A 123,444-nucleotide genomic window follows, 5' to 3' on the forward strand; every position below is an offset into this window, starting at 1 on the left:
GTAACCCCATCACCCACATCGCCGAGGGTGCATTTACTCAACTTAAAGATCTGGTTTATTTATCCATCAGTGGCCTACACGAGCTTCAGGAGATCGAGCCGCACAGCTTTAACGGCCTCCAGAGCCTTCAAATTCTGGATCTCTCAAACAACCCCAAGCTCAAGACTTTGAACACTGCCGTCTTTAGTGGACTAGACTCCCTACAAGAGCTGAATCTGTCTGGTTCCGGTGTGGAATCTTTACCAAATAACATGCTGACCCATCTGCCCAGCATTAAGAGCATCACATTGGGACGAGACATCCATTGCTGGAGGACCCAGAAACAGGGACAGTTCCACCGGCAGCTGGGTCAGGTCCAACACAACGAGGTCCTGAACTGTAATGTGGAGGGTGTGGTGTTGTGAGACTGTGCCTTTGCAAATGGACTAGTCCTTTTAAAGGGCCGGTACACTCTGTCACAAGTGCTTTTGGGTGATGGAGTAGCCTCACACACCCTCTGGGCGACTTCTATTATGATTCCTGCTTTTCTTTTCTTTTTTTTTGACACAACTACACCTGTTAACATATAAAAGAACCAAAGTGTGACGCCAAGGGAAAGAAAGCTCTTACACAATGTTGCCTTCCTCGTTGCTATGACAACCAGCTTTACAGTGTTTTAAAGAGCTGTAAATATGTTTATAGTGGAAAGACGACACATACAACCTACTTCCTGTTAGTGCCTTATCTGCTTTGATCTGACTGCACGTCCTGAGTCTCAAACTTTTATATACATTGGAATGTTAAATCGTCTTGAACGTTAAATGTTGCCTTCTTGAAGTCGAGACACCAGCATCATAAATCTTAAAGCTTTTACAGTATGTTTCATATCACAAAAGATTTCCTTTTCCAAACATTTCAACCAGTAAAGAATCTCCATTCAATCCAAAACTTTAAATAATGTTGACAGGTTGTGGTACCATATTATGTTTTATTTGCACTTTTGTCAGTCGAGGTAAATGATGCACTTAAACATGGCCTTCATTTGAGTGTTAAATGCATTGTTCATTATACCCACACTGAAGAATTATTCTTATGTTGACCACTAATATGTTTCATTTTACTTTGAATGTGATGCTTCAGAAAAAAAACATTCTTGTAGTGTGAGTAGTTAGAAAGATACCCGGTTGAGCAGCTACAGCTGGTTCATTTAGCTTAGCACAAAAGCTGGATATGGAACTCTCAAAATGACGGTATTTCACACAAGCCATGATCTTTACCTGAATGTCATCGTGTTGTTTTGGTACCTGGACCGAAGCAGTCTGTTTCTGTATGTGTTCTCAGTCTAAAAAAATATATTATATACTTTATTTTTTGATCTTGACCCATCTTTGTAGTCTTTCAAGAATATCCAAACTAATAATATCAAGACAAAAATCTAAATTCATACAATATAGGTATTTAACCCCCCCCCCCCCGCTCAAACAATAATAATAATGATTAATAAATAAGAAAAAATCCCTGCTTCCCATAGTTGATCCCCTAGCGCTGCTACTCAGACCAACAGCATGACATACGTTCTCAAGGAGATAAGAAGTTAGGCTACATGTTACTGTAAATAAAGAGTCAAATTATATTTCACGAGTCAATCAAACATGATTCAGTGACAAAGCTATGTTAGAAATACATTTTAAAAAAATTTGAAAGGACTTGGTCAAATGTTGTCTCCATGTTGCTCTTTTGAAACACTAAAAACTAGAAATCAAGTATATCCTCTGAAAATAACTCTGTGAGTCATGACTGTCTACAATGGGTGTAACACCCGAGTCCCACTGTCTGTGATGATTTCAGAGTTTTCAGAGTCCTATCTTCACTTTGTTTACATCGTCGGGACGGCCGGCTGACTCCTCCCCTCACGTATAAAAGTTGTTTAATTGAGGGACTAGAGAAAAGAAGAATAACATACTGTACTCACTGCTTAACTGTGTTTCTAGATCACGCTCATTTCAGGTAAATTTACATGCAGTGTGAAGACACGAGCATAATAAAGATCACTAGCATTAGCATGCTAACACAACAATGCAGCGCAAGTTGTTTTGGTTTCATGCTGGTGCTCAAGGGCGACATCTACTGGATCAAAAAATCACATATAAAGCCTTTAACATATACAATACAGATATGAGAGTGGCATCAATCTTTTTATCTAAACACCTTGCAAAAAAAATGAAAAAAAGTCAAGTCTTGTACAATCTGTGACTAAAGTTAGTCGGCTGAATTGATCTTTGTTTCACCCACAAAATAAGCATAAAGCTTGCATTTCTGTGTCTGTTTAACACGGACCAAATCTGACAACTTGCCCATTGTTTTTGGACAGCTTTGACCGGCTTACTGAAGAGTGTTTGACATGCTTCTTACTAATCTGTGCTTTGTTTATTTATGCAACAGGAGTAAACAAGTGGTAACCACGTTGACCGGGGTTTACTGTGACCTGTTGTCAGATCACTCTCCAGTTGAGAAGGACTTGTATCTCCAAACAGATTTTGCCCAATGAAAGTATGACAACGTTCACATATTTGCTACTGAATTCAGTATGAATTTCTGTTGATGGGAAAACACCAAGCTGCACTGTGCTCTTGTGTGTGACCGTTACCTTTGCATTCCTGTGGTATTTCTGCAGAAGATCGGCCTCCATACTGCATGTGAAGGTTTCTGAATGTCAACAACCTGTAAAGGCTTGGTGGCTTCAGTGTGAGAGACTCTAAAGGAAAGACACTGTTGAAGTGTTTTAATAGAAAGTAAGATGAGCCCTGTCGAGCTGTAGAAGTTTATATTTGTATGTGTGTGACTATATTGTATATAATTTTATATATAAAGTATGAATAATATGTTTAATAAAATGACTATTTCCATGAAGTGTGTTCAGAACGCCTGCTGTCTCACATTCTGTCTGACAGATTCTAAATGGTAAGGTGTGTCAGCAAATTCACATAAACACATATTAAAGATCAAATCACATCCCAGGAAAGATCGTGTCAGCGTCCACACTATATTTATCATTTTGCTCCGAGATCCTGTTTTTTAAAGCAGTGTGTGATTTTGTTTCTATGAACAGGACTGACTCATAACAGGGTGTGTCTCCCTGCAGGACAAGAGGAAAGCTAACAGTTCAGTGGAACTAGTTGTGCGTGGAGCATTTTAGCTTTATTTCTCCCACAAAGTCAAAACATTTATTTTTAGGAACCAGTCTTGTCATTTTGGCAACGTCTTATAACTCAGACACACTTGTACATAATGCTTTAATGTCTGTATTGTTCTTCTCTCATAATGTGTGTCTGTGTGTGTGTGCGTGTTTGACTTGTATTTTACTGTTGCCATCATCTGCCCAGCGACAACAGATGGAAATTGGCTAGCTAGCTAAATCTGGTACAAAGCATCTCTTCTCTTTGGAGACTTTTTTTTTTCTTCAAATAAACTCAAAAGTGTCTGGGTACACAGACACAGACACACACACACACACACACACACACACACACACACACACACACACACACACACACACACACACACTTGTGGTCTTCAACAGTCCCTAAAAAACCCAGAAGTGGGCAGAAATGCCAGAGTCTGGCAGAAAACCATGCTGAGCTGGGTTTGGTAACCTGCCAAGGAGGTGACAAGGAAGGAGATGGAAAGAGAAAGGAGACAGAGGGAGAAAAAGCTGGGTGTCAGTCATGGCAGCTTAAAGATCTCCTATGTGTGGCGACGAGTGTTTGTCCCGGTAGAGAGAGAGAGAGAGAGAGAGAGCATTCACATTATGCATTGCTTTCTGTAAACTCACCCAGACACCCAATACAAAACAAAAAAAGAGTGACAAACCAAGGGGTTTTTAGAGATTACATCATGGTTGTACGTGGGAGGAAATAGAGGATCTTTGGTATGTCTTAAAAGCCCCTCCAGTTTTCTTATGTCATGCCTGGTGTTACATGAATGCAACCTTTTTCTGCTGAAGCTGCCCGAAAGCCCTCAGTGGATTGACCCCATTTCAGAAAACACTTCCAGATGTTCTTTTTTTCTTCTTCTTCTTGTCCCTACACTGAGCGCTGTTGTATGTTGAGACCTAAAGAACCATCCATCAGCTCCGTCCCAGTTGCATCCAGAAGCCCATAAACATAAAGATAAAAAGCTCTTTACAAAACTGTGAAATCACAATTATATTCAGGGGAATGCAAGACCACAACAAATCAGGTCACAGATCAATAGCAGGGGATCTGTGTTTAACCTTTGTGCCCAAATATTGTTGTTTCTCTATTTATCTAAAAGATAAAGTCCAGTTTGAGTTGAGACTGTTTGAAGGGCAATACTGTGTTTCAGGTTTTTCAGTGTGATCACATACACTGAAAAAGAGGATCAGCTGTAGCTAACAATGACCCTCTGTCTGCTGCAGGACATGCACAGATGTGTTGATATGCAACAAAAATGCATTGCTGTGCACACTGCTTGATACATTATAGTCCAGCTGGCTGAGCTGTACATGTGTGGAATCATCTGTTTAGGGAGAGCACACCATGTAACAGGATTCTGAAAGAAAACCTTAAAACATGTTTTATACCATGGAGGTCAGCAAGTTTCTTTTTACGGCTGAAATCAATACAGCAGTGGACAGAAATGTTAAAGAGTACTATTTGACAAACAAACCAAGCTGAACTCACTAGCGATAACAGTGACATGGAATATGGTTGCCATAATGACTGAATGTGGCAGAAAGTGAATGTCCTATAATAGTACTGACACAAACACGTTTAAGTGCCGTACATCCCCAAAACACTGACAGTGTTGAAACTTCATGTTTTTATCTTCTCTTTACATCTTGTTTTTTTCAAGGTTGGAAGTCATTGCATCACCCAAATGTTTTCTAAATGGCTGACTCTCTCCATTTCTCTCCATTTCCTCCTCTGAGGATCGGCAGAAATGTGAGAACAGGAGACTTTCTCTTGTTGCTTAATGTGGATTACAGTTTATGCTGGGTCAAAGGATAACTTAAACGTGGTAAGCTTTATTTTCAGGCACCTGATGTCTCAAAAAACAATATTTACATATGTTATGTGCACAGGGTTGTGGATTAATCACAGCCAAACAAACAGCAGCTCACTTCAAGCAGGTCTGAACAAGGTTCAGCAAGATAAAGTCCTTACCACATCTACAAAAAAACAAATGACAACATACCTGCTTTTCTTGTTTTAGTTTATTTCGGCTATAAAGAAGATTGTAAGAATGATAATTAGGCTAATTTCTAAAAACAACTCAATCAAGGCGTGCTGTTTGCATTGTGTTGGGGGGGGGGGGTGGCATGTGAGTAAAGAAATCGCAGGTAATCATTCGCTTCCCTGCAGGTCTGGCACGGAGATGCAATTACTTCAAAGCAAAAGGAAGCTTTGAACTGTGTATAATTAATTCAGGCAAGCAGAACCCGTGTGTTTTTATTAAGTAGCCTGTTCTTGCTTGAACAAATATCAAACTAATGTAATTTGACCTTCCCAGATAGAATCTCTGGAGGCTGGAGCTTTTCCAAGTGAATTCACTTTACTTCAAACACTGCGGGCCCATACTGCTTCAAACACTGCAAGCTTGTGCTTTTCATTGTCGCAGGAGGCTGTGAAACCCGAGAATGCATTTAGAGGCAAGTTCCAACAAATTCTATTAAGAAAGAAGAACCTCATTATTTTTTTCTTAACTTGGATATCATCTACTTTTGCATCCCCGTAGAGATTGAGGCAGATATAGAGTTTTTATTTGGCATTAGTGATATTGACATAGTGATGCCGTCTGACTCGTCATGCTGCTGTGACAATAGACACCAAGGCACGGTGTCAGAGTACTGCAGCTCAGCACAGAGGTTTTATTTTTCAGACAAACAAAAGAACAGCTCTGCTTTCAATAGGCCACAAAGATTTGCTTGTTATTCTATGAGCCACTTAAGCTGCTGGAGCTTGTACAATGGCACAGCATTGTGGTTTATTTGGTAAATCCTAATGACAATTTTCTGTGGCTTGAATACTTAAATGCAACATATGAATTGAGGTCTTGCTGCGTTTGATGCGTTATACCTGATGGTTTCATGCATATGATCCAATTTTACACCCTTGTAATAAACGTTGTAGTTTAAGTTCCAGTTTTGAATGAGTTGTTTTATATTTAAAAGCCTAAGAACAACTTCTTGACTTCTTCTAAACACTGAACTATGTCATAATCAGACGCCTGACACAAGGTCACAATCAACCGATGCATTGTTTAGGGGGGTCATGATAAAAAAAAAAAAAGATTGCTCAGCCTTAAAAAAAAACTCACAACAGCAAAAAAAAAGGTTCACTTTTCCATTACAATAAACAACTTTTACATTTCCAGGGCTGCACCTTGACTCAGCAGTTGCAGTTGTAAAAAGCTGATTCTTGTATTTTGCTTGAATAGGTGCTGACATGGAAGTTGGGATGGTTCCATCGGCTGTTTACAAATCAGCATTTGACATCTCAGAAAGCTGAGGTCATGGTTTGTTAGAACAATTGTTTGTTGGTGTATCGACATTACAAAAATATCCTGACCTTTTAAAATGACACTTAGTGTAAGCTTCAATACTTTTCTTTTGTTATTGTAACGTAATTGTATTTTTCTTGAGTGTTAAAAAAATCTTTATTTTACACTTTATGTAAATTTTTATCTTGGCGACATGGAATACGTTTTTCCCATTTGGTTTGGTAGGGGGCTGGAGTCGATCCCAGCTGTCATTGGGAGAGCGATGGGGTACACCCTGAATTTTGCTATTCAATCACAGGGCTGACTTATAGAGACAGACAACCAGCCACACTCACATTCACACATACGGGCAATTTAGAGTCACCAATCAACTTAACGAGCATGTTTTTGGACTGTGGGAGGAAGCTGGATTACCTGCAGAGAACCCACACATGCACGGGGAGAACATGCAAGCACAACTTGCTATAAAAATGGAATACATTTTTTTAACATACAAAACATACGTTTGGTTCACTCCTTCGTCTTCCCCCGGCTCATATCTGATCAGATTTACTCACTCATGGGTCAACCAAGGGCACAGCCTGCCGGTCCACATTCCAGCATCTATTTAAGAAACACAGACTGTACCTTTCAGTGATGCCGCACTGCTCGCCTTACTTCATTTCTTTTCCCTTTTCTATTCATGGAAGAGGAAGAATAACAACAGACAGTTCAGTATAGAAAAGGCAACAGAAGATAAACACAGACACAGATACACACAGGTTTAATGTTTGCCAACATCAACACTAAACAGAAAAACACTCTAATCATCAGCACTATTCAAACTAAGTTTAACAACACCCTATTGTACCTACTCCACCTGTACTCTGACATGCATATGTGACATCAATTCCTTAAAGGTCACCTTAAACAAAATACACTTCACTATTTTTTCCTAAGAAAGAGTAAGGTCTGTTACCTGCTCGATGTAAATTGTCTCCAGATAACACTTGTTATGAGTTGACGCTATACAAATAAAAATTGATTGATTGAATTGAACACTAATATGTGTCCCTAGTCTGTCTACAACCACCCCCCCCCCCCCCAATTATGAGGAAAGTCCATTCCCTCTGTCTTTTGCCTGCTCCACTTTTCAGAAAATGTGTGCTCAAACAGGCTGTTTGGAGATGTTCCCTTTGTGACATCACAAAGGGCAGTAACCCCTCCCCCAGATTTGGTGACACTCCCCACAGCTAGGTGTTTGTTCTGCCCTCTGAGTCTGCCTTCTCACTGTAAACAATCAGGCATGGTGCAAGAAAGCCCAAGCACAGAGGCGGTTGAACACAACATTTAAAGGTACAGACACAGAAACAGCCTGTTCTGAGCAGGGCTGAAATAGAGGGGTTTATAGACATCATCAAATACAGGATCAGAGTGGATTTAGAACAAGAAACTTCACACACATGTTTTAGGGAGCTTAGAGTCTTATTTTAACTTGTTAAAATAAGAGTATAATATATATATAGTATTTGACCTTTAAATAATCATGTATGGGATTTAAAAGTCCCTTAAACCATATTATATTGCATATATATTGCTTTCTCACACTGAGAATAATCAGCTCACTGTTGGAGTAGCAGGCATCTTGCATCATCCTCCTCATATTGTTGGTCTTGGGAGGGAATTTCCCAGAGGAAAAGGGATATATCCTGAGACTGCTGCCCTCTCTGCCATTCTTCACCATCTGGTTTCCATCGGGAGCTGCTGTTCTGCACTGTGTCAAAGTTTTCTTAAAGGATACTGACTTTTTCCACTTTTTCTTTGACCTCATTACATTCTCTCAATTTGTTGGCAACATTTTTAACCAGTGCTACAATGCTTTGAAGGGCAACTTTATTGAGAATTATCATATAGTCACTAATAAAATGACTTAGATTGTCTTGAAAAAAGGATAATAACAGGCGGCCTATACCATTATGTTTAATGCATTGTCCTGGATTTTCTTGTATAAACTCAACAAAACTTCTTAGCTTTCAGTAACTTATAAATAGGCTAAAATAAGTCAGGGTTTATGGTATTTCCTTTTGGCTCCAGTTCAAACCCATGATGGTAATGGTAATGACTTTTGACTGGGGCAGGAACAGGGTGAGGTGCCCAACTGTGATGAAATAAACAGGGGGAGACTTGCATGACCTCTAAATCCTCATGCCCTACAGATAACTGAAATAGTTTTTTGTTCAGCAGAAGACAACTAAAGTCAACACTAAGTCGCTCAAATTTGAAAACAACCAAAGAGTGAACGTGTGTCAGAAGTAGATATTAAAAGAAGAGAGACGTACTTGCATTCCTGGAGGAGTGAAAGCACATCAAAGTGAGACAAAGTGATCCTCTAAAACAAACAAGAAAGCCTGAAATATGAGCCCAGCTGTGTTTTACTGCTTGTTCTATCTTTTAACATTTGGATTGGATTCACTTTGTGTCAGGCCACAAACAGGCATCTGTAAACCTCCTAAGCATCAAGATAAAGGGAAAGAGAAGGAAGAGGATTTGGACCATTTTTGGCACAGACCTCGGGTCAGCTGTAACTGAACCAGTTTATAAGCCTCCCTCAGACTGTGTTGTTTGCCAAACACAATTAGCTTGCATGTTTAAATGTTAGCTTTGTTGAATAAAACGTCCCGCTTTTTTAATTTAACACTGAAAAAAAAAAACTTTTATGAATTGCAATTACTTTTTAGTGGCACAATGAAGTAGTAGTGTATGAAAATTATATGATACTCCTATTAATTAAAATATATATATATATGTTATGTTAGTTTCAGTTAAACAATATATGTTTCCATCAACTAGAGCTGGGCTTTAAAAACCAACATCAGATTTAGTGATACAGGATTTGTGAGCTGCTGATGCAGTGAGCAAATGAGGTGACTGCTTCACTGCACTGTAATTACATCCACATGATTGGGCCTGTGAATTGTGCCTCTTGGCTCGAGCTGCACTGTTTCCTAAAGTTCACTTCGATATGTTTTACTGACCCTCAGAACTACTCACACAGTATTCTTAAACTTTCTGCTCCAGTTATCAGCTTTAGGTTCAATCAGTCAATCAACCAATCTTAATTTGTAAAGCGCCAATTCATTACAAATGTTATCTCGAGACGCTTTACAAAAAGCTGTTAAAAAGACCTTACTCACTGCTTTATTACAAAAACCCAACGTTAATCTATCATGAGCACAGCACTGAGCAACATTTTGCAGAGTTAAAGTGCCTTTTAAGAGGAAAGCTTGTTGGATTTTGTGTGGGGATAAAGAGACTGTGTGTAAAGTCACTTTAACAATATTAAAACTGAGTAGTCTGTTTAATGTGTGGATGGTTCAAATCTAATACAGTCAGAGCCAAATATTATCTCTTTATTTAATTGTTCTAAACACACATATCTGACCTTTTTATAATCTGGAACGAATTGAGACAATTGGCGTAGAGACATGAATCTGCATATATTGATTTTATCACTTATTATTCTAAAGGTCTGTGGTGAAAGCTGGTCAAATGGTTGTAAGGGGCGCTCTCTAGTGGAAAAGGTTGTGAATTACATGTGCATGATCCAGAGTGAGGATTTTGTTAGATTAAGATTTAATATTAAGATTAAGATTTACTTTATTGATCCCCGCAAGGGGAAATTTCAGTTTTTACACTCTGTTAATCATGCAACACACACATAGGCTGAAGTATATATACACACATGCACAAACAGGATCCTATGGACATGCACTAATGAAGAGCTGTCAGAGTGACGGAGCAGCCCACAGTGGGCGCTCCTGAGCTGATGGTGGGGAAGGGGTTTGGTGCCTTGCTCAAGGGCACCTCGACAGTGCTCAGGAGGTGATCTGGCACCTCTCCAGCTACCAGACCAAGTTCCATATTTGGTCCGCACCGGCACTTGAATCAGTGACCCTCCGGTTCCCAACCCAAGTCCCTACAGACTGAGCTACTGCCGCCCTAGGAGTTTGTTACAAATATTGATGAGCACAAGTCGGTCTTTAAAGTGACTGGTGGAATGATCTCATGTCAACACTGGCAGTGACAGTATAGGGATTGATTTATAATGGACAAGTTTTGTTTATTACTTTTCGTTTTCATTATTATGAAAGCGGCTGCTGCAGGTCCAAGCTTTACTTTGTTACCATATTCAGTTAAGAGCTTTGTTGTGTGTGTGTGTGTGTGTGTGTGTGTGTGTGTGTGTGTCTGTGTGTGTGTGTGTCTCTTACTCTGCCTATGTAGGTGTGACTGTTAACTGTAATATTGAAACTTTTAATCGTAAACTAAACACAATTCTATTCAGTCTGGCTTGCTGTAGGTTTAGTGTTTTTATTTGGTATAAAAAAAAATGTATTGATTTAAATGTTGTTTTTACGGTTTCATTTATCTTTATATATTCATCTTTTATTTATTTTTTTAACTGTATCTTTACTCTCTTATTTATTTTGAACTCTTTACCTTTTTATTACTTTAATTGCATAATATTTTATTCCTATTTGTGAGCATTAGCCTCTACTTCTAAATCCATTTGTGTTTGCACCATGTTCAGTCACTATTTTATGTAAAGCAATTTGAATTGCATTTGATTTGTATGAAAGGTGCTATATCAATAAAGCTTATTGACTGATTAATTTTTTAAAGTAAAATTATGATGTCAAGAGCACAGGCTACTTTATTTTCCTCTTCAGAGAACAAAAGAGCTGCCTGATAGAGTAAGTTTTTACTTTGGAATACCCAGTACCAACATTATTTGTGCAGCGTGTGGTTGGGGATGTTAAGGCTTATACTTTAAATTAAATCTTCTATGTTGTCTCAGGGACTACAGATGTAAATTAGCTCATAGCTAACTCTGCTACAGCTAAGCGGATGTACAATGTCCCTTTAAAATAAACAAATAAATAAATGCAGTAATGTGCTCATTCCCAACAAAACCAACTATCCAACACTTATTTTTATGCCTTTTAAAATGTTTTATTGTTATTCACAGAACAGAAATCTAAGCACAAAAAAATCAAATACAATCTTTGTTGAATCACTCAAGATGTGAAACAAGTAGTCAAACAACAGTCGAGTCAACTGTAACTGACAAGAAACGTAACCTGCAGAGCTTCTTGCAGTCCATAGAGAGACTTGTAGTAGAAAATTACAATAAATAGAAATAATCTAATGGAGTATACATATTTCTTTGAGGAATTTTCCAGCATTCTTTGTCTGACAAACAAGGTGACCTACAGGTGTCCAGCACTAGTGGAAATAAAAAAATTTCAATTCAACACTTTCCCCCTCATCAGTCCATTTTACAGCTTGTTCAATCATCTCCCGGCATCTCATGGAGTGATGTTGTGTTGTGATGTTGGATGTTGATGCAGACCACCTCATCAACAGTTGAGCATGGAGTTGGTCCTCATGATGCGAATGACCTTTCTCGAGGTGTAACTGTACTCGTACTGCATGTGTTCATGGAAGAAATACAAGTACCCTGAAAGTCGACAGAGCGGGAATCAGTTAAAGCAGCTTGGTGTTAGAGTCTGGAAAAAATACATCTTTTGTATGCTTTAAAGGCTTTATATGTGATTTTTTGATCCAGCAGATGTCGCCCTTGAGCACCAGCATGAAACCAAAACAACTCGCGCTGCATTGTTGTGTTAGCATGCTAATGCTAGCGATCTTTATCATGCTCGTATCTTCACACTGCATGTAAATTTACCTGAAATGAGCGTGATCTAGAAACACAGTTAATCAGTGAGTACAGTATGTTATTCTTCTTTTCTCTAGTCCCTCAATTAAACAACTTTTATACTCGAGGGGAGGAGTCAGCCGGCCGTCCTGGCAATGTCAACAAACTGAAGATAGGACTCTGAAAACTCTGAAAACATCACAGACAGTGGGACTCGGGTGTTACACCCATTGTAGACAGTCATGACTCACAGAGTTATTTTCAGAGGATATACTTGATTTATATTATATTTAAGTGTGAAAAATCACATAGAAAGACTTTAACTTTTATGAAAAAGTATTGAGAATTTCTTATACCATGGTGATAAGCAGCGGCATCAACCTCATCATCCATCCCAGGGAAATCTTCCTCAATGGGTCGTGGGTAGGCAGTGTCCATGGTGCCTGTGGCTTCATCATAACTGTGTTGAAACAATGAGAATGCATGTGGAAAATGTGGCTTAGTCAATTTCCTAAGAACATTCTTCTAAGCAGATTGGAGAAGTTTTCTTTGAATGAAATGCACAGTAAAACTAATCCCCGCCCTACATACCTCCAATAGTCCTCATCGGTGAACAGCAAAGTTTTCCCGGTATCTCCAATGTGTACGGCCGCATCTATCTTCCGTATTTTCTTGGGAAGTCCAAGTTTATGTATGTACTTTGGGTAACCATCCACGAGGTTATATCCATTCAAAGCCCACATTTTGATCCCTGAGGAAACACAAAGCTGAGTTTTCTACCATGCATACTGTTTCTAGCATCTGAAAATAATCATACAATTTAATCTCAAATATTGTTCTTCTGTAAAAACCCACCACTGAATATCATGACAATATCCTTCTCTGCATTCTCATATGCTGCGTCTATCTTGTTAGGAATCGACGGCCAAGTGGACTTGATCAGCGTCTGCTCAGGCTCTGGCATCTGAGGGTGGAGACGCCAGTAGAATCTAGAATAAAGTAAGCCAGATATTTATAGCAGCCAAAAGCTCTACAAATGAACACAATGCATGGTAAAATACAATCTTAGAGGCAGAATAATCAACTTCTTCTGCCACATTTTCTTGTGGCCTAAGTACATTAGTTTAACCCATGACAATGAATAAGAATAAAATAGGTTTTATGGATTACATCATGGACCAACCATACCTGTCTTTGAAGATGATGGTTTCCCCTCTGAGCTCTGTTACAGCATCAAAGGTTAGCATAGGGTCACACTTGTCTGGTGCATCAGGTTTAGGCTTCACTTTTCTTTGGTTTGGGTTTGGACCTGTAAAAGATCTGGAATCATTACATTGCACACATTATATTTCTCCTAAACCACAAGACAATTCTACAAAAGGCTTCCCCTCAAGTACAATCTAACTTTTGAATTTAAGTTGTTAAGTTAATGATCAATATAAGATCTTTTCCAACCATAGAGCGCCTGAATGCCTTCAATGTCATCCTCAGCCAGTGGGTAACCTGTAGCGTAAGAGTAGACAGGGTACATCAGAGCCCCCGCGTCCGAGGAGTGGGACATACCAAGCGCGTGACCCAACTCATGGGCCGCCACTATAAACAAGTTGTAAGCTGTGGGGTAGAAGAGCTCAGTCAAAATACTGTTCAAATAGGCCTCACTTGTTTCTCAATGATAGCTTTAGACAAAGTTTAGTGATGTATGTTAAATGTTAAAATGGCTAACTTGATGAGTCCTTGCTCCAGTGTTCATCCTCATCAAAGTGAGTGTCTCCTCCGATGCCTTGACCGGGTGGGTAGGCGTGAGCCAGCAGGCCATTAGGTCCGTCAAAAGGGTTGAAGTCTCCATGCTCTACAGAGTACAGACCAGATCATTATATACTGAGCAGGATGTAATGGTTCTTTAGAGGCCGGGCAGCTGCAGTGTAGAACACAACAATAACATGTCATTTTGTGTATTTATTCAAAAGATATACATTTGGATTTTTGTACCTTTTGACCCAAAACTGATCATGATGTCAGCGATGCCACTGTGCAGCTTCTTAAAGGTCAGCGGGGTGACATCAGACCAAACATTCAGCGCATTGCGGATGGCTCTGTCTACATCAGACTTTTTCAAATCTGGTGTATAATTTGTTATTCTGAAAGCGTAAAAGAGGATTATTATGAAATAAATAAAAGACATTTCTCTCTGTGAATACCACAACTACTTCCAAAAATATTTATGTCATCATTTCTATTTTGTTTAATTATATGCACAGTACGAGGTTAATGCATACCTGAAAGTGACATTGTTGTTTTGCCATTTAAGGTGTCGAGGGAAGTGGTTGTACTCCCCGATGTCTGGCACACCACATCTGGCCTGCTTCATCAACTCCACAGTGTTGTCATCCAGATTCCCCGTCACCTTCAGAGGCAGAAAAGATAAATTAGTCTCCACCCTCTCGGAACTCACAAAGAAGAAAAGTCCTTGACATTTTTCAAGTCCTTCTGGGTCATTTTCTTCATTTTGATTTCTTCAGTTGATCGCAATCTTGAAGTGAACTTCTTGCACTGTTTTTTTAGGTTATCTTTTGTACATCTTTATATTTATACAAAACATTTTGCAATGCAAGAAAAAACAAGCCTCGATTCAACTCAACTTATTTCAAATTATTTCCTTGAAAAGAAAAAGAAACGTAAAACTTTGCAGTTTTAATGTACACCTTATGAAATGAATGAATGAATCAACCCTATCTTTGCTTCCCCAATTACACAAGAGGAGCACATCACAACAACAAATCACCAAAATTTGTGGTTGGTTGGTAAATCACCAATAAAATATTACAGCTGAAGACGTTCTCCTTCTTCAAAAAGTCAAACTCAGCTGTTGCATTAACAATGCTCAAGGAAACAACAGTTCTTCTTTACTGTTCTAGCAGGAGTCTAGATGTGGTCACCTTGAGTTTGAAGAATCTCTGCATCTCCTCGATCTTTGTCTTAAAGGCTCCTGATGAGCTATGTCTTCCCTGGAGACCAGCAGGAAGGCCATAGAACCGACGGAGGTACTTCTGTTTTTTTTTTTTGAGAGAACAAGAGATAAAAGACACTCATAACAATATACAACTTTAGTCATGGATTACTATGACTATATGGAGTCTTTTTCTACTGAATATGAAAAAAAAAACACCTTGCTACTTAAAACACTTAATTCATGAATAACAGCCTTTTAAATCTCACCTCTGCTAAAAGCTGATTGTCGTTGTCCCGGGGCGACAGAGGCAGAGGGAAGGAGTGAGGGACAAGCGCCAGCAGCAGCAGAGCTATCATTGTTATTGTCTCTGTGTCGTCCAAAGCACTCATTGGGGTCCAAAACCTCTGCAGGGTATTTATGGAGTTTTAGGTTGACTTTTTTTTTTTTTCAAAGGAGCCTTGTGATTCATGTAAAAGCACCTAGCCACTTCCTCCTCTGTCTGCTGAGAATGTGCATGTATCAGTAAAACTACAGTTGCTGTGGTTTGAGTGAACTCCTTTGAACCCACTCACTCATTTCCCATATTACCACGATCTAAGGAATATGATAATGGAGTTATTGGAAATGCTGCTAAGGAAAAAAAAAAGTGCAGCTTGCATTTGGTATTTTTGTTATGTTATATCTTGTTGTCGGATTAAGAAATATGACCCTTTGTAGATAACTTACTCGACATATTTATTTAATGAAAAAGTCACATAACTATTTTTTATTTATAGAACTTCTTACAGATCAAGGTCAAGAGTTTTTTTTATTAGTATCTAAAAAGGTAATTAGTTTTTTTTTATTAGTATTTAAAAAGGTCATTTGTTTTTTATTAGTATTTAAAAAGGTCATTTGTTTTTTTTATTAGTATTTAAAAAGGTAATTTGTTATGCAGACAGGAGAGTCAAAGTTCCAAAGATACATACAACACACAAACAGTAGTTATTTTTAAAATATGTTTTATAGCAAAACTCTGAGAAAGAAAAATGGCTTTCTCCAAGAACATCATTTGGGTATTATTTCAAGCTGCTGGTCTCATGATAGTCATTCTGTCTTTTTTAGAATGAGTAGTGAACAAACAAAAAGGGATGACGAAAACAAGGAATTGAAGAGTAAAGTATATGATTTAAAAGTCACCTTGGGAGACATTTGTTTGACTACTGACAGGCCGTAAGCACTCTCATACTGACAAACAATGAGTTAGTTTGACGAAAGCGTTTGTTTTTGCAACCATTCTGTCTGCTATTAATTGAAATCAGCGCTTCCTGACTTAGGTTTTTCCCCAAGTTGCCCTTCAGCACAATATGATTCAGAGTCACCAGAGTTACACAAAGCATGAATGACAAAATGAATGCGTAATTCTCTACAAGTGTTCTCAATCAGGAAGAACTGTAATTTACAAGATGTTTGAACCCCTGCTGTCCAACAACATATCACAATGATATGTTACATTCAGGATAATGTCTAAGATCAGAACACAGTTTAAGAAACAAAACCCCAAAGTAAACAGAAGAATAAAGCTGGGAACTGTTATTGTAAAAATTAAACACTAAATGGGGGACTGTTGGTTTGTATGCTGGTCCAGCAATTCAATTAAAATATATCTCAACAAACATTTATTTTAATACAGACATTCTTTGTGCCCAGAGGCGCCAATTGACTAAAGTGAACCCCTAATTTCCTTTTGCATTCATTGGGTAACATTTAGTTTTTAAATGGAATAACACAACTTTTGGAGGATTACTCTGAAATTACAGATGTTGCCCCGATGACTGTGAAAACTTTTAGTTTAAGGATCATTGGATCTAAATTTTTACTTTACACAATATTTTGTTTTTTTTCCAAACAAATATTATACAAACTAATAACTATCTGTAAAACCTGAACCTTACTTTGTTCATTAACATGTGTAAGCATGGTAAACAGCTGGATTTAAAGATGAAGCACTTGCTGAACATTAAAGTATTAGCACTGCCACATTGGGAATGTTAGCATGCCATTGCCATCATAAGCACAAAGCACTGATGTGTCTCACAGAGCTCATAGTGTGGCTGCAGACAGGTTGAAAAGGTCACGATGGCAGGAAATGGAAAAAGCATTTACAGCAGAGATTTTTAACAATTAAAAACAAATATACCAAAACGAAGTAAAGCCCTGGAGTGCTGGAGTCAGGTCAGGACACGTTACATACCTCAGTGTCAGTGTAAAGCTGCAAAGGTTTATAATTACTTGCTCCAGACACAATACTAGAATCATTTTTTTACATTATAGAAAATAATAACAATAACTCTATATTTAGAAACAATAAATACATTAGCGAGTATATGTGTTTACAAAAGCTCTCCACTTTAAATACACATTTAAAGATTTCTGCCCGAGAACAATTACAGTAAAGTCTAAAGTAAAACGTCATGGACATCTGCATCCCATTACAGACATTTTGTGTGATGCATTACAAACATTTGCTCCAAACTCTTGAGCATCCTGTGTAGACAAATATTTTTGGAGCAACAACATGTTTAGATGATGGTCAACAGAGTGCTCCTGACTCACAGCGGGGGAAGTTAGCAACCAAGGGGATTTTTTTTCCCTGTTATTTTAAAATGTCACACGCATACAGTGTTGCTGTGAGGACAGAGTCGGGAGGCTGGTGTTTTCTCCCTGTGGATAAATGAGCACAGGGTTCACATGAATCTGTCTGCAGGGTGATTAATGCTCATTGCCATTGGATGTATAATGTAATCATAAAAACAAAAGAAAACAAAAAAACAGGAAAATTGTCATCGTCTCCATGTTTATTTTTGGTATTTCTAGGCTCATGTTAACAGATTTAGTTCAACATTTATAGACTTTTGATTTATTTTGGATATATCCCAGATATTGGTAGATAACTATGTGATCCACTGAAATCTGGGTCCAGGGGTTGGTCATAACCTGAACACTGATTTGCTATCTGTCCAGTGTGAAGCAATTCAAGAAGCAAAAGTTTGGTACTGTGTTCTAAAGGCCCTGACACACCAAGGAGATTGTCGGCCGTCGGTCCTAGTTGGACCGTCGGTGAGCGGTCGTCGCTCTAGTTTTTGATTGATTTGACATGTTGAATCGTCGGTGAGAGGAATCTCTCTGATTGGCTGTTCAGAGCTTTCATTTATCTCCCTCTCGACACAGGTTATGTAAAGCCCCTTGAGCATGCCACCTCTTCTTTTCTTTTTCCACTAAAGGACCAAGGAGCTGACATCACCAGTGCCATTTTCAGCTTTTTATCAGATATTATTCTCGACAGGCGGCCTTCGTCGCCCCTAGTTATTTGCCTTCTGCTTGCTGTGTCAGGGCCTTAAGGTAAATGGGTAAATAGATTTGAGCTTTTATAGCGCTTCTCTAATCTTCTGACTACTCAAAGCGCTTTTACACCGCATGACACACCTACACATTCACACACTGATGGTAGAGGCTGTTATGTGAAGTGACTATCAGAAGTAACTAATCTCATTGTACATATGCATACACCACTGAGGAAGCAGCGGGACATGTGGCTGCAGGAGCTGGGGATCGAACCCCCAACCTTTTGGTTTCCTTCCGACTCTACCAACTGAACCACAGCTGCCCCAAGGCAGCATAAATATGGTACCACACAGGCATACAAGAAACTGAAGGAACTGAAATTATAGTAGAGGTCCTGGCCTTTTCAGCTGTATGTGTGTGTTTGTGTGTGTGTGTGTGTGTGTGTGCGTGCGTGCGTGCGTGCGTGCGTGTGTGTGTGTGTGTGTGTGTGTGTGTGTTGTAAATGTTGGTGTGTTCATACTTCATTCCTCAGATATATCAGAGGATGGATTCTATTGAATATTGGCAACAGATGATTGAGAAATAATAAAGAGGTGATGCTTGCATACAAACCTCATATCATCCTCCCACTCTCATCTGGTTCCTCAGCACTCTGAATCATTCCCTGACACAATAGAGGAGTGGATTAAGTCAATTCATATCAGTCATTCTATAGTTCCTTGGTGGTTTGTTGGTTTGCTGTCGTTGCCTTCTGAGACTCTTTTAGATCTCTCACTGCATCAATCAACACATTGATTTCATTCAGCTCAAGGCATTTTAGTTTCTGTTTGTTTATGTTGTAGTGCTGCCAAATGGTGTGATGGACTAGCCCATTGCTTATGGAGAATGGCACTGATTAGTAAAATCCTTAAATGTCACTGTTATACTACTTGGTTTAATCATTTTGTCCCGGAACATAGAAGAAGGCTTAAAAAAAGCAGATGAAAGATTAGAAGGATAAAAGATTTGCTAAAGATTCTTTCATTTCTCATTAGATGCTTCTTTGGTTCACTTGAGGTAGTTCCATTGGTTCATAGCTATTTGACTTTAGTTGGTTTGAGGCCAAATCCAGTTTAAAGATTGTTAAATGTGTTGTCACCATTTACAGCGGTCTGTAAACCAGTTGTCTCTTCATTTACGAAAGACAAAAATAAAGTATCAATCATGATTTGTAAGTTTATTTTTTTTTTTTACAATTTATTGTTATCAATGTAAAGATTATAGTTTTGGGTACCCTTCGGAAATGTAAGGTTGAACTTTTGCCTTCAGAATGTGATTAAAGAACTGGAAACCTTTGTCAGCCATGAGCCCCATAGATGATTATTCAGGGGGCTTTGTCTCAGTAGCAGAGTCAGTTGTCTCTCAACCAGAAAGGTCGTGGGTTCGATCCCCAGCTCCTGCAGTCACATGTCTGATGTGTCTTTGGGCAAGAATATCCTGCTGCTTTTTTGGCTGTGTGTGAATGTGTATGAATGGAATTAGTTAATACTGATGGTCACTTTACATAGCCATCAGTGTGTGGGTGGGTGTGACCTGTGTTGTAAAATGCACAGCAATGCAAAGTATTCAGAAGACTAAAATAGCGCTACACAAGCTCAAGTTAATTTTCCATTTACCAAGTCCATAAAGTGTGTTGAGGTTGCAGAAAGAGAAAATGATAATTTTTTGCTAGTTACTAGATGGTGATGGCCAAAACGCAACACTTCAGACTGTAAAACAGTTTTCCACAATGAGGTGAGAGATGTTATGGTCTTATTTAATTGACTGCAATTTTGTCTAATGGGGTCCCACAGGGTTCAGTTCTGGGTCCAACTCTGTTTTACATTTAAACGCTTCCTCTTGTGACATCATCTGCAAATATAAAATCCATTTTCATTGTTATGCTGATGACTCACAATTGTATGTCCCAATTACACCTGGCGACAAGTCGAATATAGCTTCTCTTACTCATTGTCTCTAAGAAATAAAATCACGGATGACAGACAACTTCTTTCAGCTAAACCAAACAAAATCAGAAAAAATTGTTATCGTTCCCCCTGCAAAGAGAAAATAAATCATACCACAGCTTCATTTATGGTGCTTTCATGAACACATTCTGATTCTGTTCAACCTAAAATCAACATATATGTGCTTTTGTACCCACTAAAACTCTTAGGGATCTGAAAGGATTTTTTTGAGGTTGTTTTATACAAATGCTAAATAAAAGGACCATTTCTTATTACTTCAATGATCAATTATATACTGAAGTTACGCATCAATTGCTAATGCTTTTATACTTACAGTACATGTAAGCAATCAACTTAGAATGTAAACGAATGCAATGCAACTAATGCAAAATATTGAAAATAGTTTTGAACTAGACATCCAGCAGATTGCAAGCTATGTGAATATTGATTTGCTGTTGGTACATGTGAGGCATACAATGCATTAACCTTTAATACCATAATATTTTACCAATACACCTAACCATAGAATTAAAGTTATTTAGTTAGTTATTCACAAAAAAGACTGTGTCACTATTAAGTGATCACAATGACGCAGGAGCTGACTAAACAGCTTGGAAATAATTTAACACATATTTTACATTGAATATTTCTCTGGTCAAAAAAAATGGAAGCCTATTAAATGTGTTATAATATTGACATGGGTCATGGCTATGAAGCAGTTAGATTTAGACGGATCACTCAAACTGTAACTTAACCATGAGTATCCATAAAAAAATGACCCAAAATGTCTTGGATTAACATGCTGAGCAACTGCAGTTGGTGAGCAAACATTCAAGTTTCAAACCACAGTGACTGTGGAGGGCACTGCCACAGGAGGGCAGCAGAGAATCTAACAAGACTTTGGCCTCTGGTGCCCTGGGTCCTGTGCAGGACTTTTATTTCTCCTGCAGAGATGTTAAACCAGAATTACATTTTGGTGCAGCTAGATGTAATGAGGGTGTTGATGTGTTTTAAACTATCCAGTATTCTGTGCCCTTTATGGCATGTGTGGTTAATCTACTCCTGTGAATGACTACTCTACACGGTATTAATTTACCATTTACAAAGTATTATAAACATCAGCTGTAACTTTACAATAGATAGATAATGATTGTAGATGGTTTTCAAACCAATTATTAGCCACTGATTATGTATTAATTATCTGTCTATAACATGTTTATAGATGCTTTACAAAGTATCAATAAGGTATTATAATCTGCAGTTCCAACTTTATAATATCCATCCAAATAATTTTAATAGACAGTATACAAATCTATTATTGACATGAACAAATATCTGCTCCATGTGTCTCTGTAATGTTTATACATGTTTTATAAACCATCTCTTAAAGGTTTACACATCATTTGGTCATCATTATCAAACAGAGTGTATAAAATGTTATAATGTGACAACAATAAACTGTTGACATAACATCAATTATATTGATTATTATCGTTGTTTGTTAACAGTTAATTAACCTTTAGTCAATAGTTATTTTAATATCAATTTACCCTTTATTGATGATGGTCATTATAAAGTGTTACCAAATGTTGTTTTCATTGGCCCTAATCCTCTTCTTTAAATTTCTATGTGATCAATTATGTTTACTTGTTTTCTTGTAAAAAAAAAAAAACACACACAGTCTACATGTTGGTTAGTCCCATTTGTCTCAGATAAGGATTGAATTGGGAGAGTATCGCAGGTTGTGCATGGTACTTTTCAGAGTTCAAGCAGTTACTTCAGGGGCGTCTGTGGCTCAGTTGGTAAAGTCAGCATATGAATGTGTATGAATGAAGTTAGCTAATTCAAATTGACACTATCCATAGTAGCCTCTGCCATCAGTGTGTGAATGTGTAGGTGTGACATGCAGTGTCAAAGTGCTTTGAGTAGTCAGAAGACTAGAAAAGCGCAACACAAGCTCAAGTCTATTTAACATTTCTTTGATGCCTCCAATGATGTTGTGAATTGAACATCATACTGTTTGCCGTTCTGTTTAAAAGGTTGTTTATCAGAGCTTCTGTGTCATAATGTGTAGAATTGTAAAACTAAACTACATTTGCCAATTTGTAATATCAATTTAGCGATTTAGTGATGAAAAGACAGAAAATAGAAATCCAAAATGCACAAAAATGGAACCAATTCCACGCAAGTTGTGACTCTGTCTGTGAAACATGAAGCAATATTAAAGTGTTTTATTTGGTCATGAAAGTCCAGACATCTTTTCTCTGAGTGAAGAAAAATAAACAGTGAAGGGAAGTGCAGTGGACATACAATTCACGTCAGCAGTGAGATTATTACTGAAACAGTTCTTAAAGAGGACTCAGTCTTGTCGTTGTTTATGATCTTGTTCTTTCTGTTTTACTTTGTTTTATTGTATGATAGTTCGTATTCTGTACTGTTCTGCCTGTTTTTTTGTTGTTGTGCTTCTTTGGTACTGTTTAATGCTATAAATAAATTCTGTAGTGTGTGGCTACGGTTTATTTTCCCCATACTTGTCCCTCTACAAATAAATATGAAATAAAATTATACGTTATTTAAAAATCTACATTCATTGGTCTATACCTTATTTATGAACCCAGATGCCAGGCACTGAGAGCTATGTTTTGTTATGCTGACTCTCAGAAGCCTCATCAGTATTAGTCATACTTTGATGATGTAATGTTTCTTGAATAAGGACTACTGCACAATCATCATTATAAAAAAAAGATGCTTTCCAAGACGATCAGTGCTCTTCTCGACTTCTTGTTCTGATGTGAAACATCTGTGGCATATCGTGAGCGTGATAGTATAAGTTCGGGGTAAAGCAATGTTTCTATTGGTTTTAATTACCTGAGCGGTCTCCCCGAGCTTGTAACCTTGCAGCTCCAAACTCCACATTCACTCATCACTTCTGCTCAAAATGACTTCATTACCTCGTCTATAACCAGACCATAAAACCAGCGCAACGCAGCTCTTCAAGTCCGTCTATAAAAGAAGTGCAGCAAACTGTGGAAAACTTAACTCATACACTGCCCTGCACAGGAATGCTGATGGTCCCATAAAGCTCCACAATGACCAATCAACCATAATTGTAGCCTTAATTTACCACAGCACCACCCTTGCCAATGTACGTGGCCTGGCTGGCAGCCATTTTTTGTTTTGGAAGGCCTTAAATCCACCCCTGCAATTTCAGTTCCCCTTTCAATAAACTCTCTCATTGAAAGGTCTTACATGCATCTGCCACTAAAATGAGACAGGAATGGCCTCTGACAGTGTTATTTCAGGAGTCCCTGTAGAATGCGTGGGACTGAACTTGCCACCCAGCTCATTGTGTTTCATCAGCCTGTAGTTTTGTTAAGGTTTTGCTCCAGGATCTCTGCTGAGGAAAGCGTCTACTCAATAACAGACATTTTGATTGTAGAATATTTAACATGTTTTTGGCAAACATAGCCATGGTTAAGAACATGTTCTGCAGAAAGAACCTCGCTTCTGTGTTGCTCCATATTGCAGTGTCACCATTTTTTTGTGATTATCTTTGAGTCAGCTGATTTCACATTTAATCTATGAATTTGGTGCCTTTTCTCGTCATTATGTTACTTTTATTATAGCTGATACAATGGATTTCTGTCCTATGTTTGCATTTCATTTTGAAAACAATGTTCAAGCCATACCCTGCTTATGTTATCCTTAACATCACCATTGGAGCAAACATGTCATGTGACAAAAAAAAGAAAAGAAGTTCACATGTCATGTTCTTTCCTTTTTTGTTGTCACTGTTTCTTGGCTGTCTGTAAAACCCCTCCCTAATTCCATACTACTGTCTGAGGCTTCCCTTGGATTTGTAAGCACTATGAGTCATAATAACCATTTAAAAGGCTATCTCATTAAACAGAACTTCCATCTCCATGTGTTTGAACTAGGTCACTGCAGTTCACGTAGTGTTAAGTCTGTGAAATGCATGTCATGGTCCTCTCCTGCTGTGTCCTGGTCTTGCTTATGGCCAGTCTGACTTTATCAGCGCCCACATTTACACCGGAGGTAACAAGCTCTCCTTCAACAGAACCACAGGTTGACTTGAAGCTGGCCACTGTAAGTGCATGATTGCATGAGCTGCTTTACAAATGTTTATTAGAAAGGAATGTATGTGACTTGCTCTTTTGTTGAAAAGCACATTTTAAACGTGCTTTTGTTGAGGGATAACAAAATTGCATGGATCTGTTCTCACCTGTGTGGGATTTGGCTATAATGCTATTTTTTTTTATTTCCTTCGTGTTTGTGTGGGTGGGGAGCAGAGATAAATAACTGTATCATCCTGTAAGTCTCTATGGAAGTATTTGTGCATACTTTTGGAATATTTTCAGCATCTCAATCCCCCTCCCCCCTTGTTTTCTAATTTTCTAATTTTCTTTTCTTAAGAAGAACTCTTTTGGGAAGGCAGTCTGCATGGAAATTGATTATAAAGATCTTCATCCAGTTTTTTTGTTATGAGGGTTAAAGTTTTATAATTACACTGTCTGATAGACTGCAGTTGATGCTGTCAATCTGATCACCCAAGGGTGAAGAAAAAAATGTTCATGTAAAATGTATGAATAAATAAAGTTAGCTATTTGACGAATGCTGCAGAATAAGATAAAAAATAAGTAATGTACTGTAATGTATGCTGCACAAAAGCAGGCCATCCATGATGGGAATACAGCTTTCTACCTTGGCATTATGTAGCTGTGCTAGATTAGTTCATTTACCTGTTTTTTTCACCACAAAACAGTTTTTCATGTGGATCTGGAATATTCTCTTAGGAATACCTTCAGCAGTACTACAACTTGCTAAAAGATCCTCTGGGGCGCATGAAAAGAAGTGGGGCCTCTTTTGCATCTAAGGTGAAAGAAATGCAGGTATTCTTTGGCCTCAATACATCGGGTGCTCTGGACTTTGACACCTTGGAGCTGATGAGGAGCCCTCGATGTGGAGTTCCAGATGTGGAAGAGTACAGCCACATCCAGGGGACGCGATGGAACAAAAATGTAATCACCTACAGGTATTTATGTGACTTTTATTTACTCTTCATAATCAATCACTCTTTTTTATGTTTGTGTATTAGTGGAATTAAAATCTGTATATGAAACATGTATCCTGCCTGACCCAGACTGAACCAGCTAAAAAAAATAGAACATTCATTGCCCTTAAAATGTAAACCAGCAGGCAATAAAACCTTTGGCAGGAATAGGGAATAGCAGCTGTCAGACAGGATCATTGCAATAGATTTTTGGGTTTGGGACTCCTGCCAGGGTTATTATGGGCTTGTTAAAGTGCCAAGTTCACCATACATGCTTGAACTTATGTAACACTGTCTGAAACGTTGTTCTGCTTCTCTCTGAGTTCTGCCTGCAGGATAAGTTGAAGACTAAATGTATAATTAAGGGGGAATAAAATATGACATTTCTAAATGTGTTTTTTTTAAATGTTTGAACATATACAGAGTACATGTTTTGTCAACTTTGGGTACATTGGGCTTTAGGTGGATAATGTTAAAGCAGCAGCTGTCAATAAAATCAGATTTGTCTGTCTGTATTGTTGAACAACAACTTGACATTTACTCATTGCTGCTGCAGCATTGGCACATACACCAGAGATATGCCTCGCAGCGCTGTGGACTCCTTGATTGACTCAGCGTTCAGCGTCTGGGCCAGAGCCAGCAGTCTGACTTTTGTCAGGTCGCACACCGGCAACGCTGACATCATGGTGGAGTTTGTGACCTATGGTGGGTTTTCACTTTCTTAACACACAGTTCAGGGACAGACGCTCTTTGGAAGTGACATATGTCCATATTACATTGCTTAGTGATGAAATACAATGCAGGACATTTTAGTTAAGTGATGAATGATGTATTATATAAAAACACCACTGGTAAACACATAGGGAGCTACAGTAGTAATTTAACTTCTAACCAAAGCGCAGTCATCACGTACTGGCTCAAGGGCCCTGAGATTTATTTTGACATGAAAAGAGGATGGTTTACTCTGTGGTTCTCATGACATCCCTGCATTATGAAGAACATGGCGACTTGTATCCATTCGACGGACCCGGAGGCACACTGGCTCATGCTTTCGGTCCAGGGTTGGGAGTTGGAGGAGACACTCACTTTGATGATGCTGAGCACTGGACAGCTGGAGAAACAGGTGCAGAACTGAATTACACTGGCACTACATGATGACACTGCAGGATATTAACAGATAAGAGAGGAACTCATCGATTTGAATGCATCTTCCATGCAGGTTTTAATCTGTTTGTTGTGGCTGCACATGAATTTGGCCATGCTCTGGGCCTAAAGCACTCCAGTAATCCAGAGTCACTGATGTATCCAACCTACAAATCCTCTCGTCCAGCCAGCGTACTATCAAGTGAAGATGTAGCAAATATCAACGCACTTTATGGTAAACAACTTTGCCTATTTGATATTTATTGAACTATTAATGGAGAATAAACACAATTTTTGTTTTTATTAAAGAGAAACTTGATTCCTAAGTTTGTTCCGATGTGTCAGGTCCAGTCAGAGGTCGTGCAAATTACTTGTTGAGATACGGCTGGAGCCCTCAGCAGCAAAGCCCCTGGCAGTCAGGATCGCTGTTCCCCCAACTCATGCAGAATAAATGTGACCCAGACCTGACGTTTGACGCTGTCTCCACTCTCAGGGATGCCACCTTCTTTTTCAAAGGAAGGTATGCTGTACATATTTTTCTATCTTTAATCTGGAACTTTTATTTATAAAAAATACATCTTCTCTTAGGAAGAGAAAAAAAGACAAATGTAATGATTTTCATCTCTGAAACGTGTAATGGTTCACATACATTATATACCTTTCCTTTTGGGTGTAGTGTTAATTCATTTTCCAGGATTTTGTGTATTTTAGCATATCTGATCAGATCTTAAGATATCTTGATAATGACCCCTGTTGCATCCCACAATAATTGATTACTAAACCTTCAAGTTAATGTACAATGTTTCTCCACAAGATATCTCTGGATTAAACATAATGAGCAATACGACATCAAAGAAGGACCCATAACCAACTTCATGCCCAAGATTGAAACCAACATCGATGCTGCCTTCTGGGTGCCTCGCAGATCCACAGCTTACCTCATTCATGGTAACAGTGTTTTAATAATTCAATGTAGAAGCAAACATCCTCTAAAAGTGACTCTAATCCCATTTCTACACAGAATCAAACTAACTAAGTTATTAACTGAACAATTTCAACAAAAGATATCTGCTGTTTGGTTTTGATTGTTGTCGACAGAATCCATGTTCTGGACGGTGAAAGGCTCTCTTGTGAAGGGAAAGCCTCGAGCTCTCAGCCACTTTGGATTTCCAGCCTGGGTCCAGGATGTTGATGCAGCGGTCCACATAGTGAAAACAGGACGCACACTCTTCTTCATGCATGATATTTACTGGAGGTAAGGCAACAACAGAGCCACATAATCCAGTTACTTATAGTCACACAAGTCATGGCAATCTTTCAATCTTGCAGGTTAATATTAACCATATTAGACCAGTGTTACTTATTTTTATGCACTTAACCACAGAGTATTCTACTTATCTAACTTTAGTTGTTCATTTATAATAAAAACTGTTAAGTTGATGCACTGACAGAATATAAATGCTCATGTTTTGCATCCTAAGAGACTTTTTCCAGTGAGTTGTATAATTCATGAGCAAAAGTAGATACACCTTCATGCGTGTGTGCACTACAGCTTGACTTGAATAAAGGTTAATTGCACTATAAAAAAGTTGTGTAAGATCTTACAGAGAGATTTCGTGTCATTTGGACCTCACAGAGAGCAAAAAGGGTTGTCTTTACTTTGATAGAGGAACATGATTATGACTTCTGACAAATGTTTGCATCGTGCATTTTTCAGCTACAATGAAAACCGAAGGGTCATGGACTTTGGTTACCCAAAGTACATCAGTGAGGATTTTCCTGGAGTCAACACAACAATAAACGCAGCTGTTCATAAAGATGGTGAGAAATGATTATCACCCACTGTACTGCATGTTAACCTCATTATTCAGATCTACTTATGAAACATGACATACATCTAAACAGGGCAATATTTGGATCAAATTGAACTGATCTGCAGAGTCTAGTTAGCAGGTAGTTTACTTCTGTGTGTAGACAAAGGTTCGTGATTGTTACTTGTATTGTTATAGCTCAGAAAATGCTAATTTACATGAGCTTAGTGTAGGGACGATTTCACAGAGCATGTGGTTCCCCTCTATGATTAAAATGCTCTAATTTTTCCACTTTACCACATGAAGCCCTTCATGTGATAACATGTCATTTTCACTGTGAGTGAAAGTGGTAATCTAAGTTCAGAAAGATGCTCATCATCATCACCATCGTAATCATCATCATCATCATAATCATCGTCATCAACAACCACACACAAAATCAAAATCATTCCAGTTTCCAATTTTTCTTTCCTGTCTTAGGTTTCCTCTTCTTTTTTGTCGGTCCAGAAGTCTACAAATACGATTACACCCAGAGGCATGTTGTCGGAGTTGAGAAAGCAAATTCCTGGCTTGGATGCTTAAATACTGTAAATCCCTGAAGGTGCAACATGGGTTTACCTTCATTTATAAAATATCTGACACAAAAAAAAAACACTGTGCTCCTTCAGTTTTGAGTTTTATTTATCACTTGTTACTGTTTTTTGAAATAAAAGGTTCAAATTCAACCGTGATATGTGTTTGTTTTGTTATATGCTGTCCACATACAGATGTTGCTGTACTAGGTTTACTCCTTTCATAATATGACTAAACAAGATCAGTGCATCTTCTGCGCACAATGTAAAAATGGGTCTCATATTAGATGTACACCGGTATCTAAAAAGTCATCTGGCATATGGGCATCTTGGATTTGTAAAGAATGTGTAAGTCTATTTCCTTTCTCTATACTTGATGATGATGAATTTGCCTCCTACCTGATGGACAGCCATGACTCAAAACACATAGACATTGACAATATGCTGTTTAACCCATTTGAATTAAATCATGAAAAAGAAAATTTTCATGATTCAAATTTTGATCCTGATATTAATTTCATCTCAACAAACTCTAATCTAGGCCCTTGTCACTACTATAGAGAAAGCCAGTTTAATGCCTATATCAAATCACTTTCAACAAAATCAAATAGTTTTTCACTATTGCATTTCAATACCCACAGCCTTCCAAAAGACTATGACCAGCTTTTGCATTATCTATCACTCTTAGAACATGACTTCTCAGTAGTTGCTTTAACAGAAACGTGGCTTACTGAAGAAACTAAGGATTTATATGAACTGTCTATGTATAACTCTATTCATTTTGTTAGGGAACATAAAATCGGAGGTGGTGTTTCAGTTTATGTCCATAAAAACACAGTTTTAAGAATAGATCAGATCTTTCCCTCAAATTTGATCAAATTGATACAGAATCAGTGTTTATTTAAAGTTCTTGTTACGATTCTGGGAAAAATGTGATTGTAGGCTGTATTTACAGACCACCAGACACAGACATAAATAGTTTTAATAATAGCTTGAACACTACACTGGAACTAATACATAAGGAGGGGGAAACCTGCTACATCCTTGGGGACTTTAATATCAACCTTTTTAAGGGGGAAATTCACTGTCCGACTGAAGATTTCCTGAATAATTTATATGCAAATTATTTTTATCCAACCATTAGTAAACCAACCAGGGTAACAAATAAAACGGCAACTTTGATTGATAATATACAATATACATATTCTGCATAGAATTTGTCAGTTCCAGGAATATTATATTCAGATATTTCAGATCATTTTCCAGTCTTCCAACTTACAATGATGGATGGAGTTAAGACCAAAAATGAAGTTGTCACAGGAACTTATAGGAAATTCAATGCAAGTAACATACGCAAATTTCAAGCTATGTTGGAAAAGGTATCTTTTGAAAAACGTTTTTAAGGAGAGTGATGCTAATTTGGCTTACAGTATTCTACAAAAGTTTTCCTCTAGTAACTTGCTCAAAAAGGTTGGATAAAGATAATAATTATAATGCTTGGTTTACTGCTGGCTTGAAAAAATCATCAAGAAAAACCAAAACTCTATAAAAGATATATTTTATGTCCTATACCCCTAAATCAAGCAAATTCTAAATTGTACAAGAATAAATATAATCTTCTTCTTAGAGTAGCCAAGAAACGCTTTTTCAGTCAGCTGTTCAAGAATTCTGCAAGGAACATCAAAGCTACATGGAACATTTTTTGTGAATGTTGGAACTCTAATCTCTAAGCAGTTTGGAAACACAAATGAAAGTCCAACCGATTATATCAGAGGTAGCTTTCCATCATTTTGCTCGTTTGAACCTCTTAACTGTAATGAGATAAATAACATTATTATAGAGCTAAAACAATCTGCCATGGGTCATGACGGCATTAGTGCAACTCTTGTTAAAGAGGTAAAAAGATCAATATTGAAACCACTCTTGCATGTTTTTACGATGTCCATGGAAACTGGTACTGTTCCTTCTGATCTTAAACTGGCAAAGGTTATTCCACTTTTTAAATCGGGTGATCCAGGACATTTTACAAACTATCGTCCCATCTCAGTTCTTCCATGCTTTTCCAAAATCTTAGAAAAACTAGTATATAAACGCATCCTCAAACATTTGAACATGCATTACTGTACGAACACCAGTATGGACTCCGAAAAAATCACTCTGCCTATACGGCCCTCTTACAACTAGTGGACAAGATTCATTCTGCATTAGAAAAGAAAGAGTTTTCCTGTGGTATTTTTCTGGATCTCTCTAAAGCATTCGATGCTGTAAAACATGAAATTTTACTAGCTAAACTATATAGATATGGATTTAATGGAAATGAAGTGGCTCAGTAATTATGTATATAACAGACAGCAGTATGTCAACATAAATGGTGTAGAGTCTGAGAGAACTATGATGCAGTGTGGGGTCCCACAAGGGTCCATTTTAGGACTGTTACTGTTTCTCATATACATTAACGATCTTGCAACAGTATCAAACACAATATGCCCATTATTATTTGCAGATGATAACCCTAATTTACTTGTCTCCAATAAAACAAATAAATTGGCATTAAATGTGAAAAAATCTAACTTCATGATATTTGCTGGAAAAATGAAATATAACTCTGAAATGGTGAAATTGTATATAAATGATAAAGAAATGACTAAAGTAACATCAACAAGATTCTTAGGGATCTTAATTGATAAGAAACTTACATGGAAAGATCACATCAGCTTTGTCTGTAGTAAGGTTACAAAATATCTGGGGATTATTAGAAAAATTTGTGTTTTTTTACATTCTTCTTGTATCTCAACATTATATTACAGCCTAATATATCCGTATCTTACTTATTGTAATATTGTATGGGCCAGCACTTTCCAAACATATCTTCATAAAATTCTATTACTCCAGAAATGTTTTGTCAGAATGGCAACTTTCTCCAAGTCCTGTGATGCAACCTCCCCTCTTTTTCTGAAGTGTAACATATTGACAATTCTTCAAATAAGAAGCTTTATTTCTAAAGTTAAATACACGAGTGCAAACTTGCCAGAAAGCTTTAAAGTATTTTTAATTCTCAAGTGAACTATTACTCAACAAGACAAATCAATAACCTATACCTACCAATGTGTCGTACATCTCGAGGACAGTACTCAATAAGATACCATGGAGTCAAATTATGGAACACGCATATTTATTTACTTAATGATTTTTGTCTTTTTCTAGATACAAATTAAGACTCAGAAATGCATTGATGTCAGAAAGATTTGTAGTGAATAGTGAATTGTCCTGATTTTGTTATATTGTCTACATACTGTATGTCCTGTTTTGCTCTATTTTTATGTTTTCAATGTTGTATGTAATTTTCAATTGGGTACATTTTATTTGTGATTGTTATTTTTACTGTATTTTATTTGAACTTTGTTTAATCTCTTAAGGTGAGGTTTTGAGATAAGCCCTCATGGGTTTCTACCTCACCTGCACATGTGTTTTATTTTTTCTTTGTTTTGATTTTCTGTTTGACACTTCTTTCAAAAAATGTGCAAATAAACTAAATTAAACTAAACCAAAAACATTAAAAAGCTCCAAGCATTTTCTGAAGAAACATGAAGCTCTTCCTCAGATGTACATTCCCCCGTGTTGTGGAATGATATATGGATATGATTGCAGATGAGAGCAAACAGGGTTCTCCACACTGTCGTCTCAGGTTTCGACTTGTAAGTAGAATCTAAAGAATGAACAAACAACCCTTTTGGCTCCTGCGTTCTTTTATTGTACATAAAACACACTGTACACATATATATTTAAACATTATAGACAGAAAGCCTAGACAAAGTATGTAGATGTTTCCTTGGGAGGTTTGTAACCACAAACCCTGCAGAAAATTGGGGCAGGTATAGACCCGGCTATATGACTACATGCAGGATTGTATGCTTTTGGGCCATGTGACTGCTCAACAACCACAAGAATACTCCCATATAAAGTATGTGAAGTCTGGTGGAAATGTGCATTTAAAACATGGAGTTGTTCTGGATGTGGACCCCTGGTTTGTGGTCTCTGATGCTAGCAGGAATCTGGACTCTCCCCATCGATCAGGATCAGTGGCTGAGGCCCGAGGATGTGGAGCTGGCTGAGGTTTGTGGCTGAGAGTTTATAATAGACACAGACAGAACATGGAATCAGCAAGTTGTGAGATGGACTTTTTTGTGCATAAATATTAATATGAAAAAAAAAAAAACATATTTATATTTATATAAGACTAAAGATGATCAAACTTATCTCTAGGTATTTGGATTGCAATGATTTTTGTAACTCATTTTCTAACAATCCTTTAAGGAATGTGTCTGTTTTTAATTCAAATTTGATAGATGATATGTTGTGCATTCAATGTGAATATTATCAGTGAGGGTTAACCCTAACTTTTACCAGGATTCATCTCGTCAGGAAAACTAATGTCATTAAATGTTTCTTTAAAGCGTATTGAACTTCACATTTAACATATATAACTTGATATTAGCTAGATATATCAATGAAGCATTTACAGATGAATTTTAAAGACTTTGAGACATTTTCACGACAGAGCTACCTCAGCAGGTTTTACAACCTGAGTCCCAGTGGTGGAGTAAGAAGGCGGGTCAGGTCCACATCAGCCATGGAGGAGAAGATCAGAGAGATGCAGCATTTCTTTGGTCTTAAGGAGACAGGCCGTCTGGACCGTAACACCCTGGACGTGATGAGGGAACCTAGGTGTGGCGTTCCAGATATAGAAAACTTTAGCTTTTACCCTGGAAAGCCTAAATGGAAGAACCACACCATCACATACATGTGAGACAGTTTGTTTATATCACAGATAACTCTTAACATTTACAATAATGATTTTGTGTGGATTGCATCTATATTGCACTTTTATTTATTTATTTTGTCTCAATCTGTGGAACTGGCATACAGGATTGCAAAATACACTCCGGATATGAAGAGAGAGGACGTGGAAAATTCCTTCAGTTCAGCCATCAAAATGTGGAGCGATGAATCACCCCTGAGGTTGATCAAAGTCAACCATGGCAAAGCTGATATCGTCTTCTCCTTCGCCGTTGGAAGTAAATCTGAAAATATCCCCTCTGAAGAATAGTAGAGATATATACTGCATATGTATATCTATACTAAAAAATGAGTCCATTATGGAAAAAAGACAAACACAAACACAGCATGTACAGTGTTTATAGCTTCTCTAATTCATTGTCTGAAAAAGTGTTTTTTTTCCTGTTGCAGCTCATGGAGATTTCTTTCCCTTTGATGGACCCCGTGGTGTGCTGGCTCATGCTTTTCAGCCAGGAGAGGGGATGGGAGGAGACGTGCACTTTGATGAGGATGAAACATGGACAGCAGGGAAGCAAGGTGTGGCTGAAAGAAACAGAAAAACAAGCTAGTCAGAACTGTCTTTGTCCTTTGTACCTCTGATTGAGGTGTATCAATGTGTATTGATTATTATTTATTTTTTTAAATATATATTTTTGGGCTTTTAATGGAGAGATAGGACAGTGGATAGAGTTGGAAATCAGGGAGAGAGAGAGTAGGGTATGACATGCAGGAAAGGAGCCACAGGTGGGATTTGAACCTGGGCCGCCCGCTTGGAGGACCATAGCCTCCATACATACACTCACCACTGCGCCACCAGCGCCCCCGTATTGATGATTATTAAGTCATATCTAAATATGCATTGCATTTCTCCATCATTCAAATGGGAGGATTGTTCTGCATAATTTGTTTTTTACTTTTGATACTTAAAGTATATTTTGCCAACAATAATTTTACTTTCAAGTAATAATATTACGACTGCAGGACTTCTTTCTGCATGCTTATTTTATCTAAGTCACAAACGAAGGCAAACATCTGTCACTGCTCTAAAACCTAAAATGTTTAACACTTCATGTCATGCCTCACACTGCACCTGATCGACGCAACTCGTACGCTGCAACATTCTTGAATAGTCCAAACCACAGACACATTTCAGTGTGGTCAAATTAGTCAAATTACTACAGTCAGTTTTACTAACAGGTCTTGTGTGTGGCTATATTTCAGGGTACAGCCTGTTTGCTGTTGCAGCTCATGAGCTCGGACACTCACTGGGTTTGACTCACTCTCAAGACCGTTCTGCCATCATGTATCCCAACTACAGGTATCAAAGTAACACACAGTACTCCCTGTCAAAAGACGACGCGCTCGGGATCCAAGCACTGTATGGTGAGGAACTATGGGGAATAATTATCTGCTCAAAATATAAATAAAAGATGATCATTGGATAATGAACCATAATGTACATGCCATATCTACATGATTACATTTCCCATTCCATGTATCTCAGGAAAACCCACAAGACGTGAAGAAACACAAGCAGCCCCCCAAAAGTGTGACCCAAACTTTTCTTTCGATGCAGCAGTTATGATTTCAGATGAGATTGTATTTTTTAAAAACAGGTTTGTGTTTTGAATTATTCTTACAACAGTGCCTAAATATGTTGAGATGCTACTGAGTCTTCTCATTGCTTTAACCTATAGGTACATGTGGATGAGAACCACTAAGACGACTTATTGGAATCGCCTGAGAGAGAGCCCCAGCAGTGCATATTTACCCAGCATCAGTTCTCGCGTTGATGCTGCTTATGACCTCCCTGCCAAAGGCGTGGCGTACATATTCACTGGTAGAGTAATGAGCAGTCTGCAAAGCATCACTTAGACCTTGTCAGCATGACAGGGCTGGATTTCCAATCGGAGAACACAACATTGCACCCAAATTACAGCCCTGTGCAACTTAAGTGTTGTAGTTCATGCAAGAGGCTTACTGAGTTAGACCGTGCTTGTGGTATGTCCCAGAATGCAGTGACATGGCTGTGTGTTTTTTTTCCAGGTCATAAGTACTGGGTGGTTCAACGGCTTAAGATGAAAAGTCAAGCTGGCTCTATTTATGAATACGGTTTCTCGTCCAGAGTCCGGCAGGTTGACGCTGCAGTACACATCACTGAATATGGAAAAACAGTCTTCTTCATAGGAGAGGTTTATTACAGGTAACTTACTTTTAATAGTGAAACCACTTGTTTCATAGTTAGATTTCATTTTATTATTTGTTTGGATCATGTAATATACAAGAACATTAACATCACTAACAGCTAAACCTACACAATAATCATCAATCATTATTTGACATTTTTCTATATCAACCATTCCAAAATCAACAAACCAATGTTTCTGAGTAAACCCAAAAGTGACCTTTGACCAGAAGAAGGTTTAAAAAATACATCTGCACTTAAAAATACTATGTCACACTGAGGTTTCTGCAGTGAAATGATTACTATTATCAATGACTTAACTTCAGGTTTGATGAGCGCAAGAGGATAATGGACCCTGGCTTCCCCAGACTCATCCAAACTGACTGGCCTGGAATCCCCAGAAGGGTCGATGCTGCCTTCAAGTTACAGGGTAACAAATACAGGAAAACAGTTTATGGTCTTGAAACTTTGTATAATGTGGGACAGCAATGGAATACATCTGAACATTTGTCTTGAGCCATATTAAGGTGCTAAGCAGGCTGAGTTTACTGCACTGGACACACTATGAGGAAAATATAATTCAACAGTTTTAGAACAATGTGTTACAAAGTAGAAATCTTCCTTTCTCGTCTTTGTTCACATTACATTTCATTTGTCTTAAAAAACACTTATACACTGTTTTTATGCTGTTTTTTCAACAGGTAGCATCTTCATCTTAAGTGGCACAAAGTCCTACCAGTATGACTTCAGAAAAAAACAAGTGGTGAATGTAATTTCAGCAAACTCCTGGTTAGGATGCTGAAACAGTCGTACTGTGTGCTCCTGAGAACACCACATATCTTTGAGCAACAACGGGGAAAAAAGGCCTTGAGCCTAATAAAGTTATTTTTGATGAACTGACACCAAACAACTGTTACCTATTCTTCATGTTGTGTGTATTCCTCTTTCTAAATGACATTTTCTACGTCCCTCTCTGGTTCAGTGACACTGTACATGACTGGGATAAAAATAACTTGTGTTTATGTGTATGCGTTTTATCTCACACAATGTGTACCTGTAACTCAGGGGATACTTTCAAAAGCTGACTAAATACTACTTGAAAATATATGAATGTGCTTGAGGATGTTTGTGTTATCCTAACTCTATTATATCTTTGTAAATCTAAAAATGTTTGATCATATTCTTCCTGTAAACTCAATAAATTGTGTTTTTTTTTCCTTCATAATTCTCAAAAGTTTCTGGACAACAAACGTGTTCCTTCTTTTCTCTCATAACTTAGGTAAATTTGAGGGGAAATGACTCAGGTCTCAGTACTGAATTATTTTGCGATAATACTCAAAGAATCATTAAAATATTTTATTTTTTAGCATTTCAATGTTGTACCAGGTTGTAGAGGAGCTGACTTTTACTGCTTCAGATAGATATCCTCTTTATTGTCATTGTATAAAAGAACACAATGAAACTTTGTTGGCAGCAATCCTGTACAGCAGCGTTTACAAAAACAGTTCACATATAGGCTAGATACAAATATATTTGCGTTATAGCTATAGATTGTTGTTTGAATGCACATGATAGATCTCAATTCAAACTAACAAATACATTCAGCTATAATAAAAACCTAGAGGGGAAATAATGCTCAACATAATGTGTAAGTCTCTATTGAAGTTTTGGAAGATGGCTGTTAAACATGAGTTTTTTCTTGCCACTCTAACTTTGCTAAATGTTGCCTCTGTGTTCATGATGGAGTCATGTTGAGTCTTTGTAGATAATAAAACAAAGAGTAAGGTCTTTTACCTGCTATTTTGTAAAGTATTTTGAGATAACATTAGGTATTGATTGGTATTACAGTAAATCACATATTTTGTTATATTCATACCTACTTTCCACCACCACTCCAGAGTCGTTTTTTTTTAAAAATGATATAAAAGCAGGCAGGTAGGTGTAGGTAATCTGTTTTTTGTCGACACATGAAATTAAAAGTCTCTCTTTTGTTGTTCCATTTCAAAGCAACCCTTACAACATTGGACCCCTGCCCAAACGTTATAGACTAGTGTCTATAGAGATAAACCCATGTGACACAAGTCTACTGCAGTACATCATGCTCATGTTTGCCCACCGAAACTGGACTGTGGCCACAGTACAGAAGAAGTTGTGAAAGAACTAAAAACAAACCAGTGTTGACAAATCTTATGTTACTTCAGCATCTTTTGCACTATTCACCACTGCACTGTTTCATATTTAGTCATGTAAATATTAGTCTTTTCTTATTATGTTTATTGTTGATATTTAATGTTATACCTGTACATAAGAGAGCACAGTTCACCAAAGTTAAATTCCTTATGTGTGTAAGCATACCTGGACAATAAATCTGATTCTGATTCTGATTCCACAGAGGTTTCTTAAGTTTGTTAAACTGTCACAGAATGTATTTTTTTCAACACCAGGTGACAAATCATACTAATCTATGAAGGATTGTCTTTAATAATGCAGCTCAGAATTGGATTTGGGCTTACATAGACCCAAAGCATATAGATTTCACTCAATTATTTTAGTTATCTTAACTGTGCACATGTTGATATAAACTTGGTTATTTATACACTTTGGAAGAAATTAGTTTGAAAGGCTATCAAAGCATCCGATTAAATGAGACAGCAAAAAAATCAAATTTCAGTTTCATCAGAGCATTTAAACTGATCATATCATCTCCTCCCACTGTGTTATCAGAGGGGCCACTGTTTACTCTCCCCTTTACCCTCTTCCACAGAGACTTGTTTTTACATTTACTGGGATCCACAAGGAGACTGCACACATCTATGAGGCTTTGATTACAACAATACAACATCTCAGGCTTCCAGGACTTTATCTAAGGAGATGGAAAGAAATGGACATTTTAACAACCTGTCTCTTGCTGGCTTTTGGATAGCTCTGTTGTGTTGTTTAGCCCTGTGTCTTGCAGCACCTACAGTTGCTCCAACAGTTGCACCAGAGGACGAAGACCTGGCTGAGGTAATGCAGCACTTACTCAGCATACAGTTTCACGTTTTTATTTTATTATTGTGTCATACATAAATGTATATGCCCAGCCCACGTTGTTAAAACGTTCCAGGATCAGAGTGCATAGTAGGACAATTAATTGTCACAAAACAAAAAGAGAAAACAAAAAGCAAAACAAACCCTAATTAAACAAAATATCTTGCCTTCTTTTCCAAGCTTTTGAGACAAAATTAGAAAGCTTAAACACATCGAACTTTAATAGCCATTTCCAGTTTTGCACAATGTTTCAGGTTTTTGACGAGCTATTTCATGAAACAAAAATTCTCTTAAATTGTCATATTTTGTAAAATGCCATAGAAAATGAGTGTTTCCACTTCGTCCAACACACCCATCTCACAAAGTCTTTTTTCTTCTGGAATATATTTTTGAATCGACCACCTTCAATGGCCAGAGGGAGAACACCAGATCATACATTTGAGTGTGTTGGGACTGTCTGGACTAACCAGGTAAATAAAGGGATACAAGAATATGAATCACTTTTAATACGATCATGATGTCTCTCCTCGTACAGGGATACCTCTCTCAGTTCTACGATGATGTTGGGATGACAAACTCCTCAACCAGAAAGATCGTACTGAGAAACTTCACTGAGGATCTACAGTCCATGCAGTCTTTCTTTGGCCTTGAGGTATCACAGTGAATAATAACTTCCAACACTGACAAGATTAATAGAAATCTTATCTCAAAACCTACAACATTTTTTAAATCTGATTTTGAAATGATCTGACCATCAGGTGACTGGTGTCTTGAACAATGAAACCATTGAGATGATGAAGGCACCCAGGTGTGGTGTGTCAGACATCAGCCGATATGGACACTTCGACGGGAAACCCAAATGGGAGAAAAGGCTGATTACATACAGGTAACTATAGAAGCATATTCATATTCTCAATACTTTACAGCCATCGCTTCATTGTTGTTGGTTGAATACATCACAGATGGACAATGGTGGTAATCCTGTTGTGACAACACATTATGTGATATAGGATCACTCAGTACACTCCAGATCTGACCCAGAGACAAGTGGATGCAACCATTGCGCAAGCCTTCCAGATCTACAGTGATGTCATCCCTCTGGACTTTAAACAAATCAGCTCCGGTACTGCAGACATCATGATTCTCTTCAGGGGTGGATGTAAGTCTGGTTTTAACAAGATACACCCTTAACTTCTACTACAAAATAAATAAGATTAAATGTGTCGTCAGTCTATTCTTGTTGCTTTGTTTGGATGCAATTGATTTTTTTTCCCTCTTTGTGAAAATGTGTTGCACTGCAGATCACGGGGACTTTTACCCCTTTGATGGCAGAGGTGGAGTCTTGGCTCATGCTAACTCTCCAGGCAGGGGTCAGGGAGGGGACACGCACTTTGATGATGATGAAGCCTGGACTCTTACCCAAAGAGGTGAATACCATTAGCTGTTCATTTTAGCAGAATCTGGCCCTGTCAATCAATCAATCTTTATTTCTCTAGCACATTTAAAACAATCTTGATTGACCAAAGTGCTGTACAAGCGTAAAAAACACAATGTAAAAACATCATCTGGCAAGAATGATATGAAATGAAAACAGTGTATTTCCAAAAGCATTTTGGTTCTAAATTAGAGAAGCAAACTTTTTGGTTTGTGAGGAAAGAATGCTGATATATAAAATATTTTTGGAACATATTTTTTTATTGAGATTTTCAATTTTACACTTTCAATATAACAAAAGCTACACAGATATACAGACAAAACCAACATTTAAGATGCACTCAAGAACATTCACGACAAGGTCCAATACCAGGCTTCGACAGGGCAATACAGCAAACTATTTTATACAAGTTAGATTTCTCAAGGACAACAATATAATTAGGAAAGCAAGAAAAACATAAATGATAATAATCAAGGCAAACAGGCATCTACATACTTTTCCCCTTTTATAAATTCCATAACAGAACCCCATATTTACTTAAAATAAGAATGTTTCCCCTTAATTACCACAGTAAGTTTTTCTAAGGCAAGACTGTGTAATAATCCTTCGAGCCACTTCTGTAGGCTCTGTCTATTAACTGATTTATGCAGATATATTTAGTGCGATAAAAAAAAAAGATGGCTATTTCCTTGCTGAGGACATACGACATATGTCTGACTCTTCTTTTTAATTGCGGTGTTAAGGAGTGAATCTGCTGCTGGTGGCAGCTCATGAATTTGGCCATGCTCTGGGTCTGGATCACTCCAGGGACAAGCGTGCACTTATGTTCCCCACTTATCAATACGTCAACACAAATGGATACAGGCTGCCAGATGATGACAGGCGTGGGGTTCAGGCCCTCTATGGTAAGCCTTCCACATAATGATATATATTTAGTATTGGATTGAATTGAAACAAGACCATTTCCATGAGCTTAAGATGCATTTAAAATAATATATATTTGTAGATTGATGTTTGTTTTTGATGACAGAAGGCCAAATTTGGTAAATGAATTGGACTTTCAGCCTGTATAGCGCTTCTCAGGTCTTCTGACTACTAGTACAGAGGCTGCTACTTAAAATGTACATCAGTATTAACATGCATTCACAATCACACGGCTGACAAAGCAACAGGAGCTAATTGAGATGTCTTGCCCAAGTGGCTGCAGCGGGTGGGGATCAAACCCCCTACCTTATGGTTAAGAGATGACAGACTGTCCTACAGCTATATTTAAGTAACTTCTGAGACTTTTCAAATCCATCTCCCAGGCAGCCGAACACCAGCGCCCACAACATCACCTAAACCTAAACCACGTCCTCGCCCAGAGCCTGAACCAGAGCCAGAGGAACCCACTGAGGATCCAAACCCCGACCCTCTACCCAACCCCGGAAGTGAGCAGTGCAGCCGCAGCCTGGTGTTTGATGCTGCTACCTCCATCAGGGGAGACCTGTTCTTCTTCAAAAATGGGTACCCTTTGAATATGTGCTGTTCTGTGTTTAGGTAAGGAAAGTTGACATACATCTTTTTAAAATTTCTTCTTGTAACACATACCAGATACTACTGGAGAAAAAGTTCAAGCTTCCAGGGTATCCGTTTAACCAAAGTGAACACAAAATGGTCAAGAATCCACTCCGTTGATGCTGCATATGAAGTCTCTTACAAGGATGTGGTGTATCTTTTTGAAGGTAATTTTCATAGTCCCCTAAAGGGACAAAATAGCATGCGATAAATTAAAATTTAAAAAATGGAAGTATTCATTTTGGAGCTTATTTTTAATGTGATTAATGTTCTACTTTTGAACAATTCAGTCAGTACTTTGATGCTCTAAAGAAAATTGATTCATGATATAATAACCTCTGATTCTTTCTCTGAAGGTCGTCAATACTGGGGCATAAGAGCTTATGCAAAGACAATCATATCAGGCTATCCAAAACCTCTTACCAACCTTGGGCTCCCATCTTGGGTCAATAAGGTGGACGCAGCAGTTTATGAGTCAACTACTAGAAAAACACTAATATTTGTGAATAGCCAATATTGGAGGTGAGTGATGGCAATGACCTAGTGTTTGTTTGATTGTTAGCATACCATGTGCATGTTGGTCTTTGCTTGAATATTAATTGTATAAAGGAGGACTATAGTAGGCCTATTTATTTGGATAGATAGCATTGCTGACAGTGCCATTTCTCTGTTGCAGCTTCGACGAGGGACGAAACCAAATGGACCCTGGATACCCACGATACATCAGAACAGATTTCCCAGGCATAGGCTCCAAAGTAGACGTAGTCTTTGAGAATTATGGTGAGATATTTTCTTCTCTTGGCCCTTATAACCCATTTCACACAAGTCCAGTGCCACTCCTAGGTTATTATATGTTGCCTTTGCTTGCTTAGCACCAAACAGCAGTGACTGAAAGTTAGTGACAAGCTGTGAACAAAAGTGAAGCAGTTAGCAGCTGAAGAGTCTGCTTTTTTTCACAAAAACACAAATTCAGATTATAGCTTAGGTTTCTCCATGTCTGCTGAATGTGCAGAAGGCCAAATGTTTGGTAAAACATTTGCTAAAAGAACTTAGTGACTGTTGTTAGTTTATTTAAGGCTACTTTCAAGTGGTCAAAAAGGTCACTCCTGTCTCATGTTCAGTTGCATAAATACATAAACTTTATCTTCTCTCTTACAGGATATCTTTATTTCTCTAATGGCGCCAGACAGAGCGAGTACTACCTGCCTCAAAAGAGAGTGATGAGAGTACTGCTCAACTACGGCTGGCTCAACTGTTACTGAGAATTTGGAAACACATCGACACAAATATATCCAATATATAAATGCATTTAACATGACAAACTCATGTGAATTAAAGTAAATTGTATTTCTTAATTTTGGACACAATTCTCACAGTTATCTTGTGGTTTTTAAGAAGTTACTATTTCTTTTAAGAAGTTACTATTAGCCTATGTCAAACGTTTGACTCCGCCCACATTGCGCTCCGCTCTGAATTGACTTCACTAGGAGTTTTGTTAATGACTTTTTATCTGATTCCCCCTGTTAGATTTGCTCTAGGGTAACTCTGCTTCAGCATTTGACATGGAACAACTCTTGTCTCGGTCTGAGTGGGCTAATTAGGGCATCAAGTTTGGTCCAGCGATTGCTGTGAAGGAATTCTCCATTGGCTATAGTGTGTGGGGGGGAAGTAGGCTACAGTTAATGAAATAGCCTACAGTTTAGGTTTTTTTTCACATTGTTGGAAAACAATTATATATGTTAGACTAGGAGCATCAATTTTAGGGTTAAAAACTAAATAGCCGTTGTGGGGCTTTAATAATTGGAGAGCCCTGGTTGGTTGGATTCCTTTACTAATGGTAAACCCTGCCCCTGCTTTCCCATGGTGCCATAAACTTAGATTAAAAGTGCATAGTGAAATCTAATATTCAATCCAATCAGGCTATGGAAGCCAATTTCCGCCAGTTAAAAATATTAAAATTACAAGACAAATTCAATCAACTGTTGTTGAAATGGCTTTAATAAACTCACAGACTCTGTGAGCTCCGCTCTGTCTGACTCTCAGCAGACTGTTAATGTCTATCCCGCTCGTTAAGGGTTCGTTATATCGCTGCCCGAAGATCAAACCTTAATTTTGCAAACTCTTCAGATAACTGTTTATTGCATCCTGTCGGGTTGGAGTTCTCTTTACGGTCTAACTCTTAAGTTTCGTTTTCGGGCGATGCATCCCGCTCTGCTGCCGAGCAGAAGGGGAGGGGGAGACGTGTCTGTGTAGGAGCATAAACTGCAGCATGATAAAATGAACACATTAGCTCCGTTCTACGATCTCCCTGTTTTGGCAGATTGTTAACACGTTTAAATCCTTCACGATCTAAGATCGTTATTCCGTACACCACTAGTTTGCTGTGATGCAACTTTTTTTTTTATGACATTTGTCACGTACCCCCTGCAGTACTCCCACGTTCCCCTAGGGGTACGTGTACCCCCATTTGAGAAACACTGTTATAGGCTACATGCAGTGTGTTTTCATAGTCAGAAGACTAGACAAGAGCTATGTGAGTCCAGTCCATTTACCATTTTGAATATACTGTAATGTAGTTTACCAAACCAAAGACTATGAAGTGCTTGCTCTTTAAAAACACTTTGGTATGTTTTTGTTGTAAAGGAGATAACACTTTAGATGTGTTACTTGTGCATTTTACTTTAAGTGAGACTTTAGATTGTCTGTAAAAGAGCCTTTCAAAGTGGCAGCCACATCTTTATCAAAGCAAGAAAAGGTTCAAATAGGCCTACCACACAAAGATAAGTAGAGGGGAAAAAAACATGTGTGGTTTGGTCAGCCTTTAAGTATAAATATTATGAGGGTGGAGCACAGAGCGCACAGATACTTCAACCACCTGAAGAACAGCGCTACCTGGTGGCCTTTTTTTTTGGAAGAGGGGGTTAATCAGATAAAATCGAGAAAAACGGTGTTTTATATTTTTAGAAGTCCATATCTGCAGACTCAATTTAAAGACTAAAAGATTGGGGGGGAAATGATTTGACAAAAAAAAAAAAAATGGCTAAAAATAAGTTTCAGTTTTATAAATTTAAAAAAAATGTAGATTGTAGAATTAAATAGCCTACATTCAAATAGTCTAAATAATGTGTAGGCATACTTCAAATCTCCATAGTAAGTATAGACGATTCGAAAATTAAGTAATTCGAACAAAAACAAAGTCAAAGTAAATCTCAGTGAGAGACAGCAGCAAATATTCACAGTGGTTTCAAAGTTTGATATTTTGGAGGATTTCTTGGACAAAGATCTTCATCAAGGACTTTTTGTTCTCCAAACATCGACTGAACATCATCACGAAGCTCAAGAGTGTCAACATGGACGACGTAAGATTGATTCTTTGAATAAAACTTCCTGTTTTACTGTCGACACGATCGTAACTTTGAGATTAAACGAGGCATGATTAAAGTTTATTAAATGACATTTAAAACTCACATTAACACATGACAGACGTTTGACAGACACTGAAAATAGTAACACAATTTAATTTAAGAGTTCAGACCAGGTCGAGTTCAAATAGACAACAAAAAAAGAACTAATGAAAGTAGTCTAACTTTGCCCCAGATGTTGGACTGATGTGCGTTTGTCTCAGTTTTCATCCTTTATTATTTTCTCATCGTTAGGGTCTTAATTCATTAACTTTATTTATGTTCTTTTTGTCTAGGAGAGTAGGCCTAGCTCTTTTTTAATGTACATGTTGTAGCCTAGCTCATTTTTAATGTACATGTTGTAGCCTAGCTCATTTTTAATTTACATGTTGTAGTCTAGCTCATTTTTAATGTACATGTTGTAGCCTAGCTCTTTTTTAATGTACATGTTGTAGCCTAGCTCATTTTTAATTTACATGTTGTAGCCTAGCTCATTTTTAATTTACATGTTGTAGTCTAGCTCTTTTTTAATGTACATGTTGTAGCCTAGCTCATTTTTAATTTACATGTTGTAGTCTAGCTCATTTTTAATTTACATGTTGTAGTCTAGCTCATTTTTAATTTACATGTTGTAGCCTAGCTCTTTTTTAATGTACATGTTGTAGCCTAGCTCATTTTTAATTTACATGTTGTAGTCTAGCTCTTTTTTAATGTACATGTTGTAGTCTAGCTCATTTTTAATTTACATGTTGTAGTCTAGCTCATTTTTAATTTACATGTTGTAGTCTAGCTCTTTTTTAATGTACATGTTGTAGCCTAGCTCATTTTTAATTTACATGTTGTAGTCTAGCTCATTTTTAATTTACATGTTGTAGTCTAGCTCTTTTTTAATGTACATGTTGTAGCCTAGCTCATTTTTAATTTACATGTTGTAGTCTAGCTCATTTTTAATTTACATGTTGTAGTCTAGCTCTTTTTTAATGTACATGTTGTAGCCTAGCTCATTTTTAATTTACATGTTGTAGCCTAGCTCATTTTTAATTTACATGTTGTAGCCTAGCTCATTTTTAATTTACATGTTGTAGTCTAGCTCATTTTTAATTTACATGTTGTAGCCTAGCTCTTTTTTAATGTACATGTTGTAGCCTAGCTCATTTTTAATTTACATGTTGTAGTCTAGCTCTTTTTTAATGTACATGTTGTAGCCTAGCTCATTTTTAATTTACATGTTGTAGTCTAGCTCATTTTTAATTTACATGTTGTAGTCTAGCTCATTTTTAATTTACATGTTGTAGCCTAGCTCATTTTTAATTTACATGTTGTATTCTAGCTCATTTTTAATTTACATGTTGTAGCTTAAATACACTTTTAAAATAAAGTTAGCTATATTTAAAAAAGTAAACAGCATTTTAAATCTCCATAGTAACCTGCTGCATGGTTGCCATGGTGATAGACCAGATACGAAAATGAATTTATTCGAACAAAAACAAACTCAGAGACAACAGAAAATATCCAAAGTGGTTTAAAAGTTTCATATTTTCAAGGATTTCTTCACAAAAGATCTTCAACGAAAACGTTTCTCCTCCTCAACAAGTGTTTGAGCATGCAGGACGTAAGATTGATGATTTGAATAAAACTAGATCGATACGATCACACATTTAAAGTTCAATAAGATAACATGGACTCAGAGGTTTTAAGACCGTTTACCTTTTTATCACAAACAAATATGAATACATGTAATAAATTAAATATTAAAACATAATAATGTCTGCTTCTGTCGTGATCTTTATAAAAACTAAATGATTTTAACTGTTTTCAAACTCAAATAGTCTATTTCATTTATATTGTGTTAAGAAAGAAACAGTGAAAGAAGTTTGGTTCAGGAACTTTAAGTTTGATCCTGAATGAATCTATGTGAGTGTAAACTTTAATAACACATTAAACCAAGAATATATAGATATTAAAAAAATACTTTCTACTGTAAATACTCATAGAAATGTGACTTTGAATCATTTCATGAAGAATTATTGATTGTTGGTCATAACTTTGTAATGTGAGGATGTGAGGACTTAATTTTTTAGAAAACATATTCTTCAATTTATCAGAGGTTTACATTTTGCTCATGCTCATGATGGATAGGCCGGATCTTTGTAACATAGCAATAAGTAAGGTCTTTTACCTGCTTTTTGTAACATAACAATGAGTAAGGTCTTTTTACCTGCTCTTTTGTAATGTTAACAGACAATGAGTAAGGTATTTTACCTGCTTCTTGTAAAGTGTCTCGAGATAACACTTGTTATGAGTTGACGCTATACAAATAAAAGTTGATTGATTGATTGATTGATTTTGGGATTGTTTCTGTCTTTTAGACGAACCAGCGATTCAGGATGGCCTACACCCTCGTCCAGGACCCGGACTGGTCCAGCCCGAGGGTGAGCCTCAGGAGGATCCCGTCTTCAGCCGGCTCTTCAGGAGATTCATCACCGAGGTCCCTGCCTGTAACTCCTCCTTGCTCTCCTTCCTCTCCTGCAGAGGTAATTATTCACTTATTTCCTTTTAACTCAACAGTTGGTTTGTATTTAATCTCAAGCATGATTTAAATCTTTTTTTAAACCCTAAAGTAAATCACTGATCCTTAACAACTTGAAGTTTCAGTAAAAGTCTTGTTTGTAGTTATCTGATTGTTTAGTTTAACATTAAATACTGACCTTTATTTAGAGGCTATTTAAAGTTCTATATAGAAACTCAAATATACAACATATTCAAAAGTTACATATGAACCTTCTTTAAACCCTTGATCATTTTAACAGCTGATTCTGTCATGATCTTTTTACAAACTAAATATTTATGTTTACTTATCTTTTTACTGGTTAAAAACCTCAATGTTTTTTTATTAATATTGTGTTGTGGAAGAAACTGTGAAAGAAGTTTTGTTCAGATAATTCATTTTTTATCCAAAATCAATCTTTGTGAGTGTGCACTTTGGTCTTTTGAGAGGTGAAGCACATCACACCAACAATAAACATATAGGCTGACAGCCTGCCTACAAAACAATACAAATATGAATTACAGCAAATACTTGTAGAAATGTGTTTGTTTGAATGACTTAAAGGAACGCTTATTGAATGTTCTTTATAACTTCAGACTTTAAATGTTGAAATGTTGGTTTGTTTCTGTCTTTAGTGCTCCCACTGGACTGTCCACGACCCGGATCAGACCAGTCTGAGGGTCCCTGCAGCAGCCAGCTCTCCAGAACCGTCTCCACCCAGGTCCCCTTCAGTTTCTCCTCCTGCCTGTTCCTCTAACTGCTTGATCCTTGACCTTCAAGTGAGCTCCTCCTCTTCTTCCTCATCTTCCTCCTCTTCCTCCTCCACCCCCCTCCTTCTCTTGCTCCTCCTCTCCTTCCTTCTCTCCCTCATCCCCTCCCTCCCCTCCACCCCCTTCCTTCTCTCCCTCCTTCTCTCCCTCCTCCCCTCCCTCTCCTCCTCCTCTCCCTCCTTCTCTCCCTCCTCTGTTAGGCATCATCAGAAGAGACCAGCTGCACGGGTGGAAGGAGAGCCTCCACGGAAGCGTCCTCACTAGAGATAAGCTCCAGTGTTCTAGAATATGATAAGATAGAATAAGATAAGTTAAGTTTAGATAAGTTTAGATAAGTTAAGTTTAGATAAGTTAAGTTTAAATAAGTTTAGATAAGTTAAGCTTAGATAAGTTTAGATAAGTTAAGTTTAGATAAGTTAAGTTTAAATAAGTTTAGATAAGTTAAGCTTAGATAAGTTAAGTTTAAATAAGTTTAGATAAGTTAAGTTTAGATAAGTTAAGTTTAAATAAGTTTAGATAAGTTAAGCGTAGATAAGTTTAGATAAGTTAAGTTTAGATAAGTTAAGTTTAAATAAGTTTAGATAAGTTAAGTTTAGATAAGTTAAGTTTAAATAAGTTTAGATAAGTTAAGCGTAGATAAGTTTAGATAAGTTAAGTTTAGATAAGTTAAGTTTAAATAAGTTTAGATAAGTTAAGTTTAGATAAGTTAAGTTTAAATAAGTTTAGATAAGTTAAGCGTAGATAAGTTTAGATAAGTTAAGTTTAGATAAGTTAAGTTTAAATAAGTTTAGATAAGTTAAGTTTAGATAAGTTAAGTTTAAATAAGTTTAGATAAGTTAAGCGTAGATAAGTTTAGATAAGTTAAGTTTAGATAAGTTTAGATAAGTTAAGCTTAGATAAGTTTAGATAAGTTAAGCGTAGATAAGTTTAGATAAGTTAAGTTTAGATAAGTTTAGATAAGTTAAGTTTAGATAAGTTTAGATAAGTTAAGGCTTAAAAAGACAACAAACCAAAGTTTAGTGGCTACATCCATTTTAACGGTCTATGGTTGTGATGTGCTGTGATGTTATAACTCTTCTATAATGTGAAGAAAACTGCTAAAAGCAGCTTATGAATTAATAAGAGGTCCCGACTTTTGGTCTAAATTCTTGCTCCTCCCCAGCTCCTCCTCTCCTCCAAAAATCACAAAAATGTGAAAATGAAAGACCCAGGATTTCATTGAATAATTTAAACACTGTGCTCATGGTATCAGTGTCTTTACTCACTGTACCTGGTATATTGTGTTGTTCTGTGTTTTAACACTGTGCTCATGGTATCAGTGTCTTTACTCACTGTACCTGGTATATTATGTTGTTCTGTGTTTTAACACTGTGCTCATGGTATCAGTGTCTTTACTCACTGTACCTGGTATATTGTGTTGTTCTGTGTTTTAACACTGTGCTCATGGTATCAGTGTCTTTACTCACTGTACCTGGTATATTATGTTGTTCTGTGTTTTAACACTGTGCTCATGGTATCAGTGTCTTTACTCACTGTACCTGGTATATTATGTTGTTCTGTGTTTTAACACTGTGCTCATGGTATCAGTGTCTTTACTCACTGTACCTGGTATATTATGTTGTTCTGTGTTTTAACACTGTGCTCATGGTATCAGTGTCTTTACTCACTGTACCTGGTATATTGTGTTGTTCTGTGTTTTAACACTGTGCTCATGGTATCAGTGTCTTTACTCACTGTACCTGGTATATTATGTTGTTCTGTGTTTTAACACTGTGCTCATGGTATCAGTGTCTTTGCTCACTGTACCTGGTATATTGTGTCGTTCTGTGTTTTAACACTGTGCTCATGGTATCAGTGTCTTTGCTCACTGTACCTGGTATATTATGTTGTTCTGTGTTTTAACACTGTGCTCATGGTATCAGTGTCTTTACTCACTGTACCTGGTATATTGTGTTGTTCTGTGTTTTAACACTGTGCTCATGGTATCAGTGTCTTTACTCACTGTACCTGGTATATTGTGTCGTTCTGTGTTTTAACACTGTTACATTGTTTGGTCGTGCAACTTGTCTTTTGCCAGCGCTTCGCTCCTCTTCAGCTCCACCGTCGTATTCAAACATGGTCACCTCCGTCTCCAGGTAACAAAAGGCTTTGACATGGCAACAAAATAATGAGTTCTATTACAGTGGGATCATCTATTCATTTAACAAATCTATGGTTGTGATGTAATGTTCTGTTATCACTTTCTTTAGGCAGCTAATGAGTTAGCCACATGCTAAATAAGCATTTGCTAACCTCTGCTCCTCTCCAGCTCCTCCTCCAGCATTATATTGAACATCTCCTGCACAAAGTTGTTCTCATGTAGCGCTCCTCCTCAGCTCCACCCTCTCCTCAAGTCACCTGTGGCTCCAGGTAACAAACGCTTCCAAAAGGCAACAAAAGCGAGGGTTATATCACCGTGTTTACGTCAATGTTACAGTCTATGGTTGTGATGTGTTTGTGATGTTATCACCTACTATAACTTAATGTAGAAACTCATTCTGGAAACTAGCTGTTTGAGCAGCTAATGAATTGATAAGAAGTAAGGACTTTTGGTCTGATAACTTGATATTTGCTAACTTCCTGCTCCTCTCAAGCTCCTCCTCCTCATGTCCAAATATGGTCGCATCAGAAATAACTTGAAATTAAACAAAAACCTGAATATGAAGTGTGATAGAAACATAATCTAAATGTACCTGGCTTGTTACAATGTTTGAATTGTAATGGCTCTTGCATGGTTATCAGGATTGTGTGATGAGAAACCTGTTACTTTAGTTCCTGGTACCTGCCATTCTCCTGCTGCTCTAACCTTTGAAATGAATGTGGGTAAGGGGCAAGTCTGCTGTTTTATGAACTCTTGCATCTTAGATAACTTCAGTCTCATACTACATTAATGTCATGAACATTGTGTTTACTAGCTATTTGTCCAGACTGTTTGGTTATCTGGTCTCTTCTTGTATTAGTATTTGGTTCTAATGCACCTGTGTCTCCAGGTAACAACGGGCTTTAAAAAGACAACAAACCAATGAGTTATATCACAGTGACAGCATGTATTATTATGAACTTCTGGTTGCTCTCGCTGTAGGCACATAACAGTGTGTTTACTCACTGAACATGAATCTTGTTGAGTGTTTGTCATTTATTGTTGCAGCTCTTGTTTGAGATTCAGGTTTGTTGTCGACTTATTCTGTCAGAAAGCTCCCTCACCAGCTCATCAACTACAACGGGCTCAGACTGTCTGCTAACTTTTTGATATGTTTCTGTTGGTAACCTCTTGCTCCTCTTCGACTCCTCCTCTCATCCAAATACGGTAAACTCTGGCTCTTAAGACCTTAACAATAGAAAACTGGAAACTTGAAAACATAGTCAGGGGATATTAATGTGATGTTGGGATTTTTTCAGATTTTATGTTTTTTCACATGATGTTGTGTTAATGTGTAAATATGTCATGTTGTGTTATATTACATCATGTGTTGTCTTGTATTTTGTTGTGTTGTTTGATTTTCTATATTATATTGTGTTTATGTGTTATGTGGTGTTATTCATGTCATGTGTTGTTTTGTTGTGCAGTGTTGTGTCTTGTTGGGTCTTTGTGTGTTACGTTGTGTTGTGATATGTTGTCTTGTCATGTGATCTGATCTGTTGTGATGTGTTGTCTTGTTTGTGTTTTGTTTTGTTGTGCAGTGTTGTGTCTTGTTGTGTCTTTGTGTGTTGTGTTGTTATGTCTTGTCTTGTTTGTGTTTTGTTTTGTTGTGCAGTGTTGTGTCTTGTTGTGTCTTTGTGTGTTACGTTCTGTTGTAATGTGTTGTCTTGTTGTGTTTTGTTTTGTTGTGCAGTGTTGTGTCTTGTTGTGTCTTGTTGTGTCTTTGTGTGTTGTGTTGTGATGTGTTGTCTTGTCATGTGATCTGATCTGATGTGATGTGATGATTAATGATGTCACTTAATATCAGGTCATGTGATGTGAGCTACATTTTGTTTCATCAAAATGAACTTTTTGGTTCCTTGAATGTCCCAGCGTCTCTTTGATTCATTCCCTCAGCGGACAGGTGGGATCTAAAAAAGGTGAGTTTGATTCCTACACAATGTTTGTTTTCAGCATGGGATCCTTTTTGATTCCTTTTTCAGGAACAGGAGGTGAAATCTAAAGAAGAGCCCTGAACAACAGAACAGAGGAGACAGGAAGCAGCACAGAGGACACAGACAGGATGAGGTTGAATGAACAGACCGACAACGAGAGAGAAGAAGAAAAGACGAGAGACAAGTGTCAATGGTAACTTCATGAAAACAGCTCTGAATATATTCATAAGAAAACATGGCTCACTTTGAGGAACATTTCTCTGACATTAGATGAACTTCATTTTATTTGTGATGTATGTCCACTAAACCATTTTATTGTTTGTTTGTTTCAGCTGAGACCTCAAAGCAAACAGAGGAGTCCATTTAAAGAGGAGACGGACGAGTTTGGAGACAACAAGAGGTCGGCACAACATTTAGAATCAGCTGCATAAACAGTTTGCAAATCAAATCTGAATAAATATAGATCCATGAATAATCTTTTCTGTCAACTGTTGGTATTTTCTCTTTATTTTGATGTAGGGGTCATTTATATATCCTTAATAATATCACCTTGTTAAGGAAAAAAACAGGTTTTCTCAAAAATGTTTAATATCCTGACTCTGAATTATTTAATTTTAAGTTGATGTTTTGCTGCTGTTATCATACCCAATATGATGCAATCCTGAAATGGATCTTACTCAACAGAGGAGTTGATCAAATTTCCAATTTCAAGTACATATTTGACAAAATATCTGTTGAAAGACACTTATATTTTCTTTTGGAGAAAGATCCACAGTGGAGAGTAATTGTGTCTGTATTGTGTCAAACGATATCAAAACATGGAAGAAAGAAGAAACTCTTTCCATTGTTACAACAATGGAAAGGCTGCAACAAAAACAGGAGTCGAAGACGAGCTCTACCAAAATAACACCACATTTATTTACAATGATCAAATGTGAGAACAAGGTGAGAGAGAGAGCGTCTGTCCTGAGAAGAGGATTATATGAGGACTACACCGGGCCAAGGTGCAGCTCATCCCCTGATTACGACCCCGCCTTGACCTGAACCTGTAACAGAGAACAAACCAGCAGCACGGTGTGGAGGGCTCGTCACACCAGACATTTATTTTGTCTTTCAGCACTGCTCCTTCAATACAACATTTTTGATAATGACAATTCATTTGAGCTATTGTAAAAATGTTCTCCATGTAATGAGAAATCCCTGCACTTTAATTACCAGGGTGTTATACAAATGATCTTTGACTTGATGAAAGTTGACATTTCTCCAGGATAATGTTTCACAAACCGTTTCAAATCAAACTGAGACTTGAGAACTTTTCATAAAGCATATAACACACTCTTAAAGACACAGGTCATTTATAACATCCTTAAATCCATCTTGGGATCCGATGCAATGAAACAAAGTGTTTTTAATGACAGGTTGAGAATATTTGCTGCAAAAAAAAGGTCTATTCCATCTTCAGGAACTCTTTTTTAACAACACAGTCAAAGAAATGATTACTTGTGTATTAATCCTGGTTTCTTTCCAACACACACAAATATGTTCTTTGTGTTCAAAACAAATAAACTTCCGTAACAAATATCCCCTGTCATAGCTCTAATTTACAAGAAAAAGATTGTACAAGTCCAGGACATTACAGACCAATTGCATTAAAATGTGCAAAATAATGGAGAAAATTATCAATTACATGTTTACATGGCAAATAAAGGATACATGTCTAAATGTGATTTAAGGAGAGGATCCAGCTTAATGTTTGGAACATGATATTAGGAAAGTGCATGTAAGCAGTAGATTGAAACTAGGACACAATAGGAAATAGACAATGGGAAAACATAACATGGTCGACCTAAAGAAAGTTCAAATTACGAGATAATAAGTCATGTTGGCCAAATGAGAAAGGCCAAAGTCAAAATAGTGTGATAAAAAAAGTAATTGAGATAGAAAGTCAGATTTACATCAAAATGTCACAAGTCATAATGTAAGACAACAACAACCATTTTAAATTTAAAAAAAGTCCATCACATGTCAATAACAGTGTCACAATATTAACAGCAGGGTCCTATGTTTTGTGGATATATGCTGAATTTTCAAAAAGAAAGAGCTACAGTAGTTCAAATGGAATAAAAAGGTCCTTGCACATCTTAAAAGTTTGCCCATGAAGGCAGAACAGCAACAAGGCAGGACTAAGCCTTGCACACATGGGCAAGAAACTGTCATGAAGTGGAAAACAAGGAACTGGACCCAATTGCAGATATGGAAGTAAAATATTTAATTAAACAAAAAGACAAAAAAAAAAAAAAAACTTTCAAAATCCGAAAAGGGAAACAAGGAGCCACTAGGCAAACACTGGGAGTCACTCGGAAGCACAGGCAAGTATTTTTTATTATTAGATGCAATAGCGTGACAAACTGGGGACAAATACATGACAAAAAAACAAACAGACAAGGACTGACAAGACAGTCAGGACAGCTACGAAAAAATACAATAAAAAATAGACTAATAGAGTTCACTGATTGGCTCACTTACAAACTCATCAAATCACTCGAAGACAACAGAAAGTTAACCCTTAGTAGTGACTTGATGAGACAGCTAGATATGATTGTATTTGTTATGTTTCAATCATCTTCTTTAGGCTTAAAATTATTTCTAACTATCTTTCAACAACTTTATATCTTGAGTTACACCTCCACTACACATATGTTCATTTTAAAATAAAGGACTGTGTCATAGTTAAACATGGGCTACACTTAGCAATATCATCAAGCAGGCGTCCCAAAAAAACATTATATTGTTTTTTAACCAGCCATTCGTTCCACTCTATCACAATCAGGTGATCTCTTAGCAGGTCCTCGGTGCAATTCCCTGAGTCTTCTGATGGTTTCCTTCTAGTCAACATTAACTTAAAAGTTTGTAAAATATAGTGTTTTCAATACTGTTGTACTGTTGCATTGGTGTGCAAAAAATTAATCTTCTATAGGTCATCTATGAAACATTTAATGGGGCGCACAAAAAGGAGTGGATAATGCTTGTAGATGGTTTATAAACCAATTATTAATCATTGATAAAATATTAATTATCTATCTAAAAACATTTATAGATGCTTTACAAAGTATTAATAAGGGATTACAATCTTCAGTTCCAACTTTATAATAACCAATCCAAAAAATGTTAATAGACGCTTTATAAAATATTTACAAACCATGAACAAATATCTGGTCCATGTATCTCTGTAATGTTTATAGATGTTTTATAAACCATCTCTTAAAGGCTTATAAATCATTTGGTCATCATTAACAAACACTTTATAAAGTGTATAAAATGTTATAATGTGTGCATCAATAAACTGTTAACATAACATAAATTATAGCATTACAAATCATTAGCAAACATTATTAACTATCATTTCATTGTTTGTTAACAGTAAATAACTATTAACTAATGGTTAATTAACTATCTATTTACCCTTATTTACCCTTTATGGATGATGGTTATTATAAAGTGTTACCCAGACCGCAATGCTGAAGTGCACATCTGGAAACATTTTATCATTTTATAATGCCTGGCACTACCTGAAGATGACAGTGTTTCCATCACAGACACATATATTCATGAGCGCAGGTTTTGTCTGTGATGAACCTTAACGAGTGAAAACTGTGCTGTGGTCTGACACCTCTCTCTCTCTTTCTTGTTTGTTGTTTGCAAGGTGTTTTCATAGGATTTGGTGTGCGTAGATGTCAGGAGCAGCGAGAGGTCTTTAATGTTAATAAGTGTATGTCTTTGATGCCGAAGTTTGATCCTGAGAAGGTGGAATCTTTTTTTGAGATGTTCAAGAAGATTGCTTTGCAGCGTAACTGGCCAAAAAAGGAGTTGGGTCACACTCATACAGGGCTCCCTAACAGGGAAGGCCCAGGAAGTAAATGTTGCGCTAGATAAGAGTCAGATTGATGATTATGATGTTGTTCGACAGGCTGTCCTAAAATGTTATGAGTTGGTTCCAGAGGCCTATAGACAGCGGTTCAGGACCGACAGACTGCGTCCAGGACAGACTTATCTAGATTTCGCAAGACAACAGGAAGCAGCGTTTGATAAGTGGCTGAGAGCCAGCGAGGTGTGATTTTAAGAACTTACGCAAAGTAATGGTGCTGGAGCAGTTCAAGCAGAGCCTGCCAAAGGTCATGCAGACCTACTTGAATGATCTTGAGGTGAAAACAGTGTCAAAGGCTGCTGATGCTGCGGATAATTATGTCCTTATTTATAAAGAGTCATGGCGTGATAAACCTAGCAATCATTCTAACAGGACAGAAGGCTTCGAGACACGTCCCAGTAATAAGAGCAGTGGCAGTTGGCATCTGCCTGAGAATAGTGGGTGTCCACACAAGCTGCCTACTTACTCAGGGGACAGATCTTCTCCTTTCTCTGGGGAGATTATTTGTCATTATTGTCGAAAACCTGGTCACATAAAGTCTCGTTGTCCGGCCCTACAAAGAAAAGAGCCCTCCAGAGTTCTGTTCTGTTGCATGCAACTTAATGAGTTTAAACTCAGTTGGAGATCAGGCAGAAACTGTTGATAAAGCAGATATGAAAATGTTTGATGGTTTCCTCTCTGATGGGACGGTCGCTGTAGAAGAGGGCGTAGCTGAGGCTTCTGTTGTGGTCCTCAGGGACACCGGCTCAGGGCAGTCTCTAGTGGTAGAGGGTGCTGTAGATCTTCCTGAAACAGCTGCTTTAGGGGTTTATGTGCCTGTGAAAGGTTTTGGAGGTGGTTACAGTGCTGTTCCCCTGTACAGGATGTTTGTTCGGACGAATGCTATGCTAAGGTGGGAGTGACACCTGAGCTGCCAGTGGAAGGTGTTACTTTTCTTTTGGGAAATGACTTGGCAGGTGATAAGGTGGTATCAACCCCCATCCTGTCTCCAACTCCTTGTGAAGTTGCTGAGACAAAGGTTTTAGAGGAGCAGTATCCCAGTTTGTGTTGTCACCCGATCACACATGAAAGTCCTTACAGATATGACTGCTAAGGTTGAGGAGGACACAGTAGCCAAAGCGTCTAACCCAGAGAAAACTTTCCCCATTGACTTAGCAGATACGGTCTTTGCTAGTTTTTGTAGTTGTAGTAAATGGTGTGGCGTGGATCAGCTGCCTGTGTTGAACAGAGAGATGTTGGTTACAGAGCAGAAACAGGACCCCATTCTGCGCTCTCTCAGGGAGACAGCTGTGTCTTTGGAGCAGAGCACAAACATGGCAGAGGGATTTTATTTACAAGATGATGTGCTGATGAGAAAGTGGAGACCCCCGAACCGACCTGCCACTGAGGAGTGGAGTGTGGTTAGGCAGATAGTCCTGCCTCAGGGCTATCGTAGCGAGGTGCTAGGTTTGGCCCATGAGACACCATTAGCTGGCCATTCAGGTATTTGAAAGACTCAGGCTAAAGTTATGAAGCATTTTCACTGGCCTAAACTCCATAAGGATGTGGTATCTTTTTGTCGTTCTTGCCACCTGTGTCAGCTGGGGGGGAAACCCAATCAGAAAGTTCCTGTAGCTCCATTGACCCCTGTGCCGGTGGTCGAAGAGCCCTTTTCTAAAGTGGTTATAGACTGTGTTGGCCCTTTGCCTAAGACTAGGAAAGGCAATGAGTTCCTTTTGACCATCATGGATGTCACTACCAGTTTCCCTGAGGCTGTCCCTTTAAAGAGCCCATATTATGCCCTTTTTGGGGTTCGTATATTTAATACGAATGTATGTACCTACTTTTGTACGTTCACAATAGATAAAGTCTGAAAAAAGTGTCTGTTTTCATGTACTGCTCCTCCTTGCTCCCTCTACGCTCTGAGTCCGTCAGCTACGGTCTGCTGTGCCCACACTGCAGAGCCCCACGAGGGCCAAGTCTGCTCTGATTGGTCTGCCGATCCGCTCTGTCGTTATTGGTCAGTTGCTCAGCATGGTTCTCGGAAATGTCCCGCCTCTTTTACCATATTGGGAATGCAGCCACTGGCTCCGTCCGAGGGGAGCATAAACATTAGCACCTTAGCACTACTGTGCTACCGCAGACTACGGCATATCGTGGGCGTGCTACAGAAGTTAACGGGCGTGCAACATGAGCTGCAGGGCTTGCCACAACGAGCCAATGGGCTTAGATCAGTGATCTCACACTGACAATGACGTCGGACTGACAAATTTTTATCGAGGGGGGCTAGAACCGAGCGTTACGTGCGGCTAATGCTACAGCTAACAGGAGGACGAAGGAGAAGCCGCGTTTCCGCAGACTTTGAATTTTTGCACATAGATGTACCTAAACATGCACAGGACACTTGGAAAACACACTAAAGAGCATATAAAACCAGAAAAAGCATAATATGGGACCTTTACGAAATATTAAAGCCAGAACCATCATAGAGGCCCTCTTAGGTTTCTTTTCCCGGTTTGGTTTGCCAAAGCAGGTGCAGCATGATCAGGGAACACATTTTGTGTCTGGAGTTTTTCAGGATGTGATGTGCAAACTTGGTATTACACAAGCAGTTTCCTCAGCTTATCATCCACAGTCTCAAGGGGCTCTGGAACGGGCTCATCAGACCCTAAAAACAATGTTGAAGACTTACGGCATTCAGTTTTCCGGGGATTGGGATGTTTCCCTTCTGTTTTTGCTTTTTGCCATGAGAGATTCAGTGAGTGAGTCCACTGGATTTACGTCGTTTGAGCTGGTGTTCGGCCATGAGGTTAGAGGTCCCCTGAAGTTGTTCAAGGAGCAGTTGCTTCAACCTAAACCTGATACCTCCATGCTGCAGTATGTGTCCGAATTTAAAGATCGGTTGTGGTCAGCTTGTCGGGTTGCCAGGGAGAATTTGCATCAGACTCAGATGCGTATGAAGGGTCAGTTTGACCAAAAGGCTGTTGACCGGCATTTTGCCATCAGGGACGAGGTTCTTGCGTTGGTGCCGCAGCGTGCATCTGGTCTAAGTGCGTCATTTTGTGGTCCCTATACTGTTGTGAAGAGGGTAGGATACAAAAACTATGTATCATGTATCAGCACTCCCAAAGGCAGGAGAAAGACGAGACTGTGCCATATAAACCTGTTAAAGCTGTATCTGGGTCGTTCACGTGGTCCCGCTGTGGCCTGTGCAGTTATGGGGCTGGTTGCTGAAGATGTCAGTGAGGAAGCGGAAACTGTTGGGTTCCGGCTGAGAAAGTCTGAGGCTCTTAGGTCGCTTGATGACCAACTTGCGCATCTACCTGCAGGGTGTCAGAGTCAGATGAAAGCTCTGTTGGCCGAGTTCTCCCTCCTGTTCCAGGATGTCCCACGGGACACGTCTCTAGCGGTGCACGATGTGGATGTGGGCAGTGCGGCCCCAATCAAACAACATCCGTACAGGTTAGCACCATCTAAATTGGAGTGTTTGAGGGAAGAGTTGTCTTATATGTTGAGCATTGGGGTGGTAGAGCATGGGCAGAGTGAGTGGAGTTCTCCAGTAGTACTTGTTCCAAAATCTGATAATACGTCGAGACCTTGTATTGACTACAGGAAGGTGAACCAGCAGACTAAGACTGATGCCTTCCCAATTCCCAGACTTGAAGACTGCATAGATCGGAGGAGCAGAGGTTGTTTCTAAGTTAGACCTACTGAAAGGCTATTGGCAGGTGCCTCTGACTCCACGGGCTAGGGAGATTTCAGCCTTTGTGACACCGGATGGTCTGTATATTTGCAATGTTCTTCCGTTTGGCATAAAAAATGCTCCCGCTACTTTTCGGCGGATGATGAATACCATTACTCAGGGGTTGAGCTCTGTGGTTACTTATATTGTTGATGTGGTCGTGTACAGCAGCTCATGGGAAGAGCACTTCATTCAGCTATGGCAGCTCTTTGAAAGGTTACAAGAGGCAGGTCTTGTAGTAAATTTACCAAAATGTGAGTTTGGGAAGGGAAAAGTAACCTTAAGTAATCTTGGGCATCAGGTGGGTCAAAGGAAGGTAATGCCCCGTCGTGCAAAAGTGGAGGCCATCCTTGATCTTCCGGTACCGAGAAACCGACGAGATGTCATGGTGTGGGTTTTACAGAAGATTTGTTCCCAACTTTGTTGTGGTTGCTGAGCCATTGACTAACCGTTTGAAGAAAGATGTGAAGTTTGTGTGGACAGATGCCTGTGAGCGTTCTTTCAGAGGGTTGAAAAGCCATCTTGGCATGTAAACCCGTGCTGCTTGCTCCGAACTTTGATGCACCTTTTCAACTTGCCAGAAAGCTTATTCAACCATTGAGAAGGAAGCTTTAGGTCTGGTTTTGGCAATCAAGAATTTTGAAGTGTATGTGTCTCATTCAGGCCAAGAGGTTGTGGTGTTTACGGACCACAGTCCCCTCTCTTTTCTAGCAAAGTTCAAAACATCGAATCAGAGAGTGTTCAGGTGGGCGCTAGTTTTGCAGCCTTACAGATTGGTTGGTTCTTCTTCATTCAGCAGTGTTTTGCTAAACATTTTAGCAGTCAGCATTCCCACGCATTTTCCGCAATGCATTCAGTAAGTTCTCAGAGGTGTTGCTGTTATGAAGGTTGGATTTAGTTAAATATCATGAGTAACACTCATACTGTACAGATACCCCAAACATTATCTTTGTCAATACCATCCGTCCATTAGCAACAACACTTATCATCCTCCGGCAGTGAAGTCATATCTTCTTTTTCTCACTAGAGCTTTGCATAACACCGCCCTCCAGTGCTCTGATAAGCCAAATATATTTTTTGTGATATAAGTGACTGACAACTACTCACTTTCCCAAAGCTTGCCTGAAGGGCCTGCTGCCTGAAGGGCCTGCAGCTTCTTCATAACCATGTTATGTAAGCATGAGTCTCACCTGAGTACAGGAGCCCTCTGTTTGGGGCCCATGTGTTTCAGGCAAAAGCTGTATGAATCAGTGATCGTAAACCTCAATGCAATCTGTGAGAAAAACTTGCAAAAGTAGTTTGCTGTTTGCATTTTTAATGTTGTTGATTTTTTACTTTGGGAAGATATCGGGATCCTGTCTTCTCACCACAAAGGCACAACCTTTTTTTCTGCCTCAAATGTGATTGAGATCACATTAGATCGCCAAACCCTCATTTTATCCCAAAGTCAACAAGGAAAACAGAATAATAGGAGACATTAGGAACACATGATGACATAGCATAGTTAAAAGTATCCTCTGGCAGATGTTTCTTTTTCTTTTTTAGTATCATACACTGCAGAATGCCTTTACCTGCGGATCCGGAGGAGAGACGCGTCGTGATAGCGCCGCAAGGACTGCACGGACTGCACGGACTTCCCGGACAGACCCGCACACCCTCATCCTGACATTGGAGGCAGATGACCTGGCTCTCCTGACCTTCTCCAATTCGCACCCCATGTGCTCGCCCCCCACCTGGATCTTGATATCTGTGTTGATCCGACGGACCAGCCGCATGTCTGCCCCTGCTACATGCTGCATCCTCTTCACAAGCGGAAGTCACAGTTATCATAATGCATGGCTTGGAGGCGTGTGATGGAAACTATCTTTCCTCTACCTACAGCAATCTTAACTCCACCCACTTTTGTTGTATTCTTATATTCCAAACTTGTCCCCCAATATCAGCTCACCTCCGCTCCATCATGTCAGCCTATCTCTGCGGCTTGGGGGTTGGTTGATGTTGCGGCTCCTCACGCACGGCTGAAGGCATGGCTGCTTCACGTGGTTGGTTAGGTCGCAGTGTCAAGTTGCCGTGGGAGTTTTAATTATAAAAAATTAAGCGTACATAAAGGAAGGTCTCTACTAAGTACCGAAGAGACTCATCACTTTAAAAAGTAAGTCATTCTGCATATTTCTTTGAATAGCAACTAATAAATTGACCCTCACCAAATCCAACCTTAGAGATTACAAGACAATTTTACATTCTGTTTCAAGTGGCGTTGGCGGACATAGACTTTTTGATAGGGGTGGGGTGGCCCAGCTGGGGCACTGATGGTGCGTTCAATTTGCCTCGGAAATCGGCTCGTGGACCTGGGAATTAAGTCACACCTGTTGGGGTTGTATCATGTTAACTTTGGTTATATTCTTTAATAATTATATTTAATTATTAATAATATAAATAACAATATCATTAAACTGTGTTTAATCTCGTTTGGGGCACCACCCTGTACTCAGGGAAATATAACCAAAATATCACTCAAATCAGTCTCAGATTAGTTATTTAATTACTAATATTATTAATAATTAATAACTATATTTAATAAATTGAAAGCGTGAAATCCGTACACAAAGCCTTCGCACCCAGCTTATATCACAATGCAAATACACCAGTAATCACAAACAACTGCGCTCTTAAATTATAACAGAATTTATTTAAACAAAGCAACATCAATCCAAAATCAATGAACTTAATCAAACAAATAACTATCATAAACTAATCTAAGCAACAAACATTATCAAGCAAGGCTTGTGGAAGAGGTGTAAATGTGTGTGTGTGTGTGTGTGTGTGTGTTTGTGTGTGTGTGTGTGTGAGAGAGAGAGAGAGAGAGAGAGAGAGACAGGAGGGGAAGAGAGGGGGGAGATTGCTTCGTCCCACGTGGTCGCCCTTCCGATGGCGCACACCTAACAAAGACCTGGTGTGGTCTATTGTCTAAAAGAGACCGAGTTCGGCCCTGCACGATGGTGGGATAATAAATCCACTTCCCCGTCTCCCTCAAGCATCTGTGAGCAACCTGAGTGGGGATTCAATGAGATCAGCCCCGGTATGCCTGGAGCACCATGTACGGTCTTCCCGGAGTCAAACGGGACGCGCACCGTTTTTAAACTATAACAACAAATTCATAAACCAAGCATTTAAGCACACATTCACCATGCTGCAACAGTATTGGTTTGAACATTTAATGTGAATTGTAAGATGGCGGTCGTCTTTCAGGCTGGTCTGGAAGGTTGATCGGGCAAGCGAGAGACTCAGAGTGGGGGTTCTGTCTCGGGTATTACGGCCCCAGACTGTACCTGACGTGAGAGAGACGAGGGAGAGGCTTGTGTCAAGTTGGATGGGAAGGGATGAGGGGGGAGGGAAGGGATGAGGAAGGAGGGTGTAGTGGAAAGATACTATCTGTCTGTTGTCCTCATTTGAACTTAAAAGACTTAGATGTTCGTGCGTCATTTAGCAATGAAAAACTGTTTCTCTGTATGGCCGTGGTCTGCATCTTCAACAGGTACGCTCCTCATTATCTGAGTACAGCATGATCCTAAATCAGTGCCCTCTGGACAAAGGAGTTTCTGTTCGTGTTCCACCGTACCAGGTACCTTTATAGAAAGAAGCTTGCATAGATAAATCACCAGGCAAACTAGCAGAAGGCGTAGCTGATGTTACTTTTGTAGCTGATTACCCCTTTTGCAAAAGAACTCTTTACTATATGCAATAAAATACACAAAGACTTTGACTTGAGATCTTTTATTACCAACAGAAAAATCCACATCAAGGGAAGGGATGAGGAAGGAGGGTGAATGGATGAGAAGTAGGGAAGGGAGGGGATCTGAGGCGTTGTTATGAGTTGACGCTATACAAATAATTTGATTGATTGTCAAACGGGATGTGGTGAGGTGACCATGTGTAAATAGGCTGTCAGGGAGTTACAGGTGTGGTTTTAGGCGTGATCCTACTCCCGAACCTAAGTAAATACATTAACTTCAGTGAACACCTGTTAGTGAGCAAAGTTCCCTTTTGTTATCTGTTGTTTGAGCTGGCGTTTTAATTCATTATTGTCCAGATTTTGACACATCACTGGATATCTAAACAATGGATGAATGTAGGGAGGAAAGTCTTATGAAGGGTATCCGTCATCTTCATAACTGCACCTTGATCACTTTATGAAGCTTCTTTATCACTTTTGTGAAGCTTCTTGTTATGACAGGTTGTCTTGTTTTCTGAGTAAAAGGTTTACTTTTATTTTATTTGAATTGCTGACACATCACAGAGATTTCATCACTGTGTTCACTCCAAATTAATCTCTTCTGAGGTAAGCCGTAATATTCTTTGAGCTATTTGAACAGTTTCAATTAAATTACTGCAGACATGGTATCATATATGCTGAAGCTGGGAGACACAGAGTTGATGAGCTTAATTTAATGTTGTCTAAAATTATACATCCTGATTTTTAGAATCATTGATTTTTTAATCTACAAAGTAACAAGTGAAGCTGAAGAAAAAACATTGAGGAATAAATGGAATAGAATTAGAATCTGAAATGTAATTGTGTTAAAGTATAAAGTTACAAAATAGTACCAGTTCTTAAAAACAATCTTTAGTTAGGCATTAAGTAAGGTCTTTTACCTGCTTTTTGTAAAGTGTGTCGAGATAACACTTGTTATGAGTTGAGGTTATACAAATAAAAATTGATTGATTGATTGATTGATTGATTGATTGATTGATTGATTGATTGATTGATTAGGCTAAATGTACATGTTTCCTTCGTGCCTCCATTACTGTGTGCCTGCAGGGAAACTAACCCTACCTTAAGTCAACCTTTTGTCCTCAAGTAACTTCAGTACATTTCATAAGATCATACAACCTTGGCACACCTGACTGTGAGAATTTGACCATCAGTATGAACATTGTAATTATGTTCCTGTCAAACCTCAAGCACCAAAAAGTTGTTTTGTTGTAAACTCCCTGTTTGGTAACATATAATTATCACATTCTCGATTGACTAGATTAGTTTGATGTTGGAAGCTAGACATGATGACACATTATAAATATTCAGAGGTTTTTATAACTCAGTTAAGTGTCTTCAAGAAGAATTTATATTATAAACTTAACTTAAAACAGAGTCTGTTTCCCCTTTTTGTTGTTTTAATCCAGTACCAGAGGAGGACTCACCATGTGGCTAAAATGTTTTATAAGTAACCATGTCAACATGAAACTTCTGAAGACCTGTGTCATCCTTCTCCTTCTGACTGTGTTGTTCTTTACACTAAGAAACATGAACCTGCTGCAGGTGAGAACTGGGATAAGTCGCAACAATGTTTTTTTGTGAGTCAGATTAAAGGGTGCTATTTTCAACAGTGTCTTTTAATTTACTAAAAGGCCTCATTCACCAATATCTTCTTAAAGGAAGAATGTGCGACAATTTACACATAAATAAAATAGAAATCAAGTATGTCCCCTGTAAATGTCTCATGAGTCATGACTGTCTATTAGTGAGAAGCAGAGTCCTGCTGGCTGTGTTGTTGTTGGAGCCGCGTTTACATCGTGTTTACAATGGATAAGACGGCCTTGAGTATAAAGTTGTTTTAGTCAGGACTGGACAAAATAAGACTAACATAGCCAACACACTGTTTATTTAAATGTCAGATAAGTGTCTTTAGGTCACGGCCTTTCTGTGTCAATTTATATGCAATATGAAGATAAGAGTTAACCACTGTGCTAGTAGTCATATATAAGCTCAAGTCCATTTACAATTTCTGTTTAATTACTACAGCAGCACAAAATTGTTAAATGGACTTGAGCTTATATAGCACTTTTCTAGTCTTCTGACTACTCAAAGCACTTTCACACTGCATGTCACACATATCCACACCCTGACGGCAAAGGTTGCTATGTAGTGACATCATCAGAATACGCCGCTGACGAAGGGGTTAAGTGTCTTGCCCAAGGACACATCGGACATGTTGCAGCAGGAGCTGCGGACAAACCCTCGACCTTGCACTTGATAGACGACGACTCTACCAACTGAGCCACAGCTGCACCTAAAAGAGAACTTGCCCCCGGAACCTCCTAGGCGGTTCTGTGTCCTCCTGCCATAGTCTCATAAAATCCTGTGAGAAACACTCTAGGCTAATGCTTTGAATTGGAAATTACAATTTAAAAAAAAAATCAAATACATGGTTTAATAGGCTACAAGGTTGTAGAGAATAATGCACTATTTCAGATGTATGTACTAAAGCTAGAATCAAAGCCTATATCTCCAGCGAAAGTATATGAACTATAGGCTGGTCTAAGCCATGAAACTCCCGGGCTTCTTGCCTTCTTCTCCTAGTAAAAGACTATTGCCCTTAGGCATCGTTTTGGAGACATTTCAGTGAATTCCAGCAGCTTACAGTTTACAAATCAGCAATTATGATTAATCCCTTTAAAAAAAAACTAAAGACAAAGAAAAATCACTTATCTTTCTTTCAGTTTATTTTATTTAAGTAAATTTGTTCAATGCATCTTTGTCACCATCTGTCTTTTTCAACCCCTTTCCAGCTACATTATGAAGAAACCTCTACCATCGTCCCTAATAAAGTGACCTCTGTTCCTCCCACTGCTCCTCCCGTGCCTGATGATTTCTGCACCTTTAAGCCACTGTCTTTGGCAGATGCTGAGGAGGAACGCCTGTTATTAGATTCCATTGCTTGGCCTGAATCTCCACGTCCGCCACCTTGTTTTCCATTGAATCAGACAAGTGATTCCGCCCACAGCACCTTCACCATTCTCCCAGGGAGGGGTGGATTAGAGCGGCACATAGGAGACTAGCTGGAAGTTATGATACAAATGTACGACTTCCAAGGTAACCCCAAGAAGTCTGGAGGAGATGTCTTACTTGCCCGGTTGCATAACAGGGCACTTGAAGCAGGTGTGACCGGGCGAGTGGTGGATCACCTTAATGGCTCCTACTCTGCTGTATTCCCTTTACTCTGGGAGGGAAGTGCACAGGTTGAGGTAAAGTTCAAGGCTTAAAATGGTATTGTAAAACAAGTGATGGTAAAGGAATCACCTAATGTTATTGTCCTGTAGGTCATTTAATTCATGGAATCTAAACCATTTCCCCTGACTTACTTTTGCCAACAAGCAACAACATAAAAAGTTAAAAAAGACTAATGAGTCATTCCCCATTGATTCCCAATATGCCCAACTTTTTAAACCAGCTTTGTACAAAATATAGTGTTTCCCACACATAGATGATACATGGGCGGGACGCCCAAGTATCATTGTGCGTGCATGAGAGAGCGAGAGAGAGATCGTGCCAGAGCGTGCCTTCCAACCTCCTCAAACTTAACAGCAGCAAGACTGAGCTCTTGGTTGTGGCCCCCAAGGCACTGCTCAGGAAGGTTGGAGATCTCCTCCTTACTGTGGATGACTGCTCCATTCACCCTTCACCCAATGTCCGCAACCTAGGCGTCATCCTGGACTCCACCCTCTCTTTTAAATCCTACATCAAATCCATCACCAAATCCGCCTTCTTCCACCTCAAAAACATCTCACGACTCCAGCCCTCACTCCCCGACCCCGTCGCAGAGACCCTCATTCATGCCTTCATCACTTCACGCCTGGATTACTTTGATGGAGTTCTGTTCGGGCTACCAAACACTGCCCTGAACAGACTCTAATATGTCCAGAACTCCGCTACCAGGGTCCTTACACGCACCAAGCCCTGGCAGCACATCACCCCCACCCTCATTCACCTCCACTGGCTCCCGATCAAGTCCCGCATTCAATACAAACTCCTTCTACTCACCTACAAATTTCTCCATGGTCACCGTACCTCACCGACCTCCTCCACCCTACACCCCGTCCCAACAGCTGTGGTCCTCAGCCACAGGCCCGCTCTCCACCCTCCACACCAAACTGCGATCTTTTGGTGACAGAGCCTTCAGTGCCTCAGCCCCCCCGCCCACACTCTGGAACTCTCTCCCCGCCGAAATCCGCATTGCTGCATCTCTGGCCATTTTTAAAAACCTCCTCAAACACCACCTGTTCACCAAAGCATTCAGCCTCATCTAACCCTCCCCCCAGCTGATCACCCACTTCCTTTCTCCTTCATTTGTTTGTCTCTTGTTGCCTCCCATTACGCGCCTTTTATATAGCTGCAGCTACTTTTCCCTGCCCCTCTCACTGTCGTCATGACTGTGAGCATCGCAGGGAACACTGACACCAACATGCTGCACAAACACAGACACACACACACACACACACACACACACTGGAGCGTCTGCCACCACGCGCACTTATTTAGAGTATTACAAGTTCAACTTTCCAGCTAGTAAAGAGTTTACCATTTCCATCAATCTCTCTTAACGTTTTTAAGTTGAATAAATGATTAACTTTAGTCAGCTGACACCAAAAATACAGATGAATTATCTTGGAAACATTGTTTTAACAATCTAATTATACAAATAAAAAATAGCAGGCAAAGGGTGTATGCTATAATTTGAAAACTCTTGTTTTGTTTTATCAGGTGACGCTTGTCCACTTAAGTGAGGCTGTCACAGTTTTACACAGGCTGAATAGAGAACATCCTGATAGGGTTCTCTTTAAAAGCCTCTTCCGCTCAGGTTCAATCTCTGACACTACCTTTTGTAATGTTTGCCTACGTCAAACCAACCAGCCACAGTGCAACTACACTGACCTCCGTACAGGCGAGCCTTGGTTCTGCTACAAGCCAAAGAAACTGAGCTGTGATGACAGGATTAAACACAGGAGAGCCGGATTCAATGTAAGACTCAAGGACAAAGAGGAGAAGCTTTTCCAAAGGTGAGGGAGCGGAGTGAATAGAAATGTTGCATGTAGTTTTACATCTAATGACTATAAACAAAGTGTAAAGTATGTATCACCTGGTGGAAAATTTCATATTTGTAACTACAGGAGGCAGATATAAAATCTGAAGATGACTAAGATAATACCTCCAACCTACCATCGAAACACTTATTCTGAACAATTAAAGTTGACTCTCATGAACAAATCTATGAAGTGTATCTTTGGAGTCGAAATATGGAGGCAGAGTAATTTATGGTGACTAAAGTGCTACCTTTTGGTAAATCACATTTGACATTTACATAATGTAGTGTGTTTAAGAGATACTTAATCATGGAAGTTTTTTCCACCCAGCAAAGTCAACCTGAAAGTCTTCATTCACTCTTCAGGACCGGCTAATGTTACTGTGCTGCCTCCAAGGAAAGGTAAAGCACAACTTTTCTACTTCCACTTTAAAAAAACTCGCAATGTGACCTTGAAAATAAAAAAATGTTTTGGTAAAAATGCATACAACCCTCCTCTGTCTTCAGGTGACGGCATTAGCGGAATGAAGTACTGGGGAAAAATAAAAAGTGACAATAGCTGTTTATCTCTTTGACTTGTAGAAAGGATATCCCATATAAGGCAAAGATAAATAAATGAACCAGATTCCATCTACAAAACTGAGATAGAGGTACAAGCCTTTGCTTCATTCACGCTCAAATCAAGATTTCCAGTACTATTGTATTATTAAAATTCTAAGCTACTTAAAAATTGCAAAGTTTTGCTTTTAATAATTAACATTTGGTAACATTTTCCTTAAAGGCAGAATATGCGATTTTTTGATGCAGCAGAAGTCGCCCTTGATCACCAGCATGACACCAAAACAACTCACGCTGCATTGTTGTGTTAGCATGCTAATGCTAGCGATCTTTATTATGCTCGTATCTTCACACTGCATGTAAATTTACCTGAAATGAGCGTGATCTAGAAACACAGTTAATCAGTGAGTACAGTATGTTATTCTTCTTTTCTCTAGTCCCTCAATTAAACAACTTTTATACGTGAGGGGAGGAGTCAGCCGGCCGTCCTGGCGATGTAAACAAAGTGAAGATAGGACTCTGAAAACTCTGAAAACATCACAGACAGTGGGACTCGGGTGTTACACCCATTGTAGACAGTCATGACTCACAGAGTTTTTTTCAGAGGATATACTTGATTTATATTATATTTAAGTGTGAAAAGAATCTGCTCGAGTTATGGAGTGCAGTGTGACATAAAGTATAACAGTAAGAAGAGCGTTGTCATGATAGTAAAAGCCAAGGACGATCGAAAGCAAAATTTTCCTTCGTTTCTTATCTCTGATCAAGCCCAGAGTGTGGTGGATAAAGTCAAATATCTGGGACATATTATCAGGAATGACTTGAGTGATGATGTTGATGATGTGCAGCGTCAGTGCTGCAAACTGCATGCTCAAGCCCTCAAATTTTCATTGTGCTCAGACAATGTTAAAACTGAACTGTTCAGAGCTTTACTGTATTCCGTTGTATACTGCCCACTTGTGGTGCAATTATAGTAAAGCTAAAATGAAAAAGTTACAGGTGGCATATAATGATGCATTCAGAATATTTCTGAAGTTGCCAAGATGGACGAGTGCAAGTCAGATGTTTGTTTTTAATAATGTGACCACATTTCATGCTCTGCTGAGAAATTTTTTGTTCAAATTTATGTGTCGATTGAATAATTCAGAAAATGTCATTATAATGTCACTGACTCAGCCCAGACTTAGTGACACAAGGTATTTCTCGTGTTTCTGGAAACACTGGTGCAAATGTCTCTTTGTATTTTAATCACTGACAATCTGTGAAATGTAGTGATGACATCCCTTTATGATATCCCTGTTAATATCCTGTATTTATATATCTTTTTTATAACGATATAGGCCTATGCCTATTATAACCTAAAGCTTATTTTGATCAACAATTCTCAGAGCAACCCACAGTCAATCAAGGAGGTGGGAAGTCTGGACTCTCTGGGTATTACTTCCATGGTGTGTGGCAATCACTAGGTGGCACCAAAGTCAACCAATTCAACACCTCTGCCATCAGTCAGTGTCTGAAAGGAAAGGTGGTCCACCTGTATGGAGACTCCACCATCAGGCAGTGGTTTGAGTACTTTGATGCTTCACTTCCAGGTAGTTGATACACAACAGTTTAATATTATTTATATCACAGCTAAACTTGTTCCTTCTGTCATACTTTCAGATGCTAAGGAGATTAACCGGAATAGTCCAAAGCAAACTGGACCCTACATGATATGGGACAATGCAAAAAACATCTTGGTAACGTACCGCTGCCACGGTCCTCCTCTTAGTTTTTTCAACACCCCAACCAGTGAACTGCGATACATTGCAAATGAAAGTGACGGGTTGGTAGGTGGCACCAACACAGTTGTAGTTTTTAGCATCTGGGCCCACTTCAGCCCTTTCCCAATTGAGCTCTACATCAGACGACTTCAGAGCATCCGCAGGACGGTGATTCGTCTGTTGAACAGGGCTCCAGACACGCTAGTGGTCATCAGGACCGCAAACCTCAGAGGTTTAACACCTTCTGTATCGTTAGGCTCGTTAGGTGACTGGTACGCACTACAGCAGGACAAGGTGCTCAGAGCTGTGTTCAAAGGACTTAATGTTCGACTAGTGGACGCTTGGGAGATGACTCTGGCCCACCACCTGCCTCACAACATTCACCCAAGACGTCCTATTATTAAGAATATGATTGACATTCTCTTGTCCTACATATGCACCAAATAGGGCTAGTAGATGTGCATTTGTTCAGTGAGGGAGTTAATATGTCAATCAATTCAATATTAATTTGTATATAGCCAATTCATAACAAATGTTAGCTCAAGACACTTTACAAATGAGCAGGTTAAAGACCTCACTCTTTTTTACATTATGTTACAGTATAGCAGGTAAACTCTTTGTTATCTGCAAAGACCCAACGCTAATCCACCATAGCACTTAGCAACATTTAGCAAAGTTACAGTGGCAAGGAAAAACTGCCTTTTTACAAACAGAAACCTTGAGCAAAACCAGATTCATGTTTAACAGCCAACTGCTGAAACAGTGTTGGGCTTGAAAGTGTGTGTTTTATTAGCAGTAACAGTTACATATGATAATAGACTGATCAGTCTAATATTAACGTTAGTAACAGTATGATGAAACAGTTAGGACTGCTTATGTTTGATCATGTGTATGTTTTTATCAGACCTCCCAAGGACTTTATATTTTTATTTTTATAAATCATGATTAAAATGATAATTTTGGTAATATAAAAAACACGTTTGTTGTGTTGAACTTTCGTGCACGGCCTGAATACACCCTCTTTTTTTGAGAAATAGAAATATTGCATGCTGGTCCATCCTTTCTGCTCAAACTGCCTGCAATCCCTAAGTACAACGAGAAGAGATTACCATAATAGGAAAATGGGGAGCATCATTTGAAATGCCTATGAAGAGTAATAATGGTTTGAATATGAACTTATTGTTAATCGTATTGTGTATTTATTTAGAGGGAATTAAAAGTAGTTGAAAAGTCAGTACTTTAGAAATGACCTCATGAAAAATGAAACAGAACCAATTGTTTACCGATTTTGCAAACTAAAAAAAAGTGTTTTATTAATAAAGAATGATCTCTGTCTAAATGCATAAAAGACCTAGATGGTCTAATGAACATGCTACACAAACATAGGCCGAAATACACACACATGCACAAACAGGATCCTCTGGACATGCATTAATAATGAGGTCTCAGAGTTTGTGGGCTGCCCACAGCGAGCGCTCCTGAGCAGTTTCGGGTTCAGTGCCTTGCTCAAGGGCACCTCGGCGGTGCTCAGAAAGTGGACTGATGCCTCTCCAGCTACCAGACCAATTTCCGGACTTGGTCCGGGGAATTGAACTGGCAACCCCTCCGATTCCCAACACAAGTCCCTACAGACTGAGCTACTGCCACCCTTGGTTGTCGCTAATGCTAAGCTACATTCTAATGCTATGCTACAAGCTAATGCTATGCTTCATGCTATGCTACATCAGAAGCAATACATAACACTTAATAACAAGGCTAATGCTAATGTTACACATAGTATCTTCAGTACACCCATACATACTGCAACCACATGCTAACAGAACAACAAAAGGCTAACCACATTGCAATTGTACATGGTAAATAATCTTACAGCAAGTGAATGTCCTCTGTTCTTGAAGCAAATTTGTCGAACCACTGTGCCGAGGCGTGGTTTGGTCACGTGACTAGTGACGTTCCAAGCAGTTGAGGGCTTCGACTGTCATACGAATCACCTGATTGGTTCGGTTTGTCATTTGAATCACTTGGCGGGATCAAGTATGTTCCAGGGTAGGCTATCCCTATTTAGTGTGGTTCATTTGATTTTTTTAGGTTGGTTTTTTCGCTGTTGTTGCTGTTGGTTAGTAGTGTTGTATCAGATTACATATTTAGTAGAGAATCAGTGTAGATAGATAGATCCAGATAATAAGGTAATTACCAGTGTTATTTTGATTTCACCTGTAGCCTATTTACACTGGAAACCCCCTTAAGGGCAAGCCCTCAAGTACAATGATGTCGCTATAGAAAACATAATTACACAATTGTTGTCCTTGATGTACATGCCTGTAGTAGCCAATGCCAAATTTCAATGGGATGGAAAATTACATATGAATGCATTCAAATTATGATTGCTAACTGATTGTTTCACAGGTCCAGTGTATGCTGTTTGATACAAGGCTATCATACAGCAACAACACCTCGTCCATGCTGAGGCACTTGTACCGTATACAATTATAATACGGGGCACCAGCTTAAAGAATAAGCACAAGACTTATAACCTCAATTATAGTAATGAATTAATAAATTAATCTGTCTCATATCATCAGAGTAAGTTCTCAAGCAGTTTAAAACCAGAAAAATAAACAGACAAATTACTGAATTTTTATGTGTAAAGTTTAATAAAGAAAATGGTGAACAAAAGATATATGAATAAAGTAAATATGCAAAGAATATAATCACGACAGTGATACTGACATGACAATGTAAATAAGAGAATGTTAATTCTTGGTTTCTAAGTTTGATGTGGTGATTTTCTTATGTTAGAGTAATGGGGTAAAACGCGGTATCGTTTGAGTAATTTAACTAGGTAAGGATTTCTAAAAAAGGGGACTTAATTAATTTGTTATAAAAGTTGATTTAGAGGCTTTGATTCGGATATGACAAGCTTTGCTTCCACACACCCAATGCTTAATAAGAACACTCCTTACTCTGAGTCACGTTCGGTAGAACTCCGCCGAATGGTACCAGTTCTTTTGGATCGAGGATGCCGGCGGTCCACGGTGACAGCCGTAGCAAATCTGGTCGGAGTTGATGAGTGAAGTGGGGTGATGGATGGCACAGCGGTCCGGTCGTCGTCCTTTAGGTCCGCCTCTCAGCGGCTCAAAGCAGGTCCAAACAACGTTCATTAAAAATGAAAGGTCGTTAACTCTCACTGACTTAAATGTTCAATTCTAGTCAGTTGTAGAATAACAAAAATAGTGTTCTGAATGATGAGTGGTCAATACTTCAAAAGGGAAAAGCTAAGTGCGTAACTTGGGTCAAAAGGAACATGAGTTAGCGTGCGATGAGAAAAAACCAAGAGTTAAAATGCAGGGGGGACTCACTGTCCCTAACATAAAGCACTATTACTATGCAGCTTAAATACAATTAATAAGCACCTGGCTACATGATAAGTCTGATGCAAGGTGGAGATCTATAGAAAAACACATGTGCCATGTTTCAATAAAAACAATACCCTTCTGTACAAAGACTAAAAGTAGGACCCAAGTAATCAGCAATGCAGTAATAAGAAACACTTTAAAGATTTGGCACATAATTAAAAAAAATGCAGAATGAAAGAGGACTTAATTGTACTGAGAGAAATAAAAGAAGATCCTGAATTTAGTCATAATAAACAAACAGGATACAGTCTTTAATACATGGGCACAAAAGGGACTGACCAAAAGGGACAATTTTTAGATGAAAACAGAATTATACCATTTGAATCTCTAAGGACACATTATGATTTACCACACTCCCACTTCTTCCAATATTTACAACTGAGAAGTTACATTCAGAACAGTGAAATAGGGAGGAAGACAAACAGTGATCTCCATCCACTTGTGCAATTTTTGGTAAATAACTTTAGTAAGGTTAGAGAAGAAGAATTTATACTTTATTGATCCTGCAAGGGGAAATTTGTTTTTTACACTCTGTCTAGTTAACATGCTACATAGACTGAAATACACACACATGCACAAACAGGATCCTATGGACATACACTGATGGGGCTGCCCATGGTGGGTGCTCCTGGGCTGGTGGTTGGGTGCCTTGCTTGGGGGCACCTCGGTGGGTGGACTGGCACCTCTCCAGCTACCAGACCAATTTCTGGACTTGGTCTGTGCTGGGACTTGAGCCGGCAACCCTCTGATTCCCAACCCAAGTCCCTACAGACTGAGCTACTGCCGCCCACATATTATCCTCGGCTGGGTCGCTGCCGTTCAACTTAGAGTACCACATCAAATTTCAACTGTGTATAACATTTTAGAAAATGGTCAAAATTTTGAAGATACATGGGCAAAGCTAAGATGGGAGGAAGAACTTAACACACACATATCTGAGGATACCTGGAAGCAAATGAATCGGAATGTACACTCAACCACTATATCTCCTTACTGGAGAGAATATGCATGGAAAATACAATCACGTTATTTTATAACACCAGTGCAACAAGCTAAGATAAGATAAGATAAGATAATCCTTTATTTATCCCACAATGGGGAAATTTACAGCAGCAAATAGCAAAGATTGCAAACAGAAAGTGAACACAGTACAATTTAAATATAAAAATAACAAATTAAGAATGTACAAAAAAATAGATACTATAAAATAGATTTAAAAAATAAAAAATAGATCAGCTATTTGACAAAAGTGTAGTCCATAATATTCAGTGTAACACAGACATGCACACAGTGCACATAAAGTGTAACATGTTATTGCACAAAGTGGTTTGATAAACATAATATAACATTAATATAAGATTATTATTGCACAAAGTCAGAGTGAATTGTCCAGTTGCGTGTGTGTTTTTGATCTACTGGGAGCAGGCTTGGTTAAACAGTTTGACTGCAGCAGGAAGGAAGGACCTGCGGTATCTCTCCTTCAGACACCGCGGGAGGCGAAGCCTGAAGGAGCTGCCCAGAGCTGTTACAGTTCCATGCAGGGGGTGGGAAACGTTCTCCATCAGGGATGATAGCTTTGCCATCATCCTTCTGTCTCCCACCACCTCAACAGGGTCCAGGGGGCAGCCCAGGACAGGGCTGGCCTTCTTCACCAGTTTGTTCAGTCTGTTCCTGTCTGCAGCTGTAGTGCTGCTGCTCCAGCAGACCACTCCGTACAGGATGGCTGATGCCACCACAGAGTCATAAAAAGTCCTCAGGAGTGCTCCCTGCACACTGAAGGACCTGAGTCTCCTCAGCAGATGAAGTCTGCTCTGGCCTTTCTTGTAGAGAGCTTGTGTGTTATCAGTCCAGTCCAGCTTATTGTTCAGGTGAACACCCAGGTACTTATAAGAGTCCACTATCTCAATGTCCTTTCCCTGGATGTTCACCGGTGTGGGAGAAGTGGGTCTGGGCCTGCGGAAGTCCACCACCAGCTCTTTGGTTTTACCCGCGTTGATCTGGAGGCATTTCCGCTGGCAAGTCCAGGTTGAGTTCTCTGTACTCCCCCTCGTCCCCATCAGTGATGAGGCCGACAATGGCAGAGTCATCAGAGAACTTCTGCAGGTGACAGTTAGGTGTCTTAAGGAAGGGAGCCAAGACGGTCCCATCTAGTGTTAGAATATCCATGAAAGTGACTCCATCCTTCCTTCCTTCCTCCCCCCTCCTACCCCTCCCCTTCATGACGTCATGAAAAACTTTGTGTCAAACTGTGATTGATTGAAACCGGAAGTCCCTCCTCTTCCGGGGTTTTTTAGTTTCGTGCCTTTTTTCAAATGTTTTGGAATGTGTTTTTTTCAAAATGAATGACGCTATTTAAAAAGGACCAATGAGCGTGTACTATGCAAACTGTAGGGTATTTAAGCTTCCAGAAGACATAAGAAAAAGACTTATCATGTCTGAGAAATCGGCTGACAGAATGTCCCTTATAACAGAAACCCCGGTAACCATTTTTCAAGAATTCCATCCATCCAGGATGCTCCAAAGAAAAGCATGGTGTATTTGCGTCGGACTCAAATGCCGCCTTCAGAGTCCCTGCATGAGGAATGGTCCTTGGAGCCCTACGGGCATAGCGGTAGCTGGGGGTATGTGTTCAAATACGAAACTGGAGATCTTTGTCTGTATCAGTTGGATGGGGGTGAAACACTGGGGCCTTCAACAATGTCAGAGAAGTGGGTGTACCATGCACACACACACACAAACGCTTTTAACCTTGGAGGTCAGAGTCATAACCCCCCCCCCCCCCCCCCCCACCAAAGGTGTAAATCCTACAATGAGGGTAAATCATTGCCAAACCTGGATTCACTGAAAACTGGAGCCACGCAAGCATCTCCACCTCAAAGGCAGAGAAGAGGCCGAAACCGTCATCAGGAGTGCATGACAAAGCTGTGGTTACTATGTGAAGTCACTCAGAATTTCATTTCCTCCTTTTTAGCCACATGTGATAGGATGTAAATTTGAATTTTTTAAAACATGGATGAAAACTTAGATTCAGATTCATCTTTTCCCCCTTCTGATGCAGTTCAAATACCAAACGAAATACAGATAGCCATAGACCAGTTGAACAATATTCTGACCTCCCCCTATGAAGCTGACTATTTTCAGGCCTTAGAAGATGCTCTCCAAAGCTTAAACCAAAACCCTTTACCCACCCTGCAAAATGAGTCAAACCAAACAGATCAAGATGAGATTGAACCGCTTACTTCCTCCGCCTCACATAATACACCCTTAAACACATCAACCTCCTTACAGAGCCCCCCTGCTCCACAGCAGCTATCAGTGCCTCAGGGACATATGAATGAGGGTGATAGCATTCAAGAGTTTGTGGCAGCCGGTCCAAAGAGTTACGCCTACCAAACCAGAAACCAGAAAAAAGTAGTATTGCGCGTTAAAGGTATCACTCAGACACAGGAATGCTGCGAGAGGATAAACTTTGACAGTGTCCAAGAGCTGGTGGAAACTTACTTGCATGATGCTAAACAGTCTATGATTCAGATGCCTCAGCACACCATCAGACGTGATAAAAAGGGTTTTGTGTTGAAGAATTCAACATTTCTGAAAAAGTATCGGGTAGTGTACGATAAACGTCAACTGTTCCCTGACGGAACAACGCTGCCCTTTGGCTATTAGTTTAGAGTGCTTGCAAAAGGGGGAAAAATAAATAAAAATGTCACAACACATCGAGGAAATTGATTTTGAGCCTAGGTTCATCTTACCTTTCTCATGTTTAGTTGTGGGGCCTAGCGGGTGTGGGAAAACCTATTTTGTCAAAAATGTACTGGAAAATTGTGAACATGTGATGAATGTTGTTCCTGAAAACATTGTGTGGATTTATACTTCTTTTCAACCTATGTACAGTGAACTGCAAAAGACAAATAAAAAGATTCAATTTGTAAAAGGGCTGCCTGATTCTTTTGAAGATGAAAACCTGTTTCCCCCAGAACAGAAGCATCTCATCATTCTGGACGATGTCATCTTTCAAGCCTCTGACCATCCTAAAGTGGTGAAAATTTTTACTCAGATTGACGTCACAAAAATATGAATGTTATGATGTTGACACAAAATGTATTCCATCAAGGTAAACACAATCGTACCATTAGTTTGAACAGCAATTATCTGGTAATGTTTAAAAACCCAAGGGACAAACTGCAGATGAACATATTATCTCATCAGATCTATCCTTCCCAAAATACTTATTTCTTGGAGAGTCTTGAAGACGCCACCGAAAACCCCCACGGGTATTTAATCTTTGACCTCACACCCTCTTGTCCAGAATGGTACAGGCTAAGGACAGGGATACTTCCTCATCAATGGCCCACCGTTTATGTTCCTAAAACGTCTGGCTAAATCATCTTCACTATGTTGGTATCAAGTCAACTTTGGTTATATTCTTTAATAATTATATTTAATTATTAATAATATAAATAAAATATAATTAAACTATGTTTAATCTCGTTTTGGGGCACCACCCTGTACTCAGGTAAATATAACCAAAATATCACTCAAATCAGTCTCAAATTAGTTATTTAATTACTAATATTATTAATAATTAATAACTATATTTAATAAATTGAAGGCGTGAAATCCGTACACAAAGCCTTCGCACCCAGCTTATATCACAATGCAAATACACCAGTAATCACAAACAACTGCTCTCTTAAAATTATAACAGAATTTATTTAAACAAAGCAACATCAATAAAAATCAATGAACTTAATCAAACAAATAACTATTATAAACTAATCTAAGCAACAAGCATTATCAAGCAAGGCTTGTGGAAGGTGTAAATGTGTGTGTGTGTGTGTGTGTGTAGATGAGAGAGAGAGAGAGAAAACAAGAAAACAAGATGGTGGAGAGAGACAATGCACCATGTGGCTTCGTCACATGGTGACAAAATGGTGGACAACAAAGGAAGCCGTGTGGCTACCTTTTGAAATAGTTTGAGCTCTCTGAGCTGAGTTCAGTAACTGTTACTTAAACACCAGAAAGCCAGTGGCCGGACTTTGATTCAACGGCGGGTACACTGGTCTTTCTGATTGTGAAAGCCGTTGACTGAAGGTAAACTAGCATAGCATTACACACATAGGCGAACACAGCAGTTCATCACAATAAAACAAATGCAGCAGCTTACAACAGATAATAAACAGAATGTGACGTCTCGTCAACAATGATGCATAATTATCAGTGGTTATAAAAGAAACATAACTATTTCTGAAACTATTTCTGCCCAGACCAAAGCTCTTACTTGGGGTAACTCCTGGTGATCATTGCCAAGTTGGTTAGATCGTCACTTTGTTGAATGTTGAATCATCAGATTCAGGCAGGGTTCCTTCGTGGCAGATGTAGGAGGAGGTTAGCGAGATTCAGATCTTCGACCAGAGCGCTGCTCTATAGGGTCTTCTGGTTGCAGGAGCCGAGTTCTTTATGTGTCCTTGTGGATTCAGGGATCAGTGGGCTTCCTTCAGCGCTCCTGTCCAGTTGCGCTCAATGACGTCTTACGAAAACTCAAAGGAAAGAAACTCTTCTTTTTGCTCGAACCTGATTGCGCCCAAAACTCCTAAAAATATGCCGTGGAAGTAGTCAGCTGAATCCTCTGATGCTTGAATTCAGCATGTGAAGAGCTACCTATACTGAGCAACCTCAGCTCTGGAGTTTAACCTATGTAAGTCAAGAGAAGGAAAGGCTTTGTCTCGAATGCTGGAGTCCATCTTGTTGGAGAGGGTATCCTCTGGTGTTGGCAGACCACACTTGAAGAGCAGGAAGCAATGCCTGGTGATTGCTTTTAAAGACTGGAGCTGCCTGTGGGTTTACCTCAGGCCTCCTCCAATGAGGATAGAGAATTCAGAAGCCCCCAACCCCCCCACTTTTCACACCTATTTGTTAGTTTCTGTTGGGGGGTTGCTGGGCTAAGACCCCTTTGTTTAGTTGCATACAAAATAACTTTAGTCAGGCTCAAGACTGTGATATAGGCCTGAGTCCTTTGTCCCAACCACATGGCTGAGGCCCAACAACTATGTCAAAGCGAATAAAGAGGAATGCTCCTTTAATCGAAGCCCTGTACCTGGCAACACCCAAGAAACATAAAGATATACTCAATCACAGCTCTCCAGACTTTATCCTAGCATTGTGTGAGGTGGCTTTGAATCTTTTAAAGGGGAACATTCCGTTATCTCCTTCTCAGTTCAAAATACTGAAGAAGAAGAAGAAGAAGAAGAAAATAATTAGACTTCTGGCAGATAAGAAAACTGGTTTAAAGCGTAAACACCAGGTTCTTAAGAAACAGTCGGGTGGTTTTATTTTACCTCTGCTCTCAGTTGCTGTCCCTGTTATAGGAGAACTTTTAGGAGGCCTCATACGAAAATGACTCTGAAGAAGGCGCAGAAAATGTTTCTGGTTTCTCTGCATCAGTTAAAAGGTCTGAATCATCCGGAACCATCCATCAGAGAAACTGCCGAGGATGATTTGGACGCCCGGATGAGAGCTGTATTAAACGAGACGGGTCTGAGTTCTTAAAAAAGTAAAATAAAAAAGTACAATGCTTTACTGCAAAGATATCTCGCCCTGCTCAAGCAAGGTCAGATTGAGGACCCTGGGGTGACTCTGACTATGCATCGTGAGCAAACTGATGACCCTACGGTTGCAAACCCCCCACCACAAGATGGTCAGGTATCGCATCAAATTATACATGTGCCTGAGGGGATAGACTCTGACGGTGCGGCAGAGGAGATTTTGAGAAGCCTTCCCCAGCGAGATCGTAAAAATGCCGATTACATCCTAAAGAAATTACGCAAGCTGGAATTCAAAAGGGGAATTTGTTTATAAGGGTGAGGTCATGAAAGGGTCTCATATGATTGACCTATTTAAACACCTTTCTTTTCCTCACAAAAGAACTCAAATTCAACCACCCCGAGGTTGGTTTAATTTTTTGAATACTCTGGCCAAACTCAACGTCCCTTTATCCTCTGTGAATAACCCCCAAGCTCGTGATCAATACAACTGTCTGAAGATGGAGGACACCCTATCCGACACACCACACACAAAACGTGAGAACAGAAAACAAATACTTTTATCACCGCATTGGATTACACCTGAGAAAGAAAATGGATCGGATTTAACAGAACTAGAGATTAGATTATGTAAAACAACTAAACCTAAGCATTGAATTAATTTTTCATCATAAATAATTGTAAGAAACATCTTTTACCAATAAAGCCTTTATTAATCATCTCAAGAGTGTACACTCGTTTTTTTTTTTAAAGAAACATTTGCAAGGGGTGAAACACTTATTTTGCCATAGCTAATAAAGATGTATAAAAACATTTGTATGGATGCTAAAAGTTGTAGCACTCTTTAAACATCTGTAATGAACAGGTCCTTTGTCCTTCAACATCAGAGTTTTTATTTCTGATACAACGTTGATATTTTTTCACAAAGTTATAAACCTTTAGGTCATTTTTTATGACATCATCGTCATACAGGGCTAGTACTTGATCAAAAGATCAAGAATCCGCAGGCCCACTGGCAGAGGTAATAGACGCAGTGTTGGCCACAGACAGTGGACATGAGGTGTTGCAGTTGACTGTTATGATATACAGTCTATAGTGACCGCGCCCTAAGGCCAGTTGGTCTGAAGCCCACACTCTGCAAAATACATCACCCAGCAGAAGATGGAAAAGATTCTCGAGTTGATGATTATTCATACTTTAATAATAATCCACCAACACCTGTCTCTTAGAGTTAATCTCCAGAATGAATCGTAACAGGCATAGACGATGAGCATTGTGGTGTGTGGCAAGGGGACTCTGAATCTCATTTCTAGTCTCAAATTCCCGTTGGAAAGGGTTGAGAGAGCGTCGCTGTCGTCGGCAGGGTTGAGATTAAACACAAACAGAGAATACCCGCTGATAAATTCCTCGCGGTCGATACTCAGAGGTAAATCTTTAAGGTGTCTCCCTGTAGCCAGGAACATGTTGTAAAACTCTCTGACTGATATTCTGTCATTAAATCGAGGTTGGAAAGCTTCAGCAGGAACTTGTCTACCATCCTGACAGAGGGCCAGATATTCTACATCATTGTGGATAAAATTGAAGGGTGACAGGTCTCTTCAGCCTGGTAATGCTTCGTGGTGTACCATACCCAAGACCAGATATTTAGGCACTGCGCCCAAAAAGAGATTCTCCTGATTACAGATCCTGGAGTTTTCAGGCATAGAGTATGTTTTGATTTGACCCTGGAGACTGGATAGAACGCATTTCCTTTCATTAAGGCTGACGCGTGACCTAAGCGTACGGCTGGGGACACTGACACTTTTTTAACAAACAGAGAAGCACCCAAAATTCTCAAGGAGAGTGTAGAGTCACGGGCCCCCATGAGACAGAAAGCTTCTCCGGCCCTGGATAGTTCAACTCTCAAATCTACAGAGTTCAACAGGAGTCTCTGTGGAGAGCACCAAACAGATGTAGTTCTTTGGATTCAGACGTGAAGGCGGCTCTTTTATTTAACCCCCTGTTAGGACCATTATTTGTCACTATAGAGTCAGCAACACCCATTGTATCTTTGTAAAAAAAGGCTGGCGCTGAATTGACTCTTGAGTGTATCATCTGTATAATTGAGTAAGGTCTCAATCATGACACGATAGGGGTGGGTGGCACTCGACTGAGATATCAATCTATCCCCCAAAATAATGTCGCATTGACTGAAAATTGTATTTAGAGGATAGTTTATGAGATCCGCTGCGGCATCGTTGGCTAGGTCTGTACCAGGGGCGTCACTAGGTTTTAAGGACAGGGGAGGCTTAGCCCCCAAGAGATGCATAGGATGTGAGCGAACGTAGTGTGCGAGCACAAAATTTCACAAACAGCTAACAAAGACTGAGAAATTATTTATTATTATTATTTCAGTCTGTTTTTTTAATACAGTACAAGAACAAACACAGGTTTGCACAGTAACAGTATGTTTACAGCATTAACAACAAAAGTAAGCCAAGTACACCATTTTTAAATAACATGGCTACAATTGCGAGTTACTTGGTGGGTGGAAGCATCAAAGAATGCTGTCTGTTTTTAAGGGTGGCAAATCGGTCTATCACTCTGTTGTGACTCATATGCTGAAGCGTGTCTTTTTCAATTGAAATGTTATAATGTGTGCATCAATAAACTGTTAACATAACATAAATTATAGCATTACAAATCATTAGCAAACATTATTAACTAGCATTTCATTGTTTGTTAACTATTAACTCATGGTTAATTAACTATCTATTTACCGTTATTTACCCTTTATAGATGATGGTTATTATAAAGTGTTACCAAAAAATCTTATCAAAGTGTTATTGAAAGTTGTTTGCCTATACAAAGGGCCTTTCTGATGCACAAGCTTTCAGCTAACAAGAACCAGTGAAACTAGAAAATGCTTCAGAACCAGCATTCAAAGCATCCTTTATTACAGTTATCCTGTGATTTTAAATGAAGAGATCAGAGTCACAGTTAAATAACTCAGTTAACAGGTATCTAAGAAAAGACAAATGAAAAAAGAACAAGGACGTAGTCCTGAGCCATTTTTTCACTGGTGTGAACACATTTAATGGGACCACACATTAATGGTTTCTTTGTTTATTGATAAGGAAATGTCACTAACTTTTAATTAATTTCATCATGGAGATTTCCGTTTCGAGGCAGGGATAATCTAACCATAGTATTTCAGCACAATCTATGCTCAATAACGTGTAATTCTGAATCATATATATACATTTATAAAATGATATAGTCAACAAACATTTGCAATTTTGAACACTTTTAAGTATTATTTTAACTTCAAGTTTTAATTTATCATGTCTCTTGAGCAGGTATTAAGGGTTAACTGGTTTTTGATAGCCTACACAATGCGACAACTGGGAGGTAGAATGGCTTTTAAATGTGAACCATTCTTCATACATTCATCTTTTTAGCCTTCATTTAATTTGTATTCAAACTTGAAAAGTCACATTTACACCACGATTTCCATTCCAAAACTTCCCTATTTGCCAAATTTAAGCGCAAAGCATCAACTGTAAATATATCAAAACAAAACGATACCGGATATCCGGTGAAGGTGTCCCCACTAGTATTGTCCGATACTGGCCACAGACGTTGGTTCCTCAGCGTAACATTGTTGGTTCCTCATAACATTGTAAATCTGTTGTCGTGTGAATATTGAACCAGTACACAGCTCCACATTCAGGTTTATTACGACCAAAGCTGTCGTAAGGTGGTTTACATTATCGCTAAAGCCCCATAGACAGAACGTTTAAGAAACTGTGACTGTAAACAATGCTATGAAGAGGAGTGAAGGTTCCGGTTGAGACAGAAACATCAAGAGGACGAGCTGAAAGAAGGCGCTCTGCTGTGTTTTCACGGAGGTTTGTGTATTTGTTTCTACATTTCCATTGCTTTTGTTCTGTACGTCATTGAAATATGTCAGCAATAAGCTGGTAATTCTATAACAGAACATACTGTATGACTCTGTGTGCTCATTATCCGTGTTACTGTTCAGTGGAGAAAGTACCTGAGGGGCTTTTTTGTTCATATTTGTTCTCTGTTCAGGTTCCGTCTTCTATGGAGTCTCTCAACTCTTTTGAATCTGAGATGGAGGCTGATGTGCAGGGAAACTACTCTCTGTTTCCAGCTCTGGACAGCATCGCAAGTCTGTCTGGAAGCGGTGAAACTTTGGAGAGGTTGGTGTAAATCATTTGACTTACAAACGTGTCATTACTGTATAAACGTAGAAGAAGAAGGGTCTGCTATACAACAGTAGGGAGGTGTTTTTTGGTCTAGCACAGTGGTGCCCAAACTTTTTTTCTTGTGGGCCAAAATTGTCGTGTTAGAATCGCTCGCGGGCCACAGGTTTTGTTTTTTAAAATATAGTTGAAAAAATAGTAAGGCTTTGTAGATCAGAATCAAAAGGCTCGCTAAAGAAACCCTTTAATAAAAGGAAATCAAATATTTTGATTTCTTCGTTCTACTTTATTTTATTTTATTTTCTCAGAATCAAGCCTGTAACGTGGTTCATTTTTTTGGAAAAGCTTTCTGCATTTAGCTCAGGTCATTAAATGGTTAAACAACAGTCTTTGCATACGTTTTTTTTTCATAGTTTACAAAAAAATTTTGGAAAATAGTAAAAGCTGTAGATTTAAAAAAAAAACAACAACAACATACATGTTACTGAACATTTTCTGTTTTAGGAATATTGTTCAGCCCTTGTTAACATGAAAAAGAAAAATAAGATAATGCGCCAATCTTAATCAAGGCCTCAAAATCTTCTGATTCTTCATTTGAAGTCACGGGCAGCAAAAAATCCCCTGAAGGGCCGCAAATGGCCCTCGGGCCGCACTTTGGACACCCCTGGTCTAGCATCTTATCAACCTTGTCACCTTGTCTTATCACTATGTTTAATGTTTTACTTGATCCATCCAATTTCAAATTTCAAAGTAAAACTCCTTGCGTTTCCCTGATTCTGTTCTGATTCTTCATGAATACTAAGAGGGAATCTTGTGTTTTAAAAAGTATGTGTCATGAGGAATGATTTTCAAAGAGTAAATCAAATTATCTAGATGTACCCTCTTAAAGTTATTTTTTTGTATTTGCAGTGAACCACCAAGTGAAATAGCAGAAAAGCCAAACCTTACATGGCTCGATGCTGCACAGGTAAATGTCTTGATTTAAAAAAAAATCTTTATTTGTATACCGCCAATTCATATCATTTTCATTCATTTTTAGTTTGGTGTTATTTATTAAATTTATCACTTTCACCTGCTGTGGTATTTTCTGCAAGGCAAGTCATATTTGTTTCTTTGTTTTTCTCATGTAGATTGTTTTAGAAGAAGCTGGGCGTCCCATGCATATAAAAGAAATCAAACAGAGAATCATCGACAGGGGACTTGTTCAATCCAAGTACAGCATTCCTCTCAGTTTACTACACATCCTACTACTTACATGTTAAGCTAAATCACTTCTTTATTTTCCTACATGGGCAGCAGACATATTCATTATTCTACATTTAGACTTTGGGCATATTCCTTTTCTCTCCCTTGCAGTGCAAAATCAAGTTTGGAGGCAGTTATGTATCGTGAGGTAAGTTAGATGTTTAAGGTCTGACAGCAACCTCTGCTGTTGAGTATAATGACTTGCACCTCCATTTGGCATTCATGTGAGTTTCCTTGACACGGTACATGCATCATTTGTATTTCTGTTACTATTTTTCTTCCATCTTGTTTCACCATCCTGCTTCTTTTACCTTCTTTCATAGTTTTAAAAGAGGCCAACATTTCCCGCGCTGTATCAGAACTAAACCAAATTTAACCAAATTAACTCCCAGCTTCTCGCAATCAAATCAGGCTTCTACAGCCACATGCATTGGCCTCAGTCTCACATTATGTTTCAGACACAAAAAGGCAGCAGGAGATTCAAGAGGATTGAGAACAGAAACGGAGTCTTTGCCTTGCTGGTGAGTTATATGGGACATAAATGCAAATTTGTCTCAAAACCCAACTTTGCTGTGGGATACCCGAACTGCTTTTAACCTTTTTTTCTTTAATTGCACATTATTTGTAATGGGAAAGGACTGAGTTAATGCCGTTTACACGTGAGCTTGGTCCAGAGCTGTCATTTTATACACATCACTACCTGGTATAGTTTTCTCATAATTACAGATATTATTATGTTGACCATTTTCACATTATAAAATATTATAGTTGCCTGCTTTTGCAGGTCTAGTATCCTGAAACTGGTTTCATCTACTCTGATATCTTCTGTTGATTTCCTTACATTATTAATGCTGCTCATTCTTCCTAGTGTGCTCGCAGCGCCATAGTGTAGAAGAGTAAATGCTCTTGAACAATCAGACAGAGACTATGGCTTGTGAATTGAGGATCTGTTTATGTCTCTTGGAGCAGTTATTTTATAGCATCCCACTCATCTTGTTATGGGCAATTACAACATGTGTGCTATATAAAGAACATGTCCTAGAAGTTTCTTGGGCGGACAACTGGTCTATTACCAGGAAAGGGTGGGTGGGTATGTGTGCGCGAGTATCAGAACATGACCTTATGACCTGGCTTAAATTCAGAGGTTAGATAACTGTTGGTTTGTGCCTGTTGCTGTCCAGATTGTGTATATCTGTCATGACTCAACCTTTCAAACTACAACAATGGACAGGGGGAATGTTCATGCATCAGTGTGATACAGAAGTTCAGATTGTTTTGTCAGACTCAGATTTTTGGCACGTCCTTATATGGTCTTTATATGTTATTTTATATGTCACACTACTAATACGTTATCAATAATTATTGGTGGTCATGCCTTAAAAGCTAAGCACCAAAGTCAATGACGGTTACTATCTGCTAAATACTGTCAGGAGCAGGTGCTTAGAGACATGTTGGACAAGATTTTGACGAGTGTAAACTTGGCCATACACTTGAAGTCTATAAAGGGGATAAAGAGGGACGTCCTCCATATAATGTTTAAGAAGTTCTAAAGCTTGCTGCACTTTCTGTTTTCACAGAATGCCATTGTTCGTCATACTGTAGTTTAAGTGTAAACTCTTATCATTGTTATCAAGTTGTCTTCAGTTTGGTTTCCTTTTTTTTCATCAGTCATTTATAATCAACACAAGCCTCAGATCCTCCTGGTTCAAATGAGCAGATCTCTGACGTTCTCTCACCGTCTGTGTCCTCATAGACTGATGAGCAGCGGCAGCAGGCTCTACAAGCCTTTGCTGCGCAGTCTTTCCTCGGCTCTCCACATCAAAACACCATTTCCAGTTCTGGATCAGGCGCCTCTGGCCCCGCCTTCCCATCTCCCACCAGTTCCTCAGGGCGTAAGACAAAGATGAAGAGAGGTCCGAGGAAAACCCAAAATGAGAAGTACCGACTTAAGTACCTCAGACTGCGTAAAGCTGCTCGTGCCATGATATTTGTGAGTGAATTATATTCTCCAGAATCGTTTTATTGTAGGTTTTCTTTCACATCATGTACATACATTGTGCTAAGATATAAGAGGGAAGTTGTGATCATTTTGAAATTATTTTTGTTCATTTCTTTAAAGAATTGAAGTACCTTTAAGGACCAGTTTGTAAACCAAGTTCTTTTACAGTGCAGTCATGATGTTTATTCCACAGGAGAATGCAGCTCTCTGTGATGAAGTCGCTCACTTAGAAGAGAAGTTTTTAAGAGCAAAGGAGGAGCGGAGGTGAGAGAACATGTTTCTAGTGGTCTATTTTTAGTTTTGATTGTTATATATGATGGATGGTGGTGTGCTTTTGAGATGCTTTTCATGTCTTGTCAACTTGAAGAAAAACAGCAGAACTCAATGATTCATTCATGCTAATTGTCATTTGCAGGTTTTTACTGAAGTCGTTGTTGCAGTACCAAACTTTTTCAGAGGGAGAGATACTACCAACACCTGGCACAAGCTCTCACCCAGTTGTCCCACCCGTGGCATTAACCTCAGGTCCTGCTGGGGGTTCGGGCCAATCCGGGGGTCAGAACCATGTGTCAGTGGGTTCAACGGGGGAAGAGGGAGCTCTTAAAAAACCAAAGAAGGAAAGGAAAGAGCGGGGCAGGGAAAATGGAAAGGAAGAAAGTGAGTGCTGTATAAATTTGGCTTTAAATTGAGAACAGGTATACATTAGCATTATTTTATTCTTTCTTGTTTTTTAAGTTCCAAAGAAGATGTCAAAGAAGAGAAAGCTGGCAGACGGTTCACGGAAGCTGGTGCAGCCCATCTCTCTGGACTCGTGTGGTCGTCCTGTCTTCCCCATCGTCCTGGGAGGTTTAACAGTCTACAGTCTGGGAGAGGTCAGTGTCAAACTACCGATAAGATAGATAAGTTAAAGCCTCTCTTGAAGTAAACACTAACCTCTTAATGCTTCCTACCTTATGCAACATGACTGCACTCCAGATCATCACAGACAGAATGTTGTTCCATGATGAGTGTGCCATCTATCCGGTGGGCTTCTGCAGCACAAGGGTCTTTGCCAGCAAGAAGAACCCTGACCAGCAGTGCCTCTACACCTGCCAGATCAAGGATGGGGGAGCAGGACCACAGGTACGCACACTGACAGACTCAATGTTGAAGTCAAATTTGAAAAATGTCCATTATTATTTGTGAACCTTTATTTTCAGACATGAATATCTATCTGTTTTGATAGAAGTAAAGACAATAAAGCTGCAGTGTACAACCTTGGTTTTTAGAGTAGAAACTGTATTACTGACAAATGCACTTCAATATTATCCCCCCAGTTTGAGATTGTACCTGAAGAAGATCCTCAGAATGCCATCGTTGCCTCCTCTGCCCTGACGTGTCACTCCAACCTTCTGAAGGCCGTTGCATCTGTCAGGTATCAAAAACTCACCACACAGACTCAAACATGTCCTCAGATAAATCAAGATTTTCTTCTCTGCGGTTTAGTGCTAGTTTTAGACTCTTTAAACGTGTCCTTCTCCCAGCTCCAGGTCTGTGGTGCCAATCATGCCATCAGGAGCTGACTTCTTTGGCTTTTCACACCCCACAATCCAGAACCTTATCCAGAGCTGCCCTGGAGCACGCAAATGTAGCAAGTAAGTAAAATCGACCTTCTCACCCAATAATGATGATCAACTACAATACACAACATATAATCAAATCTTGAATGAGTCCAGCTTAAGAATGAGAATTAAGTACTTAATACTTAAAAAAAAAAAGACTTGTGGGGACGCTGGTGGAGCAGTGGTTAGTGCACGCACCCCATGTGTGGAGGCTGTAGTCCTCCAAGCGGGCGGCCCAGGTTCAAATCCAACCTGTGGCTCCTTTCCCGCATGTCATACCCCACTCTCTCTCTCCCTGATTTCTGACTCTACCCACTGTCCTATCTCTCCATCAAAGGCACAAAAAGCCCAAAAATAAATCTTTAAAAAAACAAAAACAAAAAAAAATGACTTGTGGTGCTCAGTAATGGTTGGATTTTTCTGTGTCTAGTGTCAACATTCATTACTTAAACAAGAACATTCTGCAGGCAATATAGTAACTTATGAAAAATACATGTATTCTGGATAAGTGCCACCCAGACAGGGACCATGAGGACATTTAACAGACCATTAAATCACAATAACTATAGATTAAAACATGATTGCCAACCTGTTTCCCACATGCAAAGCATTAATATTATGACTAAGAGGATTTTATTAAAATGGAAACAAGAGCATAAAATAGCTTAAATCTTTTCTCTGTAGAAAACATGTCCAAGTCAAGATTTACAGCGACAGGTCGTGAGCGATAGAGACTTAGTATGTTGTTGTGAATTTCTATTTTGTTATCTAATACTTTCACAACTCTCAGTATAACTAGAAACAAAGATAATATTTAAACAGTTTGCATTACATGGATTTTCCTGATTAAGATATGAAATTACAGAGATCAAAATATCAATATGTCAATCATTATTTGTTTAGCTCCAATTCATAACAAGTCGAGACGCTTTACAAAAGAACATATGGGATAATATGCAGGAAGGATTTCTCCGTTGTATTCCTCGCGTTCCTGTTGTCCACACTTCTTTGCCGTCGAGGTTGGAGCAGGCATTATCATCATATTTCATTTGCTACTCTCCATTCTTGAACTCACTCAGATTCTGTGTCTTTATAAATATTAATTTTTTCTTTGTTCACGTAGCTATCGGTGGATACGTTTTGAGGTGTGTCGCCCTGGGGACGGCCAGGTTCCTCACAGCCTATCAGAGGATGACGCCTCGGTCAACTTTGAGGCCTATCAGAGACACCAGGGCTTTGAGGAGAACATCAAGACTGAGCACATACCAGGTTGATTATATATCAGTTTTTCATGAGGGCAATATTTTCATGTTTTATTTTTATGTAAGTGTTGGGTTGTATTTTTATCAACAGTTCTGATATATTTGTAGGTCTGACAGTAAGCATTTACAGTTGCTCTTCATCAACTTGTCCTTTTATTTCCTTTCCTCAGGACAGATGGCACAGTCTCCTAGCTCTGCTCATCAACACCACCTGATGTCCCCTACAGTGAAGACCTCCGCCTCATATTTCAGCCCCTGATTCTGAAAACTCTGCTGAATTAAGATAAACATGATTGCCACCCCTTTGAACCATCAGTCTCATTTAATCAATGTCAATCAATTCACAATGTGTGTTATTTCCCTCTTTTGGTACAGTAGTCCAGACAGTAAAAGGAGTACAGTAAATCGAATCAATGTGGTTCAGCGCTCATAATTATCAGGGTGCGTCAGAGAGCATTACTTAGGATGTATGCAAATATTATTAATTCTTGTAAATTAGATGTGGCTGCTGAGTTAGCCTTGAACTCATGCCAAAAGCAACATTAACACAACACTTCTGTATTGAAACATATAAGCCATGTGTGTATAAAGATCAGGGATTTTCTTTATATTTAACATGTATGAAGTTTAAATCTTTTTGTTCTTACCAATTGGTGATAGCAAAGAAAAAAGGGATAGTGAAGATTTCCATTTACTCGTTTTTAAATATTGCTCATAGCGGCAATGGTACAGAACTGTTTGTCGTCAACCTACAGCCGCAGTTATAACGCATTAAAGTTAGTTTAATTAACAAATAACAGTGGATCATTTATCAGTGTTTTTACCCGGATCCTGCTAGTTTTACTTTGATATAGTTCATTGACTTTGAATGCAAAACACTTAAACTCAGTAGTATATTTGTCTTTAATTTGTGCAAAATAAACAAAGTCATTAAGACTGACTCATGATGTAAACATGATAAAACACAACTCATTTCACATTCATATAGTCACAGGGTAGGTGAGGTTCTCCGTCACTATGACAGATTTCCGTCGCCGAGTGCTCCGCTACTGGACACACTCCGTTAGGAACGCGCGTCAAGACAACAGGTGATAAAACACATTACCCACAGAGCAACACGACATGAATCACCTTCAAACTGGACCGTTAGGCAACACAATTCTTACATCTTATATTAGCTTAACAAGCTATAGTTGACTTTTTTACATTTAACGACTGAGTGGGTGAAAGTTATAAATTACAGTAGCCTATATGTTCTGTACAAATTTTAAAAAGCCTTCTTGTCCTTAAAAAAATACTTCTTACTCCACAGAATTTATAGAAAATCTGAAGTTTGTTTGCTAGTTATTTATCAGATTCAGATTTATAATGCAAAATAGAATGAATACATTATTTGTCAAAATATCTTATGTGACCTGGCTATATGTAGGCTATGTAAAAAAAATGAATTCAAACAATTTCTATATTACTCAAATAGGATTAGCTCCAGCTGTAGCAGTGACAACAAAATGAGGGATACATTAATGCATCAAAAAAAATAATATCATTAATATTCTGCAAAAGGTCAATTTTTCCAAAGTAACAATTTTTCCTTTGGTACTCCAGACTTCAGTCTGCTGCTTTTGTACTATAACTTCTGTAACTTCTTTGAGGATATTTCTGTGTTGTAACTTTAGGCTGCTCATGGATAAGAACAGAGTAGGCTTCTTATTTCACTGTCCCATTTAGTATCAAAACACAGTCCTCAGTTCTCATGATTTAATCTTTAAATGCTCCTAAAAGCATAATCTGAATGTTAGAATAACTAAATTTTTCCTCTGGGGGGAAGTCCTACTATTAACATTTGTTAATTTGTATGGGCATAAAATGCACTTAACTGTAAGTCACATTTGCTAAATAGACACAAGGTCACATCTGTCGGCTTATTTCTTGAGCTTTCAATAAAGAAAAACGTGTCAGTTTTATTCCTCAGATAGAAAACACCAATTTTACTTGTTATACTTGTTTTTCGTTGAGAATTGAACAGTCAAAAAATGTTTTTTGCTTTAATCCCTGAGTCCAGCAAACATTAGCAGTGATTGTTACAGCATAGATTTGTAGAGCATAGATTTATTCAGGATAAATGTTGTAACCAAACTTATACAGTATATATGTTTTACAGCTTTCAGTGTTCAACTATGGGACTGGCTGATGCTTCTATAGCTGATAGAACTGTCATACTTCCCAACCTTAGACATCACATAACAGCAACGGTCTGATGTTATTTTCCTTTCACATGAGATGACAGTAAAGTGCACAGACAGATGCTGCAGAGGAACTGTCACATTCTATTAAAAAGATGAAAGGATAAAACTGATATTTATCTGTGAATTACAGACAGTACTTTTTGTTAAGAAACTTTTCACTCATTTAAGTTTTTTCAAAATTGATTTGTTAGTGTAAAACCAATCATAAAAACAATGATACAAAATAAACAAAATCAAAGGAAATTAAACATCCTTCGTATGCCTGGATGCTTTATCAGAGCATTTACATTGCATACATTCAGAGCAATGAAAACCTCCATCATCACTTACAGCATCATCCAATCAGGCACAAGCTAGTGTCCTATCAACTTAAGCAATTTCACAAAAGGCTACTTTGTTATATTACTCTGTCTTGTAGTGTCTGAGTTACTAGTTTATCCATATATTGTCTTCGCCTGGATAGTGGTTGATAAGAAAAGGAGGTGCAGGTAAAATCCCACTGGCACTGTAGATTGGACAAGCTTTAAAGTCACAGGGCCAGTCTCTCCACGCATACCGGAGGGCAGCAACCACATCAGTAACTGGACAGAGTTTGGCAGATAACTTGACAGTGGTCTGACCCCATTGCATGATGGGTGCTTGAACCCATTTAGACATAGGTCCACATGGATCCTGAGTCCCAGAGCAGCAGATCTTGACAAGACAAGAGAAGACATTAACTAGTTGTGCTTATTTGGTTTATTTGAGCTATTACCAGAATAAAAATCAAATACAAGGCATTTAGTAGCTGATTTGTTCAAACAGACTTACCTCAAAGATGACTTTAGATGGTGTGACAGACACGTTCTGGTCATAGGTAATGTTGACATAAGTTGCACCTGAAAATATTTGTTGAGGGAAAGGTCCAAGGAAGGGCACATGCTTCTCATAATAAGCCACAGCCCTTGCTCCTAATGTCAGTCTGTAGGCTACATCCTGCTTGTCTCTGAAATGGACCCTGAAACAAGGAAACAATCACAAACACCTTTGATTAGCCAGTTTATAGGTCTAGAGACAGTTTAAAAGTTAATATTGTTAAAAAAAACACATTGGTTTGGTGATTTGGAGGAACGGCCTGCCCAATCTAAACCCGAGTGGTGTTTTGTTGTTGGTCTTCTGTGCTAGTCATGGATTGGCCATTACAAACACCACGTTTGAACATAGGGATGTTCATAAGTGTACCTGATACCAGAGCACCCTAGGCCAAAGATCGATGATCGACTTTGTAGTTGTTTAGTCAGATCTGCAGCCGTATGTTTTGGACACTCGGGTAAAGAGAGGAGCAGAGCTGTCAACTGATCACCACCTGGTGGTGAGTTGGATCAGATGGCGGGGAAGGCTGCCGGACAGACCTGGCAAACCCAAAACGTTTAGTGCGGGTGAACTGGGAACATCTGGCAGAGGCCCCTGTCCGTGGGGTCTTCAACTCTCACCTCCAGAAGAACTTCTCTTTCATCCCGGGGGAGGTTGGGGACATGGAGCCCGAGTGGTCCATGTTCAAAGCCTCCATTTTGGAAGCGGCTGCTAGGAGTTGCGGCCAGAAGACCGTCGGTGCCTGTCGTGGCGGCAACCTAAGAACCCGCTGGACACCAGTGGTGAAGGAAGCCGTCAGGCTGAAGAAGGAGGCCTTTCGGGCTTGGTTAGCCCAAGGGTCTCTGGAATCAGCTGACAGGTATCGGGGGGCTCGGAGGGCTGTGGCTTCAGTGGTTGTGGAAGCAAAAACCCGGGTGTGGGAGGCTATGGAGAAGGACTTTCGGTTGGCCTCAAGGAGGTTCTGGCAAACCGTCCGACGGCTCAGGAAGGGAAAGCAGGGCTTGCCCCAGGCTGTTATCAGCAGGGGTGGAGGGCTGCTGACCCGGACTGGGGACATCGTTGGGCGGTGGAAGGAATACTTTGAGGAACTCCTGAACCCAGACAACACGTCCTCAGAAGAGGAGGCAGAGTCTGAAGATCCGGGGGAAGCCTTACCACTAACCTCGGCAGAGGTCACTGAGGCAGTTAGAAAGCTCCTCAGTGGCAAGGCACCAGGTGTGGATGAGATTCGCCCTGAGATGCTAAAGGCTCTGGACATTGTTGGGCTGTCTTGGCTGACACACCTCTTCAATGTCGCGTGGATATCTGGGACAGTGCCTGTGGAGTGGCAGACATGTGTGGTGGTCCCCATTTACAAAAAGGGGGACCGGAGGGTGTGCTCCAATTATCGGGGTATCACACTTCTCAGCCTTCCGGGGAAAGTTTAATATAGGGTGCAGGAAAGGAGGCTCCGGCCGATTGTCGAACCTTGGATACATGAGGAACAATGTGGATTCCGTCCCGGCCGTGAGACAGTGGACCAGCTCTTTACCCTCGCAGGGCTTCTTGGGGGGGGGCATGGAAATTTGCCCATCCAGTCTACATGTGTTTTGTAGATTTGGAGAAGGATTTTGACCTTGTCCCTCAGGGGATCATGTGGGGGTTACTGTGGGAATATGGGGCCCTGGGGCTGTTGGTACAAGCCATCCGGTCCCTGTATGACCAAAGTGGGAGCTGTGTCCGCATCCTCGGCACAAAGTCAGACACGTTCCCAGTGCGTGTTGGCCTCTGCCAGGGTTGCCCCTTGTCACCGGTCCTGTTTGTGATTTTCATGGACAGGATCTCAAGGAGCAGCCGGGGGGAGGAGGGTTTCCAGTTCGGGGGCCTCAAAATCTTGTCTCTGCTTTTTGCAGATGATGTGGTTTTGTTGGCCTCCTCATGCTGGGACCTCCAGCAGGCATTGGGCCGGTTTGCAGCTGAATGCTAAGCGGCTGGGATGAGTGTCAGCACCTTCAAGTCTGAGGCCATGGTTCTCTGCCGGAAAAAGGTGGATCGCTCTCTCTGGGTGGGGAGTGAGTCCTTGCCCCAAGTAGAGGAGTTCAAGTATCTCGGGGTCTTGTTCACAAGTGAGGGTTGGATGGAACGTGAGATTGACAGACGGAATGGCGTGGCGTCAGCAGTAATGCAGGAGTTGTGCCAGACCGTTGTGGCAAAGAGGGAGCTGAGCCTGAAGGCAAAGCTCTCGATCTACGTTCCAACCCTCACCTATGGTCATGAGCTATGGGTAGTGACCGAAAGAATAAGATACAAGCGACCGAAATGAGCTTCCTCCGGAGGGTGGCTGGGCTCAACCTTGGTGAGGAGCTCGGAGTAGAGCCGCTGCTCCTCCGCATCGAAAGGAGCCAGGATTATATATCCCATCTAGCCTGGGAACGCCTCGGAATCCCCCAGGAGGACCTGGAAAACGTTGCTGGGGAAGAGGAAGTCTGGGTTGACTTACTGTGCCTGCCGACCTCGGATAAGCGGATGAAAATGGATGGCTGGATATTTTAAAGATATCTGGAGGAAGACGTTTAAATACAGAACTTACGTGCCATAGGGAGAGGTCTCATCTGGTAAATCCAAAGCCACTGCCATGAAGGTTCTCTTCATCCTGCCGTTAGGAACATAGCCAATGTCTGCTGTCTGGTGCCAGCGGATGTCTGGAAAACCGTCATCAGTTGAGCCTTTTATGTATGTGGACAGCTGCAACACAAAGAAATCATGCATTAGATCTTCAGTGCAGCAAAGTTATAGGGAACAAATATTTCTATGTTTTAATTGATGTACACAAATCATTGAAAATGGACTGTCAAAGACTATGCTACCACAGAGGGCCACCTATGTCAGAAGTTTCTTTTAAAGTTCACTTAAATACACTGTGCTTATTTTTATTGTCTGTCATGTGTTTTCTTTACTTGGTTTACCTTGGCTGATAGAAACAAAAGTATATATTCTAACATACCTGGACAAATCCAAACGGGAAGTCTGGTGCCGTCTGCCCCCCTGAGCCCTGGTGAAACGCCATCCTCCAGTCATCGATCATAGCAGGGAAGGAACAGTTGTACTTGTCTTTATGACAGAAGGCATTTTCCTCACCTTAAGGTAAGAAAAGGCCTTTAAGATGGATCGTACATGTGTCTCTACTGATCATCTACTGCCTGAGCAGGTAGTCTTACCTTGGTACCAGATGGCTCCTTTAATGGTCATGTTAAGCAGTGGATGAATCATTGCATTCCACAACAAAGAATTTCCTTTAGGACTGATAAAAAATGTATGTGCAACAAGTAGCAACAGTGAAGTTATTTAAATCTCTTGTTTGACAAAAGTGTGTAACATGGTGGATTACACATCCCAAATGAAAAAAACACACAAATCAGGCAGCAGGTAAGTGCCCTTTTTCTCATATCCTACCCATCTTCAGGTTCCTCCAGTCCACAATGTTTCAGTGCTCTTGAAGATGACCAGACCTCAACAGTTGTGCCTGCCCAACAGGACTCAACCAGTCCTATTGGGTAATTCAGGTACTTGTACATGTAACGACCAAAGAGCCAGCACACTGCAGAGAAAGGTGCCACAGATTCTGAAAATGCAAATAGACAGAAGGACGCTCATGAACGAAAGGTATCATAGTTTACATGCTTTAAAGAAAATTACATTTACAATGTTTTACAACACTATGTGCTCCAGCAGAGTCTAGCTTACAGTTATATTTAGGGGGAAATATACAATTTCCTATCAGTAGTCAGAAGACTAGAAAAGCGCTATACAAGCTCAAGTCCATTTACCATGCATCACAGAGCTTTTTTTTTTAAACCATCTCAGTTGTATTCTGATCCCCCAAATCAAAACCGTTAGCTGAAAACGAGTCTTAAGACAAATATATGAATAAATTATTAAACCCCGCCCTGACAGACCTTCTGTAGGCACGGCCCAGGGAAGTTCCACTTTAGTCAAATCAGTGAGCTCCGTTTTACTCGGTCTCAATCCTGCCATAAAAGTTCTCACATGGGGGAACTTTGCTGCAATGGCCAGCTCCTCGGATGCATTGAAAATCTGTTGGATAAATAAATAAAAGGGAGTTCATTAGACTATAGAATATGAATGTGTACATTCATAGATACCAAATACGTTTTTGAGTCTTACATGTGTCATGGAACGTGTGTGTAATGTTTAAGCAGAACAAAGATGTTGGTAATGCATTTATTTTTAAACATGATTTAGCATGTATGCTTTATGTCGACTGAACAGCTGGTGAGAGACAGAAAGAGCAGGTGAGAATGGTAAATGGTAAATGGAGCTTATATAGCGCTTTTCTAGTCTTCTGACTACTCAAAGCGCTTTTACACTGCATGTCACACCCACCCATTCACACACTGATGGTAGCGGTCGCTATGTAGTATCATCCACCAGAAGTAACTAATCCCATTCATACACCACCACTGAAGAAGTGGAAGCAATTCGGGGTTAAGTGTCTTGCCCAAGGACACATCTGATATGTTGCTCAGCTGGGGATCGAACCCTCAACCTTCCAACTGAGCCACAGCCGCCCGATGATATGGAGCAAAGGGTTGAACTTGGGCCCAGCTCAGGCTGGGTATATGGGGCTCTATGAGGTGAGCTACTGGAATACCCATTATTATCTTTCTGACATCTTGCAAGCCAATTCTGTTTCACCAAACTATTCATAAAGTCAACTTAACTGATTCAAATGTCATATGTTTAGTGTGTTATACAAGTATAAGAATAAGCTGGGGGTGGCAGTCTGTAGGGACTTGGGTTGGAAACCAGAGGGTCGCTGGTTCAAGTCCCGGTGCGTACCAAATCTGGAAATTGCCAGTTCAAGTCCTGGTGCGTACCAAATCTGGAAATTGCTCTGGTCAGCTAGCAAGGTGCCAGTTCACTTCCTGAGCACTGCAGATGTGCCCTTGAGCAAGGCATCAATCCCCACCCGCTCAGGAGAGCTGGCTGTGTGCAGCCCCCTCACTCTGACATCTCTCCATGAATGCATTTCCCTAGGATCCTTTTTGTGCATGTGTGTGTATTTCACCTATGTGTGTGTAGTATGTTCAACAACAGAGTGTAACATTGAATTTCCCCTCTCTGGATGAATAAAGTATATCTTAAAAGCTTATAGGAAAGACAGACAGCCCACCTGCGACATATTAAAGTACATGTTGCTCTGCCCTCCACACAGCCAAACATCTCCAAACAGCACATCAGTCAGAGTGGCTGTGCTATTCTCAGTGGCTACTATCACAGTGTAGGGACCACCAGCTTCAACAGGGTCAATGGTGACCCTCCAGATACCTGTAAAGCAAACTTGTGATATTTGTCTCCAAATATATACATATATATATATATGTAATTTATAAGGGCAGATCGAGAAGGAGGAGGAGGAGATTAGAGAGGCATTTTTTACCCTTTAGACACCATACGTATGAGGAAGTTTAATGCCGTTCAGAGTGAAACAAGCTCTTTAGTTCAGAGTTCATTTTTTTACCACATTTTGTGACATAGTAACTGTGTCAGTCCAGTAAAAGATAGTTGTGAAAAACTTATTATGAATTATGTGGTTTCTGTCATATCTGCCCATGTCTTCACATATGACAACAGGTTGTACTGGCCTTTTTTCACATTGACAGGTGAAGCTCTCTGAATTGTTGGTCCGAACAAGAGGAGGAAGACCTGGCCATCTTCAGGGCCATAGCCCCACAGCACCGCTCTCTCTGGAGACTTCTGCAGGACCATATGGTCTCCATAGTAGGAGGCAAAGCGCAGGATCCCATCTAGGTACACAAATATGTTTACCCTTTCCTTAGCAGTTACATAAAATTATGAATATCATTCATGGTCATTATAAAGGTGAAAGTGATAGTTATTATAATGTAAATATAGTGAATCTAAATACAAGAAAAAGGCATTAGAAACTTGATAAAAGATTGTGCAAATTTCCCTGCTCTGACACGCTGGCGGGCTGTCGCGGTATTGCCATCAAGCGCTCCCTGAGGACTGTGACATCATAAGACGTACACTCCACAAGCACCGTTCAGAGCAGTGCTGATAATTGAAGTGTTTTTTTGTTATTGTTGGACTTTTCTGGAGTTGTGGGTACATGAAACCATGAGTTTTATGATCTTCAGCTATGTAGGATATTACCTTTAAGTTGTTTGCATTTGCAGGATTGTTTACATTTATCTTATTTATCTTAAAAGTTGTTATTTGTAGACTGGTTAATCAGAAGGTAAATGCTGGTAATTAGCAACCTATGCTTTATGAAAGAGTTGTATTGAAGTATGCTCTCATTTCTAACAGTTATACAGACATATTGTGTGCAAATTGTAGCAGGTATTACCGTGCTATATTGTTTTCAATGTTTAATTACACACTTAATTGTGTTAATTAGGCCCATATTTGATTACAAGTGCTGTATTCCATGTAGTAGGGAGACCCCTGCTGGACATTTTGCATTAGTGTTTTAATCATGTATAAATGCCTGGAATTTTCAGTTATATTTTAAGTTATCTATTAATCCTTTGATAATAAGGATTGAGTCATTGATCATCTATTTTGTTTCTTTGTGTTCCCTTCTGAAAACCACGCTAATAAAATATCTCTTGCTCAATGTCATAAATGTACTGTCTTTGGACATCATTAAAAATTGTTGATGAAAATCCTAGATTGCTGCAGTCTTTCTAACCGAAGATTTATGACAGACTTGTATATGCCAGCATACTAATAATACATTTAACAAGCTGCGCTATGGCCACATCCAGAGAGTTCTATGATGGACCGCTGCCACAGCGTCCCCATCCCAGAAGGATTTGACATATTCCCGGACATCTGGAGGACTTTGAACTCGGCTACCCATTGCAACAAGAATATTCGTCCAGAATGATTCAAGTCTGACACCTGGACTCGCTTATTTAGTGCCACCTGGTCCAGGGAGACATCCTGATATACTATCAAATTAATGAACAACTCCGGAGGTGCGGTAGATGTCAGCACGTCTCCACAAACTCGCTCTCTTATTGTCTTACTCTTGCTTAACTTACTTTACATTTTGCTTTCTTCCCGTTTCGCTCCCGTGAAACTCTTTTCAATTTTAAGCTTGGAATCGTAGGAACTGCAGACCTCTTTTCCGTTTTATATTCTATTACTATTTTTCGTGCGCACGCTAACTCATGTTCCTTTTGACCCAAGTTACGTGCTTAGCTTTTCTTTTTGAAGTATTGACCACTCATCTTTCAGAACACTATTTTTGTTATTCTAAAACTGACTAGAATTGAACATTTAAGTCAGTGAGAGTTAACGACCATTCAATTTTAAAGAACGTTGTTTGGACCCGCTTTGAGCCGCTGAGAGATGGACCCAACGGACGACGACTGGACTGCTGTGCTATTCATCACCCCACTTCACTCATCAACTCCGACCAGATTTGCTACAGCTGTCACCGTGGACCGCCGGCATCCTCGATCCGAAAGAACTCAACAAGGGCTAAGTGGTACCATTCGGCGGAGTTCTCCCGAACGCAACTCTTGTCGTATCCGAATCAAAGCCTCTAAATCAACTTTTATACCAAATTCATTAAGTCCCCATTCTTTTCTAAATCCTTACCTAGTTAAATCACTCAAACGATATCGCTTTTTACCTCGTTACTCTAACATACGAACTTCACCATTCCAACTTAGAAACCAATACATAACATTGTCTTATTTACGTTGTCACGTCAGTATCACTGTCGTAATTATATCCTTTGCATATTTACTCCATTTATATATCTTTTGTTCACCATTTTCTTTCTTAAACTTCCCACATAAAATTTCAGCACTTTGTCTGTTTATTTTTCTGATTTTAAACTGCTTGTGAATTTGCTCCGATGATATGAGATAGATTTATAGATTAATTAATTACTACAACTAAGGTTAATTATCTTATGCTTAAACTTTAAACTGGTGCCTGGAATTAGAATACGCTACATAATGGTGCCCCGTGTGAGGTCAAGTTAATGTTAAAATAATACAATTTATACAGACAAAATAGTCAAACGTTAATTCACAATACTGATAAACCCTTCCCCTTTATTAATTAATCCTATCTACCCCGCTATCCAATCTGGCGAAAGATTTATAGATTAATTAATTACTACAACTAAGGTTAATTATCTTATGCTTAAACTTTAAACTGGTGCCCGGAATTAGAATACGCTACATAATGGTGCCCTGTGTGAGATGAAGACGTGACGTGAAAAAACAACGTGGAAGTAGCGGCTGAAGTAACAGAGTCCGGAGATCGTAGTGCAGTCACTTTATGCACCATGCAGCAGTCACTGTATACAAATGCCAATCTCCCTGTATTGGCTCGAGGTGACTTCTCCGGAGAAAATGCTGCAGCTTTCTCAGAAAAAATACTAGGGGTCTGGCCGGAGAAATTCTGGGTGAAGTCTGCGCAAAAAATTTGGCTGTTTGCGTTCACATATAGCCTACAGCACCTCCGGGTAGCCTAATCTCCGGAGTTTTTCAGGAGATTTCCGTATGTGTGAAAAGGGTTTTAGGTTCGTCGGGATCATTGGTGAATTGCCTGAATAACCCTCCCTCACGCCCCGTCCCCTATCCCTCTTAATGCATCATATCCAATCTCCCCCTATCCCTTTTTCAAGCCCGGCGCAGTCTTAGCACAAGGGCTGTTTCGTCATTAGCCTGGGATCTGCCAAAGATTTCTGCCTGTTAAAAGGATGTTTATTCTTCCCACTGTAACTTTTGCTAAATGTTGCTAAAGTGCTATGCTCACCATGGATTAAGCAGGGTCTTTGTAATATAGCAATAAGTAAGGTCTTTTACCTGCTTTTTGTAACATAACAATGAGTAAGGTCTTTTACCTGCTTTTTGTAACATAACAATGAGTAAGGTCTTTTACCTATTTTTTGAAAAGTGTTGCAAGATACTTGTTATGAGTTGACGCTATTCAAATAAAGATTGATAAAGATTGATTGATTGATTGAAAGTTGAAAATATAAGGACAGCTCACATATGTTATGAAAGTGCCAGAGACTCTGGTAAATCTTTTAATAATAATAATTTAATAATCCTTCGCTTACATTATTTCTATAGTTTTCACTGTTTTGTTTTGTTGTTATTCTTTGTTACGCGTCGTTGAGTAGGCTACTCCGAAAAGCGCTCTAAAAGTCTAACGTATTGTTATTATTTTTACTAATAATCACACTATAAGACACTTTACTCACCAGCCTCGTGATTAGAAAGCAGAAGTATAAAAAGAATAAACAGAGTTACAGCCATTACGAGAAGAGAAACAACATCAATGAATCGTTGCTAGGCTTCATCAAGTCATGCAAGCTTGCCTGACCCGTTTAGAGGGAATGCCAATGAGTCACACCAAACATGATTTCGCACACAGCCACAGTTTAGGTGAGGCATAGGGTGAGTGAGGCTTTATATAAATTGTCAACCGGTGGCGCAGGTGGACCTTCAAAATAAAAGTATGAAATGTGTCGGGTTCATAATTAAGTTTTTAAGCTTTTCACACCCCACAATCCAGAACCTTATCCAGAGCTGCCCTGGAGCACGCAAATGTAGCAAGTAAGTAAAATTGACCTTCTCACCCAATAATGATGATCAACTACAATACACAACATATAGTCAAATCTTGAATGAGTCCAGCTTAAGAATGAGAATTAAGTTTATTTTTACACTTTTAAAAAAATGACTTGTGGTGCTCAGTAATGGTTGGATTTTTCTGTGTCTATTGTCAATGTTCATTACTTAAACAAGAACATTCTGCAGGCACTATAGTAACTTGTGAAAAATACATGTATTCTGGATAAGTGCCACCCAGACAGGGACCATGAGGACATTTAACGGACCATTAATCACAATAACTATAGATTAAAACATGATTGCCAACCTCTTTCCCACATGCAAAGCATTAATATTATGACTAAGAGGATTTTATTAAAATGGAAACTAGAGCATAAAATAGCTTAAATCTTTTCTCTGTAGAAAACATGTCCAAGTCAAGATTTAGCAACAAAAACTGCTCTCTCACACAGTATGTAAGTGTTGGGTTTTCAGAGTAAATAGCTGCAATGGTACAGAACTGTTTGTCGTCAACCTACAGCCGCAGTTATAACGCATTAAAGTTAGTTTTATTGACGAATAACAGTGGATCATTTATCAGTGTTTTTACCCGGATCCTGCTAGTTTTACTTTGATATAGTTCATTGACTTTGAATGCAAAACACTTAAACTCAGTAGTATATTTGTCTTTAATTTGTAAAAAAAATAAACAAAATATGCAAAGTCATTAAGACTGACTCATGCTGTAAACATGATAACACAACTCATTTCACAATCATATAGTCCAGTGAACAGTGGCAGTGATTGTTACAGCATAGATTTGTTCAGGATAAATGTTGTAACCAAACTTATACATGTGTATGCGGAAGTGTTTTACAGCTTTCAGTGTTCAACATATGGCTGATGCTTCTATAGCTGATAGAACTGTCAGACTTCCCAACCTTAGACATCACATAACAGCAACGGTCTGATGTTATTTTCCTTTTACATGAGATGACAGTAAAGTGCACAGACAGATGCTGCACAAGAACTCTCACAGTCTATTAAAAAGATGAAAGGATAAAACTGATATTTATCTGTGAATTGCAGACAGTACTTTTTGTTAAGAAACTTTTCACTCATTTAAGTTTTTTCAAAATTGATTGGTTAGTGTCAAACCAATCATAAAAACAATGATACAAAATAAACAAAATCAAAGGAAATTAAACATCCTTCGTATGGCTGGATGCTTTATCAGAGCATTTACATTGCATACATTCAGAGCAATGAAAACCTCCATCATCACTTACAGCATCATCCAATCAGGCACAGGCTAGTGTCCTATCAACTTAAGCAATTTCACAAAAGGCTACTTTGTTATATTACTCTGTCTTGTAGTGTCTGAGTTACTAGTTTATCCATATATTGTCTTCGCCTGGATAGTGGTTGATAAGAAAAGGAGGTGCAGGTAAAATCCCACTGGCACTGTAGATTGGACAAGCTTTAAAGTCACAAGGCCAGTCTCTCCATGCATACCGGAGGGCAGCAACCACATCAGTAACTGGACAGAGTTGGGCAGATAACTGGACAGTCATTGGACCCCATTGCATGATGGGTGCTTGAACCCATTTAGACGTAGGTCCACATGGATCCTGAGTCCCAGAGCAGCAGATCTTGATAAATTATAAGACAAACAGGACAAGAGAAGACATTAATTAGTTGTGCTTATTTGGTTTATTTGAGCTATTACCAGAATAAAAATCAAATACAAGGCATTTAGTAGCTGATTTGTTCAAACAGACTTACCTCAAAGATGACTTTAGATGGTGTGACAGACACGTTCTGGTCATAGGTAATGTTGACATAAGTTGCACCTGAAAATATTTGTTGAGGGAAAGGTCCAAGGAAGGGCACATGCTTCTCATAATAAGCCACAGCCCTTGCTCCTAATGTCAGTCTGTAGGCTACATCCTGCTTGTCTCTGGGATGGATCCTGAAACAAGGAAACAATCACAAACATCTTTGATTAGCCAGTTTATAGGTCTAGAGACAGTTTAAAAGTTAATATTGTTAAAAAAAAACAAAAAAACACTGGTTTTAAAAAGAAAAAAAACAATGAAAAATGAATATTCTAGGCATCCCTTATAACGCAATCAACAGTCAAGCTGGCTCATTTAGGGATCAAGCCTTTGATTTCTTTTTTTTTCAGCTGTGACATCTGCACTGCTCATCCCCACCCCCATCCAAAAACACATGGCAATAGGCCATGATATGAAGGCATTTGTTAATGGTCTTCTATACTAACTAAGAGCTGTAAAAAGAAAACATTTCACATACCTCCATTTATATACCTTTTTAAATAGAAAAAAATGACAAGAAGCAGTAACCCTGTTGCCATTTTTAAAAACATATCAAGTCTGTTGAAGGGAATTTATGCCAGGGACTTGCTGTGTCCTGGCAGCATATCAACAGAAAGTCAGTGAAAAGTTTTATCGGACTATCTGGCAGCTGAAGAATTTGTATTTGAACTGAGAAAACTTTATCAGCAGTGGATCAAACCTGTCTTGCTAGTTTAATAACACAGACCTTCTCTACACCACATCTCTCAAATGAAGTGTTAGTTATTTTAAACAGAAATCAAATACATATGGTTAGAGAAAAGTCAGTACCTACATGGGGTCACAGCTGCTTATGTGGTAGAGTTTGTGATAATACATACACACTGAAACGATGAATGGAAGCTGGCTGTGTGTCGGGTAATATTGGGTTATACAAGGTGTGCTGCAGTGGGGACAGATTGCAGCAAAAAGCAACAGTAGACTAGCTTACCTCTGTGTACTAGTGGAGTGGTCTCTGAAGCGGTTACAGGCACTCTTGTGTGGGAGAGGTTTAAAGTAGAAAGAAAAGAGTAGAGAACGTTGCCGCGTTTCAGCCTAATGGCCTTCATCATCGCGTTCGAGTACTACACAGGTGTGCAGATGTTTCTCAATACATACACACAAGTTTAAGTAAAGTTTAAAGCCCATGGGTATTTTAAAGATATCTGTTAGGAAGACGTTTAAAACACAGAACTTACGTGCCGTAGGGAGAGGTCTCATCTGGTAAATCCAAAGCCACTGCCATGAAGGTTCTCTTCATCCTGCCGTTAGGAACATAGCCAATGTCTGCTGTCTGGTGCCAGCGGATGTCCGGAAAGCCGTCATCAGCTGAGCCTTTTCTGTCTGTGGACAGCTGCAACACAAAGAAATCATGCATTAGCTCTTCAGTGCAGCAAAGTTATATAGAACAAATATTTCTATGTTTTAATTGATGTACACATATCATTGACTGTCAAAGACTATGCTACCACAGAGGGCCACCTATGTCAGAAGATTCTTTTAACCCTCTTGCATCATTATGGACATTTTTGTCCATTTGGGCAAATGTTTCCTCTTTATCTGCCAGAATCATGTAATCAAACTGGCATTTAAAGGGTTAAATTCCTGATAATTACTCAATATTTGATAGTTTTGAGCAGGGCTGGAGTTGTTGAAGAGATTTATGGAAAAAAAAAAGTAGAAAAAAAAAATATCAATCTGTTCTATTTTTATAGCAGTTTTTGTAAATTGGACATTTTCGCCCTCCAATGTCCAAACAGGGAACTACATGTTAAATCTGATGCTACACTAAAACTAACAATACATCAAAGTCAATATTTTGGATAATCTTTGACATATCCAAGACTGATTTAAAATAAATCCCCCAGCCACCAAATATTTGTTATATGGAAAATAATTGTATATAATAAATCATTTTTTAATTTTTTCATAAATAACAACAGTGACATCAAGTAGTCAAACTGTCATTTAAAGGGTTAAATTCCTAAAAATGATTGGATGTTTTTTTTTTTTTTTTTAGCAGGGCTGAAGTTATTTAAGAGATGTATGCAGAAAAAAATATCAATCTGTTCTATTTTTATGGCAGTTTTTTGTGAAGTGGACATTTTTGTCCTTAGTAATGTAAGAGGGTAGTGAATTAAACTGATGCCTGAGGGTTAAAGTTCACTTACATACACTGTGCTTATTTTTATTGTCTGTCATGTGTTTTCTTTACTTGGTTTACCTTTGCTGATAGAAACAAAAGTATATATTCTAACATACCTGGACAAATCCAAACGGGAAGTCTGGTGCCGTCTGCCCCCCTGAGCCCTGGTGAAACGCCATCCTCCAGTCATCGATCATAGCAGGGAAGGAACAGTTGTACTCGTCTGTATGATAGTATGTATTTGCCTCACCTTAAGGTAAGAAAAGGCCTTTAAGATGGATCGTACATGTGTCTCTACTGATCATCTACTGCCTGAGCAGGTAGTCTTACCTTGGTACCAGATGGCTCCTTTAATGGTCATGTTAAGCAGTGGATGAATCATTGCATTCCACAACAAAGAATTTCCTTTAGGACTGATAAAAAATGTATGTGCAACAAGTAGCAACAGTGAAGTTATTTAAATCTCTTGTTTGACAAAAGTGTGTAACATGGTGGATTACACATCCCAAATGAAAAAAACACACAAATCAGGCAGCAGGTAAGTGCCCTTTTTCTCATATCCTACCCATCTTCAGGTTCCTCCAGTCCACAATGTTTCAGTGCTCTTGAAGATGACCAGACCTCAACAGGTGTGCCTCCCCAACAGGACTCAACCAGTCCTATTGGGTAATTCAGGTACTTGTACATGTAACGACCAAAGAGCCAGCACACTGCAGAGAAAGGTGCCACAGATTCTGAAAATGCAAATAGACAGAAGGACGCTCATGAACGAAAGGTATCATAGTTTACATGCTTTAAAGAAAATTACATTTACAATGTTTTACAACACTATGTGCTCCAGCAGAGTCTAGCTTAAAGTTATATTTAGGGAGAAATATACAATTTCCTATCAGTAGTTAGAAGACTAGAAAAGCGCTATACAAGCTCAAGTCCATTTACCATGCATCACAGAGCTTTTTTTTAAAACCATCTCAGTTGTATTCTGATCCCCCAAATCAAAACCGTTAGCTGAAAACGAGTCTTAAGACAAATATATGAATAAATTATTAAACCCCGCCCTGACAGACCTTCTGTAGGCACGGCCCAGGGAAGTTCCACTTTAGTCAAATCAGTGAGCTCCGTTTTACTCTGTATCAATCCTGCCATAAAAGTTCTCACATGGGGGAACTTTGCTGCAATGGCCAGCTCCTCGGATGCATTGAAAATCTGTTGGATAAATAAATAAAAGGGAGTTCATCAGATATGGCAAGCCTTTCAGGAAATTAATATATTGAATGAAGTCTGAATATATTGAATGAAACTCTGAATATATTGAACAAAGTTTGAATATATTGACCGAAGTCTGAATATATTGAATGAAAACTTGAATATATGGAATGAAACTTTGAATATATGGAATGAAGTCTGAATATATTGAATGACGTTTTAATATATTGAATGAAACTTTGAATATATTGAATGAAGTCTGAATATATATACAAATCCACCAGTTTCATTGTTGTCATCAAAAAGACACCCTGCTGAATATGCTGGTTTTGCAAAATGACATCAGCTGAAATATACAAATAATTTCTTGAACGTCAAAACTTTTTGGAAAAGTTGCTGGTCGTACTCAAAATGATATGAATAATATGGAATGTAGAATGCGTCACCTTGAAGATCATAGTTATTATATTATTATTGGAACACGTTCACTGCTTATGAGTAATAATGTTCAACAATCATTGCTGAGCGCACTTTGTGCATCCATCTTTAGGGATTTTTTTAGTCTCTGAGTTGTTAGCTGAAATAACACTACAGACTTCCATTCAATAAGTTTAATTCAATATATTCAGACTTCATTCCATATATTCAATAAGTTTCATTCAATATATTCAGACTTCATTCCATATATTCAATGAGTTTCATTCAATATATTCAAAGTTCCATTCAATCTATTCAGACTTCATTCAATATATTCAAAGTTCCATTCAATCTATTAATTTCCTGAACGGCTTGCCATAATTAGACATGTATATACATATTATGGCACGCCGTTCATATGGCAAGTTCAGGAAATTAATATATTGGAGTGCGCTCAGAAATGATTGTTTAACATTACTACTCATAGGCAGTAAAAGTGTTCCCATAATTGAACTATGATCTTCAAGGTGACACATTCTACATGGAAAGACAGACAGCCCACCTGCGTCATATTAAAGTACATGTTGCTCTGTCCTCCACACAGCCAAACATCTCCAAACAGCACATCAGTCAGAGTGGCTGTGCTATTCTCAGTGGCTACTATCACAGTGTAGGGACCACCAGCTTCAACAGGGTCAATGGTGACCCTCCAGATACCTGTAAAGTCAGTCATTAATATCAAACTATTTTTTGGGGGGGGGTATAAGGGCAGTTCTTAATAAGATTATAAAGCTCCTTTTGGCAAACTTGTGATATTTGTCTACAAATAAAATGTAATTTATAAGGGCTGTATGCAGATTGAGAAGGAGGTGATTAGAGAGGCATTTCTAGACACCATGCATATGAGGAAGTTTAATGCCGTTCAGAGTGAAACATGGTCTTTAGTTCAGTTTTTTTTTTTTTTTTTTTTTTAAATTGTGTGACATAGTAACTGTGTCAGTCCTGTAAAAGATAGTTGTGAACAACTTATGAATTATGTGGTTTCTGTCATATCTGCCCATGTCTTCACATATGACAACAGGTTGTACTGGCCTTTTTTCACATTGACAGGTGAAGCTTTCTGATTTGTTGGTCCGATCAAGACGAGGAAGACCTGGGCATCTTCAGGGCCATAGCCCCACAGCACCGCTCTCTCTGGAGACTTCTGCAGGACCATATGGTCTCCATAGTAGGAGGCAAAGCGCAGGATCCCATCTAGGTACACAAATATGTTTACCCTTTCCTTGGCCGTTACATAAAATTATGAATAAGGAATTCATGGTTATAGTAAAAGTGATACTTATTATAATGTAAATATTTTCTGAGTAGTCTACTCAAACAACTGCGTAACAAAGAACAACAACAAAACAAAACAATGAAGAAATACCGGAGTGAAGACAGGTTCATATTTAACATTCCCAACAGCCAGAGTCGTCGCCTCTCAACCAGTAGGTCGAGGGTTCGATCCCCAGCTGAGCAACATGTCGAATGTGTCCCTGGGGAAGACACTTAACCCTGCATTGCTCCCACTGCGTCGGTGGTGGATTACTGTTGTACTTAATCTCTGTACGTCGCTTTGGATAAAAGTGTCTGCTAAGTGAATTGTAACATTCACGTTCAATAGCTCCGTGTCACAAGCTCGATTTCTCACAGTTTGGGGATATGTTGGAGAGCACATTAAGGCAGATGTTTCACAGTTTTGATAAACTTCAAATAACCAAAGATGAAGATGCAGCTGGGAGCGCAAAGAACTGAATGTCTGTCCAGTGCGAAAGTTGTGAGAGGATGTCCAGGACACAAAAGGTGATTTGATGTCAATAAATTCAAAAATGAGAACTCTTTTGAGATTATACCTTGAAATGTGCTTATTTAAGGCAATATGTCATTGATCATGATGATTTGCAGAGTTAAGTGAAATGGTTAAGGCTGTCACCTTCTATAGTAGCAGTGGATTGAGATGTCTATGTTGAAACAAAGAAGTTAATAAATATTGAAATGAGCCGTATTGCACTTTTACGACGGTCCCTAACTCCGCCTATAGTGACCGTTGGACAGACATTGAGTTCTTTGCGCTCCCAGCTGCATCTTCATTTTTGGTTATTTGAAGTTTATCAAAACTGTGAAACGTCTGCCTTAATCTGCTCTCCAACATATCCCCAAACTGTGAGAAATCGAGCCTGTGACACAAAGCTATTAAAAGGTAATCGACGCAAAAACAGGCGAATGTCAAATATGAAACTATTTTCACTCCGGTATTTCTGTCACGGGAATGGAAAATCAGGAACTGGACCCAAGTGCAGAATGAAAAAATAAAAGTATTTATTTAAACAAAAACTTACTTTATTGAAAAGACGAAATGTAATTAAAAAAAAGGTAGCCACGAGGAATCACAAGGAAAACTAACATAACTACAAACGACAATGAACTGACACAGAGGGCAAGAAACACAGAGACTAAATAGACATAGGGTAATCAGACACAGGTGAGACTAACAAGACACAGGTGAAGACAATGCGGGTAATTAAACTGGAGGGAAACACACAGAGGCAGGACAAGAAACACTGAGCACAACTATGACAAATACATGAAACACTGAAGACACTGTTAAACATCAGGATACACTAGAACAGAGAGGGACACAAGGATTTGAAATTACAAAATAACACTGAAGACTAAACTAGGAAACACACAAGGGAAAAACCAGCAACACTAGGGAAGAACAGGAGAAAGCAAAACATGGAAACCTCAATACTGAAATACAAAACTAAATAAGACCAAATCATGACAATTTCTTCGTTGTCTTGTTTTCACTGTTTTGTTGTTATTCTTTGTTACGCATCGTTGAGTAAACTACTCAGAAAAGTGCTCTAAAAGTCTTACGTATATTTATTTTACTAATAATCACACACTATAAGACACTTTACTCACCAGCCTCGTGATTAGAAAGCAGAAGTATAAAAACAACAAACAGAGTTAGAGCCATCACGAGAAGAGAAACAACGTCAATGAATCGTTGCACAGCTTCATCAAACATGCAAAGCTTGCCTGACCCGTTTAATGTGAACGTCAATTAGTCACACAAAACAATTGTATAGTTTAGGTGAGTGAGGCTTTATATAACCTGTTCCTGGTTCGTCAACCGGAGGCGCAGATTGACCTTCAAAATAAAAGTACGAAATGTGTCGGGTTCATAATAAATGTCAAAATAAGGAGCATCTCTTTTTTGATCAATGTCATTTAGTGAAAAAACTTTTTTTTTAAAAGATTTTTTGTATTAGGGAATTTTTTGGCAAACAGATTTAAGGAAAAATAATTAGCAGTTAAATTGTTTTTTATTTTATTTAAGACAGGTGTATGACAGCTCTTTTCACATTGTTTTGTAGTTGTATTGATTTACTTATTGATGGTTTCCATTATGATTTCTTATAATTTCCTGAAACTCAGCTCAGCAATCATACTGTATACTGCATGTTGCAAATACAAGAGCAAGAGCCACATGGTGAGGACATGGAGGGGTTCACACACGGCACATAAATGTTGTGGATCCCACAAAAACTGCGCGCCGCTTCCCTAACAACAAGCCCTGGATTATCACTAATGTCAGGACTTACGGGTACCTGGGGCTGCAGTTTGATGACAGGCTGGACTAGTCATCAAACATGGACACTATCTGCAGGAAGGGACAGAGCTGTCTGTACTTACTGAGAAGGCTGGGGTCCTTCAACATCTGTAAAAAGCTGCTGCAGATGTTTTACCAGTCCGTGGTGGCCAGTGTCCTCTTCTATGCTGTGGTGTGATGGGGAGGAAGCAGCAAGAAGAGGGACGCAGCACGGCTGGACAGACTGATGAGGAAGGCTGGCTCTGTGGTGGGCACAGAGCCAGCCTCTGTAGTGACAGTGGCAGAGAGAAGGACCCTGAACAGAATGCTCTCCATCATGGACAACACCCACCACCCTCTGCACAGCACCTTCACCAGGCAGAGGAGTGTGTTCAGTGCTCCACAGACAGACTCAAGAACTCTTTTGTCCCCCTGGCCATACGACTGTACAACACCTCACTGTTATGGCAGGGGAAAAGCACACAGTGACTCTTGGATTCTTGGATCTATTCTATTTTATTCTATTCTACAAAACAAACGCATACTCAGAAAAGCATGTTGTTCTGTGTGGTGTTTCAGGTGTTCCTGTGCCAGAATGTTTGCTGTTAGTATTCTAGAGCTAACAGTAAACTTTGCTATGGTTAAACTTTTTTCTTTCAATGTTTAGAGTGAGTCATCATCTCAAACATTTCAGATAGCTTTAGATGTTTATACATTTTCTGAAATGCTTTGAATAAAACTTTCAAAATATAAAAACCTCATGACTTCTGAGCATACTGCATTATTCTATATTCGTTAGCATAATGTATCAAACCTGGACAACAAAAACAATAAGATAAACAAAACAATGGTCTCCTTTCTGTAAAAAGCAAATCAGGAACCACTTTTTATCTTGAAAGTGCTTTACAATTTTTACAGCACAAGAAAACCTTCTTTGCATTCTTAGTTAATGAACTGCTACAAGGGCTGTTTGTGAAACTTTGAAACTAATTGCATAGTTTCTCAAATCTTGCCCTGGGATGCCCAAAGCAGCACGAGCTGAATCCTTACAGAGGCCAAAGTAATTAACATCTTTACATTAAAACAACAGCATGAAAAATGGAATTAGGTGCAACATTAATTATCCAATGGTTTACCAGCCAGGTGTTTATTTACCCAAGCATTTTAAGCATTTGCCTGTAGTTAAGACAAATGAACATGCCACTTTCTGTTGGCAAGCTATTTAACACAAACGCCAACACTTATGTAAAGATGAGGGATGATTGTGGGCAGGAGAGGGGGGAAGATGTAGGAGCTTAAAGTAATCAGAAAACTAGAAGGGAGAAGAAAGGCAAGGAGAAGAAACGCATTCTTGGAAGGTCTCTCTAGTGAAACGTAGAGTGACATATATGTGCACATTTAAAGCACTCAGTTTGCATTAATGAATAAAGGATCATTTGACCCTACAGTGTTCAGTGACTGACTTTTCAAAGAGATGAATGGCAAATTTAATTTGATGTGAACCCCAGGCTCAAGGGGTGGGAAGATACTTTATAGTGAATGCTTTATCCCCTTTTTTTGTTTTGTGTTCTCTAGTCTTGCTTCATTTTGCTCATATGGTTTTTGATACTGCAAACTGGTGGTAGAAATTGCTACAGCTACATCAAATTGCTCTAAACAGTATAGTTCCCTTTTTCTCAAAGGGTTTCACAGTTTTAATAGAAACAGTCAGCTTTAAATGTCATGCTAATCTTTGATGTGAATTAATTGTGAGAATTAGAGTGTGAAGTAAAAAAAAAAAAAAAAAAAACTGACCCAGAAAATACAATCTCAAAAAGATCTTTGTTTTATATAAACAACAAAAACAGCAAAAATTGTAATCAACAATGAATCTAATTTCTTGCAGTGCATATATTAACATTACATAATCATCAATGTTTGCACCTCTACATGCTGTTAATCAATACCACACATGTCAGGAAGATAAATCAAAGGAATATACAGTAAAAAATGATGTTTCTTCCATGAGGCCTCTACCATTATTTACTGCCAGAGGGAGAATGAATAGCTTGCAAAGCACTTCCCCTGTACTTCTGCAATACAAGGACACCAAAGAATGGCGGAACTAGATACAGAAACCACACAACACACTTCTCTAAAAAAAAACATGATTTTTCATCGTCAGCACATCTGTAAGTTACTTGTAATTTATTTTTTTGCAGACCAAGAGAGGCTTAAACCAACAAAGGACAATGTATGTTTATCTGAGTCATGCTTCAATATCACACCTCCACTTCAGTGTCCCAGCCTGTTCAAATTCGATTTCAGAAATTGGGTAGAAAATGACTATCCCTCCTCCACTGATCCGTGGAATGGGCTCTGGTCTGTTCCATCACATTTTACAGATAATTTCACGTGTTGATATGCGAGATAAATATGTTTGTGGTTTCATGCATGAATCAAGATTTATGACTGCTGTCAAGGTTCCCTCAAAGGTCTCTTAACACATCAGCTCCCATCCAGCGTGTGATAAATCCCTCAAATTAGTGCCTCCCTTTAAGTCACTCAGCAGCTATTAGGTGCATGAGAGGAACCCGGGCATCATCTCCTGTAGCCCACACTGGATCACCCCTTTTTCACTTTCACACTCACTGTAACCTCAATCTGTTTACACATGAGACTGCCCTCCCCCATTTTATGCAAAAACAACGGGCTGAAGAATAGGCTATTGTAAACACACTCAGTACATTTATATCAAGAAGTGTTATTCCATATGTGGTACAATCTATAAAAATGTCAAACCAAATTGTAATTATCAAGTGTTTTCATGTCCAATATGCTATATAAAGATAATACAATGAGGCTGCATAGTGGTGCAGTGGTTAACACTGTTGAATTAAAGCTAGATGGTTCCTGGTTTGAATCCCCATCTGTGTGGAGTTTGCATGTTATCCCGGTGCGTGCGGTGGTTCTCTCTGGGTGCTCCGGCTTCTTGCAGTCAAAGGCATGCTTGCTGGGTTTAGTGCTGACTCTACTCAATGACTCCAACCCCCTGCGAACCCAAATGGGAAAAGATATAGATGGATAATGGTATAGATAATGGATGGCTGGAATGACTGCCGTTTGCTTTCCTCTGCAGATAAAAGAAGTGATTCCACTTCCACAAGTGAATGCAAAGTTGCGAGGTCAGTTTATTCCCTCTCTTTGATAACAGGAAATGGTGTGCAATGAGTAACAAAGGTGATTTTTGCCACTACTGTGACCACATCACTGCAGTTTATTAACAAGCACTTTTGTATACTAGTGGCAGTCCCCAGAAAAATCAACATGTATAAAGTAATCAGAAAATTATGAATATTTTACCGGAATATAGTAATTAAGAACATGATTTTACAGCATGTGTCAATGTTGATTTATTAGTCTACACGTAATATTAGCAGAGACCTGCAATATATTTTGTTTTCCAGACTTTTCTGTTCGAAAATCAAATACAAAAAGGTCAGAGAAATATATCTATGTGAGCTTTACTCCTGAGTAAAACTGAAAAGTATCAAAACAAATATCCCCAGTCACATCCAGCTCTCCTATAGCTCCATCGCTTAGCCTCCAACACAGGGCTAAATTGGTTTCTGGTTTCATGGTGGGCTCAAGTGTTGAAGCATTACTTAATGATGATGTTGCTGCTGGAGGAAGTATCCCCACTCGGTGATCTGGTAGTAAGTGCACAGGTATGTTTTGCACTACATCTGGCTTGATATATTTAATGCACAGTGGTTGCCTAACATCCAATATTTCCTTTAAATTGACTCTTAGTAGACAGTAAAGAACACTGAGATTCATAAGCTGATTTGCTCACCACACTTTTCTCATACACTGTACACTCTACTGTGAAAATAGATTTCTCCACCCTGTCTTAAATACCACTCACATTGCAAACAGGACTTACACAGAGGTGGGGCTGTGGTGTCATAAATACAGTGAATAACCAGAGGGGGCTGTATGAGAATGACAGCAAAGCAAAATGCAAATGCAAAAATATTATTAATGGTTTTCTTTTTCAGTGGCAAGCCATTACATCATAAATCAAGGCACACACTGATGCAAGCCTGGGAGGAACAATCCTGCCTCGGGTGACACATAAACAAATGGGTATTTGTAACGGATCAGCTGTTGTGATTTTTGCACTAAAGCAAATATAAATATGATAAGTCAATATGCCATACTCTTTATTTTAAGGAATAGTGAAAGTTGCACTGATATGTCAACCTGCTTATAATATAAAATTGCAATCTATGCACACAAACACAAACTTACAAATAAAAATTCCCCCCTGATGTATGTTTCCTTTCTGCAGCATATTTTGAAGTACTTCAGAAATACAGAAAAAAAACAGAACTCACATCACTGAGCTCACTCATACACTAATAAAAGTTTGTATTTTTTTCTATTATTGTTATTTAATTAACTTTGTTGGTTGTTTGTTTCGGTGAACTTTCTGCATGTCATGTTGCCAAGCAACTGGCCTCCCTATTAAAACAAAAGACTACAGTTCTTTTGTATTATTGTCAGTATGAGACAATAGCATGCACAGGATATTGTCAGTATTAGACAAAGACCTGCACAGGAAGATACAGTACACATGCACAACGACAATTATTCAATCAAACCACATGCAGTGAGCTGCACAAGGACAGCTCCTGTGAATCACTCTCTTGTACACCTGCTGTTCCATCCTCTGTGGTGGAGAAAAGTCACGAGTGCCCAGCATTACATTTAAACAGGCACATCCTGAACATGCACATATATAGAGTGGCTATGTGTATTTTTAATCAAAAAATAGTCATGAAGAAAATGAAATATTAAAAGAAAGGCAGGATTAATAAGAATATCAAAATATCCTGAATTTTTCCCCTACCTGTGGTGTAAAATATGTCCAGTATCTTTCCTTATAAAGCAACATTTTCATTGTGTATGTGTGAAGGAAAGCCATTTTCTCCAGATGTCCATCTTCAAAAGGTGAGTTTAAACATGTCTGCTCGTAGCTCTACTTAAAAGGCTCTTCGATCCCTTGATCTAAAAAATAGAAGATGTCTTCAGCTACTTCATAAAAGACTGTATGACAATCACTGGCAAGTATAATTTGGTGCATATAGAGCCATATAAGCAGTGGCTGTTACTATAATAAGTTGTTGTTTATCCAGCAAACACTGCTGTTAACCTTCAAAATGTTGACTGTTTGTCCATTGTGACAAAAAGGGGCAATCAGTACAGATGGCCAATGGATGCTGTGCATGCTTCCGATCAGCAGGTGGCACTCTCATGTCAATAAAGTAAGCACAGCTGTGTTTATGTTTACTGGATGGAGGATGACATTAGGTGGAGGCAGTGAGCTGTGTTCACCGTTTAGTTTATCTAACGCCTGCAGGGGATGACTCCAGTCGTCTGGATTATAAAAGCCAGGTTTCAAAGATATACACCACACCAGTGTGCCAATCACACATTTCTATTCTGATATTCAAGTGCTTTGTTTAAGAGTTTGGAGGATGTAAAATGAAATATCCTTCTTTTAATGGTGTGGATAAGCTCTCAGGCCTTTAGTGTGAGATCTCTTTATCGTGATTGTTTCATACAGCAGATATTAATGCACAGTACAAAAACACAGACGCCTTTAATCTCTTCTTTCTGCTTGGCCTTTCAAATGGAAAGATTTTCAATAGGTGAATATGTCTAAATGTGATTAATAATATGTACATTGTAAAAACAATTATACAACAAATAATCAGGATTTACATCTGTAATCTTAATGAAATGTGCACCTATACACACTCGGTGTTGTTTTTAGATGATTATGTTACACATCATTAAATAATGGAGTCATTATTATCCCTGTTTTATGATATTTCATTGTAATTAACTTGATTAAAAACTGTAGCTGCAGTCTTTACAGTTAATTTTCTCTGCATTTCCATGAATAATAAGGATGACAGAATACCTTTCAGCAAACCTGCATGCATCACAAAACCACAGCCAGCTCATGACAGAATGACAATTACAAAATCTATTTTTCAAATTGTCATCCCTCTGTGTAGTACAAGCTGTTGCAGGTTATCATCAGTAATCATGTGTCTGTATACAGGCTTAGTGACCATGTCATGTGAGCAGAGTTTGCAGTTTACAGTGAAAATAAAATTATTCCACAATTCCCTAATCACAACAGTGTGCCAGCAAATAACTGAGATCAGCAGGAATAATTGCCTCCAGCTCAGACCACTTGATAAATTAACTGCATTAAAATCCCAGAAGGTAGGGGGGTCATTCACTGGATGAAATAAGCTGAGTATTTTCAATTTTACCTATAGGACCTAAACTCCATCTTTTAAGGGATGGGGTCATATATATTCCAGCCCCCTCTGCAGTTTCCTCTGGGTTGAATGCTCAGGAGTTAATGCAAGTGGAGAAATATTCTTTATATTCAATCAAACATGAGAGAGGCATTAACAGAGTAGCAGAAAGAGAAAACACACTAAGGCTGTCAGGTGTAGACACCTCTCAAGATTAATAAAGCCTGTGAACATGTACTCCTGTAATGCACTTCTTCAGATGTGGTCAGACTCTGTCAACCTTGCATGCTATCTGTATGACAAAGTGCATCTAGGAAAAAACGCTTTCTTCAACTCATTCAAATTTAATTCTATGGAGCATGGAGAGATGCAGGCAGCAAAGTAAAAGCCTGTCTCCTTTAATTTACAAAGTGAAGGATTCATGTCACATGGACAAAATTCTTACTGCATACCCATTTCTGGTGAGATGAGATGAGTGCAGAAAAGGGAAGCAGGGCAGGTAGCCCACTAGTTTAAACTAAGAGGCTGACTTTGAACTGCTTAAATGTTTCTTAACACTTACTGTACCTGGGCTTTTTTTCCAAGCTAACTGCAACATTCAAGAGATGTAATTCATTTGGCCTTGTGTCAGTGAGTTACTTTCATTTTTGAATTCTTAATGCACTTGCATACATGCTCCATTTAAGTCTTCAGAAAATACCATTATTAAGAAGCTGCTGTTAGTGGAGGCCATTCAAGCTTTTGCTATCAGTGGCTGATAAGCAGATTAGTGGAGGAACGGGGAGACGTTAAAAGAGGGTACTTGCTTAGATAATGTGCCAGCGTCTCTCAGACGTGTGAACCATTGAGGCTGATAATGAAATGCAGCAAATAACCAAATGGTTTCCGAATCAATTTAGAGATTTGGGCGCTTTTAGGAGAGGGCAGTGAAAGGTCAATGGGACGATAACTGTTGCTTTCTAAGCAAGCGAGGAGCTTTACCCAGTAGTTTCCTGGCTGCAGGGAAAAGGGACATTCCTTTTCTTAATCGATTTTCCAAAACAAATGTTTTATTATTGATGTAAATATTCTAGCAGAGGCTGTTTTGGTTGGAAGGTAAAGACACGGAAACTACTTGTATACGTTTATGGAAAAATCTTAGTTTAGGTTGAAAGGTTATGGAACCTTTGTTGTCAAGGTTACGAATTATAAACTCTGGGTAAGGTACAGCAGAAAAGAAAGAACATGGAGAATAAACAAGTTAAATAGTAAACATAATTCTAAATGGACTTGGGTTTGAATAGCACTTTATAGTCGTCTGACTTTTACACCACATGTCACATTCAACCATCCAGGTATTACAGGAGCAAAATGTCATACATCTACTGAATGAAATGATAAAATGACCTTACTATATCATCAGTCATTAAGGAATCATGTTATGTTGATGGGCTGGCTTCTCTGTCAACAATTCATTAGTCAGTATTTGGATTCAGCTGCTGAATGGTGTGTTTTTGTTTTGACCTTAGAAGGCGGTTTTACTGAACCCTACACGGCTGATTTGGACGACCTTCGTTTTACCAGGCAAACAGCAAATCAACAGCTGTTGCAGCAATGACAGCCGGCAAGCAAACTGGTTCAGATATAACTGATTCTATCAAGAAGGACAATATGACAATAATCCATAATAGGTAATCTATGTAAAATGAATATTTATCTTTAAGTCATTTACTTGACTCCTCTGATTGAAGTGTAATTGCAGTTTTTATGCTAATTTTATCTCATGTACTGTTCTTTTGGATTTAAGATTCATAACATTCACCTGATATTTGATGAATTGCAACCTCTTTCAAAGAGGTTTATCATTTATAATCCCTTTCAAATGGAAACTTTGAAACCATTTCGCAACACATTAATTTCTAAAGAGATGAAAGATTAAGGTACGACAATTTCTAACACTCACTTCTCATTAATAAATATCTGTAATTTTTATTTTATTAGCACGTGTACTATGTAGATGTTATTTATATGCAGTGAGGAGTTCATTTCTGGTGCAACTATGGTTAAAAGTAACTTCTTCATTATTGATTCATACAGATACTCGTCCATGACTATGATTTTGCTCACTACAGCCTTACTTGGTACTATTCAATTACTGCCCTTGAAATGTATTATTGCCTTGAGCTTGTGTTCAAATTATGAAGTCGTTTTGTTGGAGTATACTTTTATGAATAAATTCAAAGTTAGACTTTCATGTATTATGAATAAAATGTCTAATTTATCAAAATTTAATCCAGTTTTAATGTGTGTGACCATCGACTGTCTAAGATGGACAACATGAAAGGGACGGTTCCACCCCACTCATTGGCTGCAGAATAGAAGCCCACCTCCTCCATATTAACAGATGGGACAAAAAAGTCGGATATATATTTTTTAAAACATGGCAGTTACCTACTGCTTAGACTGACTCACTTTTGTACAACAAGAGGAGATGGAGTTATGTCATCTATCTTTACATACAGTAAATTGGCCAGACACAGGGGGGCGAAACGTCAGGATGCATTCCTCTCTGTGCCATCTGAATCTCAAAGAAAAGGCTTATCTCTAAGAGCATTAAACAACATCACTGACAGTGGTGTGGAGGAATCGTTTTGGAGCCAAAGTCAAATCAAGATTTCAAAGTCAAAGAACAATCTGTGGAGGGTTCTGCCTTCGCTAAGTCTCTATCCTCTATCAGCACAAGTCATGGAAATTGATTGATCATCTAACACAGTGTTATACTTACCACATATACATGCATTCACTTGTAACTGTAGATTCTGTCTCTGTTTCAGGTTTGCTTTGTATTTCGTCTGATCTCGTCCATGACCCTGTGTGATTTATAGCTCAGCACAGCCACTCACTGACTCAGTGCCTTTTGTGACCAAACCATGTTAACCACAGAAAGCTTCATCATCAGAGTAGAATCCCCCTTATCTGAACTTGTGCAGATCTCTCTTCTATTGTTTGTATCAACGGGTTCTGCATGTAAAGAATGACCGGGTAAATAATCACCTGGCGCGCTTTGTTTAGCATCTGATCTGCAGAGTTTGTGAGACTCAACAACAACGATGATCTTTAACAGTGACCTTTTTTAAAAAGTTTGCTAA

The 123,444-nt window shown here is 39.0% G+C and overlaps 8 protein-coding genes, 2 long non-coding RNA genes and 1 pseudogene across 14 annotated transcripts in view; 6 read left to right on the forward strand and 5 right to left on the reverse strand.

Moving 5' to 3' along the window:
• tsku (tsukushi small leucine rich proteoglycan homolog (Xenopus laevis)) overlaps window positions 1-2,889 on the forward strand; it is a 9,732-nt gene extending 6,843 nt beyond the window's left edge. For both annotated transcript variants that reach the window (XM_061045876.1, XM_061045875.1), the window contains one exon: window positions 1-2,889. This exon is cut by the window's left edge and continues 337 nt beyond it. In XM_061045876.1, the coding sequence (XP_060901859.1) occupies window positions 1-404 (404 nt within the window). In that variant the 3' untranslated portion in view covers window positions 405-2,889.
• Window positions 2,890-11,465: 8,576 nt separating this feature from the next.
• Window positions 11,466-15,554, reverse strand: mmp13b (matrix metallopeptidase 13b). The gene is made up of 11 exons (XM_061045877.1): window positions 15,413-15,554; window positions 15,133-15,243; window positions 14,473-14,600; window positions 14,186-14,334; window positions 13,920-14,045; window positions 13,652-13,807; window positions 13,385-13,505; window positions 13,052-13,185; window positions 12,788-12,947; window positions 12,553-12,656; window positions 11,466-11,998 (listed from the first exon to the last, which is right to left on the reverse strand). The coding sequence occupies exons 1-11, from the start codon at window positions 15,533-15,535 to the stop codon at window positions 11,898-11,900; spliced, it is 1,413 nt and encodes a 470-aa protein (XP_060901860.1). The 5' UTR covers window positions 15,536-15,554; the 3' UTR covers window positions 11,466-11,897.
• An 8,867-nt stretch (window positions 15,555-24,421) lies between these two features.
• On the forward strand, window positions 24,422-43,462 carry LOC132980026 (uncharacterized; annotated as a pseudogene).
• On the forward strand, window positions 33,009-38,100 carry LOC132980021 (matrix metalloproteinase-20-like). Its single transcript, XM_061045882.1, has 10 exons — window positions 33,009-33,165; window positions 33,611-33,855; window positions 33,979-34,127; window positions 34,300-34,425; window positions 35,110-35,271; window positions 35,393-35,504; window positions 35,586-35,728; window positions 35,935-36,091; window positions 36,400-36,503; window positions 36,775-38,100. Exons 1-10 carry the CDS (start codon window positions 33,049-33,051, stop codon window positions 36,873-36,875), a joined length of 1,416 nt encoding a protein of 471 aa, XP_060901865.1. The 5' UTR covers window positions 33,009-33,048; the 3' UTR covers window positions 36,876-38,100.
• A 7,377-nt stretch (window positions 43,463-50,839) lies between the features above and the next one.
• LOC132979852 (uncharacterized) lies at window positions 50,840-53,567 on the forward strand. 2 transcript variants are annotated; one of them, XR_009674107.1, is made up of 5 exons: window positions 50,840-50,949; window positions 51,064-51,223; window positions 52,866-52,912; window positions 52,976-53,120; window positions 53,260-53,567. It is a non-coding gene; the product is annotated as an uncharacterized LOC132979852 (long non-coding RNA). The 2 variants fall into 2 exon arrangements; XR_009674106.1 differs by having other exon boundaries at window positions 51,123-51,223; window positions 53,260-53,562.
• Window positions 53,568-53,823: 256 nt separating this feature from the next.
• On the reverse strand, window positions 53,824-54,328 carry LOC132979853 (uncharacterized). The gene is made up of 2 exons (XR_009674108.1): window positions 54,143-54,328; window positions 53,824-53,973 (listed from the first exon to the last, which is right to left on the reverse strand). It is a non-coding gene; the product is annotated as an uncharacterized LOC132979853 (long non-coding RNA).
• A 12,802-nt stretch (window positions 54,329-67,130) lies between these two features.
• LOC132980019 (NXPE family member 3-like) lies at window positions 67,131-72,792 on the forward strand. Its single transcript, XM_061045878.1, has 5 exons — window positions 67,131-67,596; window positions 69,113-69,408; window positions 69,763-69,833; window positions 71,378-71,581; window positions 71,652-72,792. The coding sequence occupies exons 1-5, from the start codon at window positions 67,420-67,422 to the stop codon at window positions 72,197-72,199; spliced, it is 1,296 nt and encodes a 431-aa protein (XP_060901861.1). The 5' UTR covers window positions 67,131-67,419; the 3' UTR covers window positions 72,200-72,792.
• Window positions 72,793-85,337: 12,545 nt separating this feature from the next.
• Window positions 85,338-92,617, forward strand: tbrg1 (transforming growth factor beta regulator 1). Of its 2 annotated transcripts, none has more exons than XM_061045881.1 (15): window positions 85,338-85,600; window positions 85,785-85,915; window positions 86,828-86,885; window positions 87,049-87,131; window positions 87,275-87,311; window positions 87,622-87,684; window positions 88,917-89,153; window positions 89,356-89,426; window positions 89,578-89,819; window positions 89,898-90,034; window positions 90,138-90,284; window positions 90,479-90,576; window positions 90,686-90,796; window positions 91,887-92,032; window positions 92,201-92,617. In XM_061045881.1, the coding sequence occupies exons 2-15, from the start codon at window positions 85,797-85,799 to the stop codon at window positions 92,215-92,217; spliced, it is 1,566 nt and encodes a 521-aa protein (XP_060901864.1). In that variant the 5' UTR covers window positions 85,338-85,600; window positions 85,785-85,796; the 3' UTR covers window positions 92,218-92,617. The 2 variants fall into 2 exon arrangements, with proteins under 2 accessions (XP_060901864.1, XP_060901863.1); XM_061045880.1 differs by having other exon boundaries at window positions 85,339-85,600; window positions 92,196-92,617.
• A 293-nt stretch (window positions 92,618-92,910) lies between these two features.
• Window positions 92,911-113,524, reverse strand: siae (sialic acid acetylesterase). 2 transcript variants are annotated; one of them, XM_061045883.1, is made up of 10 exons: window positions 113,327-113,524; window positions 110,922-111,613; window positions 109,804-109,942; window positions 109,302-109,470; window positions 109,067-109,149; window positions 108,853-108,986; window positions 107,790-107,944; window positions 106,520-106,706; window positions 105,846-106,386; window positions 92,911-93,652 (listed from the first exon to the last, which is right to left on the reverse strand). In XM_061045883.1, the coding sequence occupies exons 2-9, from the start codon at window positions 111,090-111,092 to the stop codon at window positions 106,123-106,125; spliced, it is 1,302 nt and encodes a 433-aa protein (XP_060901866.1). In that variant the 5' UTR covers window positions 111,093-111,613; window positions 113,327-113,524; the 3' UTR covers window positions 92,911-93,652; window positions 105,846-106,122. The 2 variants fall into 2 exon arrangements, with proteins under 2 accessions (XP_060901866.1, XP_060901867.1); XM_061045884.1 differs by lacking the exon at window positions 113,327-113,524 and adding an exon at window positions 112,738-112,795.
• On the reverse strand, window positions 98,247-100,477 carry LOC132980023 (sialate O-acetylesterase-like). The gene is made up of 4 exons (XM_061045885.1): window positions 100,297-100,477; window positions 99,059-99,197; window positions 98,556-98,724; window positions 98,247-98,403 (listed from the first exon to the last, which is right to left on the reverse strand). Exons 1-4 carry the CDS (start codon window positions 100,315-100,317, stop codon window positions 98,292-98,294), a joined length of 441 nt encoding a protein of 146 aa, XP_060901868.1. The 5' UTR covers window positions 100,318-100,477; the 3' UTR covers window positions 98,247-98,291.
• LOC132980024 (sialate O-acetylesterase-like) lies at window positions 100,695-104,533 on the reverse strand. The gene is made up of 2 exons (XM_061045886.1): window positions 104,383-104,533; window positions 100,695-100,930 (listed from the first exon to the last, which is right to left on the reverse strand). The coding sequence occupies exons 1-2, from the start codon at window positions 104,435-104,437 to the stop codon at window positions 100,710-100,712; spliced, it is 276 nt and encodes a 91-aa protein (XP_060901869.1). The 5' UTR covers window positions 104,438-104,533; the 3' UTR covers window positions 100,695-100,709.
• Window positions 113,525-123,444: the final 9,920 nt, after the last annotated feature.

Source organism: Labrus mixtus, chromosome 9, assembly GCF_963584025.1.
Source record: "Labrus mixtus chromosome 9, fLabMix1.1, whole genome shotgun sequence".
Classification (NCBI taxonomy): domain Eukaryota; kingdom Metazoa; phylum Chordata; class Actinopteri; order Labriformes; family Labridae; genus Labrus; species Labrus mixtus.

What these genes read in the sequence shown, in the direction of transcription:
- LOC132980019 (XM_061045878.1), top strand. Translation starts at nt 67,420, where the DNA reads ATGATACAAATGTACGACTTCCAAGGTAACCCCAAGAAGTCTGGAGGA. An exon ending in AGGGAAGTGCACAGGTTGAG is followed by an intron (nt 67,597 to 69,112) that starts GTAAAGTTCAAG and finishes TTGTTTTATCAG; the next exon opens with GTGACGCTTGTCCACTTAAG. An exon ending in CTTTGATGCTTCACTTCCAG is followed by an intron (nt 71,582 to 71,651) that starts GTAGTTGATACA and finishes TCATACTTTCAG; the next exon opens with ATGCTAAGGAGATTAACCGG.
- siae (XM_061045883.1), bottom strand. Translation starts at nt 111,092, where the DNA reads ATGACTGACTTTACAGGTATCTGGAGGGTCACCATTGACCCTGTTGAA. An exon ending in CTGGGCCGTGCCTACAGAAG is followed by an intron (nt 109,471 to 109,803) that starts GTCTGTCAGGGC and finishes TTGCATTTTCAG; the next exon opens with AATCTGTGGCACCTTTCTCT. An exon ending in AGGAGCCATCTGGTACCAAG is followed by an intron (nt 108,987 to 109,066) that starts GTAAGACTACCT and finishes TCTTACCTTAAG; the next exon opens with GTGAGGCAAATACATACTAT.
- tbrg1 (XM_061045880.1), top strand. Translation starts at nt 85,797, where the DNA reads ATGGAGTCTCTCAACTCTTTTGAATCTGAGATGGAGGCTGATGTGCAG. An exon ending in CATGGCTCGATGCTGCACAG is followed by an intron (nt 86,886 to 87,048) that starts GTAAATGTCTTG and finishes TTTCTCATGTAG; the next exon opens with ATTGTTTTAGAAGAAGCTGG. An exon ending in AGGGGACTTGTTCAATCCAA is followed by an intron (nt 87,132 to 87,274) that starts GTACAGCATTCC and finishes TCTCCCTTGCAG; the next exon opens with TGCAAAATCAAGTTTGGAGG.
- LOC132980024 (XM_061045886.1), bottom strand. Translation starts at nt 104,437, where the DNA reads ATGGCTGTAACTCTGTTTATTCTTTTTATACTTCTGCTTTCTAATCAC. An exon ending in GCTTTCTAATCACGAGGCTG is followed by an intron (nt 100,931 to 104,382) that starts GTGAGTAAAGTG and finishes TTGTGTACCTAG; the next exon opens with ATGGGATCCTGCGCTTTGCC.
- LOC132980021 (XM_061045882.1), top strand. Translation starts at nt 33,049, where the DNA reads ATGGAGTTGTTCTGGATGTGGACCCCTGGTTTGTGGTCTCTGATGCTA. An exon ending in CGGGATCCAAGCACTGTATG is followed by an intron (nt 35,272 to 35,392) that starts GTGAGGAACTAT and finishes CATGTATCTCAG; the next exon opens with GAAAACCCACAAGACGTGAA. An exon ending in TGCTGCCTTCAAGTTACAGG is followed by an intron (nt 36,504 to 36,774) that starts GTAACAAATACA and finishes TTTTTTCAACAG; the next exon opens with GTAGCATCTTCATCTTAAGT.
- mmp13b (XM_061045877.1), bottom strand. Translation starts at nt 15,535, where the DNA reads ATGAGTGCTTTGGACGACACAGAGACAATAACAATGATAGCTCTGCTG. An exon ending in ACCATCATCTTCAAAGACAG is followed by an intron (nt 13,186 to 13,384) that starts GTATGGTTGGTC and finishes ACTTTATTCTAG; the next exon opens with ATTCTACTGGCGTCTCCACC. An exon ending in TGCCGCTGCTTATCACCATG is followed by an intron (nt 11,999 to 12,552) that starts GTATAAGAAATT and finishes GTCGACTTTCAG; the next exon opens with GGTACTTGTATTTCTTCCAT.
- LOC132980023 (XM_061045885.1), bottom strand. Translation starts at nt 100,317, where the DNA reads ATGTACTTTAATATGTCGCAG. An exon ending in CTGGGCCGTGCCTACAGAAG is followed by an intron (nt 98,725 to 99,058) that starts GTCTGTCAGGGC and finishes TTGCATTTTCAG; the next exon opens with AATCTGTGGCACCTTTCTCT. An exon ending in CTGGAGGAACCTGAAGATGG is followed by an intron (nt 98,404 to 98,555) that starts GTAGGATATGAG and finishes ATTTTTTATCAG; the next exon opens with TCCTAAAGGAAATTCTTTGT.